The sequence below is a fragment of the Pyxicephalus adspersus genome, chromosome 3 (assembly GCF_032062135.1).
Source record: "Pyxicephalus adspersus chromosome 3, UCB_Pads_2.0, whole genome shotgun sequence".
In the NCBI taxonomy this organism is placed as follows: Eukaryota; Metazoa; Chordata; class Amphibia; order Anura; family Pyxicephalidae; genus Pyxicephalus; species Pyxicephalus adspersus.
The window spans coordinates 55010233-55132128 of NC_092860.1; the positions used below are offsets into that span (position 1 = coordinate 55010233).

Below are 121896 nucleotides of genomic sequence, written 5' to 3' on the forward strand. Positions count from 1 at the left end.
TCAGGACTATATAAAAAACACCAACTCGTATGCATGGGAGTTATGTCATCCAGACCAATTAAGAAGACCAAAAAAATAACACCTGGAGAGCAAGAAATGAGGAAGATGATGGAGATAGCGCTTGGCCCTTATTTCTAAAACTAGATCTGCTTTAAGGCTAAATTCAAGTGGTCAGTTGTTAATTGTGTGGTTAACCACTCTAAAACACTGAAATGTAACTGATATGTGTCCTAAAGCGATGAAAAGAAGTTTTTTACATGTATTTGGTGAATGCTCTAGTACAGCAGTTGCCAAACGGTGGTCCGCCGAGAAAATATTGGTTGTCCACGCCTCTGGCCACACACCACGTCCCCGGTATGGATCGCAGGCTCATGACGGTGGGCGGGTTGTCTCTCTCCTATCGCAGGCTCACACCTTGCACTACAAGACTATAGTGACGGGAAAACTACAGTACACCTGTCATAGGAGAATGACATGCTGCACAAGAAAAAAAACTGCTAATCTAACACCGAGCCTGAACTGACATGGCTGCCCAGCACTGCTCACCTCAGACTGCCCTCCCGCCCTCTCTGCCTCCCTTCCCACGCTCACACAAGCACTGAAAGACATCCCCAGCATCCCCATAGATGTACAGCAGGGCTGCTGGTAAACAGCAGGGAGGGGTAAGGCAGGGTTCTGCGATCGACTAGCTCTGCCTTTGCGATCAACCAGTAGATTGCTATCGACACTTTGTGCACCCCTGATGTAATAATTGTTATCCAATCTAAAAATTTATAGATATAATAAGCATGCAGATTTTTCACATGCAAAATGTAAGTAATCCCTCCCCCCACTCCCACTTCAAATCTGGTACATTAGAACAAATTGTGTTTTAGAACTTTCCAGGCCTTTTTTTCACACTCCACCTTAGCCCTAGCTATCCCCAAGTGTTCGGTTAGTAGTTTTATTTAATATCATTAATTTCTCACCAGAAATGATGTTTCACCAATATTTACTAAGGCTGGGTCCACATGAACGGTTTCTACCACGTTTATATGTGTTTTTATGCATTTTTACAAGCGCTTTAAAGCTTAACTTTAAAACGCTAAAAAACCTTTTTAAATGTCTGTGACGCGTTTTACCGCGAATTGCTGCGATTTTACATAAGCGTTGATAAAAGTTATACTTTTAACCCTTTCAGGGAATGAGTACAGGGGTACATAAAACCCATTACTCATTCCCCGAAAAGGGTTAAAATATGTGTAAAAAATTGGACGAGGCTTTAATGTTAAATTATTTTATTAAATGTGTGTGTTTGTGTAACAAAACTTTTTTTTTTTTACAGGTTATCCCAATGACAGGATGATTCCCAGGGCTGCAATCATGACATGAGCACAGCCATGGGACTCCTCCTGACAGTGAGGGATCGCAGGGCACTAGGGATTAAATGAGGACAAGGCTGTTGTCACGGTCCCTTCCGTGACGGAAATTTGAGGATCTGTCAGACAAGCTGCATGTGAGATTATCTGACAGTCTCTTTGTTTTTACTTGTTTCTGTGTTGTTGTTTGTAATGACCACACCCCTTGTATCAGGTGCAGCTGCTGGTCATTACTGCTCCTCCAGTTAGTCTGGCCTCACACTTTATTATTATTATTATTATTATTATTATTATTATTAATAAACAGGATTTATATAGCGCCAACATATTACGCAGCGCTGTACACTTCATGCTGTGCGGTTGATATTCACTGCTGGATCGTGAAGAGCTGGAGTGGTGTGCCATCCTGAGTTCCTGTTTATATCTGCTAATAAGATAAGTTGCTTTACTTTTGGTCTTTTGGGGTCGTGTGGTTATTTAGTTGTGTACTAGGCCTCAGGGAGACACTGGGTCCTTCATAGGGGAAGGAACCAGTAGTCTCAAGCCAGACATTACTGCTAGGGCTGTGCAGGGCTAGTAGGGCCTAGGTTCCTGTGTATGGGTATGCCCACCATCAGGGGATACTCATACGGTTAGGAGTTAGGGCTAGGTTAGGGTGTCTGCAAGGGGTGACCATTCCCTTTTCCCTAGTCATTTGAGGCCTAGTAGTGAGTAAAACCTTTCTGTTTCTCTCCCCTCCCTGTTATTCGTGACAGCTGTCCATTCACCTCTAGTGCTCTGTGATTGTTAGATACATGTTCTGTATCTATGGCACATACTACAGCTCCTCTAGGGCTGCGGGAGTGATCAGGGGAGCGGAGCTGTCAGCATAATAAAGCTCTGCTGATTACTCCGGTCCCTGATTGGCTGAAGAAAGGGAAATCCTGATGATGCTTGAGCTGTCATCAGGCTTTCCTATTTCTCAGCCAATCACAGAGCACTAGAGATGAATGGGCACAAGGCTCCCCATTCAAGTCTAGTGCTGAATGGCTGGGAAATGTAAAACCTCAGCCAATCACAGAGCACTAGAGGTGAATGGACAGTCTTGTCCTCATTTAACCCCCAGTGCCCTGCGATCCCTCACTGTCAGGAGGAGTCCCATGGCTGTGCTCATATCATGATTGCAGCCCTGGGAATCATCCTGTCATTGGGATAACCTGAAAAAAAAAGTTTAGTTACAAACTCACTCACATTTAATAAAATAATTTAACATTAAAGGCTCGTCCAATTTTTTACACCTATTTTAACCCTTTCAGGGAATTAGTAAGGAGTTTTATGGTGGGGTGGTGGAGAGCTGGGAGTCTCTTTATTAAAGGGGGCTTCCAGATTCCAAAGACCTGCTAAAAACGTTTTTAAAAGCCCCCATTGTTTTCAATAGAAGCTTTCATAAAAAGCTTAAAAACACTTGCATAAGCCTCCATTGCATGCAATGGGAGCGTTTTCATGCGTTTTCCCACATATATCTTTATCCTTAATTTTTTAAACATTGCAAGCAACGTTTAAGATAACATTTAGAAGCGTGCCTGAAGGAAACGTCCTGGTGTAGATTAGCCCATTGGAATGCATGAGGACTTCAAACATTGGCTTTAAAAGCCTTACGTTAAACGCTGGGGAAACAGTCCGTGTAGACTAAGCAGAATGCAACTCATCCTTTAGCTGGCCTTTTTCCTAAGGTAAGATTCTGGTTAATGATGACCATTGGTCAGCAATAAATCACAGCTCCACACCTAACAGGCTGTCTCGATCAGAACTTGCTGAATGCAACGTGTTTGTGATCCTCCACCAAGCTGTTATATTGGACCGGAATCCTAGGCCTATTGCAACTTATTTGAACAGCTAAGTATCTTTTATTATATCATTATTTTTTATTGCATCGTTACATTTTTCTGTCTTTATGTCATTAAATATTATACTCTCATTTTACTTGCAAGTCTCTGTGTTTTCTCTCTTTGTACACTTTGAATTTAACACATCAATATTTACATAAACTGTCACAATTTATATCCATGACATAATGCTAATCTTCGCTTAGGAGCAAATACCTACCTCCTAACTGAATGAGGATGCAACTTTTCTGTGTTCTTTGTGACTCAGACAGCCCACTTAAATCACTGGGCTGGCCTAATGCAGCACCCGCCAGTGTGAATGCAAATACGTGCACATTTAAAAAAAAAAAAAAAAAATCCCACAGCTATAGTGGGGACCTGGGAGACGGTAATTCATAATAATGAATAAAGAAAAGAAAATACATGATGATCATTTTGCCCTGTATGATGATTATCATTATTAAGTACCAAATATAGTTATTATATGTTGCACAAGACTCATTAAGTAAAAAAACAGGCACAGCCTCGGAGTTCAGGTGCAGTGCAAAACTGTGGCTACACTATCACCCTAAGGGAAAGTAGGTGACAGGTGGAACAGGTATTTGTAGAACCTTTTTTTAAGGGGCCTATAATAAAGTCCTGCAGGGTGCATTTTTTAAGAGAGGCCACAATTCCTTTTTAAACAGCTCAGCAGGACACCAGTGGTTTCACACAACAACCTAAATTTTTTTAAAAGAAGTAGTAAAATGTAGGCCACAATATGCAGTAAACTTTGTGGTTTCAGTAGAAAGAGGATAGTGGTATCCATTATATGCTATAAACAGGCCCCTAGGAGTGATGTGGACTTTATGATTTTATATAAGAACACCATACCAACAAAAGCCTTTTTCATCTACACCTTTTGTTTTCCACATTGCCCCAGGGGGATCTCTGGGTTCAGGCCTGTGACCAACTGACCATTGCTCTACCAGATGTTCAAATGTAGTTTGACACTTAAAAAGGAAAATTACTTTATCATAGACGTCATCTTGTTTGTAGCCGCCATTTTCTAGCAGAAACATCCATGAGAAATATATCAAAAAATCTTACTGCATTGTGGGGGGTGAACACTGCGCAGGTGCGAGATTGGGTGACGTACCCACTGTAAAGGGGATGAAAAAGAGAGCCGACCTTACTGCGCATGCATAAGATTGACATCTCAAAATGCCCCAGAGCCTCCCAAGATGCGTGACCTAGGTATCCTGGGAGGCCCTGCGCTCCCATTCAGTTTTGAAAACTGCAGCGATCAAGACTGCGATGGAAGGTGTTGCACGTAAAAAATAAATAACATTCTTGCTATAAGGGTTGTATACCCTTTTATGTAAAGTGAAAATGTTGAATTTAGGTAAGCTTTAAGAACTAACGAAAATGGTCACCTGGGGAGGTGTGAAGAGATTTCCAGGATATTATTGCCATAAATTGTTTCACTCAGGATTCACTCAGGGTCACTTATTACTCAAACCTTTATTTACTTTGCTGTGCCACCTACTTTACTTTGTATAAATAACACCATCTTTTCTGAATAAATCAGAATAGCCACATCTGATTGTTCCCACACATGTCATTTAAAATCTCCATCTTTAGAAAAAAGTCTCTGTTCCTTCAGGAGGGAAATACGTCCAACTTTAACAAGAAACCATTTATATGCTGGAGTTTAGAACCCCAGAGATTATTCACTGTGGAAGTAGTCCTGAAAGTTTGGTATGGTGACCTGCAGTTGCCAGTTGGATACGTTTTTACAGGGCCAGACTCCAGGATAGAATGGAAGGACCTGGGTGGGCCTTTCTATCCCACTGCAGTAGCACCCAGGATTTCTAACTGGCTAGACAGGTATGCCCAGGGCTGTCAGGTAGTGGGTGTGTCCCAATCTGGGAGTGAGCCTGGAACCAGTAGCACAAGGCAGCTCCCTGTTTTGGATGACAGACCACTACTGAAAATCTTTTCTACCTGTAAGTACCAAGCACCTGTAAAGTAGCCACTTGTGGCGGCAGGACTATTGAAGCACTTAACTGTGGGATTTATTGCAGAACTAAGCTCTGTTTTTTTTGCTTGATGCTGTATTGAAGCTGTTTGATTTATACCTGAGCCTTAATAAATTGTTTTTACTGATATTCTACAGTGTCTTATGAGTTGCTAATCCCACTACCTTTACAGGTAGGTATATATACTAATTTTTTTGAATACATACTCTACCTCCATGTGGACACTTATGAATATCTCTGACAGACTATTTGTCCTGAAATTATTTTTCTACAAAATGTAATTTGTCCCTACAAATCCAATTTCCTCTTATTATGTTGTCCAGATTCCTATCATAGCCAGACATCTATGTATCTGGGACATTTTGCTCAATTCAGTATGATAATAGTTTTTTTCAGTAAGGATTGTTCTTTAGGTAACAAGTGAAAAATAATCAAATGCTTGGGAAAAAAATGTCCTGACAATTAAATTAATACCTCATATACTTTTTGTTATACTTTATATCAACTGAGCATTTTCAAAAGTTTATTCTGAGATTTACAGCCTATATATCTGTCCTGTAAATTTTCATAAGAAAAATAGAAAAAGTAATACCTGTAATGTCTATAAACCAACCAAACCAAGTACTGCAACCAGAATTAAGTAAATGAATGTAAAAATCTTTACGACTTGCTAATATACTGTGTTAGGCAACACAGGTCAAAGAGCAATAAATACACTGCAATTCATTTTATGGAACAAGAATTCAGAGCATGTGACACTTCCAGATCTCTGTAGACTGCATTCCATTCAGAAGGAAAAGCTTTCACACACAATACATGTTGTATTACAGATTATTATAACTGAGCCGACGGAAGCCTTTCAATTTCCACTATGGGCTATTTTATGAAAGGATGGTGCTTGGTTTCCTTTGTGGCATTAATTGGATATCTGTACAGAGACACCTTTGACCCTGGTAAGAACATTTAAAGAATAGAAAGATGTACTACATGCTTGATCTTGTCTGTCTGGGACAGTAGTAGGAAATGTTACCATTTGATGATTTGTGTGGTTTTAGAAGTATACTTGATTTCAGCTTGTGGAAGGCATTACCATGTTTATATGATATTGTCATAATCTTTAAAGTTTTACTCCCATATATTTATGAGATCTACCTATTAAGCAGTGAATATGACATTCAGTGCAACATTCTGTGGTTAGAAATCAATCTTTGCCATTGAAAGGCAAAGATTCTCCATTCTCCATCAGGGAATGTTTCAGTGAATATCAGATTCACTGCTTTATAAATAGACCCCAAACTGATATTATTATAGTAATACTGCAACTAGTGGCATCTCTACTTGCACCATTTACTGAGTTACAGCATTTTTTAATTCCAATGTGCTAACATTAGACTAGACTAGTCCTTTAAGATCCATTTTTACTTATGTAAAAAAATAAAAAATATATATATATATATTTCCATTTGATTTGATATCAAGACTTAAACAGCCACATTGCATTTTGGTAGTTTGGTCAGATATAGTTGGAATAGTGACTAGAGAAGATGTCCAGGCAACCAGGATATCCTGCCTGTAAGCATAGATAGTTGCAGGCGTCAGGTACAAAAGAAGCAACATCGTCAGAGTTGGTTGTATAGAGTTTATTCATTACGACGGAGCCTTTATTTGATTTGCCTTAAGCTACATACACACATCAGATGATTCTCACCTGAAACAAGCAGTTGTGCTCATCTTCAGTGAAAATCTTACATTTGTACAGCGGTCCCCAAACGACATTCACAAATCCGCCACAGCAGATTGATGAACAACCAATTGGCAACAACCACTGTGCATTCATCACTTGCTCATTACTCCCCCCCCCCCCTTCATTTCTACAGTGCTTGTTTGTTCATCTGCCGCTGGAAACAATGACGGAGGATTGTTTCCAGTAACAACCATTTGACGTCTATCTGATATCAATACAAAGTTAGCCTGCAGACCAATAATCTTTTATCACAAATCTGGAGACCTACTTCTATGATATGCATCCAGCGCACATGACTAGAAAATGGGTCTGGTTTTGCCCACAGATGCTTAACCTATTAAAACTAGTTTCTAAATTTTGGGAAGATTTGCTCTGAACTGGAATAAAAGTTTAAAAAGCCTGTAATTCTTTTAAATGTTCTGTCCCCTGTCCCTTCTGTTCTTTTTAGAAAAACTTGCCAACGCTCGGGTTCTAGTTACTGGTGCAAGTACTGGCATTGGGGAAGAAATGGCATACCACTATGCCAGGGCAGGTTCACGTCTCGTCATTACAGCAAGGAGGGAAGATGCACTGCTTAAGGTAAGGGGGTGTGCTGGCATAGAATAAACGTATTGGAATCAAGTTCAATTGAGAAGGCTGGAATTGAGTCTATGGGTCTGATTTATTAAAGGCTCTCCAAGGCTTGAGAGGGTACACTTTCATTAGTGAAGCTGGGTGATCCAGCAAACCTGGAATGGATCTGGTCCAGGATTGAAAACATTTGCTAACAAATAGCAAATGACTTTGAAGAAATCCATTCCAGGTTTGCTGGATCACTAAGCTTCACTAATAAAAGTGTATCCTCTTGTCACAGTGCTTACAAGGCAGGACGGTGGACCCTCTGTGTCACCAGCTCAGTTGGCAGAGACGTACACAGGGCGCAGAGTCAAAGCAGCTACCCGGTCTTCACCAGAGCTTCTAAAGGTGTGGGTGTTGCGCTGCGGGCAACTGCTAGGTAACGGCCCCTGTGCACACAGAGGCAGATGACTGCTGACAGGCAGGAACAAGGCCTGGTACCAGAATGAGGGACAAAGAGTAGTCAGACAAGCCTGAAGTCAGGGAAGGCAGCCATCAGTAGTAGTCAAGGTCAAGCTGAGGTCGATACACAAACAATCAGGAACAAGAGAATCAAACAACAGGGACCTGGAAGCAGAGCCAAAGGAACTCCTTGTTCAGGCAACTTCCTGTTGCCAGTCATTTCCTTAAAAGAGAAGGTCATGTAATGGATGGAAGCCATGTGACCTGCTTGCATCCTATCCTACCACCAGAGGGGGCCTTGGAGGAGAGAGGTTGGTGGTGTTCACACCTCTACCAGCAAGGGGAGCGCGTCTGTGGCACACTCTAGTCCTCTGAAGTAATGGAGCAGTTGACTGGGAGTCACAAGACCTAGACCAGGAAGTGAGCTGAGGAGGTGATCACTTAACAGAGCTGGTGCTGGCAGCAGGGGTGTGTAAGGTGGGTGACACTGAAGGGGGCAAGGATCCCCTGGTCCTGCATTGATCTGTGGCACCTCTCTAGCCTCGCAGAGCTTTAATAAATCAGGCTTTATGATGGACATTGTCTCTACATTAGAAATTAGATATTGAGTTTTAAATATTCTTCTGAATTCAGGTATAGATGCTTTTAACACAAAAGCAATTAGAAAATGTGTAAAAAAGTTTGTAAAATATATATTCTTAGAAAGTATAATATTTTTGCAGTGTAAAGCTGCATAAACACTTGCAATAATTATTGTTGTAAACGAACGACCGATCGTCCGATAATCGTTAACAAAAAAGTGCACGACTGACCAACGACGCCGACAAAGGAGGATTGTTGCTGGAAATGACCGTCGACGATGATTTACTATCTATTGTGTGTACGGTCATTCAGTGATTGTGGATATTTCTGCATTACACTTTCTTCTTTACATGCCACTTCCTGCATCGTTCAAACGATCGTATCTAGCATGTGTACACTATTGGTGGATTATATTTGAATGATCTTATTGTTACAACATGTACAGAATTGTGCACAATACGATCATTCAAAAAATTCGTGCATAAAGGTTAGTTGTTCGTTTTCTAACGATATTTATTGCAAGTGTGAACCTAGCTTTAGAGTTCAGTAAATATAAGCAATGTTGATTGCAGAGAGATAATCTTTCTCTTCAGAATTTAGAGATCAGAAAAAGAGCAAAAGGCAAGCAAATCAAAAAACAAAAGTGTGGTATGGAGAGGTTTACCAGTGGGTTTAGTGGCTGCATTTGTTTTCTTTATTTCAGGCTTTTTTTTCTTTAACATTGTACATCTAAAAATACCACACTTCTTTATTCTTCATTTCTACATTCATTTCTTAATATATCTTTGTGGGCAGTCAAACACGCAGATCGGACTTTAAACACATCTGCTTTTGTTTATCCACCCCATGGTTTAATAATGGGACTAGTTATTTACAGAGATAAGGATGTTTGTGCTGTCTTTTCATCTCATGGGAAGTGACAAATACACTGCATCTCTGGCAAGAACAACAGGCATTCTCTGTACATGCAATTTTATCTTGCAAAAAATAATTGCTATAAGCTTATATAGGCATGATATGGTACTTACATATAAATATTATGTGTTATTCCAGTATGTTGAACGCTCAAATCCCCTGAGAAAGCCCCAAATGGGCGAAACACATCAGGAAAATGAGACAAATGGTTATTCTGTGTATGTGGTGACATTCTACATATCCACCCAATTTGGAAACTTTCTGTTGAATAAGAACACTTTGTCCAGAGTGTGAACCAGCATAGCAGATCTTTGTTAGAACTCAGGTTTTCTTTATTATTATATGTTATTTTGAATCATAAAAACAAATTAGTTTGAAAAACATTTTTCCTTTGAAGACAATCTGCCTTAAAAAGTCTGCTTTTTCTTCCTTCTTTCTGTACTTGTAAAAAAGGAAACTAATGCAACCATCACACTTTTTAGGAAGGAGAGATTTAGGTTTAGAATTTTGGTAATAAGGATAAGATATTGATTTCCAAGGCTTACCTAAAACAAACAGCTTCAAATGTCATACTTCATTAGAAAGGCAGCCCCAGTGCATAGTTAGGCTCTGACCATCACTGATGCCAAGTGAGTGCACATGCAGAGAGATTCCTGTTGCTTTCCTAGTTATTCTTGTCAGTTAAAGCGGAAGTAAACTAAAAATAAATAAATTACACTTACCTTAAATCCCACAGATCCCTTAATGGTGCTAGTCCTCCTTGCGATCTGGTCCTGCGTCGTCCTAGGATTCCTCTTCGTACTGGCACAGATGAAGTGCCAGGTGCCGCCATCTTCTGCCTTCCCTTTCAGTCTTCTTGCTCCGTGTACCGATCTCACGCTGAGCAGGTGTGAGAACGGGTGTCGTAGCCTCTGTGAAGGGAAAAAAAAGAGAGCCAGAGCCTACCGGGATGCATGACCTAGGTATCCTGGGAGGCTCAGCGCTCCCATTAAGTCTTGATCGACATGGCGTCCTAAAGGGGCGGTGCTGCACCCTTTTTTTTTTTAAAAAAAACATTTTTACTTTATTTAAAAGGGTTGTCTAACCTTCTATGTAAAATAAAAATGTTGAGTTTAGGTAAGTTTTATTGCAGATAAACTGAGCAAAAGTGTGTGTGTGGGGGCAATGGACAATTACCCTACCAGATTTTTTTAGGAAACCAGAGGACCTGGTGGAAACCAACCAAAAAAAACACGAGGAGAATATACAAACTTTCTGCAGGTAGAGTCCCTGTCCGAAATCTGATCTTGGGAGCAGAGGCCAGAGTGCTACTCCATATAACCATTAAGTGAGAGAGGATGGGGATCAGTACTAAGTGGGGCTTTATGTAATTTTCCTAAACTGATACTCACTTCACATCACAGGGATTGATTTAAAAACTTGAATACTTGACCTAATCTCTGAGAGCAGTACTTCTAGCACTGTGAAAGTGAGAGCGGCAGCTCTCATTCACTAAAACCTTATAACATTTTTTCCCCCTTCTATCCTTGGCCATTCACTAGCTATTCACAAAACACATGGGGCTTTCCTGAGCCAAAGTAAGAAGGTGGTATCAGTAAATGAAAGCACCATAAGTACAGCAGACAGGGCCTGATTTCCACGATGGCCTAAGGGCCAAAAAAAAGGCCATCCACGATGTGGCCTAAGTTGCCATGACCATTAGGGCTGGCATTTGTGCCCCTGGTACTGCCTTCACTGGAGGCTTGTTTCTTGGATGGAAGAAAGATTATTTACAAAAATGGGGGGGGGGAAGCTGGGCAGCTAAGTAGCTGGGGGAAGTTGAAGTAGTACTGCATTGCTACTACAAAATACATAATCAGCTCTCTATTTGCCTGCCTGATTGGGTCCTTCCTGATTTCAGACACTGCCCAAGCACAGATGACTTGTAGGCAGAGGAAGGTTGTGCTGGGAGTATCTGGGGTTTTGCTCCCAGTCCAATGCAATGAATGAGCAAATGGGTAAAATGGAAAAAAAATGGTTGTTCCCTAGAAGTCCTGTATTGCAGTAGTCCCCAACCTTTTGCAACTTGCGGACCACTAAATCTACAGACTCCAGACCACCCATCCGGTCACTCCTGTGTCCGGGGGGGAAAAACTTCCCTCTGAGTGAAGTCATGATGCCAGAACCCGCCCACTCTCAGGTTGTGAGACACATTCCTACATTTTGGGTGTCTTCCTTGGGCTCCAAAAACCATTCAACCTTTCAAGCCTTTCAACAGTCTCCCACACTGGTATGTATGGTGATTTTGGGAGGGTGGTTGGACCATTCAGTATGAAATTAGGATGATGCTAATAGAAAGGTCTGTACAGCAGAAACCCCCAGCACTGGAATGGTGCAATAAATGCATCAAAGGAGCTTGTAAGGAGATGGGGGAGGGGGGCTATCTGGCCTAGGGGAGCAAAAATAATAAATCCAACCCCCACAGCAGAACTGCTCTTTTCACTAGGAATCATCTATGTCTGTTTCTTGATACACCAAAAAGAACAGTGTGGGGAGGGCATCAAAAGAGGTATTTTTTATTTTGGCACCATTGCAAAAGTATTATGCTGGTAACTGAATTTGTCTTTTAAAGGATCACAGGGTACCTGCACTTAATCACTACTGCAATGTTAAAAATGTTTCAGGCTAGCTCATGTTCAATATAAATGTACAGCTATCCTTTAAAAAGAAGGAATATTACACAATGTTATGATGAAATTGGTAGAGAGGGCAAAAAATAGGCTCAGGTAAAATATTATTTCTCCTTTTGTAGAGAATCCTCTTAAGGATACTGTCAGCTGACTTTAATAACCACATTTACAGTATTATACATTCCTTTGTAGTCAATTGACCAGTGAAAGTTCTCTGGACAGTGTATGTCCTATACCTAAAAAACGGAACATATAAAAGTTTAAGCATGCACTTGTCTATTAACATTTTCAGATGAAGCACCAATTCAGTGTGCATATTTGGTTCCAAAGATTTCTTGTATAGCATGCAAGTGGAAGTAGCAATGTGCATTCATCCTCAGTTATATATAAATAGTTTACTTACCATTTAAGTACAATGGTGCTTTTATCCATTTTCAGTGACAATTTGAAAGCTTTGCATACATTTTTTATCAAATGACATCATTTTGCTGAAACAGTTCATGTGTTTCTTACAAAATAAATAAATAAAAGTTACACATGTCAAACGTGTCAAGTCGCATGTCACACAAGTAAAATGTGTTAAGTCGCGCGAATTAATATTGCAGTTTATTACACTCATCACTACATCAAACGCCAAGACCAAAGAAGTATTGTTGGCATTTTCTGGTACCCCAACTTGAGAAAATGTCATGGGGTCATAACTGAAGTATAGACAGAAAGTTTCTGCAGGGAAAAAGCAGCACTGAGTTACAAGAAAGGTTAAAACAGAATTTTTAATAAAATTAAATTTACAAATTTGATTCAGATTTTCATACTAAATATTCAATATACCAGTGCATGTATTTTAATACTCAATTTAAAGGTTTTTGGTTGTTTGTGGTTACCATTTCTACACAGTACCTGTTCTTATGGGTGTGTATGCTAATCGGTGTAAATAATGTAACATGAGCAAAGTTTATGTTTACTCTAGCCCTTAGTTACATTGGAAACATAGAGCTTTATCCACTGGAATCTCAAAAAAAGTATTTTTTTAGCATGTAGTAGCATATTAAAGCCCAATGAAACTTTCATTTTAAAGCGGCTAAATACAGGTGGAATTTAACCATGTAGTAGGGACCCAGCATTGCTGCTTCTCTATATTGTTTAAATTTTAGAGCAGCCAAAAGTTGGGGTTTCACATTGGATTCACACTTATATGCTTTGTTGCAGTGGAATTTTGAATTGTTAACATTAAATTTACCAACTCTGGCTCTGACTTTACTGCCATGACTTAAATCCACTTGTAAAATGCATATGTGTAAATGGGTTATTGTTCCAAACAGGATACTGATACTGTGAACACCCGTCAGAATACAGAAGAATGAGTGACCATCAGTTTTGATTGCTTGGCTTTTTTCTACACATAAATCGAAGTGACTTAGCTGACATGCATGTTTGTGATATGTTTGTTAGCTTTATATTGCTTTATGACATTTGGAGACCTTCCGTCTTAATACCTTGTGACATTCAGCTGTAAGGTTAGCAAACTAATTTCTGCTCTGTGACTGAGCATGGAATGTGTGTCTTTTCAAACAAAATTAAAGTAAACATTTCCTCTCTGTTTCAATACATTTGACACACCGTTATTACTTCTAGAAAATGGGCAACTTTTTAAAATATAAATCTTTGAAATGGTAATCTGATTTTCTTTTGCTTTCCATTGGAGCCTGCACTGACTGGGAGTTTGCTGCACTCAGATCCTAACCTTGATTTACGAAGAACAGGAGATAATCTTCTAAATGCTAAGTATACGAAGCAGGAAGACTGGCAGTTTTATGAACTAACTGTAGGCAACAAAATGTGTTTTTCTTCTCACACATAGAGCTCTCCCTCTGAAAAAGATATAAACCTGCCATGCGTGATGGCTGCCCATAGTACTAACTGGAGTTGTGTTTCAGCAAGTAAGATAACTACTGTATGGGCAATAGTCCAGGTAGAAGTATAGATCCTTCCTCACCCTGAGACACCAGATCACATGCCATTCTCAAGCATTAATCATGTTCTGAAAATGAACATGCTTGTCTTTGTGAAGCATGAACATATATTTGCTTACCCATCTTTCATTAAATTATCCCCCTTCTGCATCAACTTTTCTCTTGTTAGACATGTTGGGAGTGATTGCTTTTTTTTTCTTAGCAGCTTTTTCTGTCAGGTAGGTGTACCTAACCTATCCTGGCCTGTCTATGTGAGAAGAATGGAACCACTGACTGTGCTGAGGTAGAGCCCTGTGTCTCTGAGTCTGGAGACATTGCTAATGTAGCATTCCACTAAGATTCCATACCTAGATCATCGGAAGCATACTACCGGCAGCAGGATCAGGCACATTTCATGCTTAGTGCTGGGTCTTGGCAGGAGTGTGAAGAAGCAACTGGGGTCCTTCTGTCTGCAGTGTGGTCAGGCACTTGTGTTGACTGCCTGCTTCAACCTAACTTCCTGGGACTGGGTCCTTCTGCCTGCAAACGTCAGATGCTTGGATGCGGCACGGTCACCACGGGCCACAAAAAATGGCCAGAAGGGCCCGATTTTTAATTATTTTATTAGAAGCTATTAACAATATTAGTGTATTACTCAAAAAAAAAATATATATATATATATATATATATATATATATATATATAAATGAATAGTCTCTTATTAGTGAGATGAGCTTGGTGGCAAGTGGCCAGCTATGTGTAACAGGCATGCCACCAGCTGCTCAGTCCCTGGCACAGTAGCATCTGCAGATTTGGCTCCAGGTGTCATGGAGCGGTCCTGAGCGTCTCCCCCTAAGCAGGGTTCCATGGCCTGAGGAAGGGGTAACCGCAGTGCCACCTCACTGCCAGTCTGAACACAGCCTTAAAGTTTGGTGAGTGGGCAAATTTATATTTGAGGCAGCACAGCGCACAGACAATTTGCAGTACCCTAATGCTTAATGCCATGGAAGTGGCCCCCGGGGGTCTATAATATGCAAACTTAATTTGGGGACCCTGGTTTTAAAATAGCCAATCACCATAATGTTTACTTTACATAGAAGGATGATAACTCTATGTTTTGGTTTTGTTTTTTCTTCATTAAATTCCTTTAAAAAACAAAACAAAAAGGCAAAGCTCTCTCATTCTGTTATTATGGCTGCGGTGGTAAAGACTGAATGGGAGCGCAGAGCCTCCTGGGATACGCACTTCATGAATTCCAGGAGGCTTGGGGCTCAGAGAACGGGCATGTGCAGGATGGACTTTTCTGTTATTGAAAAAAGAAAGATGGTGATCACACACATGTGCAATGAGATCCGCACATTTTTAAATTTTTTTTACAAATACAGCAGCATCATGGATCTGTGCACAAAAAGGTGTCATCTTTTTTATTTTTACTTTCCACTTCAACTCTAATGAGAAAAGATTCTTCATTGTTATTAGGTTTTTATGTTAGAGACCCTGTATCTGGCAACTTGTTATGTTCAGGAGGCTGAATTAAGTTTAAAAGCTCAGGGTCCCCTGTGTACCCTGAAAATGTCACAGTTGTACAACAATCGGTGTGGGAGATATGAAGGTTTATACATTGGGGGTAATGACAGCAGCATGGACACAAACAAAGATCTCATGCTGCTGCAGCTCCAGGTGTATGAGGGATGGGATTATTTCACAGTGCAAGGTGAGCGGGTAGCAGCCACATCTGATTACCGAAGTCTATAGAACACGCCCACTCTTGGAGAGCTTAGACTCAAGCACAATCTCATTGAAAAATATTGGAGATATGGCACGCTGATAGAGCATACACAGCTGATTGTGATGTACACACACAATCAGCTGGTAGTACGCATTCTGAGGGTAGGACTATCTCATATGACATCTGTCTATCCTGCCTCCACTGATGACAGTGCACTATTGAGCTGCCGAAATGCTGGTTGGCTCAATGATCCACAGCCAGGGCTGTGGATCAAACGGAGAAGGAGGAGCTGGGCAGCACATGGGGAGAGGGATCCCTGTGCTTATTTCCCAAGGAGGCGGCAGCTGGTCCTCAACGCCCCCTTAATATGTCTTGGACAAGAAATGCCCCCTTAGATTTCTTCAGTGCTCGCCGGTGGGCGGTACTGCCCTCGTTGGGAACCTATGGTATAGAGGAATACAGCTTCAAATCAGACTTTAAATGCAACTGTGTTTAATGGTTGCCAAGCTTCAATGGTCCAGAGATATTAACTTGGCGTAAATGGGTTTTCCTCAAGTGAAATGTTGGACTTTCAAGAACACTGATAATGAGTTGTTTGAACGCTGTAAAGATAAAGTATGCATAAGGTAATATACCCATCACATCTGCCGAGGACCATGTGCATACATATGGCAACAAGTTACTCTTATGAAGCATTTTTGCAGAAAAACAAGGGTTATAGAGACGTCTGGGTGCTTGGAAGCTCCAAAAAGTGCCACAAAAGTATAGGAACATCTGGTTCTGCCTCTGTGTTTGTTCACAGCTTTTCATTGGTCTACAGTTAATAAAGTTTTTGCAAAGACTTTATTATCATTTCTCACCCTGGTATGGTGGACACAGTCAATCAGATGGACCCCAGTATAGGTAGAAAATATACTACATGCAGATAACATATTTTTGTTACTAAATAGCACAGTAGTAGAGACACTGTAGCCTTTTTATGTAAATTTTTACATTTTTTATTTTTTGTGCTTCATGTATTTGGGGATTAGGGTCTGGCATAACCTTCCACTTTTTTGGCAAGGCACAATCAAATTGCTATAAAAGGAGGTGGGTGAATCAGAGAGTCAGAGACCCCCTTGCTGTGCTTCAGTCAAGTCAATACGTACACACTTCCAATTATTATCATCGGAAAACGAACGACGAACGTTCCTGCACGATATACACGAACGATCGTATAGCACCGATCCTGCACATAGAGGTAACGACACGATCGTTCATAGATATTGTACACACAATAGATACGATCGTTTAAGCGATAGAGGAACTATGTGCACGACAGGAAAGTGAACGGACGTTCGTTCATCACACATGCTCTGAACATGGACGATCAACGAACGACCGTACACACGAACGATGTTCAACGATCGTCGTCCAATCCGATCCGCTGGTCCGGTCGTTCGTTTCCAGCGACTTTCCTCGTTCGTCGGCGTCGTTGGTTACTTTTTTCACGAACGATTTTTGCCCAATCGATCGTTCGTCGTTCGATTGGAACGATAAAAATTGGAAGTGTGTACGCACAAGGTTGGTGACCTGGACTTATCTCTGCTGCAATTACACAAAACAGCAGGGTAAACTGCTTATCTCTGTCGCTGAATGGATAGTTAAGGTTCAGAAGCTAGTGAGCTCACCTTTGTTTTCCTATCATCATACTGCTCGCCTTTACATACCGGTACAAATATGCACCATATCCAATCATCTTTGAGTGCAGCCTTTACTTCTCCCAGTCTGGGTTCAGCTGTACAGGGGATTACAAGAGGTTAAAATCAGTACAGATTTAGAAATGTACACTAGCTGCATTGAGAAAAAAAAACATTTATTTCTTTTTAATGAATACATAATTGCATTCATTGATAATTGTGTATATATCTGCCTTAAATTTATCTTTATTTGTGCACTGCTACAATAATGTCCTGATTAGTCAAACATTGATTCTGCACAGCTTTCCTTGCTTAATGTCATCATGATTATAGCTTGTACTGACATTTATCACTTTTCCTATTCTAATCTGTTTTTACACACTGGAGCAGTATTTATATGTGTCACTAAAGGCAGTTGTACTTTACAGTGAGCATTACAGTCAATACCCATTGACAATTTCCTAATTGCATTTAAATGTTGCAAGATGAATGTTAACTTACTGTAAGAAATCAGCAAATGTCAATGGGACAGATGTATGAGCTGATAGGCCAATGAAAAGAAGCTGGGAATTACAGTCCCTGCACTTTGCCCATATGTAATGGCATGGAAGCCTTTTGTACCTTTTGCAGGATATGTTTAAAAAAGTGAATAGATAAAAATAGATGTGTCTATACAATGCTGTAATTTAACATAATTAAGGCATGATGTCTCACAATTTTTTACTAAAAGTATAGTTAAAGCAAAATATACCTTAGTTATTGCCAAAGTGCACAGACGCTGACATATATAAAGTGTTGTATGACATGTCATATGTTTCTTTTTATAGGAGTGTTTTTTGTGGTGCTTATGAACATTTTATACATGTCCTAGTTATTTGCAGAAGATTAAAAGTTTGTTTTGGAATGAGATCAGCTAGAAATGATCTGCAATATCTATGCGATTTTTACACTGAGCACATAATCATCAATCTTCGCACTTTTTTTTCATAAACCCTTCTATTGGCTCTTTAAGGTTAGGTCCTCAAAGAAATATAGCACCAAGTGGCCCCTAGAGAGTTCAAGATGAAGTAATACATTTTCAAAAAAACTCTGCTGCTGCATTTATAAGGTTATAGCTGTGTTAGTTGCAGAAGCACCCTTAATTTGGGATGGTGGGGAATGGCAGGAGTAGCATAGATATTTCTATGTACAGAGTATTGCTAGGCAGTGGACTGCTACACAGGGATATTTCTGGGGACAATTTAGTGTTTATCTGAGGATAGAAGGAATTGGGATCTACTACAGAATTGCAAAGCTAGGGAATTGGGAAAAGTATTTTTCTAGAACTACTGTGCTCTTGAATCAGAGATGGAAAATACAAAGATTTCCATGTGCAGCTGAGCCATAATTGGTGGCACAAGACATTTTCCAGTGACTATTTGGCTGAAAGAGAAATATTATAAACCGGAAAATCAAAATATTCAAGTCAACATGTATTTTTTCTTAGCCAGGAATGTAGACTATTTAGTTATGATGTCCGTTTGTTCACTTTTCCATAGTTTTGAGAGCACTGATATACCACCCTGAATAATACCACTGGGGGACTATTTTGAACAAGTTTTTTGTTGACTTCAATTTTTAAACTTATTTACACTAAAATAGGTATGCTGATTCTGAAAGTGTAGTTAGTTTTCTTCTATCATGTCAGGTTTTTTTCTCTACCGCTTTAGTAATACGATTACTGTAGCGTGAATTTGTATAGGCTATTTATTAACACGCAAGACAGTCTTTGGCAGTTTCACCATTCCCAAAGGGCGAACATCAGCACATTTGTAGAGGAAGCCTATTTGGCATATTTCAAAGTTAAACTTGGTGATCAAGATAAGTATTGGGCCCCTCATAAGGTGTGCAAACAGTGTGTCGATGGTTTATGAATGTGGACAAAGGGAACACCTGATAAGATGCAATTTGGTGTACCAATGGTTTGGCGAGAGCCAGAAGATCATTTTTAGTGACTGTTACTTTTGTATAGTTAAAACTTCAGCATATAACAAGAAAAATAAATGTAACATACAGTATCCTAGTCTACCATCGGCTAAACGCCCAGTGGCTCATTCAGATGAAATCCCAGTACCAGTTTTCGTTACACTACCCTCTCTTGAAGAACATGAATATGGTGATGAACTAGGTGACAACAATGATGAAGAGGTTGAAATTTAGGAGGACTTTGTTCGTAAGGGATTTGATCAGCATGAGTTGAGTGGTTTGGCACGTGATTTGGAACTATGGAAGAAGGCTGCAGAACTGCTAGCATCAAGACTGCATGAAGAAAACTTACTTGAAAAAGGAATGAAGGTATTGTCATTTTGAACCAGAGAAATCGCATTTCTGCAGTACTTTAGATTTGACAGTGGCTTTGTGTTTTGCCATAACATACCTGGTTTAATGGAGGAATTAGGAATTCCAATCATTAACTCCACTGAATGGCGACTATTCATCCATAGCTCAAAGTGGAGCTTAAAGTGTGTCCTCCTTCACAATGGCAGTATAATTGGGTCAGTCCCAATAGCTCATTCAGTTTCTCTTTGTGAAGAATATGCAGAGATAAAGAGAGTCATTGAATTGTTGCCAACACAATTGGGTCACCTACTAGATTGTAAGCTCTTCGGGGCAGGGTCCTCTCCTCCTGTATCACTGTCTGTATTAGTCTGTCATTTTCAATCCCTATTTAATGTACAGCGCTGCGTAATATGATGGCGCTATATAAATCCTGTTTAATAATAATAATAATAATAATCTGTGTTGACCTTAAAATGGTAAGTTTCCTTTTTGGTCAGCAACGTGGATACACCAAGTATCCCTGTTATCTGTGCATGTGGGACAGCAAAACTTGTGAGAGGCATTGGGTGGAAAGCAATTGGCCTCCAAGATCTGCCCTAAAAGCCAGGTGATCCAAACATTCTACATGAGCCCATTGTTGATAGAAAGAATATTATATTCCCGCCTCTGCACATGAAATTGGTCTGATGAAGCAGTTCATTAAAGCTTTACCAACTGAAGGAGACTGTTTCAAGTATTTCATTTAGCCATTTCCTAGGCTGTCATTTGAAAAAATAAAGGCCGGTGTGTTTGATGGTCCACAGATTCGGCAGCTCATCAAAGATGAACATTTCATCAGGACAATGTCAGAAGTTTTTTCATTGTATGTAAAATTGTTTTTTTTTTACAAAATTGGAGGGTACCCTGTATCGCAATATTATTTCCACAGCCTGCAGTGGAGACTTGCCTGGTCTGTTTATAAAGATGTTCATGCTGTTGACCAACAGGTTTTATGTTTTGTGAACCTTCAGCAAGTCTTTCATATTTATTGTGTTTACATTTAAGAGGAACTAAAGCCAAAAGTGCATAAAATAAAAAAATAGACCTTCAATCCCGCTGGGCAGTCCGATCCATCTGGAGGTCTGTTCTGCTGGGTCCCGCATCATCCCGGCATTCGTCTGTGAGCCGGCGCGCTAGGCGCCTACATCTTTTCCTCTTCTTCCTGTTCTTCTTCCTACATCACCGGACCAAGGTGCGAGATCAGGTAATGTAGGTTGTAAAAAAAAAATGTCAATCTCACTGCGCATGTCTGTGATCTCCATTTTTTTTTTCACGAAAAGGCTCCTTCTGCACATGCCAGAGATGCTTGGGCATACGCAGAAGGAGCACCCAAGAGCTTTGCGCTCCCATTCATTCTCGATCACCTAGGCGATCGAGAATTAGGGCGGTGCTGCACTTTTTTTTTAAAATGTTTTTTTTAAATGTAAAAACTGAATTTTTACTTAACATAAAAGGGTTATCTACCCTTTTCTGTAACATGAAATTTCTGAGTTTAGGTACACTGTATCTTAAGCTATGTACACACAACCAATCGGGATTGCCCCTTGCTTATCCTTTCCCTCTCCATCTAACAACTGGATGTGATAGCAAAAAACTAGGGTCATTTCTGGATTCACCACCCAAAAATTAGTAAAAAACAAGTAAGTTCTAACTCAACAAAGAATGCGTCCCTCAGTGTAATTTGTTTGTTCCAGGGGCAATCCTAATTGTGCCTAAATTTCATCCTTTTCAGTAAAGTTTGAGTATTGTGTTTTTTATCCCTCTGTAAAAATATGTTTGAATTCAAATACTGTGATAATAAAGCTTTACCTTGATCCCTTTATGTAATGGTAGGAATGCAGTAAGAATCACAAAGAATTAGGTGATGCATTTTATTCATTCGGAATATAATTTCGTGAAAGTGTAATATTCATCACAGACTGTATTCATTATTCCCTGGTATAAGAACACAGACAAGAATTAAAATAAAATCAATGTTTTTTTTTCTTTAATTACAAATGCATTCTTTTTTTTTTTGTAATGCATCCATTGATTATGAGTTCACATCTCACAAGGGACACTGTCTGCATGGTGTTTGTATGTTATTACTGGATTTTCTTCAGGTGCTAATTAAAGTCGACCCAAATCTGTTATTAGTGTGTATGTGTGGTAGACAATCAGATTGTGAGTTTAGGTCAATGGCTACTGCTGTAGCCATTCTTGGTACAGTTTTCAATGCCTTGCATTTTCTATGTTAGCAGACATATTTTAATCCATCTAATCCAGCGTTTTTCAACCTTTTTTGAGCTACGGCACATTTTTTTACATTAAAATCCCGTGGCACACCACAAATCAAAAATGTTACAAAATGACACTCTGTAGCTAACTCGGCACATTTTTTACATTGAAAAAATCCTGTGGCACACCACAAATCAAAAATGTTACAAAATGACATTTTGTAGCAAATTTTCTTGTCTTTAGGAAAAAACAAGGCAATTAAACTACCTACTGCCACCCACTGACATGGAAAAGTATTACATTACTCTGCCAGTCACTACAGCACAGACACTTGACAATGGTAATTGGGTAATTTCCCACGGTACACCTGAAGATCTCTTGTGGCACAGTGGTTGAAAATCTCTGATCTAATTTATGGTTAAGGTGATCTTTGGAGCCTAAAGCTACGTACACACGTCAGATTTTTATCGCCCGATAATCGGCATCGGGCAATTATCGGGCGAAAATCTGCCATGTGTACAGTCGGTGTCGTCCGGACGACCGACCTGCCGGATCCACGGACGATGGACGACAGCCGATCCTAATGAAAGGGAAGGGGAGAGCGCGCAGCAGGGTGCCGCTCCGTCACTCTCCCCCTCTCCTCTCCATAGAGCATGAACGGTGCTGTATGTACAGCACCGTTCATGCATCGTGCACTCCCTTGTCGTTGGAAAGGATCGTGAAAGATCCTTTCCAACGACAAAAATTGGAAGTGTGTACGCAGCTTTAGGAAAACACAAAATGAGCATATTAGATGCAGAGCATATTTTTCAGATGCAGTAATTTTATTATGCCCCTCCACCCATTACAAAGCCATGGAAGACCAGATGGTGTAAATTTCACCCAGTACTAGACACCCTTTTTCTTCCATTATGATACTGTTTGTTTGTACATTCAAGTAAGTCTTATATTTTGGAGATCTATGGTGACTACCAACCACTGGCAATAATATTGACTATGGTGGGAGCTGATTATTCTTGAAGCCAGACCTGAGTTAGGTTGTAGAATTTGTATAATTAATAAAGAACAGCTGTAAAACTATTACCCAATACACTTTCAGCACCCTAAATATCTGTTTTATGATTGAACTGATTGTCTATAATTACAAAAATTAGCCACCAATCTCTCCTAAAAACGATCTTCTGATTTGTAGGTTTCAGCAACCACTAGTAGATAATAATAATGCTGGAAATAAAAGGACCCTCTAGGAATGTTAATTGTGGCCAAGCAATACCTTGAAAATCCATATTTTGAAAGAGACCCTCCAAGTTAACATTTATTTTCTGGTATGTAAGTGCTAAAGCTGGTATAGCTGTATCTCCATAGTGTGAAGATACTGTTGCCTCTGAGTTCTTAGTTTCAATTGATTAGGAGTGAGACGTGGTGACATCGCAAATTTGCTACCTAGCGTTCTCTTTGCTGGAAGCTCTGACATCAGGAAGTAAAACTGTCTCTACCAAAGCAACCTCCATACACGTACAAGGTGCAGCACAAGAAGTCAGTAATGGAGAAAAGATAACTTGCAGGGGGACCACATGCAATACAGGTGCTAGTCCTTTACTTTCAGGCTGCTTTGATTACTGCAAAATCCAGGCCTTGCTTAGCTAACCATGACAATAATTATACATTATAGTTTCTGTTCTAGAGACATTTTAATGATGTAAACTTGTTAGTAACTATTGTAACTTTTGGCAGAAGGTGGTAAGTAAGTTTTTTTTTTTTAGCTGGTAATTAGCCGATGATTGCTGTGGTAAAGCTCTCAAGCTTCTCCTCTATGCAGGTAAAAGCCAAGTGCTTGGAGCTTGGAGCGAAGAGTGTGTCGCTTGCACTTGCTGACATGGCCTCATCAGATGCTCGTGAAAAAGTGATGGAACAAGCTATAACTGCCCTGGGTGAGACCAATGATTGGTGTAAAAAAACATATGCTATAAAAATACTGAACATTTTCCTTCTCTGTGATTAAAGGCTTTAAGTGAAAACTGGCATCCCATAGGAGCCTCAAATGACTGTATTTTACACTAAAGTGTGCTACTATTACAGACATTCACATACTGTTCTGACAGTTGTGATAATGCTGTGATGTTTCAGCCAAGGCTAAATACAATGCTTTCAAGTAAATGGATGAAAATTTTGTATTTACAATACTTTGCTAAATGTATTTCTTTCAGCCTTTTATGCCCATTTTGCAATATTATTTCCACAGCCTGCAGTGGAGATCTGCCTGGTCTGTTTATAAAGATGTTCATGCTGTTGACCCACAGGTTTTATGTTTTGTGAACCTTTAGCAAGTCTTTCATATTTATTGTGTTTACATTAAAGAGGAACTAAAGCCAAAAGTCCATAAAATAAAAAAATAGACCTTCAATCCCGCAGGGCAGTCCGATCCATCTGGAGGTCTGTTCTGCTGGGTCCCGCATCGTCCCGGCATTTGTCCGTGAGCCGGCGCGCTAGGCGCCTACATCTTTTCCTCTTCTTCCTGTTCTTCTTCCTACATCACCAAACCACGGTGCGAGATCAGGTGACGTAGGTTGTAAAAAAAAAAATGCCAATCTCACTGCACATGTGTGTGATCGTCATTTTTTTTTTCACGAGATGCTTGGGCATGCGCAGAAGGAGCACCCAAGAGCTTGAATTAGTGCGGTGCTGCACTTCTTTTTTTTAAATGTTTTTTTTAAATGTTGTAAAAACTGAATTTTTACTTAACATAAAAGGGTTATCTACCCTTTTATGTAACGTGAAATTTCTGAGTTTAGGTACACTGTAAGCTGTAAGTCTGTACACACGACCAATCGGGATTGCCCCTTGCTTATCCTTCACCTCTCCATCTAACAGAACACCACTATGTGTATCATTCATCTGCTACTGGAAACATCATCAAAACACAATCCTCAGATGTCCATCGGACATCTGTACATAGTTTTAAGAGACCCTGTATTAAATAAAGCTAACAAGCTGCCATTATTTATTTTTCCTTCTAAAAATTATTGTTTCCTAGCTGTCTTACGTGTTGCATTGTTATGGGAAAAGGAAAAGGGAGTCAGCAATACCATTTTACATTTATAGCTGTGAAAATAGGAAATAGCAATCCATAGTTATAGTTTAAAACGTCATTTTATCAAATTTTTTAAATGCTTCATTGATCCTAATGAAAAAAACCTTATTTCAACCCTTGGATAAAATGAACTATGTCACTGATAAGTGTGCTTTATCTGATATCTCTCCCTTACTGTTATTGCTCACTGAAATTATCCATTGGCTGTTTACCTCCAGTAAAGGAGGTAGACTCACATTTGTTTGCTTTTGATTAGACTAATTGAGATTTAAGTCAGATTTTTTAACCACCTGAGCGTTACACTGAGGTCTAGATTTCTGTACCAAAAGTGATCCACTGTTTTTCATGAATTTTTTTTTTAAATTGTAGACCTGTAACTTACAGAAATATGTCCGAACAGGGGTTCTAGTAGATAATATGAATATAAAAAATGTATTTCACGCACGCAGGGAGGAGCCGTCCGGTTTTTTTTTCTCCGCCGGACGGCTTCTCGCTTCAGAGATCATCCGGCGCTGGAACAAGAAGGACGTGGACGATCAGCGGGACCAGGTAAGAAGCCGGCCGGCGGAACACAAGATGCTGGCTGGCTTCTTACCGGTCCCGCTGGCACCCGACAAAGGACACCTGACGCTGGAGAGGGAGATCGGCGGACGACGATCGACGGAGGACGACGCTGGAACACGAACACGACGCTGGATGAGCACAGGGGGACCAGGTAAGTGGGGATGGGAAAAAACTCGGGGTTAACCATCCTAGTCGTTTTTTTTTGCCCGTAAGAAGGTCGGGCTTAACGGCTAGGAGGTTAAAGGAACATTGTATGTCAGCAAGATAACTTATAAGAAATTATAAGCAGTCAGATCATGTGCGCTTGTTTTGCTGAACAATAATATATGGCTTGTACATTACAGGTTAGAATTCTGTCACTGATCTTTCCTGATTCCAGTGATAGGTGAGTGCCAGGGTATATTGGTGAATGTTGCCAGGGGACAGCTGTACACACACTAGATTTTCACCTAAAATGATCACAGTTGTTCCTCTTGGGCAACAATTATCTAGCATTTTTATATAGCCTAAGGGTCTATTTTAACCTTGATTAGAGTAGTGCGGATCCCACACTCAAATACCTTTTGGACTTAAAATTGGCTGGCAAGCAGCCGTTTATTTACACAACAAATAATTTACATAACATTTGCATAAATAACCATAAATACAAAAAAACATAAAAAAAATTGAATAAACCATAAAAAACATACATAACATTGATAACCTTTAAAACTTTAAATAGCTATAAATACCTATAAATAACTCAGAATATTAAGCTTTTCATTAACCCCCAACATGTCAAAAATATTAACACCCCACAAACGTTAGACTATCCTTTTTAGTCTACTTCCTTGAGTTCATTTACCCAGGCTGCAGGTCTTGGAAGGTAATGCCCGACTCCAGTTGCAATACTTGCAACCCACCATGACCACCGGCCAAACCCTGCCTCAGGGGCCCACCCAAACCAACTTAAAGGGGGTACTCCACCACCCGAGATGCCCCTTTACCACCGAATTACCACAAGGCACTTACCTTCCCCCAGACCCCAACCGCCACAGCGCCCAAGGGTGACCTCTCATACTTGAGCGCCCCTCCACACACGAAGGGCCCGTTGCACACCATCCTGAGTGCAATAACTCAAAAGGTAATAATGGCCTCCTGCTATCCTGCACATTCCTACTCATTCTATACCCTTTAAGAGCTTGCCGCACTATGAATGCCTTGGTTACATCTATCATCCCCCTAAACTTTAAACCAAATGCCAAACCCGCCACCAATCTATTCACCACCGCCACTGATGCTCCTTCAGCAAATTTCTTAGCCAAAAGACACAACACCCCTTTAACTTGCGACCCCTTAACATCCACTCCTAACTGTGTCTGCAATGTCATCCCCTCTTTCCATACCGCTTCGTATGCCTTCCAAGTCCGTTCACTCACCGACCGTCGAACTAGATTCTCCGGGCACTGATGACCACATTGCTCCACCTCCGGTGCCAACACGCGAAACCTGTCCCACTGTAAACGGGACAAAGCGTCGGTCACACTATTAGCGACCCTTGGAATATGTCTAGCAAATATGAATACATTATATTCCATACACCTAAAAACCAGATGCCTCAGCAACCGCACTGCAGGCCCGGATGAAACTGTAAAACTATTTATTGGCCTGCACAACCTCCAAATTGTCACAGTAGAATCAAACCTTTTTGTTGGCCAACTCCCTCCCCCACAGTTCCTATCGACAACACAATAGGAAACAATTCTAGAACTAATAAATTCTTAACCAAACCTTTGTCCACCCAAACCTGCGGCCACACCCCCGCGCACCATTTTTCCCCAAAATAAGCCCCAAAACCAACTCTTCCTGCCGCATCAGTAAACAGCTCTAAATCCACCGCATCAACTGGCCCTTCCAACCACAAGGCCTTCCCATTGAACTTCTCTAAAAATGTTTCCCACACTTCTAAATCCACCCTCCCCCCCATTTAACTTTACAAAAAAACCTGCCCATGCGGATCACCCTGCACGCAAAGTTCAGTTTGCCTAACAGAGACTGTACCTCCTGCAACCGCATTTTTTTCTGCTCCCCTTTGTGGCCCCCATTTCCAGCCTCAGCGCCTCCAACTTATACCTCGGCAACCTACTCTCCGTCAACGGCCCTTCCGTTTTGTCATCCGCCAATGGAACCCCACGTGCTGCAAGGTGGCCAATAACACCCTGCACACCAAGCTGCCCGCCGGCCCAATCAACAAAAAATCATCTGGGTAATGGTCCACTTCTGCCTTCACCATTTGTCTGTCCCAGCTCCCCTCCTGCCCTTCCCTTCCCCCCTTGACCTGGTACACCACTTTCTTCACTACCCTTTCCTTTACCTGCCTCCCCCCCCCACAGCCAGACCCCCCTTCATCCAAACTGTGGACCCCCCTGCCACTGGTATTTGACCTGACCCCTTCTCCCCCACCTGTTCCTCCAGCTGCACCTACGGCTTACCCTCCCAGTGGACCTCCTCCCATCCTACCTTAGAGCCTCCCAACACTGTGTCCCCAGCGCTTGCTGCCCCCCTCCCCCCTCTAACCTGCGGACCACCTCCCGTAACCCAGCCAATACTTCCTGAACCCCCACCAATGATTCTTGCTCACTAAACCCCCCCACTCACCTCCCTTCCCTTTGGTAACCTCCCTGTCCCCCCCCAACCGTAGAGCACCCCACCCTCCCAGTGGACCTCCTCCCATCCTACCTTACAGCCCCGCTGAGGAGACTTCTCCCTCCGACCGCAGCGCTTCGGGAATCGAAGCCAGCCACACGTCACTTCCTGGTGAACCCGATGACGTGGCCTGGCTCCACCCCGCATCACTTCTGGTTTCCCTCCGACCACAAGGCCTGCATTCGGACGCCATCTTCTTTCTTCCTCTGTCCTCCCAGGATCCGGCTCCACCATGGGCTCGTCCGCGGACCTCCTTCCCGCCAGGTAAGTCTCCTTCCCAGGCCACATCCTCTAATAGACCGGCCGCCGCACCCTTCCGCCGGGCCCTCCACAGTACGTGAGGTCCTGGCATCAGGCGAGGCCCTCCACCGCGGATCCGGCAACCCAGAACGCGAGGCCCTGGCTTCAGGTGCGGCCTCCCCTGGCAGCTGCGCCCCCTGCTGACCACAGTCCCCCCCTCGGCTGCGTGTTTTGTGCCGGGACCTTGCTTCACCAGAGGCCCCAGGCACGGGCAAGGCCTCCCTAGCCAAGGCCTCACCGCACTCAGAAAGGGGCTGCGCTCCCTGTCAGCCACAGCCCCCCACCTGAACTCCGCCTGTGAGGGGTATTCCTCCCTAACTTGGCGCTGTCATGGGCAGATCTGCTCCCGGCCAGGAGGGTCCCTGGAGGAGCTTCCATAATGGCGCTGAGCTCTGTTGAAGGGTTCTGGACTCAGGCGCACCGGGGGTCCAACCCCCGGGTTTCAAACTCTGGCCCACGAGGTCATTTTGTTTGGCCCCCCAAGAATTTGAGAAAATGAACGACATCTGGCCCGCCTGCCCGCCAATGCCTTCTGCATTGAGTGATGCCGCTACCGCTACCAAACCTCAGGTCTCGGAAACTGCAGTCCCGGCATCACTCGCGTCTATGGAACAGCTCTCTGCCTATGTGGCTCCACATTGGGCAATTCCATAGACACAAGTAATGCTGGGAATTGAAGTCCCAGCATCACTTGTCTTCTCTTTCTCTTCTGGGACCGGTCTCTGGGTCTCTTCTGGCTATTCCTAGCTCACAGCAGAGGAAAAAAATGACTCATCTGCAGAAAACAAAAATAAGGTACAAGGTAATCATCTGTGTGAAATGTGTGAAACAAAAAGAGATGTCCCTCTTTTCTGTCTCTTTTGTAAATAACTTTCTTTTTCTTTTCTAACAAGACATTTGAAGATATCAGATGAGCACATAATTTATGCATGTGTAACATTCATTTTATTATTTGGTGTCAATTGATGATTAACATTCATGCCATCTTTATTCAAATCTATTCAAGAACTGTAGCTAGGGGCCAATTAGTGCTTACATTGCACTGCCAAGTATTTTCCTGTTCCAGATTGCATGTTAAGCAATAACTTTTCGTTTCCATATGAAAATGTTTTGTATTTAATTTGAAGGAACTACTTCCTATTTTTTAAATAAATTTCAAGTTTGGCCCCCGACTTGGTCTGAGTTTTTAATTTCGTCCCTCTGTGTATTTGAGTTTGACACCCTTGCCGTAGACTTTCTGCAGAGGCCCTCTATAGCTGGCAAACTATAGATGAGATACTTAGATTGTAAGCTCTTTCTGGTAGGGTCCTGTTCTTCTCCCATGTCATTGGTTGTATCTGTCTGTCAGTTGCAGACACGATTTGAGCACAGTACAATTCTGCGTAATTTGTTTGTGCATTATAAATACAGTTTTTTTTTATAATAATAGATGCAATATGAGTTTATTTAACAGTGACTTACTTCTGCTACATTCTCATTAAGCTGCAACTGGTAATAAATCCGAACCGCAATTGTACTTCTGTACACAACTGCAACTGTACTTCAAGTGATATTCCGTGACCTAAAAGTGTTTTGTATTCATCTCCAGATTTGTGCTTTTCAATTACCTTTTACTAAGTTGCCTGGAGTGTTCTGTTGTCTTTATGGTTTGGGTTATGCTACAAAACGGATTCATAAAAACACCATGACCTTCCAGTATTTATTCTAGAATCACTTGAAAGTTGCACTTTTGATCACTTCAGCTGTTGGGCACATGGGCTTGCATTGTCATCAACAAACGTGCAGAATTCAAATGTGTTTCCTGTTAAATTAACTAAACATCTCTGTCATTTATAAATCTGTCCTGGCCTTTTATCTGCTTATATGTTCAACAGCAAACCATGATTACACAACATATGTTAATAGCAAAGGGATAACAATTTTCACAGTGCTGTAATATACCTCTCGGTCTCCCTGCTACTATTGACATAGAATGTCAATTGCAGTTTTCATTGGGCCTTTTATCACTGAAGCTGGGTGATCCAGCAAACCTGGAATGGATCTGGTCCAGGATTCTACACATTTGCTAGCAAATGGCAAATTACTTTGAAGAAATCTGTTCCAGGTTTGCTGGATAACCCAGCGTCACTGATAAAATGTGTATCCTCTCCAGCCTTGGAGAGGTTTAATAAATCAGGCCCAGTGAGTCAGCTATATCCTCCTCTTTCTCCCCCACATCTGTTCCCTTTCCTTTCCTAATATTGTTTTGTATAGTGTTAACTGTTGTCCTATTTTGTAAACCAAAAGATTATATACGTTCTTGTATTCTATGTTTCTGTGGTTTTCTTGTGTCTTTGTTGGGCCAACATTTCATACACTGTAAAATATTTAATTTCAAAATTTTCATATATTGCTTGTTCATAAGAAATGAAAATATTCTGAATGAGCCATTATTATTATTAATATTATTATTATTATTATTATTAATAATAATAATAATAATGTTAGTGCCTGTATGTCTTTTTTGTATTAGGGCCTATTTAGCTGTTGTGGCATGGTAACCCTGTGTGTTTTCTTCTAAAAAAACAGTTTTGGGGATGTTGGCTTTTGTTTTCTAGGAAATAAAACCAGACAATTAACAGTTTCCTCTTTGTATCTTGGCAGGAGGTTTAGACTACCTGGTGTTAAATCACATTGGTTCAACCCCATTTCAAATGTGGGAGGGAGATGTCAATCATATACGGTGGCTAATGGAGGTTTGAAATGCTTTTTCTACATTAACTCTTGATATTTAATGCAGAATATATTATCTTCTAATGTTTAAAGGTAAACTATATAAGGCTAATTTACATTAGGCAATTTTAATCCCATGCTATTTAAACAGCAAAAAAGGGAGGCAAAGGACTAATCACCAATATTGTGTGTGTTTTTCATACAGCTAATCATTTTCTCATTACTGATTTCTCATTTTTTTCTATGTTTGTGTGAAAGCAGCCTACAGGTAGTTGTAGGGCTGTGCTACATCACTTAAAACCTTAAGACAGTAAAAGAGAGCTAAACAATAATAACACCAGACATCACCCCAGACCTCCTGCAGAGTCAGAACTGTTCTTTCATTGTGATTACATATCAATTTTGATAAACCACCCACTTGTTTGACATTCAATAAATATGTTCCAACCCATATGTCTAATTAATAAATCAAAAACTAGTTTTGATTTCCAATTTCAGTTTTCATTTGGCTTTTATCACAAATATTGTGATCATAATTACAATACTTTAGATCATTTTTTCATCAGTCCAACATTTTTGTCCAATTGATTGTCTAATCAACTGAAACTATCACATACTGTATTGCCATCTTAAAATAGATGTACAGCTATAGGGCTGGAAAGCAAAAAAGTGCCTAGGGATCCTTACATACCAAGAACACACTGCTATTTTTCAGGAAGAATTCCAGACAGAAAGCCTGTTTTCTTGGGGTACTGCTTTGTTAGCTAGATGCTCCCTATAACATAGAAGAGTACATGCGTAGAGAGTTCAGAGTTCAATCTTAGATGCAGTTTATAACTCCTAGCTTTGCTTATTATATTTACAGGTGAACTTCCTTAGCTATGTCCATCTTGCCACCATAGCTCTCCCTCACTTGACAGAATCAAAAGGCTCTATCATTGTTCTGTCGTCTCTTACAGGTGATTTATGTAACTGAAAATCTATTCCAGTAGATTTACAATATGTATTTGCTTTTTTTTTTTTTTTTTTGTCTTGTGATAATTAATCATGAAAGTAAAATCCAAATACAGGAATAGATATTAAAGCATTTTATCCATGGTTGTAATGAGAACAGTGTAGCCATTCAGTGCTCATTATAAAAAAGGAGGCATAAAGGTTCAGTTTCATATTGGTAAAGGAAAACAAATTACATTGCCTGTAAGTTTTGAGCACTTGAGAGATCTGTGAAAGTAATGTATTTGTAGTAGATTTGTTACTAGTTTGAATGATAGTTTTAGTTTGATTTTTTTTATAGCTGCAGAAACTGGAAATTCACTTTTTTTCTACACTTTTATTTGCTAAAGCAGACTTTTCCTTCATAAGCCTGTGCAGAGTTCAGAGCTGTGGGAGGGTTATTGCAGGTCCTCCCATTACAGGTTGCCTGCAGAAAACACCAGGGGGTGGATACAAGACCAATCAGCCTGCACAAGGAGCAGCAATGACTAGTCCTAAATACACATAATTTCTGCACAGGAGCAAAGCGCTATATTACAGCAAAGAAATTCACAAATTAGACCAAGATTTCAGTACGAATACATGTAGTTCTTGCACGCAGACAATATTTCTAGCTTTTGTATTTAATATATATTAATCCAGATAGCAGCCTTAAATAATCTTTAAAAAGTATTATTTAGAAAAGATTATTTACATATTACATTGATTTACATATTACATACATTTAATTAACATGACAGTGTATTCTAAACTACTACTTTCATCTAGGTAAAGTTGCAACCCCATTTACCACTTCATATGGTGCAACAAAGTTTGCATTAGATGGTTTCTTTTGGTCTCTGCGACATGAACTAGCCATGAAAAATGTGCCTGTTTCCATCACATTGTGCATCCTCGGCCTTGTTGATACCAAATCAGCCATGGAAAAAGTAAAGTAAGTCGAATGTTTATTTTTTTGAAATATAACCTAAAAGCACAACCTGTAATAGTGAATTGAAGAAAGGGAAGGAAAAAACAACGAGAAACTTAAAAAACAATGAGAAACTGGAAGAAACAAAATTCAATATCATGACGTGTCATGTCATTCATGTCCTGAAAAGATGTAAATACATTTAATAAATATAATACTAGGATCATGGACAATAAATAAAGTATAACCACATTTAGCACGTTCAGAGCACGTGCTTCAGAGCACGTTTAGCACGTTCAGAGAAAAAAAGGGATGAGGGTTAAGGAGTGTTGCTTCAACCTTTGTTTCTTTTAACAAACAAGTGAATAATAACTACCACTTGGAACAATTTTCCCAGACCAGGCTAAACCGTTATACTGTGTATTCCAGACTATAAATTATCTTATTTCATGCCTGTTAGTGATGACTAAGAAAAAAATGCAAAATGTAGTAACCTGTATCAACCAATTAGAAATTATCTTTTTTTTTTTTAACTCAAGGCGGTAAAATAACAACATTGTGTATGGGACCCTGATCTTTCTCTGCTGTAGTTTTCACTCCTGAATCTCTTGACTCCACTGACACTAAAAGGAGAAACACCACAGGGCTCATCTCTGCTGTACAGACTGTGAAAGGTTGGCACTAGGTCAAATTGGGGTACTTTCACAGCTTGCATTTAGCATACATTTAGTTTTTGAAGGTAAACATCAATTAGTTATTGATTACAGAGCTATTTTTGCAATCTGTGTCCTTTGAGAGGATTTATCTTCCTAGACGGTTGTCACCAAATCATTAGCAGATTTGCTTTCACTTTTTGATCTAGTGACAACTGCAGTATTTTCGATCTTCCACCACATTATGACTTTTTGTCCCAGTGACTATGGTCATCAAGGCATCTGAGTAGAATGCCTCTCCTTAGTGGTGACGCAATAAAACTGACAGGGGTTGCATAATAAAATTATTTAATCTATAAATCCAAAGGTAGGTCTACCATAACTTTTAGCAAAAAATGGAAAGGGTAAGAAGGCCAACAGAATCAGCATAAATGTACCTTTCAATCTTTCCTACAGTGCTTTGGGGTTAATGTCAATCTATTAGGTTATCTTTACACTTCCTATAGTTTTACATTTATTTTTGTGCCATAGTGGAAACTGTATTTAAACAATTTAGGTTGAGTTGAAGAAATTAGTAATAATCACAGCATTAATACCACCTTGGCACTTGGAGTTTAGTTTTCTGCTGTAGATGTGCTTCCCTGCCTTAAATGAACTGAAGCTTGATGAAAACTGACGAGGTTAGCTTTAAGGCATCATCCCAGAGAGTGTCACTGTGTCCTCATTTCCAAGGCACCCAAACATGAAGATCAGATTTTAAGGCTAAATGCTGAACACAGAACTTTTCTTTATATATACTTTTGTGTATTGCAATCTTTGTTGCAGTTTTTTAAATCAGCCCAAAATTTTTAGCCGGTGTTCCCAGGTGTAAAAGTAAGGATATTTTCAAAAGCTGTTGAGTACAGAGGGATAGACCATATGAAATGTTGCCCTCATTTTGTTCCTGTCTTATTTCATCTTTTATAGAGATAAGATCTCTTTTCCTGCTTACCCAGCCCAAGATGCTGCCTTAGCAGTGGTGTCAGCTGGGACGAGCCGTGTACACGAGATGTATTATCCATGGTATGTAAGACCCATCTGCTTCTTCAGAGACTGGTTTCCGCAGAACAGAGACTGGATGATACAGAGGTCATACCAACAAACATCTCATGAGAAGCAGGGTGTACCAGCATGAGTTCAACAATTATTAAATACCTAGTAACCTATTTTTATTATAAACAAAGTCTTGCATTATGATAATGCTTGTGGTATAATAAAGTCAAATTTGCTTTTAAAATACCAATCTGCTTTCCAGTCTTTATTTGAAATCGAATGCAGGTTTTAATATATTTTTTTTTTTTATGATTTGCTTGAAGTGTGAAGTGTGGCAAAGTACTGTGTGGCACTGAAAAGTATTTACCTATCATATGACATTATTATTATGGTATACGTGGGGTTGCTGAGAAGTTCCTGGCTTTGCCCAGAAAGAAGAGAGCCAGAGTTATGGAATAACACATTTATTCAACATATTCCCCCCTGAGACTGATACACTTGGTACAGCGTAATTGCAGCTTTTCTAGACTGTTCAAATAAAAGTCATTTGATTGGGCCGCAAACCAGGTCTCAGCAGCATCTTTGACTTCAGAAATGCCCCTTCAGGTGTTTCTTCAAATTCGGGAACAGATCAGGTCAGGTGAGTAGGGGGGATGGTGGACCAATTGGAAACTCAGTTCACTTTTTTGGCCGATTTCTGTGTTTGGAACTTCTTAGGCCGCGGGGACCCGCTTTGGGGCCATTCCTTTGACTGTTCCTTGGTTTTAGGATCAAAGATGTGGAGCCAGGTTTCATCCTCAGTCACTAACCTAGCCAAAAAGTCCTGTGCAGCTTCAAAATGAGCCACAACGGCTTTGGATGCTTCAACTTGTTCCTTCTTCTGACCACTGTTCAAACATTTCGGCATCCTCTTCGCTGAAAACTTGCACATGTCTAGGATAGAGGTGATAATAAGCCCAACACACTCCTGTGAAATGTCCAGTATCTGGGCTATCTTTTTTGCGGATATTCGCCGGTCCTCAATAATCAGCTCATGGACAGCATCGCAGGTTGTCGGGTCAGTTGAGGTTGCGGGGCGCCCACTGTGGGGCTCATCTTCAAGGGTGAAATGCCCAGTCTTGAAACAAGATATCCAGGTTTTGACAGTGCTGTAGGAAGGACACTTCTCCCCCAGTGTTTGTGACATCTCACTGTGAGGGTCCTTTGCTGACTTTCCCTGTAAAAACAAAAACTTTATGACGGCCCTTAACTTAAATGACGTGAAACTTGCTTGTGCCTCTGCCATCACAGCTTCTCACTAAAAGAAAAAACAGTTTTAAGAACCGCAAAGACCTGATATTTGCACAGGTACATAATAAGATAGTAGGCTGTCATATGCCCCCACACTCATTTTTCTATTTCATCTGGAAGGGGGCAAACCTAAGAACTTCATCTTCCTACCATCTCTCCTAAGCCTAATGTCCAAATACTGCTTTATGGGAAAAGGGAACATAAACATACCTCAATGCATAAATAATGAAATGTTTTAAATACTCCCTTGCAAAGACTTTCAAAAAAGTCAGCATTTGCATACAGTTTTGGGGATCGTACAGTGCAGAGCACTAAAATTTGAAAAATCCAGTTGTTTATTATTGTTTCTGATTAATGCTTTTACACATACATATATTACAGATCTCTAATGTACATTAATGAAAGCCTAGACCAAAGGAAATTGTGTTTTTTCCTTGAAGCTAATAAACCAATATTGTTGGCCTATAGAAAGTATTGTGCTGCATAAAGGTTGTGTAGTCCAAGCATCCACCCGGCTTTTTTTGGGTTACTCCAAAACATTGTAACTGTATGATAAGCTTGCAAGATATTGTTTGCTGCTCTTTTTATAATAATATGAAAGCGACTGAGCTCAAAGCAAGTCATGCAAAAGAATTGATGCACTTGTGGTTGAAGGGGTAGACTGGCTTGGTATTTCTGTTCTGAGTTCACTGGCAGCAAATAATTATCAACACAAGACTCAAGCATCAGCCTTGTCACCAGCTAATTATGGCCTCTTTCATAAAACCACTCCTTCTTTCTGCTTTATGTTAATTATGGTTACACAGTCCCTGTTACTTCCACAATGCATTAAAAATATTAGTACAGTCCCAAGCACATGCACTGCAGCAAGCAAAGAATTCATATCCAGCAAAGATTTGGGTTACAAATGTATAATATAGTGCATGCTATTGAGCCAAGCTGAAAGAACAGAATTAGGTGACCGATGAGATCATTAACCATACCATGTTTCCATGTTTGGTTTTTCTGAATGGCATTACAGCGTTATAATGATGAAATAGCATTATTATAACTGCAATGCGCCAGTTCACTTTGTATGTGGGCTTATTTAGGGGCAGGAAATATCACAATTTTGATAGGAAACTGTCAAGTGGCAATGGCATTATTAAACTAGATATGTTCTATATTCAATCCATTAGATCAGTATTTCTCACACTTTTTAACACTGGGGAATCCCTGAAATAATTACTTTATCCACAGCTCACATAGTACATTAGTGTGGTGGTCAAAATGTTTCATTGGTGTCACCTAAACTGACCTGAGTGTCACAAACTGCTCATTGCTCAAGGAAACCCTAGCAACCTCTGGAGGAACCCTGGTTATGAAACACTGTAGTAGATGATAATTTTGATAAAAACACTGAACCAATCAAAGCAATTCAATTTTAAATCATAAAAAACAATATTTGGGTAGACTGTTTTTTTGTTGGCTAGATAACCATCACTTTGAAATTAAAACTACTTTCACGTCAATTAGCAAATGTTACATTGAATATTTGTTGTCTATCACAAAGATTATTAGAAACCGATTGTAATACTGATTAAAAATAATATGAATAAAATTGGACTATGTCTTGCATTATTATGACCATGTTGTATAAACTGGGAATGTATTGCATTAACAGAGACCTAGCATACAGGTGCACCCTTAATTACCACAATTATGTGGGCAAAGGCCCTAAGCATCACTGTGTGATTACTACTTTTTTATTACCCCCATACAAAAAAGTAATAAAGCAAAATAATAAAACTTGCAAATACTAGTCAAAATATATTGGGGTTTTTTTTAATTTCTTGCATCCCGAATTCTATAGCTTATACCTTTTTATAAACCATTTTGTGTAAACCAAATCTATTTTTTTTAAATTTAATATTGATTCCAAATTTGTTTTCTCTTCTTTCATTGTCTTATAATAGGAGAAGTGCCATTTACATTGGTGGTCAATTGAAAAGAATGCTTCCTTATATTGATTGTGAGATCAATAAGAGGAATGCACTTTTATATTCATGGTGCATGGAAAGAAGGCCCCTTATAATGGTGGCCTGGCCAGTGGTGGATGAAACAATAATGCCCCTTTACTGCGATGGGCTGTAAGAAGGACAATGTACCTTAACACTGGTAGCCAGCAGGAAAAAATACCCCTTTATACTGATCCGTCAGTAAGTCAGTTGGAGGAAAACTCATACATTATCCGAGAAAAAGAAATGCTGATCCTTTTAGTACTATTATGAGACCATTGTTGAGAAAAAGCGCTATCAACTCAGGGTCTATTTGTTCTACAGACACTGCATGGGCACCGAGTACGGACAGGCAAGGTAATACCTTCTATTTTCTTACCACTCACCACCCATTGATGCTACTATGGTGGTAGCTTCACTGGTGGCCAGTAGACATACCAGTACATTTTTAGGCTGTTTAGTAAAATTCAAAAAGCTTGAGAAAATCTGCACAAACACAGATAACAAAAAAATTGTAACAGTAAATTCTTGGGAAAATGTCCTTATGCTGTTGTTGGAAAAAACAAGGAGCACAGATGTATACATAGGAGAATATTTCTCCTTTTTTTTACTGTTTTCATGTATGTTAGAAAACTAGTAATGGAACATCAAATAAGGAGCCTTTCCAGGTGGCTGGCTAAAGTGCCACCAGCTTTAGTGTGTGCATAAATGGAGTGAGGGGTCAGATGAAATGCACTAAATCATTTCTGGGATGTACTTACGCAATGTTTTAGATTGAAGTGCATTTTCAAAGAGCCCTCACATTGCCCTTATAATCACCTTTTATGAGACGTGTGTCAGGTCCCTAATGTCCATTCATATTGTGCATCGACACATAATGACATCTCATATAGGAGGGTGTCTGCAACACACACAACATAGATCTGCATTCTGTAAAGCAAAATTAGGTCCATGGGGGAGGGCTGACAAAATTAAATGGACTTGAGTGAAGCTGATGCATGGTGGGAGTACATTTCACAAGTGACCGAATACAATACTACCTGACCCTTAAATATGCTCACCAGGAATAACTCTGAAGTGTAAAGAAAACACAGTAGATTGGGTTTGCTGGATGCTAGATCACCCATGTTCTGTCATGGCAGTCTATCTTATCCAGTCTTGGAGAGCTTTAATAAATCACGCCCATTATGAAGGATTATTAAAGAAGGAATAAAGGTAAAAAGTGAAAAAGACTGATGATGATAAGTACAAATAGATTTTTTGATGCAGTAAAGTGTTCAATTGTTTGCTTATATCATTCAGGTGTTAAAACAATACTTTGATGCAACAGTAAATGCAAATTTGCCTCACTTTTGAAGTCACTATTTTATCAGGATTGATAGAGGGCCCTATTACCACCTATTTGGCCTGAAAAATATCATCATTTTTCAACCCATCCAATCCCTTTCATCTTTGATTTTATGAATTGATCCTCAAAAAAAAAATGAGCTCAATATTAAAAAGACAGATCAATGTGTGTGTGTGAACACTGTATAACCGTACTACTGATTGTGGGTGGAAAGACACAACATGGATACCAAACTGGCTTAATTCTACTGGATGAACATTAAAAAGGACGAAAAACTATTGCTAACAAAACTGATACTTTAGAATTTGTGCTTTTCATGGTCCTTCCCTTGATGTGTGTTGGTACAGTGAAAGCAAGCGTCCACCTACACTGAGAGCCTTTACTTCTGTTTCTGTTTGACAGGGAGGGCCTTTACCAAAAGGCAACTGAGGAACAACAATGATGTGGGCAATTCTGGGCCTTATCTATCTTATTTAGCGCAGAGATAGTTGCACTTATCTCCTACTATAGATGCACACATTCACATTTTCACACGCACACACAATACATTTTGATATCCTGGAACATTAAACAAAAAAACCGTAAGAAAAGACAGGAAAACACTCAGCCTTAAGAATTAGCTTTTAATTCTTTCGTAAATGGCAGCTGTTCTGAACACCTGGATTTTTCTGTCACAGATCTAATCTTATACCCACCCAGGTAATGTGCAGCCCAGGTGACATATGAAAAGGCTGTGATGCAGAGAAAGCACATGAGGCACAGGTCCATGTGCTGCCCAATTCTCCGGTGCCAAATTAGCACTGAATACGATATGGTAATTAATCACTTACAGCCCTGAAGATTTCCTGCTCACGTTGGTGGCAATCTTGGAAACTCCCTGTACAAGATGAATAAACCAATGGCAATGCGAGCTGTGGAGGTTGATGTGAGAAATTTCAGTGCTAAATAATTAGCTGCTTTAACCCTTTTCCTCATCCAGCTTCAATGAGGTTAAACTGTGCTTTGTCTTTCTCTTCAAATATCCTGTATAGCTTATGTAATATATTTACTTGTAAGTCAAAATCAGAATTAGGCCACAAGCCTTATTATTTATATTCATGGAAAAAATAGCTTATAGTATTCAGGCCTAGCCCCTACAGAATTTATGGTGGCAAGAATCTCAATTATTTTAATCTCAGAAAGGTTTACATATATATTTCCACAATTTGGTTTGAAGTCCAAGTGGCATAAAAAGAGTTACCCCCTTAAATTAAGTAGGAGGCCTATAATACAATAACTAGAACAACACAATTGTGGCCCATCTGACAGTGGAAAATAGGTTTTACAAGTAGTAATCTGTGTTATCCTCTGCAGCACAAATATATTCTTATGTCTATATATACACATAGTGCCATTCAGAGACCCTGCAACAGCGAATATGGGTAGGGGGAAGATATTTTTCATCTACAGAAGTGTAACAGTGACATCCTTTAAGAAATCTGCACTACGTGATGCTGCTATCCATTTAGAGAAGAGGGTAAACTGATAATTTGTGGTAGTTATAGACTGAAGAACCGGGAGAGGTAAAACAAGCCCTGAAGCCCCCCTTCCTTCTTGTGCTTAACCAGGGCCTCATCTTTTCACATCTGAGATAAGGAATGTTTGAAGTATAAAAATGGTATTTACAAGTGACCACAGATGCAACGACCCCTAGTTCCTGGGGTAGGCTGTTACCTCATTACTGCACTGAGCAGGTTAAAGAAATGAGCAAAATCGGTTTCCATTAATTGATCTTTTATCACTTGCCAGTGACCACTGTACTCCACCATGTCTTGTGGATACTACACTAAAATAACCTCGTTCAGTTACACCTAACTTCTACAAATCCCTAAAAGCCCTATTTGGGTTTCCTTAGTAAGACATTACAAATTTATAATAATCACATGCCCATGTTCTTTAGGCAACTTTGGCCAAAAATACTATCACCTACATAGCACAGGCAGCTATTTTATAGACCGAGTCGGCCCACAAAATAGCTATCTACTGTGCATACAGGTGAAGTTTAAATGTAATCATGTTTTATTCATAAATGTGCATTCACATGTGCTTAAGTCTATTCTAACTAAATTGTAAATCCTTTCTTATCAATATATAATAAGTGTGATAGTTTTATTTACTTAAATGCAGAATTTCTAATATAGGTGCATATCAATGGGCAATAACTGAAGTTTTTATTCACTACACTGAAATCTTATAGCTTAGCTAACCATGGGCATCATAATATGATATAGATTAAAATCTAGCAAGGCCCATGTAGACCATTCTATTAATGCAAATAGAGTCACCTTTTCCATAGCAAGGTGTCCCAGGAATAATTTAAAATGCTGGCAGCCATGCACTGGGCAATGGTACAAATAGGCATACAATTATCTTTTTATGAATAATATGTATCTAACAGGTGAACAAGATTCCAAGATTCACACCAAGCTGTGGTATGATTTATCAGCTTAGTGTGGAGTCATACTGATTTTCTCTACTCTGTCTGCCCAACTTGGCCTATAAAACTGTATTAATTACAGATCTCTTTTTTAATTCTGATGAAGCCTTAACCCTCTGATAAGCAGTCATAGATCTGTTCTCTAAACAGAAAAGCAGCTGTGGCAGTTTGGGGAATCTGACATATGTGAAAAAGTCTGCACAACCAGATTTTTTAGTATGAGAGATGCTTTGAAACTCTAAGCATTTGGTTTTGGTTAATAAGACCATTAGCACCTTATTAACACAAAGGGAGGTTGGGTAGGTAGCAGGTGAATTCTGCCCCATGAATGGGGCATGGATATTGGATTCAGCTTCTCCTCTGCAGTTTTTCCACAGAACATCACTGAGTGGTTATTTTTCCCAGTCCTGAAAGATGCAGAGCAGGGTTTTGGAGCAGATGCAGAAGTCCAGCCCTTTTTCTGGGGGGCCAGGCGTATGAGCAGCAAACAAATGGAAACTTCCCTGTGAGTGTAGGGGGGCTGCTTTGTAAACATGACCTTTGAACTCTGCTGAGCTCCACTCCTGCCCACCCAGAACACCCTGTCCTCCGCAAATAACCATGAAAAAAAAAATCTAGAACAAAATAAACAATGTTTAACACCATCCCACATTGCTTGGCCCTCTGGCAGTGGAAGGGGTGTGGTATGTTGCATTGGGCCTCCCCAATAAATAAATATGTTCATATAAATACGTAAACAGTTCTTTGCACTGCAAATCAGTAGACACTCTTATGGTGGGGGGTTTGCCACCCAAAGGGCATTCCCCTGTATCCCCTCATGTATTTGGTCATTTGTAGGAGGTCATCAGGTGTAAGTTTGTTCCATCAGGGGTGGTCTTTCTTGGGCGTTCAGCAGACAGACATAGAACACTCACAAGACACAACCTTGTGTTTAGGTAGCTTGGTTCTTGCTGCTTCTTCCCATAGTCATTTTTTTAAATTTTTTGGTCCTTGAGTGTGGGTGAGGGACAAAGGTCATGAGGCTCAAGGGTGGGAGGGAGTGTTTAGAAGGAAAAAGTCTTCTTTTTTTCCATAATCCTATAGGGAAGGATTCAGGAGTTAAAGGTCCATTGTGTACCTGCAGTAAAAACAAATTTGTGTCAAAAGGGTAGCTCCACAATGCTAAAATAACATTGCAGAAAAGGAGAGTTAAAACCAATATTGCCCTATGTAGAAATCCTCTGACAAAAGCAGAATAAAAGAAGCTACAAAAGAATGAAGTTTTACCTGTATGATCAGGAGGGGCCTATCGGCCTGTGGGTGGTCAGTATGGTTGGCTTGTGTCCTTGGGCCTCTTTAGCTGGACCTTAAGCCTCTTCATTCCTATTTGAAAGCCGTTCATGGCCTGGATTGCAGTCTGAGCACTGGATGGATTATCAAAACTGACAAATCCTAGCGAATGAGGTAACAACAAGATATAATGGTTATAAATATTCTATGGGGTGTATTTATCAGGGATTCAACAAAATTTCTGAACTAAAAAAAAAAATAATAAATTGTTCAAAAATTGTGTGCTGGCAGGTTCATTACTGCAGAAGGGACAGACCATGTCGATCAAGAATTAATAAATTCCTGTATATATGCACCACATTCTATCTATTTAGTAGTTTTTGCCAGGTTTAAACAAGATTCACCCAGCCATAATGAAGTTAAACTAAATTTATCTAATGAAAATTTCATCAAACAAGATTTCCTCAACAACTTTTCTACAAAGGGAAAGAACTTTACATCCTGTTTACCATTCATTGAATATAGAGTTACTCAAAATTCACTTAACACTCTCCTACTACTTTACCTTGCACACACCTCCAATCATTCAGAGGTTTGGAGTGAGAAATATCTTTTTTGTGCTAATTAAGAAATGTTGGCTAATCATGTGACACTTTTCTTCATATCGAGCTCAATTGTGTGTGGTTGTATGATGGTTTGTTACTGAGGGAGTGACATTTATAATATTTTCCCTGGTGAGGAATCTTCCAGGCCAATGTGTTTCAATAGCAGTAATTGATTATCCACCAAATAATTTTTCAGTGAATGTCAGATTCATTGCTTTATACATAGACCCTATGAGTTGTTCTGGTGAAATCTTCCTTGCACTACTTGATGCATTCCGACTTTAGAAGCAAGCTTTGGCTGAATGTGACCAGTTGAAGTCTCTAAGTTAGCAGCTGATGTAAGAGTTTTGTAACAGAATTTGAATCACTGTCAGATAAGGAAGTAGTCAGTCAAGCACTAATGATTGTCTCCAACTGCTTTGGTGGAGCTGCTCAGTCTTTTGCCCAATTTATTAAAGCTTTCCCAGACTTTCATCAGTGAAGCTGGGTGATCCAGCAAACCTGGAATGGATCTGGTCCAGGATTGAAAACATCTGCTAACAAATAGCAAATTACAGCCTTGGAGAGCTTTATTAAATCAGACCCATTAAGTCTAAAACAAGGTGTAAATGAGCCTTGCCAGCTTTAGGCAAGCTCCCTTGGGTTCTACACTTTATAGTCAATGGCTCCTTTCAGCTTGCAGTGCCTTAACCTTCTGGGATCAGCCAGCCTAGTTTTTTACCAGTTATACAAGCCAACGTTAAAATATAACCAATTAAATATTCCCTACATCTAAAAGAGTGGTAGGTCCACACATTTTATTGGAATGTTTTAGCAGGTTGCAATTACACATACACATACTCTGGTATTTCAACAGTATACAATATAGTGTTATTAAAAAAGTAAGAATGTTATGACTTATAATGAAACCCTTTTTTTTTTTTTAAGCGAGTGGAACTTAGTTTGAAAGTAGCACACTCTCCTGCACCAGAACGCTGTTTTTTTTCACTATTCAAGTTATTTTTTCCCACCTGGTGGTAGCACTTGTTTCACCACTACCTCAGGCCCTTGCAGCTTTTACCATCTAAGGACCAGGGGCTACAGAGCCCCAGCCTAGGAGAGTAGAGCAGCATGGGAAACACTAAATCTCTCAGCTGCACTACTACACTTGTGAGCCATGTGAAAGAAAAAGTTTATTTGCTGGTAGCTCGCGTACACATTTATTTCAACCAATTGATACAAATTTGCCCAAAATATATGATATATACAATACTTTTTATATAATATATCCACAAATTCAACTTTTTAAGATTAGATGTAACAAGATTCACCCAATAAATATTATGCATTGAGTAAATCTAGGTAGAAAATGATAGGAAAATTCTTTTGAATCTTACTTAGATTAATTTACCTAATCCTTTTCATAAAAGAGTAAATGTAATCAGTAAATCCTTGATAAATACATCCCAAGCAAAAACAGCATTGAAAATTGTCCAATCCTCATCCAACAGCTGTTTCTTGTAACGTAAAAGTGTTTCACTATATTAATTATACTGTTTATAATTCAGTGAATGTGAAGTAAGAAATGTAGCCTGGTTTGTTGAAACAACTTGTACTTTATGTGTACTGTGTGTGCCTGTTTCTTTCAGTTCTACATCTTTTTTCAATTTGGTGAAAGTATGCTACAATTCCCACTTTTTGATTTGACAGTCACTTCTTCCATGACACATCACAAGTAACCCAAAGTTCTCGCAGGCTGGGATTCCTTGGAAAAATCCTTGATAAATGCATCTATATGGTGATTACTTGTCATTATATTTCATGACGATAAATTGCTAAGATGAAGACAAAATAATACAGTTATAATGTACCTCTTAAATAAAATCAATCAAACTCCATCCTCTGGCAGATTCTATGATTAAAACTTACCAAAACATTTGCTCTGATTGGTTGCTCGATCCATGAACACTTTGGATGAAATGATGTTTCCAAAGGGCAGAAACATTTGTGTAAGTTCATTATCTCCAAACTCTTGGGGCAGGTGATAGATGAATAGGTTACAACCCTCAGGTCCTGTGAGATGATCACAGAGATACATATTATAGACATAGATTAAGTTCTTCACTTTGAAAGCATACAAAGTGAAAAGCAATTGTTCATGAAGGTGTATTTATATATTAGTGCTTCAGCTTCAAACAAACTCACATTTCTTTTTCTACACTCTTCACTATGCACACCCTTTGATATAATCATTGGACAGGTTCCTTAATCATAGTAAGTCCTTGACAATTTATTTTCATACCAAAATGGGTATCTATTGAATTCATTTTTTAAACCAGTATATTATCATAGTATCTGGGAAACCATATGTCAAATCAATTATCAGCTTTGTTCTTTAACATCATATTGTAATTTAACAATATAAATCTATGGTATATTATTTCAGTTTTCTGTACAAAGCTGTTTTGATTATCTAAACTATACAACCTAAATGGTCAATTAATTCTGTGAGAAATGTATATTAGGATTATACAACTGTAATTATTTCTTTGATGGTTCTTGGATGTATTGCACTCTTTTTTCTTTTAGTATAATCAATACTCAAGTCTCTCTACCTCCTAAAGAATCTACTTTTTGGGCGAAATGCGTCAGGAATATTGAGACAATAGAATTCCTTGAGTATAACACTATAGATTCTCTTTCCATATATTGATTTGAGCTGACTTTCTTTCTTTCATTTAGGTTAATATTCGGTTTATATGATAATATTAGGGTTTGGCTAAATAGCAAGCTAGCCAAGTGAAAGGGTCGACTAGGCTAGACAAAAAGAACAAAATATGGAATAGCTGAACTCCAGGATAAAACTGAAAGATTTCAACAGCCAGAAATCTAATCATCAGCAAACAATCTGAGGAGTCGTCCTTCCATACTGTGTCTACCTCTACTTGCATCTGGCTTCCTTTGTTGGCTGAAAAGGTGCGAGGGAAAGATCTGAACAAACTACCAAGGAAGCCAGGTGCAAGTTTTGGGTCTGGGCCAGCCAGCAAGAGAGGCATGTACAAGTGGATGGTCAGCACCTGGCTCCCTTACTGCAGACCCACATTTAATGCAAGCTACCTTGCTGATTATTCCAAAGTCTCAACCTTTGAAATACTGGAACTTTCAAATATTTAGAAATTCTGGAGCTTAAAGAAGGCATGAAATATCCTATTTAAGGAACTACTACTAAGTTCTGCAGCCTTTTTATTCTGTAATAATGACAAGCCATGTCAATACAAATATTTCTATTCAAATGTGGTATAGGGGGAGATGTTAGGCCCTCAGGTTTTTACTGTTGACTGCATCCCATTTGGGGTGATTTCCCCTCAACTGCCTCCCAGTGACACTCTGTCACATTCAGACACACAGTTTGTCAGTGGGACAGCTTGTAGAGAATTATCTCCAATGGCAAAAAAAGAAAAAATAACACAGCATTTAACCTCACTTACATAAACATGTCCCCACTTTCATGCCTAAATGAACAAAGAGACAGCAATAACAATCTGAGAGACAATCTAACCCTTCCCCACTCTGCCCCCATTCTTGCTGATCTATTAATCAATTTTAAATGCAGTTTTAAATAGCTTTTAATTATGTTTTTTTTTTTTCATGTAATTAAAGCTGAACTCCAAGAAAAATTGAACAAAAGAAATACATATGTAAAATTAGTTTTACTTGCTAAATTTGTATTTCCATCCATCCAATCATAGGAACTATAAAGTTCTGTAACACTACACAGTCCTGTCTGGCAAGGGAGGAGACCTAATAAATTTAATCTGATCCAAATTTAAACCAAGGTTCCTACCTACTTTACCTGAAAAAAAACAGGAAAACTACATTGAGTATATACCTGAGTATAAACCTAGGGCACAAAATGCGGCCATTACTAAGCAGTTATCAGTAGAAATGCAAATTAAATTAACATGAATATATCAATGGTGTGTTACTTTTAAAATATTTAAAAAGGAAAAATATAAAATCACCTGAGATCAGCCTGCATATCTTTTTTCCCCATTTTTACTGGTTACAATAATTTTGTACAATTAGTGTTACACACTTTACCTGACAACACAGCGGTATCTACTGGAGTGACCCGAGTATAAAACAAGATTTTTTTTATGCTGTCAATTTATTCAAACATTTGACTGGACATTAAAACAAGAAGTGAAGGCCAATAAGCTCAATCCTCTATCACTCTAATTTCTCCTTTCAGCATGTCCTTTTTTTAGCATGAGTACTGCAGCAAATCTTAATAACTTCCTCTCCCAGTCTGAGTCCTAGTCTGCTATGCAGAGGATAACAAGTAGCTGATCCCTCAAAAACTTTGGATACTTACGATAGTTTAATGATGTACTATTGATCCCAGAGCTGCACTTATTTATGTCTTCTATATTTGTCTGGAGTTTAGCTTTAAATTGGTCAGGTTTGTAAAAGGTTTACTTAAGCATTGGTCTCCATCAGCAGTCTTACCTTCACGTTGCTGCAATATAGGAGGAGGCTGTGGGGTGCTGTGTGTGACAGGCGTAAGAGCCGCAGTGGGATAAATAGCTGTGGTGGAAAAAAAAAGAAAATGATCAACTCAAAAGGTGTAAAAATGGTATACAGTTACAAATTCATAACAGCAGAAATGTAAAACATAACATTTGCATGTTGAAATCCACCATTATGTATCAAAGGTGAACAAGGAAAAGAAGAAAGGCATCTGTGGAGAGAGCCAGGAAAGGGAAATCCATTTGTTCTGTTTATTCTGGTGTCATGGGACCAGCAAATCCCTGATCTTTAATCCTTCTCCATCGGAGGTAGTCTGAAGTAAAATGCTCTTTTAATCTTAGAGTGGCTAGATTCACATAACAAATGTCTTCCACCTCCAATGTCCCCATAACCAATTTTCAGGAGATATCAGGGCACAATTAAAATAGAACTCAAAAAGAGAAGATCTCATATGTTATAGGGAACATTTATATCTGTTAATTGTGCCTTAGTTGTACTCTGAAAATATATATTTTTCCTCCTGAAAAAAATAACATTGTACTTCATAAAATGTGAGAATGTAGAGGCAGCCCTGTAATTATAGTCTTGTATCTGTAGAAGCTCAACTTGGCACATCAGTATTATGGGTAGGGCATTAGAGAAGGACTATGGCAGGGACATTAGGTTGTGATCTTTTCTGAAGGACAGTTAGTGACATGACTACAGACCTTAAAAATGCTGTGGAATGTGTCAGTGCTATAGAAATACCTATCCATAGTAAGACCTGAATGACCTTTGTTTATATTCAGATGCATTCCTTTATTTTTAGCAGCCTTTTCGATCCTAAACCTTTTTGATATATTACTGAATATATGTGTCAATAAATGTACATCTCAATTGGCCCTGGACTGTAAAAAGATCACACAAACGTTCAGCACGGTGGCTTAAAGGTTAGCACTCTGGCCTTTGCACTAGGTCCCCGGTTCAAATCTCGGCCAGGAGTTTTGCAGGTTCTCCTTATGTTTCCGTGGGTTTCCTCCTGGTACTCCGGTTTCCTCCCACATTCCAAAAAACATGCAGCTAGGTTAACTGGCTTCCCCCCAAAATTGACCTTAGACTGTAGTAAATGATATATGACTATGGTAGGGACATTAGATTGTGAGCCCCTTTGGGGGACAGCTAGTGACATGACTATGGACCTTGTGAAGCGTTGCATAATATGTTGGTACTATATAAATCCTGTGTAATAATAATAATGCCTTTAAAATTGGTTTATACGAATCACTAATGATGCCTGCTAACTGTAATTAGCAATACCTTTAGAACTTAGGCATGTAAAAATGTTTATAAATGGAAAGAAACCCACTTGACTATTTGCTGATAATATTATCTGACATTGGACAGTGACATTTCTACTGACTCCTATGACTATTATTCATCCTTAGCACTATTTATTATGGTTCACTGCAGTACCCATGGACTTGCACAAATGAAACTGTTAATATGGAAAAGTTGTTTCATAGCTAAAGAAATTTTAGTTTGGCTCCATCCTAAATGAAAAAACAAAAGACTTATAGGGATGTATTTATAAAGAAATAAATGTGACTCTTGCCGAACATTCATTATTGGTGAATCAATAACTGTAATTTCAATATTACCTGCCATAAACATTTAGTAAATGTAAAATTCATCAATTTAATGAATACTGAATGAATGTAAACCCTAATACTGAACTTTTCTTATTTTCTCCCTTTCAACAATCCGTTAAATATCCAGGTAAAAGTGTTTTGCTATATCTGTTTGGTAAGTGTTGATCATGTCAGCAATTCAGAACTGTCATGTGTCCTGTGCACACTTCCTCTGTTGTCTCAAAGACAGTAAATATTCATCCTAGCCCATGGGGCTACAGAATATTTATGCTTTATGTTGTGGAGATGGGAAAGTCTAAGTAGTCTGACAAGAAAAACATGGGCAGGACTGACAACACTATCTCTATCAAGGTTATAAAAGTGCTGGGTAATGTCAGCCCACAACAGAAATAAGGATCTGAGTGCTTTTCTGATCTGACATATCAGTGGTTATTTTATAATTGTGTATTTATGTAATATGTGTAGATATTTTTGACATACACTTCAAAATATACTCTGATTGGATAATAACTGGTACAGACACAATTCACATCCACACTTAACTATTAGGATTCACACTCTAACAATTGGAGGAAGGACAACCCCCCACAGTGCTTTGTAAGAACCAAAGCGTGGACCTTGGTTATTTATGGCAGAATTGTTCTATTGCTATATGTTTACATTAAAACATGTTACAATAGTCAGGGCAGAGTTTTTTTTTTTATTTGCTTTGTTTTTGGAGAATAACCATAGTGTAGAGAGTTGTTAGAAAAATGTGATAAAAAGTTGCCTGGGGAGGCTGGCATACAGTAATATACCTGAATACTGCTGTACCCCAGTAAAGGAAGGGTGCAGGCTCTCCACTGTCAGCGCTGGACTTTGGGCTATAAAGGAAAAGCAAGAGATCAAAAATGAAACATATCAAGTCAGTGGTATTGTGTTGAGGTTACTACTATTTGCTTGTCAGCCTACAACTAACCTGGGTATGGCACAATGCTATTAGTGTAAATTGTGTCCAGAGCAGGGTGGCTGCTGGGAAATGGTACAAGCCCAGGAAATCCATTGGTAAGCGGAGCAACCAGGCCAGGTACAGCAGCAGTACCAATGACAGGCGGAGAATGTAGTCCTGTGGAGCAAATATAAATGTTAAAAAATATTAATTAATAGCACAGTTTTAATAACAGCTGTACACAGTTGCTAAGCAACACGTCAGTGTCATTAACCAATGTATTCTTTCCAATGTCACTAAGCAACTTAACTCTTCTCAATGTTACTAAGCAACACAACTCCTGATATTACGAGGCTGCTTCCAGTGTTGCTTAGCAACTGAAACCCTCCTTTATACAAAGGAACTCTGTACATTTGTGCAAAACATCTCCCCCTCCCAGTGTTGCTATGCAACCCAATTGCTTTTGGTGTCCAGACTCTACTTGGATTATTACAAAATGATATCTATTCACAAATTTAAGCATCAAAATCATTACATAGTTGTGACAAATCTGGAAAATGTATCAAATAGGTAGTATTTTTATACATATGTTTATGTTGTAAAGCAATATATAAAGGTATATTTAAAGATTGGTATTATATATCTTGGCACAAATGATATCAGTGATATATGTCATCATGGTAGACAAATATTCACAGTGTTTATAACCTTATGCTCACCTGATGCTGGTGTGATGGGTGTGGCTGGGAGCCCATTCAGGTTGACAGCTCCTATTTGTTGAATATGGCATGGGGGAAATGCCACTCCGGGGCTCAGATAACTACCATGGGATGTTGACAGAACTGTTGTCTGCTGCTGCATCAGCTATAATAAGCAAACAGAAAATGGGTAGAACATAAGGCAAGTTAAACAAGGCTGATTAACCACACAGTACAAGCTAGAATTATAAGCAATCTGTTTCTGATATACATTTATTTTTTAGGTTTTTAAGAAAGAAGTCCATAACAATACAATCTGCTTATATTACACAGACACAAATCAGTATGATGTAAGTTTAAACAACATCTACTGGTGTCATTGAATCAAATATCTAGGTATATAGATAATCAAAGGCAGGAGAAGTCAAGAAAAAAAATTGTGAGATCCAGAATAGGGGAGGGCAGAGAGAGGTAAGTGAGGAAATGATTAGTTTAATGGTAATATACCATAAAGAAATGTAGCAAAATGTAATTATGTTTTAGATAGTGCTTGATGTGGACAATAACCCTACAAAAGACTATATGTAATCATAGTACCTATACAATATATAAAAAATAGAAGCGTCAACAAGCATTTACAAACATCTTCAAGAAGTTTTGCTGAGGTGAACATACAGTAGATTTTTAAATAAGTGATGTGGGGAGGAAGGATACTTTAAGAGCTTTAATATGTAATTAAAAAAAAGTTTTAAAATGATTACCTAGGCTTTGTTTTACCCTAGTGTTTGAATAAAGCTGGGATTAAACAAAGCCCATGTATACAGGACTGATGCATAAATCTAGTGTAGTGAAATCCCTTAGGTGATCTCCTCTGCTGCCTGTCAGCCTCACAGACCTGACCGCAAAATCCTTTAACAGCAAACAATTAGGAAAAGGAGAGAGGAGACTGATGGTGGAAATGAATGCTGATAGACGTATCCAGTGCGGCTGCAAAGGTTAATGTAATAGTAAAACCATGCTCCCATAACCTTTACCAAAATCAATGCAATTCATCTCCCGAGAATACAATCAAACTCAATATATAACATCTTCAGGGCAAATATAATTTATGTAGAAGTGTGATTTACATGGGTTTCATATATATCTATAAAGTGAATTTTATGCCAGTGCCAGTTCATTTGCTTGTTGTTAGCCAAACATACACAGAAAAAAAATAGAAAATGGTGGGGCAAAACTATTACAATCAATGCCAGAAAAGGCAGAACTGTCATACGGTTTTCACAACACAAGGGGGCAATCTTTCCCAACAATTCTCATCCCAAATTAACTCCTTCATCATTAGCTGTTCATTATCTGCCCTAGGGAAGCAGTCCTGAGAATTTCTCTCTTCTAGCTGTGACGTAAAATGTGTCTCTGCAGATCTCGGCTGCATTTCCTTCCAATCCTAGCTGGGTGTCTTCTCTTTCCGAGCTGTCTATCTTTACATCCCCGAGCTGTATATATATCTGCATTCTCTGCTTCATTTTTTCCAGTTGTGCTCCATCAATCACCAATCCATATTCCATTTCACGATATCACAAGCCCCATCGTTCAACAGTGCAAGATTTATCACTTCTAATTTCCAGCTCCCTATCTCCAGGTCAAAGCTGTACATCTTCCATGTGTAAGTCCTTCTTTTTCACTTGCACTTTGGAATACAAATTATGACTCAATCTCATAGCTCATATTGAGTTGCCATTTATGTATAGCTTTTCTAACCCCCAGAATTCTTCACAACATAAAATCAAATATCTAACTGCTAAATTCCTTCCTGTGCTTCGAAACTTACTTTCATTTACAGACTCAGCAAGGAACTTGGCAATACTTTACCTGCATAACAATATCTTTCTACAGCTGTAAAAGCCATGCAGTTTTTCTAAATCATCTATCAATTTCCACCATATCTATATCAATTGTATTAAACATATGTAAAAAATAAATTGGCATATATTGGGATAGGGAGTGTGCTACACTGTGGAAACCAAATGGATTGTTCAAAAATAAAAAGGACTTATGGCTTATTAACCAACATGTTTTTACTTTTGCATAGATAAATCTGATTGGGTTGCTATAGTATACCCACTCTCTGCACCAGCCAGATTTCTTTATGTACAATGTACTTCTATGGCTAACCGTTCCTCATATGTATATTCCAAAGGTGCAGCTCACTTTGATCTAATATTTATGTAATATAACTGTCTATTATTTATATCAAACATGCCATTAGTGATCTTTGGACCTTTAAAAAATCACCATACTCCCATTATTATTGATATATATAAAATTGTATGTATGTATGTGTGTATGTATGTTCCACCATCACTCGAAAACGCATTTCAACCAAACTTGCTATACATATGACTGAGACTCATGTGAGTGCACCAATCATCTTTGTACAACGCTGTGCTATATGTCACAGCTATATCTGGATGTATGTATGTATGTGTTATATATATAGATGTGTGTATGTGATCACTAGGAAACGCATCGACACATTTCAACCATGAGACATTATAATATAATAGTATATCATAAGATTGCAATAAATAAATACCCGGGCTGGGTAATCAGCTAGTATATCTAATATACTCACTCCAACTTTCTTTTACTGATCAAAGATGACTATTTGGTGCTCTGTCAAAGGCAAGTCAAGGCTGGCCTTACCTTCCACTTGTTTAATTACCATGTGTACTCATCATTTTACAATCTATCATTTTCATGTTCTTTTCGCAGTACATATTTGATCTATTTTTCAAATGTTCATTCATTTAGTAAAAGATTTAGGCCGCATGTAAAAAGCTCAGGTCTAGACTGAAGCATAACACACACCAGTGAATGCTGAAAATCGGCCACACTTGTAGCACATGCTTGATGCAGAGCTGTTCACATAAAATGTTGCATACCTGTGATCTAAGTAAGAGAATTTTTGTTTTAACCATCTGCATAGGATAATATTCTACAGACCTCCTCACTGACATAGCAATCTCTAGTTTGGTCCCATTTATTACCCCCGCTACCTGTGCATACAGAACAAGCTGTAACACTTACCGCTTGTGCATATGCACTGTATGGGCTTATGGGGAGAGCTAAAGATGGAGTAAAGATTCCCAGCTGACCAACCATTTGTTGCATTCGGCGCAGTGTCCTCTCCTTATCTGTATCCGCAAATTTAACCACAAGGCTGGATGAGGCACCCTGGTAGTATACAGAAAAGAACAGTGTAAGTAATATGTCTAATATTCTAGTAATGCTAGGCATACACTATGCAATTTTCTCACCATGATATTTTCAATCAACAAAAATCAATTCTTTACAAAGCACTAAAAATCCACTTGTTTGATCTGATCTGTATTGTTTTTTGATCATTTTACCATAGCTTAGTATTTGGCTACCATAAACTATAAACATAATACTCACAGATAGGTCATACATTGGTACAAATATGTGTAATGTGGCATAAAGGGGTAGCATAAAGCTAGCCATTAGCTAAAGAAACCCCCAATGGAAATGTATGAGAAAGCAGACACCTTTGACTTTTGCTTCCAACAATGCTAGTTATTTTGCAATCAGGATATTCAAATGACAGTAATCCTTTGAGGCACAAACCTGAAACAATTATTCAGATATGGAACTCTGATTCATTTGCATGCCTGTTGCAGGTCAGTCACTCATAGGGCATGGGATCAATATGCTTTGCGCCTGCATAGATGTCATTAGTTTGACATCAGTTTAAAACTCTTCTTAAATCATTCAGAAATCATTGTCCTGTGCATCAGACCTGCATTTGATCTCCTTCTGACCTGTTTTAAGCAGGTTTTGCATTACAATGGACTTGAGGACGTGAGGAAAGGAAAAACTTGCTTGATGTTAAAAAAAAGCCCATGGACTATTGCACATAACGAACCTGATTTACTAAAGCTCTCCAAGACTGAAGAGGATACATTTTTGTCAATGAACCTGGGTGATCCGAAAAACCTGGAATGGATCTGGTCCAGGATTAAAAACATATGCTAATAAATAGCAAACAACTTTAGAAAATCTATTCCAGGTTTGTTGGATCTCCCAGGTTCACTGATGAAAGAGTATCCTTGGAGAGCTATAGTAAATCAGGCCTAAGTTGTTAGATACATGCAGGTAACTGGCATTTTTCAGAAGAAGAAAACCTGCCAATATTTTTCAATACAGTGTTTTTTTCAGAGTGTGTTCCTGGTAGAACAATCAATTTCTACTTCTCTAGGAAAAAATAGATTTGGCAGCAATTTTTTTTTACCTTGCAGATTTTATAAACTGCTCTATGTAATTTTAAAACAGGTAATCTAAAATGTCTAAACCAGCCTTTATGACTATATTCTTGCATGGAGGTACCCTTAAAATAAGGGTCTTAGGGAAGCACTAATAATTAGTAATAGATATGTTTTTTCTAAAAAAATAACAAAGCGTTTCAGCATTACCAGTTCTTGTTTTTTGTGTAATTAGGATATGTATAACTTACTGGCATTGTCTGACTTCCATGCAGGGCATGTATCGCTGCCTGAGCCTCAGCGTGAGATGAAAACTTTACAAAAGCACAGCCTGAAAAAAACAAAACAGTACACAGACTGCTGAGAATCCACAGTCCAAAAGTTAATACGTAACTTTATAAATAAAATATGACTACTTTTCACAGACAGACATACTGGTATTACACTGAAATCTGAGCTACGGCCTGTATGTGTACCTACAACATTCCCTCACTCTTTGGCCTAAAGTTGCCTCCTCAATTCCCCACCCGCCTATAAGGGGTGCAGTGTCTGCTAAATGTGTACAGAAGTAGTCACTCAGACATAAAATGCTCTCTCATAAGATGTGGTATAAAGAAAGACACTACATCAGAATTACTTCTGATTATAAAAGACAAGGGATATTCTATGGTCACAAAGGCCTACAAGTCCTGAGCCTGACAGAACAGTCCACTTTCTGAACTTACCTTTGCTGCTTCCATCAGGCCCCCGTAGAACAGAACATTCCTCAATAGATCCAAAGGCTTGAAACATGCTGGTCACTTCTTCTTCTGATTGTTGTTTGCTCAGCATCCCCACAAACAGTTTGCGGTCACCTACGGCCCAATATTAAAGTTAGTGCCAGATGACACATTGTGTAGTGGGGTTTATAGATAAATCTGACAAGATTAAAAATTCCATTTGTGAAGGTGATATCAAAATATCAAAATATATAAGGGCCTACCATGTTGGTGTATCAAGACAGGCAGTATATTTGCATGGACCTATTAGGTTTCTAGCCTCACATTGCATTATTATTTGGTAAAAATTATTGGGACACATATACAAATTATTCACTTGATAACTATTCAATGTATGGGTAATAATGACTCCTACAACCAATGAATGTGTTTTGGGCTGGGATAGTAGATACAGATGTATGAGGACCACGTCTGTCATTCTCCAGTATGATCCAGATATTTGCTGTTAAATACAGCCACCAGAATCTCCGCTACAATAAAAAGGGCAAGTGCACAAATCCATGTTCATTGGAAGATGGAGTCATTACACAACTGGACATTTTATTCTTGGCAGGTTGCTTTATGCTATATGGATAAATATTTGCAGGATAAATTTACAATGATACAATGTGAGGTGGTAACTGAGCTGTATATGCCAATTACACGGGTCTTATGTATCAATATGTTCAGTCTTAACCAAAATTGGGTTATTATCCAACTGCCACCAATTACATTAAAACTTTGCGGCAGTTCTGATGCTGACAGGTAGATACAAAGACATACCCCCAGATTATAGTACACTTTGATACATAATGCCCTGTGTTTGCCAATTCAAACACCTTAACTGATCTTCCTTTGTAACTGAAGGGGTCATGGAAAATCTAATTAAAGCAAAGTAAAATTCCTTTTATCACACTAATGACATCTTTAAGGCATATATGTAACACATGAATGGTAAATGACACAATATACTATCTTCTACACATGCAGGGTTTACTCATGCACATACAGCCACTGTACTTTGTAATACTGGGTGAATGGTATTCACGTGACCTTAAGATGACAAATGTATTGACTGAACAGTATGTTAAACTCATATACATATAGCAGCATGTACATATTCCTCAGGGTGATTCAAATGTATACATTTTCGTGTAATTAGAATGCCTTTATTATATTTACCACATGCCTGTGGACTTGACATAATAGCACGCACTCATGTGTAATTCATGCAGAATGGCAGACAAATGTCAGCGACCCACTAAACATTCCACAATATTGTATTGACATACTACACACAGCTGATACAGACCCCCCTTTCTCCTCCACACACATGCTGCACAGAGCATCCTACTCCCTCTACCTCCCATCTTGCATGCTCTGTTGCACTCTCTCTCATCACAATCCCCCTCCACACACCAGGCCCCCTCTCTTCCCCAGGAGCTTCTCTCTCTCTCTCTCTCTCTCTCTCCCTCTCTCTCTCTCTCTCCACCCTCTGACTGGCAATTTCACATGTTATCCTGCAACCATGAAGATCTGAAGCTGAAAGCATCATCTGGTTGCCAAGGCAATAGGATGTGGCAGCACGCGTGTGCCAGGGTGGTGGTGATATATATTGTAGGGGTTTAAGGAGTGCTCAGCTGCTGGAGACAGTGGCAGCAAAACCAGGTCAGGGAGGCTGGACTAAGCAGGGGGATGTGGGGACGCATGACTATATAATGATGATGATAAGTATCCTTGAAATAATAGGCATTCTGGCCTGTACAATGAAATAGTAAATGCATCACTCCTAAACAATGCATGCTGTTTAATGTTATAGAGTATCCAGTCATTCACATTTATACTCATGTACACGCCACGCCTCATTTGAGTATATCAGTTTTGTATAAATCTTATATCATCACTGATTACTCAGTATGCACGGTGATCCCGGTGAACATGTATACCAAGCACATTGCAACAGGCATTGGTTACCTTCACAGTAATAATGAAAGCACTGCCCTGGATTACAATGATACACATAAAGGCATATACAGATAACACAATCATTGCACATTGTAATGTCACATAAAGACAGATTTGTAGATAATAGAGGTTGAAAACCAAGCCTTCGCACTATTACGTCCAAATCTATAGACAAAGCTGTCAGAAATAAGATAAATATACATCAGAGAGGCCAGATTTATTCATGCATTTTATTACAAATGCCTTGATTGAAAGCCACCAATCTGTCCATGAACCATGTTCAGCAATACACTATAAAATGATGATGAGTCTCCACACAGTGACAATGACCATGGCTCTCGTTATGATTCTGCAGTAATGAACATGCTGTGCGTTATAATGATACAGTGTAAACGTACATTGATGTTGAACACTCTGTGATCTAGGGTGTATAATAATCAATGTTTTAAATGAACACACAGGCCCACATGACGATGGTTCTCTGAGCTTAGGGATGTAGGATTGCTTTGGAAGACACTTCTAAGCATTTTCCCAATTCTCAGTGAATACATACCTCCCCGACTTTCGCTGTCTGCAGGCTTCACCTGAATGGGCCTTGCCATCTGGAACCAGAGAACACGTGGGATAAATGACCCAAACCGTATGCAATAATGAGAAATGTATAGATCTTTTCTATGCTTGTGCAACGCTGCACTAGCACAAAAGATGGGTCGTACTTGTCCTGCAAACATCAAACAGTTATAATATTGTACTCATACTTGTACTCATTATAAAGATGCCAAACCATTACAGCATTCTGGTCATTGTTAGTGATACAAAAACATTTGCAAATCGTGTGCAAAAATATTTAAATTTTGATTTGTCATTAAAATCAGGAGAAGTTGCAACATCCACCAAACATATAACAAAATAACTATAAAACTGTGTTCCTTTAAAGCTGTGTGGAATGTTGTGATGGTATGCAATGTGCAATAGTGCCTTATGTACAGTGATTTAGATAAATTACTTTTCTATTCTTTTTGCACTACTTCATCCTAGCTGTCCACGAAGGGTACCTGCAAGTCCCAGTAAAAATTATACATTCCATATCTTGCATTGATGAGGGCCAAACTAGTTGTGCGTGCTGTATGTAAATTGTAATAAATCATTTTGTAAATTTAGGCTGCATATGAGCTGTAGAAGAGTGGTCTGGATGCATACCAGGAATGCATAGCCACAAAAGCATAACTAGTTTGCATGAACACACATATTTTGGAGCGGTGTTGGAAATGATAACATCCAATAATGACACGACATGACTTTGTTTAGGGATGCATATTGTATTTTACTGCCTACAGATTTTCTGTTTAAATAAATAAATGTATCTGTTTTACTAGTTACTTACTTTTCTATAGTGTTTTACTAGGTTTTCCTTAATTTTATTAGGGAAATATAGAATATACATATTTGATGCACATGTTGATCTGCCTATTTAATATATTCCCTGCTTAGAATAGTCCGCTGGACAAAACGTTAATCAACAGCAGCAGCTGAAAAAAAGAGTGGAATGCAGAATAAGTAATATTCATCATATTGCTGTGCTGCCCTGTGGTGCTGACCCAGAACACATCACCAATAAATAGGCTAGCCTGTCTCTCAAATACAGAATATGTATGAGCTGACTGTGCAAAACAGACTTTAACAGTTTAAAACTTACTTAGCACCATGGAAATTCACCTGCCTAAAGTGACCCTTGATACATACCACTTAGAAGCCCAAAGTGAACACAAAGCTCCAAGTATCATTTTGAGTAAATGCTTAATAACTGTATTGCAACCTTTTGGTTTTGGTAAAATAGGAAAACGCTGGAGTTCATTATATTCATTATTTTATGTTTCAAAGCAGGATATGGCTCAGAATATTTGCACATGTTTGAATGTTCATGGCTTAATCTATATGGATGACATCTAAGAAACCCCTTTGCCTGTGCTGTTGGTTGCTGCTGGGATATGGATCACTGAAACGCAGTACAGACAACATGAATAAACACAATAGTAAGGTAAATGTAGATTTCTGCAACTGTAAATCTCTGAATTGAATGTGTTACCTGTGACTCTAGAAGCCATAGGAACTGATTATTGCGATGAGGCTGCACCCTCTCTAGGGCTAATTACAAGCTTCAGATCAGTAATCTGGAATATGTGTATTGTCTAGTACACTCAAGTTTTCACTTCCAATCCAATGCCCGGGAATGTGAAGTGAATTCAACAGCTGACTGATCATGTGCAACTGATTTTTTTGATCACTCCAGACATGGAGTGATCAAACAAGTTTATTTATGTACCAATGATGAATTATATCCAATTGAGAGCTCACATGGTCCTGTGGTTCATCTCATCCCCATCCTCAATGACGGGAAGGCAAAATACCATGTGTGCCATGTTGTGTAACTGATGACTAATCATTTACCAAATAGTAAATTGATTGGTTTGTGCACAAAAAAATGTCAATCATAAACAGCCTTTTACTCTATGCAATTTGGATATCATAACAGAATTAAAAAGGTTCTCATACCTGATACAGTTGAGCAGTAACAGATTAATTACGGAAAAATAATAAATGCAGAAAGAAAGGACATTGATACTTTTTATGAGGCCAAACGGTTTCATTTATAAAAAAGGTAATCAGACATTTCCTCAAACATTCCCTCATGGGAATCTTCCAGGTCCATGTGTTTAAATGGTAGTAATTGATCCCCATGAGGGAATGTTTAAAGAAATGTCAGATTCCCTGTTTTATAAATAGGGCCCATAGTAATTCACAATTCAAATGTCCCTCCCTCTGTTAAAAAGAAGCACTGTGCCAAAAAAAACATATCCCGGTGTAAAAAACTGCCCCAAATGGCATAATAGCTCTGCCACAAATGTCTGTATGACTTCTATTGACTATCCATAAATGTAGGTGTCATAAAATGATTTCAATTAGCCTGATTTGCGCTATGTGGGTGTCTGGCTCTGTCTGTAATTTGATAAATCCCCCTCATGGCATAATAATTATTTCTGATTGACACTCAGGCTACATTAATATAGAAAAAAGGTATTGTCCATAACAATTAAAGTTCTGTGTTAGGCCAACTGAACAACCTTTTAGTGAGCTGCTTAAAATATCAAGTGAAATATCAAACATGTATACATATCCGGTTTTGTGTTCAGCCTTAGACTGAGATTCTGGCATACCCTTTGGGACTTTTGAACAAAAGGGAGTCTATTTTCAAACTATGTATCTTTAGGAACAAGTACCTTTGATTCACTGAAGTCTAGTCATTGTTACAGACTAGCTGACATCTGTGATTTTAGCATAACACATATATAGATCTACCTTTATGTACTCTGCACTGGTCTTTGATTGGTTCAGTCGAATTCCATTCCATTTGTGGCCTTCTCTACATCTCAACATTTAATGTTACTCTACATCCCTCTTATAGTTTTATTTACACTGCCAGTTTTTGCCACTAGCAAAAGAGACTTAGGGTCGAATGTGATTTCACACAGCTGGAATGCCATAAAAAGCTATGTGGCATAGCACTGCAGTTTTCAATTATAGGCGATGACAACCATGGCAGCTGAATGGATTTCTTGACAGTGGGATGAGGGCTGTGTATTGTTTCAAGCAGTACAGATATAAGTTTGATATATAGACGTCTGAATGGAGAGCTGAGTTTGCAGGTGTAATATACAGGACAATGGGTGTAGTGTAATTTATATCTGTCTTTTATAGCTGCATGTAGCGATATTAGTGAACAGACAGAGTAACAAATTCTGACATGTAAGGTTAATTGGTGTGTGTACAGAGGATTCACTCTCTGTAGCTGAGTTACTGTGAATTACATGGGAAGTTATATATGTATTGGGCTTTCAGAATACCAAGGACGATCTTATAGTGTGATATGTAAGGCTTATTTTAATTAGCAAGACCGGTGTGCCATTGCAAATCAAATGTAAGGAAGAGAAATGAGTGTAATTTTTTTTATTTTATTAGTGTTATTAATGCACCATTACCAGATGTGATTTTTACTTTTCTGTATGCTTGTTCTTCCATATTTTTATTTTTGCATTTTATAAGAAATTTGAACATTGACCACTAGAGGCAGACTATTATATCCAATGGCACCCTGGTATATGAGCCACACAGGAAATTCAATGTTTTATTAAAGGCTTTATCTCCTAAAAAAAATGAATGTCCACTACATTTTTTAAATAAGCCTAAGCTGTCTTTTGAGTACCCAATCAGGAAAGAAAAAAAGAACAATTTTATGCACACAACTTTCATGTTTGAACAATCCTTTTTTTTAACAAGTCTCTTCTTCTCTAGTAAATAAACCCAAATGACTTTCATAGCGAGAAGGAGCATTTAAACAAAGAACATCCGGCAGGCTTGCATCTTTAATAACTTAAGTTATCACTAAGACTCCAAATTTACTGTATTAATCAATAGCTAACACAGTACAAGACTCCGCTATAAATTATTAATAGAAACCTTTAAAACAATAAACAAGCAATGATAACATTATTTACATTTCCTCTAATAGTTTTTCGGATCCGCCAATCCAATTAGTTCTACCAATTGTACCATTGCAGGTATTTAGATAAACAATTTACACAAATTGCTAATAAAGACATCCACAACATGTTCATTACAAAATAATAATATACAGTTCAATGTTGTTTGTGATTATTCTGCATGTATGAGAACACTATAAGGTATATTTATAAAGCAGTGAGTCTGAACATTCACTGAAACATTCACAACAATCTTCGAGGTCCATGTGTGTCAATGCCAGTAACTGATTCTCCACCAGGGAATATTTCAGCGAATGTCAGATTCACTGCTCTATAAAGAGACCCCTATATGTGTTAGTTTGAAAAACATACAAAAAATAGTTTACCAGATCAAGCCGTGATATAATAAAAGGCAATGACCCACAGCAGCCAATTAGCGCGCTCTTTTTGTACAGCGTGCTCCAAACTGACAAAAGGTGATCACTATGGGTTAATGCACTTTGCATAACTTGTCACTTTTTACATAACCTCAACAAATATGTCAAATAGTCTTTTTAGGCAACATAATAACCCATTTCCATTAAAAAGGGCTGTTTATTTATATCTAAACTCCAGGCATTTTTAAAATGGCACAAATTATTGATGCTCTGTAATCATCATTACATTCCCAAATTGAAAGCTGTGTAAGTATCTTGTGATCTGGTAACAACAACCTTTTACAATAGCTGTACAGCAAAAGTTAAGCAGAAAGGAAAAGCAGAACAAATACCCAGTTTAGATGCACCTAAGTTAAAAGGGAAGAGATCACAGTGATAGAAAGAATAGCTCAACAGTCTGCTACTTTTCTTTTCACTGTTCATTCAGAAGATATGGGCAAAAAAGTGAAAATGAAACTGCAGCAGTAACAAAGCAGCTCTCCTAAATTAGGCAATGATGAGTGTTGTGGCAATCTTGCATACATATACAAATGAATGAACCAACATATATATCATTTGGAAGGTGTAACAACTTACTTATATGTATTTAATCTGTGTATTTGCTTGGAGCCCAGCTTTAAAGAATGCTTTAACCATTGTATACATACATGCTGTGTGTAGTAACAATTCTTAATATGCAGTGTTTCCTTTTATGCTATTGTAATTGATTTACAGTCCAGTTTCAGGTTTTGTATTCTTAGTATTATTTAGAAAATGAAAGGTAAAACATGGCAGGATATATTGAGCAATACTTTTTTCTCTTGTTTCCGTTTTAATCAGCTCCACTGAGGTTGTAAGGAAATCATTGTAAATGCAATGATTTTTAGTAAATGCATTAACAATGGCAGAGTGGGAATTGGACCGTGGGAAACTCCCATGATTCCATGGTCCAGGTACAACTATAGATCCTAAAAAGATTGAAATGTACCTGCGCTCCTGATTCTATTTTTAAGCCTATTATGTGTGTATTTTAATTGTCCCTTTTGTTGGGTGAATAGATAGATACACCTAATTTAGCAGCAGGGGTAAATAGCAGTGGGTTACTTGCAAGGATTTTTATCTCTCACCGTGTTAGTTTTGTAAATTTAACCTGTTAGCTTTACAAAAAAAAAAGTTTAAACAATCAATGTCTTTAGTTGAACACAGACATCCAATGACATTTTAAAAATGTTTTATTTATTTAGGTGTCAATTTGACTTGTTCTAAAATTTCACAATCTTTTTTCACAGCAGGACTCTGTTGACATGCAATAAGGTCTATACAGTGGAGAGTTTAGAAGACCTTCATTAATAAGATTGCAGTGATTCAGGCCATGACCATGACCCCAGTTACAGTCTTAGTGGATACCAGCAACCCCCGAGTAGCACAACATCAATCACATCCACAACAATAATGGGGACCACATAACACACCATCTCACAAGAAATAGCTTCATTAGAGTTGGCATTGACACTCTTGTGTCTCCTGTCATCTACATTCTTCACTTACAATGTGGTAGATGAAAGAGCCTACTGGGTCAGAGAGAAAATTTCACCAAAAGAGTGTAATATGTGGCTTTTATATATCAGACTTGGACTGACTAGCTCAGGACCAAGCTCATAAGCTATAAGTATAATTAATTCAGGCCTCATAGTTTACCCTTAAACAAAACATTAACAAAAGTGATAATGCCTATGAAAAACATTGGTCTTTGTAAATGGTTTGTTTAGAACAAAGAAATAAAAATGAAAGTTTTACAGCACTACTGTAAATGTAAATATTTGCAAAATTGTTATCATGGGTATGTTTGGGTTCTCCAGTGGTGGGTATGAGCTCACTTGAGGGGTAAAGTCCAGTTTTTTACATAGATTTTCAAGGAGGTATATATTTCATTGTGAGACACTAGTAAGATAAAAAAAAATTCCTTTGGATTGGCCCAATGGCAAGTGGAGGTATCTTAAAAGAAGATTGAGTGTGCTTAGCAAGTAAAATATGCCAGGAGGAGATGGTGGACCCTGATGGGGTTTAATTGCATGCACTGTCCAGAGTAATATTTTTATTTTTTTGCTGTTATCATCACTATAAGTCTGGCTTATTTTTTCCCAAGAAAGAAGTGAAGTACTTAATAGCATCCATGATATACTGCATTTGAACCAGCAGCCACATAGGAACTGGCTGACTGCAAGGATGATCGGCCACTGCCCATGGAAGGCTCATTACAGTTATGTTTGTATAAAATAAAATGCTATCAAAAAAAAAAAAACAGCATCACAACTGTGAAACATAGTGTGAGGAGTTAATGATCTTGGATTACATTGCTGCCTCAATGCCTGAATAGCTTACAGTCATTGAGGGAGTAATGACCTCCAAGCTATCAGGAAATTCTATAGCAGAATGTTAGGGCATCTGTCTGGGATCTAAAAACTCAACAGAAGTTGGGTCATGCAGCATGACAACGATCTGAAAAGGCATAAATAAACAACAGAGTCGTTAAAACAACAGAGATTACATGTTTAGAATGGCCAAAATCCTGAGCACAGGGCCACAGTCCTACTGTGATAACGGGTGCTGATAAAAGCAGTGGATTAAAACATCTACATGGTTATGAACAGGTTAGTATAAAAGAAATCACCTAATTGCGGAATCTTTCTGATCAGCAACCGCATTACTTTTTCCATCAATGTCCCTAATTGTTTCAGGCGTTTGATCAATTTAGGATATGGCAATGAAATATGTGTGTGTTGTCTCGTAAATAAGATCAGCTTGCATTTATTAGAATGAGACAGATTGAAGATCACATCACATTTTAGAAGCCATTCATGCAGAAATCCTGAAATTCCCAAGGGTTCTTAAGCATGTGATTTTAAATCAAAATGATATTTAGATAGATAGACAGGCAGGATAGATAGAAGGACAGACAGATAATATATATATATATATATATATATATATATATATATGTGCATTAATGCAATTTATGTAACTCTTATATAACTACAAATTACACAGCACTACATACATCTCCCTGAGTATTTCAGAGCTGTCAGCCCCACTCTTTTGCTTCCTCATTTCTCTCACTGTCAAAACCTATCTCTGCCTCTTTCTGTCTGTTTGTGTATGTCTCTGTGCTGTGCCCGGGGCTTTGCATCTGTCTCTCTGTATTTCTGTGTCACTGGCTCTGTATCATTTTGGTCTTGCTCCTTTGTCACTCTGTTTGCAGTATGTGTTTAGTTAATCTTAATTCTTTAGTAATTTTATCTCTTTATTTGTAGCATTTGCATTTTGGATCTCTTCTTGTCTTTTCCTCCCAATTAGTCATTCTTTGTGCCTCTGGAAAGGCCAGTCTGTGCCCCTCTGTTTTTTATTTTGCTATGATCGTATGTACAGGGCTGGTCCCCAGCTGTTGTCTCCCAGGAGCCCATACAGACCCCTGTAATGTTTGGAACTGTCTTCCAACTCAAGTTTTAGAAGATCTTCCAGTCCAGATGTATCCAAACCACAATGAGGGGAAAACAAAGATCATAGATGGGGTGGGCAATACAGACAGTAGGGTGACAGGGGAAAGCTGTAAAACCTAAAAGTAGTACACTGTTAGATGTATTGAATAGGTGTCTAATCATGACTGATCATAATATACAGGGGCATGCATTGTTTTTATTATACAAGTACAGCGAAGCGCACTATATAAAAAGAATAGATATGTACTGTATTTATACATCTTTTACATATATATCTATATAAGTTTAGCAATATGTATAAAGCTTACAGTGCATTTGTAGCATACTTTGAATATGGAAAATGCTGAGCAATGCATGTTCGCCTGTATCACTTGCAGAACAATAGAGAATCTGCACATCAATGCCTAAAAACACATATATGCTCAGACATATAAACTCTAGGCTACCCCATATCTCCCCCTCCCCCAGACCTGTCACTCCAACTATAACAGCACCTCTCTGAAAAGGATGGAGTTACCATAGAAACGGCTATTCACCGCAAGGAACCTGACATTTGCTGTCGTCGTGGCAACCAGCACTTAGAGGCACACGCCACTTGTACCTCGATTCTTCAGTCTCTGTGTGTATGCATTTGTGTGTAAAAATCCCCAGAAGCTGACACTCTACAACAGCGTTACACGTGAGGGAATCCTTTGCCATGATTATACATTTGATCGGCATTGCATCAAATGTATAATCAAATGAGAAAAACATAGCCACATTTATATACAAAACACCATGGAAAAGGTATTCTCAGTAAACAGAATTCATGGAGAACAATGGATATATTTGGCCATTTTACAAAAAAATTTTGCCCCAATTTGTAAAGTATACACTGAATTTCTATGCATGATTCTGCTTGCATAGAGCATAGCCCCCTCCCAGACAATGCTTTCACTCCACAATAGCCTAAAGAAGAAATTATTTTGCTGGTATAACAAAACAAGATCCATAGTATCATTTTTAACGCATTTGTAGACCCAGCACCCAAATACATTTGTTAGCTGCTACTCATCTATTTGTATTCCTAATTTTACTGTCCAGTAAAGGGAAATATTGCAAATAATGTTTGCCTTTTTTTATAGTATTGTTATTCCGGTCCTCTATGTAATGAGATTTGATGAGATAAATGTGTTTCTTTTTTAAGATACAGTTTTTCCAACCATTTCTGTATAAATGAATATCACAGGAAACAGCTGAATTTGTGAGTGATTCTTAATTATTGATATTTACTATTTCATGTGCGAAAAGTGCGAGACCCAAGATATAATAATACATATTTATTAAGAGGGTTGATGCCTGTGGTCTATACAGGCTTAGTCTGCATTTTTCTCCACCTGACCATGAACAAGTTTATTGCTCCAATGTTCAGGCCACCTCCATGTTGGATATTTCTAAGAATACCAAGAAAAACATCACCAACTATCCGTACCCAACACAAATCTTACCAACAGCAATTTTACATGTGCACGTTCTTCTAGGAATAGTCCCAGGAACCCTGTGGTCGGTGCTGTTTAAACTTGCTTTAACAGATTAAAACATGGATTGGGATAACACCTAGCCAGTAAATTGGATATTTTCTCTGAAAATTCAGGACACCAGAACTTGGCAATGTGCATTATGAGCGTATAACCCTCTAGCATTTATAAAGCTGCAGCTGTTGGTGAATAAAAAATGAACAATGAGTTGGAAGCAACACAAAAGTATAATATGATACAGTATAATAGGAAAACATGTAATATTATCCAGTGGCATGTGCCATATAACTTGCCTGTGTATTACCTGCAAAGCTAACCCCATGACTTAAAACACTTTGTAATCACTAAAGTGCTGGACAAAAAGAAAATCAGCGGTACTCTAAAAGTCCAGTAGGTTCACAATCTTAAAGAGGAACTAAACTGAAAACTGCCTAAAACAAACAAAAAAAAAACTTACCATCAATCCTGCAGGGCAGTCGAACCATCCGGAGGTGTCTTCAGTTGGGTCCCGTGTCGTCCCAATCTGTCTCCAAGCCAGCGCGCAAACAACAGAATTTTTACTTTACATATTAGGGTTGTCCACCCTTTTATGTAAAGTGAAATTTCGGAGTTTAGGTACGCTTTAAGTGCTAAAGTTAGAACAATGATCTTTACTTTTTCCTTTTCTGCTACACAATATTAAAATGTTACATATGGTCACTCTGATGACCACCTTCTCTGTCTCAATATTTTTAACTGATTTTAAATACATAAATAAGCATAAGGGGAAATCAGATACAGAAAAGTGACACAAGTCACAAAGAATAGTACAGTGTTTCCATTATCTGAAAATAGTCCATTTTTTGTATAGCTTCTCGGACCCAGGTTAAGATAAACTCAAAGAATAATCCAATCCCTTCATTTAAACCCCTTGAATTGAGGTTCCAAATCTGGTTCCAGACATAATATAATTCGCAGAAACACTGTAGCAAGTCCAAAGAAGGGAGTAAGAAAACTAAAGGTTAGGGCATGACCAGATAAAGATGGACCAAGAAGAATGTAAAACTAATGGTAAGATAACCAAAGAGAAGAAAGCCGAGAGAACAAGGCTGAAGAGGCCAGAACAAAGGGAGGAGTAAGGGGGACAGGGCACCAGTTATTGCCCAGACCACTGGCCACAAAAATTGTCAGGTTGCCTAACATTGGTTAAGAGAAAGATGACAAAATGTATATATTTCTGATTATCAAATATGGAGGAATAGGTTCCTTAAATAAAAGCCATACTATTCATGGTAAATTATTTACTATATGTTAATCACAGTGAAAAATAAATGAAAGTTATGTGAGCCAGTAAGGGAACTCCTCAAATTCCTGATGTACACTGAACAGAAGAGTAGACCTTCATAACTTGATCAAGATCACTCATTTGTCTTTGCTGCCCACAACTTAACCACAGCTTAATAAAACATTTGTCCATGCTTTACAGTCTGTATCTGGTGCTCAGTACTTAGGTTTAAACAGTAGCAGAGTATAAGCACCTTTGCTCCATAGCAGGATTGCTTTAAGGAGAATGTATAGTGTTTGTTTATTAATATTATTTATTTATATTAATAATAAACAAACAGGTAAATAATTGTTTTCTATTATTATTTTGGGGGTTTTCTCAATCAGAAGGTAGATCTTTTGGCTTCTTTTTACTGTTGTTTACAGAGCTCTGTAACACAAGCTAAAATTTACACACTATGATCAATGATACAGAGCTGTAAAGCTACGTACACACTTCCAATTATTATCGTTGGAAAACGAACGACGAACGTTCCTGCACGATATACACGAACGATCGTATAGCACCGATCCTGCACATAGAGGTAACGACACGATCGTTCGTAGATATTGTACACACAATAGATACGATCGTTTGAGCGATAGAGGAACTATGTGCACGACAGGAAAGTGAACGGACGTTCGTTCATTACGCATGCTCTGAACGTGGACGATCAACGAACGACCGTACACACGAACGATGTTCAACGATCGTCGTCCAATCCGATCCGTCGGTCCGGTCGTTCGTTTCCAGCGACTTTCCTCGTTCGTCGGCGTCGTTGGTTACTTTTTTACGAACGATTTTTTGCCCAATCGATCGTTCGTCGTTCGATTGGAACGATAAAAATTGGAAGTGTGTACGCACCTTAACTCCTTTCCTATCAAACAACTGCCACTTTAGTTTCTATTATACATGCAAGCATTATGGTGGCCATTTTTTGCTGTGCTGTCTCTTACTAGAGAATCTTTTCTTTGAATCCCTTCTAATGTATTTAATCTTTGTCTGTATAACAAAATAACTTTGTTGGTGCTCAATTAGTGTCTTTTTATATGCTCTCCAAAAGGTGGCCCAGCTGCACAGCTAAACTGCAGACAAAACAGTCAAATCCCCCAGCCTAGGTCAGATGTGTGTACACATACATTTTATGTCCATGTTTCTTTACCCTTATTCACACCATAAATTTTGCTTTGCTGTGCAAAGGATTAAAAGTACTAATTGCATTGGTTAGCATGCATTCCCATATGATGATTTTGTCCTTGCAGATATGCCTTAGGTTAATCCTGACTTGTGTTTTTCAGCTCATTAGTGAGAATGGGGACCTTATCTTTCCAAGTTTTTGGGCATCAGATCTAGGACTGATGTAATGTATCTATGTAGCAGTGCTGGGTAGAGGATACCATTTGCTGGTTGGATCAGTTTTTAAGATCTTTCTGAATTCCAAAGTTTATTGAATATTTATTCCTTCTATTCCTTTTTCTATCTGTAGGGTAAAAAGTGTATTTTTTCCACAGTCCCTGAAAATATTTGGCTATTTTATGCACATCAGGACAACATGAGATCCAAAGTCCAAGGCAACAGATAAAAGACTAAAACTGGTCTCAATGTGATTTTTGAGCCAACTGTTTATTTATCGAAAAGAGATTTTTTGTATGAAAAGTATTTTACACATTAAAACCACCATAAAAATTAATCTAATGATTGAAAATTTTCAGAGCAATCAAACCAGTTTATCAATTTTAATTACTATAACCCCACTTACTAAAATTTCTGATAACATTTTTATATAATTTCATAAGTGATGTTACCCCTTTTTAAATATATAGCTTTCAATAAAAAATATTGGCTGGTGTAAAGGTTCTTGTTCAGGTAGTTTGTGTTATTGGGTGACGTGTATCTGGTAAAGAGTATAGGCAGCCCTGCCAACACTCCCAGCCAGGTGCAGCCAAGTCCCATCATGAACAATGGCTTGCAGCCATCATTGGAAGAAGTACATATAGACTGAACATTACTGCAAAGCTTATGTAGGGGATCAGGATCACTAACGCGCATAACAATTAAAACATAGGCTGTCACCCATGTTGTTAATTAATATCAAGTTGCCCAGATTGCCACTTTGGTGAAATTGCATGTCTTTTCTGCGCTACCCCTATGGTTTTTTTTGGATAGCCTAGATTGCAACCCCATGTTCACATCTTTCCTACCATGCTGCCATCTTTCTTGAGAACCCAGAGGCTGGACCTGCAACATTCCCTGTGAATATGGGATTCTGTATAATATGCCTGTATTTTGATTTTGCTCCATTTCCTTTTGGTGACAATTGTTAGCTGTCCTCTAATTCATTTTGATTTACAAGAGGTGGAATTCACTGGTGGATCTGGAATGGATTTTATAAAGTGTATATCCTACTTACTATTTAGAAAGTCCTTTCTTTCCAGTCTTTAAAGGACAGTAGACATGTCCCAAATTCTGAAATGTTCCCCGATTTGCAACTTTAGCAGTATGCAAAATCACTCGCTGGTAATAAACCCACCCCTTTGTTTCTAATGGATTTTGAGCAGACTCTCATACTTATTATAATATTATTATTACCTTTCCAGCTAGGGCTGCATATATGCTTGAGTCCTGAGTTATTTACCAGCTGATGAGAGAACATAGAAAGCAACACCAGCTGGAAAACTGCAGGCTGGAAATTCCTGTAGTGGATATATAAAGCTCTGTGAATCCCCTGGAGGCTGCTTTTTCATCTACCAACCCTTTAAATCTATAAACACTCATTGATTAAACAATTGTTAAGCACAGCCAGGTTCGAATACAAAGGTATTGAAAAAAATCAAGCCAGCTTGTCTATAAACTAAAGAGACTGTCTTCTGCAATATTCATACGTAATACACAGAAACTTGACTTACAGCTGTCAAACGAACTCTGATAAACTGAAGTCTGCCCTGCTATTTTCTGGCCCAGTAAAGGGACATGACGATTAATTAATTTATGTAAGAGCTTTTCAATCTGCCTGCAAGTACATTAGAGCTAAACTCGAGGGAAATGATAAAACTTTTCTTACAACAGGCTCCCCCCTGACTGCAAGGGTTACATGCGTTTTTTTCTGGGGTACCATTCAAAAGTACTTAACTTACCTCATCCCAGCAACTGGCAATTAATTCTGTTCTCTGATACTCCAGATTGTGAACCCTTGGCATCTTTACTTATAATGCATGATTGTTGGTTCTGCATTGTACATAATACTGTCGGAGAAACTTAGTTTTTGGAAATTATTATGAACCTTGTTTTTTTTCATCCAGCGCAGGTTTCTTGACAAACACATTGCACTCTACCTATTGGGTGAGTAAAGCAGGACGTGTGTTTCATGTCTGGAAAATAGCATGTACTTCTGATTTCAGAAGTGGTGCTGGATACCGACATTCACTGCTTATCATTTTTATCCAAGGGCTATACATGGCAAGATCATGCCATTATTCTACAAATAGGGTTTTCTAACTGGCCCTGAATTCTGTACTTCAAGATTCTGATCTAGGGACTGGTTCTTTTTTTGCCAATTCTTGGTCACTGCACTTGGATGTAAATTTCATTCTTTGTAAAATCTGATTGTTCTGTGGCCTTTACAAAGGGGCCTACATGTCCTTTTGAAACACTGTATCACTAGGTCATACTGATCTACATAAAACAGTAAACAAAATCCTAACTTTATGTGGAGTATCATATAATAATATATTATATGAATACATTTTACATTATAGAAGCCTTTAAATGACAAATGGTGCAAGAAGATGCTCCAGGGACAAGTCACAAAAGAGGAGGCTGCCTGCAGGTGTGAGGGATATGACACACCATTGACACACACCATGACAAAAAAACACCATTTTGTTTACTTTCAATAAATATATATATATATATCTTTAGCAGAATTCACTTATAAACATTTTTACAAGAGGCAGGACTGAATGTTGCCCCACTTTTGTTAATTGGGATGGACACAGAATGGAAGGATTTCTAGAACTGGGGTAATAATATTACCAGGCATCAATCGGAGCAGACATTCAGAACTTGGTTGTGCTTTGCAGCAAGAATGTCTACTTTGAAAGGACAGATGAACTGTATTAAATCTTTTGTGGAGGGCATAGAGGTGAGTGTAAAATATGTTTTTTTTTCATATTTACACAAGACAACTACATACTCTTTCAACCATATACACTTCCCTATACACATATTGCCTGTTAACAAATAGTGGAAAGACTACAGAATTTTCTGAACATGTAGAGATATGATCAGAATTTGGAGCCACATATAGTTTAATAGTCAATTTTAAAGATTTTAAAATAAATTATGGTGAGAAGTATACACTGATATTAAGTGCCAGGACAAGGTCCTTTGGTACCTAAGGTGAAAAAGTGAAATGCCACAATCTTCTCATGTGAACTACTTCAGCAGCACAGCTTGCAATTCCTGCCATTTTTACACTTCTTCCTGCTTAGGCGCCAATGGGGGATGTCTTCACAGTCCAAAAGCTATATGTGGCATAAATACAGCAAATTAGTCTGTACAATGTATAGGTGGCTATCACTGGTACCAACTAAGTAATTGGCAGTTACATAATGCTGAACTTCACATATGGCAAGCTGGCTCCTAAGCAATAGGTGTTTATTTAAAGCTGGGGTCCCAAATCTGGCCCGCAACATTCTGGCCTTCAAAGGAATCCTAAATATGAATTGCAGCTGGCCTGCTGCTGCATTGAAATAGTGCCGCTACTGCAATTCCCAGCATCACTCGTGTCTATAGTCCAGCAGCCTCTCTGCCTATGCGTGGCCCCGTATTGGACTATTTTATAAACGCAGGGAATTGTAGTAGCGGTGCTACTTCAGTTTCAAGTTTGGCTCGCGACTTTGTCTAAGTTTTTTAATTTGGCCCACTGTGTATTTGAGTTTGACACCCCTGATTTAAAGTTTGCTAAATAACATTGCTTGAGATAGGACTCCAGCATGATCAGGACAGCATAGTTTTTTGTGACAAGATCATCATATACTTTAAGGTGTTTTTTTATGGTGCAATAGGTTTGTAATAACTTCTGGGTATTATAGGAGCTGAGATCTGTTCTGTTGCCAATAGACAGCCCCTCTTTAGCAAAAAAACAAACAAACAAACAACCCATCAACAACAACAGCACAAAATGACACATTCAAACAAAAAAGTACACTAAATACCCCCCTAAAATACAGTAAATATAGAAAAAAAAAGAGTATAATTTTTTTTGGCAAATTTTAGGACACTTTAATGAAATTTCATTGACAAGGAAATTGGTAAGTGGACCTTGAGCATACACTAACAAAGGACCTCTTTATATTTTAGCTCTGTATACTATTTAAACTCTAAATTTGCCATTACACATTTCAAATATCTGGTGCTCATAGGCACTATATTTTTTGCCAGCTGTTTTTCTTCTCTTCTGCTCTTGTCAGTGACAACCTGACGCATAATTTCCATACAAAAAAGCTGAACATATAACTACAACAGATGCAATAGCCTAAAGCATATTTTCAATGTACATTCTGTTTATTATCGAATTCACTAGTATAGACTCAAATAAATATATAATAAACACAAAAACAGATTTTTTTTTTACAAAAAAGATTGAAAATGCTGCAGATAAAAAAGAAAAGTGAGAACACATAGGGGACAGCCACAGATCATTTTAAAGTACTGGAGATCCAGTAAATCTATCAGTCAGTGTTAATCATTTGCAATCTGTGACAGTGCAGTCAAAGACAAGGTGTACTTGAGCGATTGCTCTGTCTGCCTATTTATTCATCAATACACACAGACCTTGTCTATTTGATTGTAAGCATAAGGGACCTGTGATTATGCTTCCCAGTATATAGCACAAATGATGCTATATGACATTTTCAAGGAATTCATTGGTGTCCCAGGAAGATAAGGAAGTTAAATGAGAAGGCATCTGTACACAAAGAACTAGTGCTATGTTTCAGTGCCAAGTGTCCTCAGTTATTATTATTATTATTATTACACAGGATTTATATAGCGCCAACATATTACACCAAAATATATGTGCTAGACACACTCCCTAGGGGTTTATTGAATCCTACAAATATTAAAGCTCCGCTTTGCCAACCCCATCACAGATGTAGTTACCAGTAAATGGGGGTCACTCAAAGTCTACTTATGCTTTATTCAGTCTGGTTCTTCTTCCACAACCTCCAAACATATGTAATACATTTTGAGACAGAGCAGTCAATTAATATATTATAATAATATAATACAATATTGGCTCAGTAATCTTGGAAAAATAACTGGACATCTAAATGATATGCAACATTCTTTCTCTGTTTTATTCAAAGTAAGGAATGGGTATAAAACAGCCCAGAAAGCTGCTTTGCTAGGAACATAAAATGTATCCCCTTCAATGTTCTTCCCAGGAATTTTTAGTCTGGCTCCTTGTACTTGAATGGCCACTGTCTCTTACATCAACTGACTGTACAGAGATCTGATACTGCTGATAGATAATTCACTATTATGGAAAGCAGCTCAAAAATGTAGCTAGCACTTATATAAGTCTATCTATCATTCTAGAGAAAGCCCCAAAATATTTAAGAGGGTTTGGTTACATGGCTGATACCATACTATTAATAACTGATTTGGAGCTGGTGATGATAATGGGCTATGGAGATAGGACTCCTAGGTAAACTCTTTATTGGAAAAAAGTGAACCAATAAGAATTATTTAATGATACCACTCATTATAATTTATGTTATTATTTTGCTTTTACCTTGTTTTACAAATGTAGCTAATCTAATATTATTGTTACTCACTGTAATCAGGCGCATCTAATCAACGTAAAAACAAATTTACCATACACTAATGTAGTGACACACTGCACCCTTTTTCTCTTGGTTCTCTTTTTTTTCCCATTGCTTCTTTGTGTGCATTTCTTTGTTAGTTTGTGTTTATTGTTGTCTTATCACCCTAGTGTATGCCCCATAGGGTTCTGCTTTAAAAAAACATCAATAAAAAGAAATATAAGAAAAAAACAATGTTAAATGTGCCATGCATCTAAAAAATGCTGAGACCATTTGTAACTGCAAACAAGAAAATACATCAAATACATCAGGACCAGGTGACTTCATGTTTTGTCCCTAAAATCAGAGGTACAGGGACAGGTTTAAGGTAGAGCAAACTGGGACCCCAACTTATACAGGGCTAATATTGACAGAATGTCAAGGACACACACATATATGTATATGTGATGGGCCCTATATTGTCCTAAATATTTCCTGCAGTATTAACACAAACTATACAAAGTATTCCTAATTCTAATAAGTACAATACTTTATATTTACTTTCCATATTGCTAGTTTGCAAAATTCCTTAAATGCGAAGGAGTCAATTTCTATTGGATAAAGCAATACTCCAAATTTATTAAAGCACATGCTTACCGGTATATATGGTTATGGGTGTCACAAAGGTAAAGTACAAACTTATATTTACATACAATCTAAAAGAAATACTGCCAGCACGGTGGCTCAGGAGTTAGAGCTTCCGTCTTTGCAGAGCTGGTTCCCAAGTTTGAATATCGGCCAGGACACTATCTGCATAGAGTTTGCAGGTTCTCCCCGTGTCTGTGTGGGTTTCCTCCGGGTACTCTGGATTCCTCCCACATCCCAAAAACATGCAGTGAGGTTATTGGCTTCCCCCAAAAATTGACCCTAGACTACATTGATGACGTAGTTCCTTTGAGGGACAGTTAGTGACACAACTATGGACTTTGTACAGCGCTTCATAATATGATGGCACTATATAAATACTGTGTAATAATAATAATAATAATATCTGGGGGATTGGGATCCTGTCCGCCTGAGTAAAAAAGTTTGGACAAGCCTAGTAAAAGATAAAGGGTACACATGCTCTTGCCATGGTACTAAGATTTATAATACAAGGCATTTATGGCAAAAAGTGGATTTGGATCCAAAAGAGGAAAAGTCCTTCCAAATGAGAGACATTTGAGAGTGGTGCTAGAATGCAGCCCAGACACCACTATTTGTTTCAAAGTAAATGATAAAAATCCACTTTAGTGCCATCACTGCTGGCCTGGTTCCACAGCCCATTGAGCACTTCCCTAAATTGTTTGTCATAAACAACATATACAAACACTCAAAGAAAAGAGACTAACCTCTCCTTTGCTATTGCCTTGAGAAAATATGAATCATTTTACATTTGGAATGTATGGAGCTGCAAGTTTTTCCATGTGTTTTGCAAAAAGGTATGGGGCCTGCTAATGAGATCTTTGCCTGGGGCTCATTGATGTTTTGAAGCTGCCCTGGTAGGCTTTCCTGCCATTGTGACTCATGATGGTGTTTGATCACAATATATCTACAATATCCTTTTTGTGTGTAAAAAAATTAGTTTGAGTTTGTTACAGGAGTGTTCATGGGAATGAGAATAGCGGTGTGGTAGCCATAGACAGGATTGATAATCTAAAAAGGGTTGATTACTAGGAGACTTGATAAGTAATACAGCGATAGATAGAGGCAGGAAGATGTGAGATAAGGTAAGGCATGCTGTCAATCTCCTCTGGAAGGACGAATTTGCCCAGAATGCATAACACAGCTGGTTGGCTGCCACATCCTGCTTCTAAGTCAGCTTTACCTGCCTTTTTTCCATAAGCCAAATACATTTCTAAAAATAACTGGATAACTGTATATTACACTAAATATGTTCTGATTTTTTTGCATGAAACAAAAAAATTAAGGTATGTTAATCTACAGGACAATATAATGAAGGCACATAATATTCATCTGAAACATATTAGGTCCTAATTAACAAAGTACTGCAAAGATCATAACATAGAATAAAAGCAGAAATTTGATTCCAGTTCTTCAAAAAAGATCATCATTGTTTCTTGCCCTGTATTACTGTATGTGATAAGCCAGGTCTAGGGATGAGCCAAACGGAGATTTTGTATTCCAAAAATTTTAGTGAAATATGGGAGATGGTGAAATAAAGGGTTTTTGTACATTTTAAAATTGCTATGGAATTCAGAAAGTAAGGGAAGCTGCTTTTATCTATGCTAAACCTGTTTTTATTACAAAATATTATTGTTTTTAACTAAAATACTAATAACTTTCAGGGCTCAAAACAGTAGTGTGTTAGGTGCCACATCCAACCATTTTAAAAACTTTACTTGACTTTTCAGGTGCCACTTAAAGCGTACCTAAATTCAACATTTTTCTTTACATAGAAGTGTAGACAACCCTTCGAAATAAATAAAAAAAAATGTTTAAAAAAAAAAAAAAAAGGGATGCAGCACCGCCTCTTTAGGTTTTTTATCGCCGCGGCTCAGAACCTCCCAGGATACCTACGTCATGCATGCCTGATCTTGGGCATGTGTAGAAGGGGCATCTTTTTCCCCTTTTTTTCTCCTTAACAGCGGCTACGTCACCCGATCTCACAACTGCGCAGTATGAGATCGGAAACAGAGCAAGAAGACCGGAAGAGGCTGAAGATGGCAGCACCCGGTGCTTCCTCTGCTTCCTCTGCGCCAGGACGAAAAGGATCCCAGGACGAAGCAGGACCGGATCGCAAGAAGGACCAGCGCTATTGAGAGATATGCCAGATTAAAGGTAAGTGTCATTTTTTTGTTTTTAGTTTACTTCCGCTTTAATAAACCAATTTCTTTAAACCTCCTATCACTGTAAAACCATAATTTATTTGACTTCAAAATACATGAAATATAAAACCCATCTTTTATCTTTAGTTCCATTCATCCAAATACAGTTTTTTATTATTATTATTATTAATAATAATATTAAACAAAACAATTATATTTTACCATGCCCAAGCACTAATAAATTGAGCAAATTGGATACAAAGATGGATGGTAAGTGACTTACCTTCAGGTAATTAAAATGTATTTCAGAAAAAAGGCTATATAGTAGATCTCTGAAATACATACACAATTCCTGACATTCCATACACTTAGAAGAAGAAGAGAAGAGGATTTCTTCTCTCTTTATCGCTAAATGGAGCTGCAGAAAAGTGATGGAATTAATAATGGCATAGAAGTTTTTTTTTTTTTTTGCCCTGCATGGGCTTAGCATTGGTTTTCTTTATATGCAGTGACTAAGCAGTTGAACAGCTACACCAATCTTCAATATTCAGCTTTGAAACCAGTAGAAGGTGCATGCTTGGCTATGGGTCTCATTAGCTCCCCACATTCGGACAGACAGGCCCTACGGCGCGAATCCATGTCATGCGCAAAACTTTCTTGGGCCAGGTGAATGAAGGTGATAAAATACCAGGCATGTTTTGCCCCCTAGTGGAGCTTTATTGTAGAGTACAGTCTACAATTAAGCTCCAATCAGGGGCAAAACTCATTTGAATTTGCTTGTTTTCTAATAACCTTGGTTCACCTGGGACCAATAAAGTATTGAACTTGACAAAAATTCACCATGTGCAACCAGTTTTCCTTTGTACTTGGTTTCCTTTACAATTACAGTCCAGGCAAAGCTGGAAAAAAAAAACACTTAAGGGAGCGTAGCCTGCTTGCTCAGTACTTCAGCTTTTGGACAAGGCAATTATCTGACTGTATGCACCAGTCCACTAAAAGTTCTGTTCTTAGTATTTTAGAGACTTGGTAAACACTAGCTTGTTGTTATGCAGGGGAACTATTCCCAAACACCAACTTTAGAGTTCCAAATTATGGGAGATTTCAACTACACTGACATTGCCCCTGATTCATCAAGCAAAATCGGATTATCGGTCGCGCATTCGTATTAGCGATCCGGAATCGTGCGCGATCGCGCTATTCAACAACTGAAAAAGCTCGCGCACGGAGCCGCGCTTATCCGTAATCCGCGATCGATGGCCGCGCGTACTTTCGCGCTTCCAGCGATCGCGGATTTCAATGATGAATCAGGGGCATTGACTGGAGTATTGGCACTACAGGAACAGCAAAAGGGATGAAATTTGTGAATGTAATACAAGATAATTTTATGGTACAGTTTATAGAAGTCCAAACTAGAAATGATACTCTGCTGGACCTAGTTCTTTCCAACAATGCAGAGCTTATAACAAATGTGCATATAAAAGAGAATCTGGGTAGCAGTGACCATAATATGATATCATTTAATGTAAGCTGTAAACAGCAAAAAAACATTAATTAATTTCCATTAATGTCCATTAATAAGGACACAGCACAGAAATGGGAATGTTTAAAAGTCTGTTCTACAAAAGTCCAAATTCATAATAGCAATGCCACTGCCTTAAATGAGTCACAATGGCTCAGAAATGATATGATTGACAAACAGCTGGGAAACATTAGGGTTGACAAAGCACCAGGACCTGATGGATTACATCCACGTGTCCTCAAAGAGCTGAGCTCGTTTTTTTCAAAGCCATTATTTCTAATTTTTAGAAACTCTTTAGTCACTGGCAAGGTACCGATTGATTGGTGTAAGGCCAATGTGGTTCCTATCTTCCAAAAAGGAGCAAAGTCATTATCAGGTAACTACAGACCGGTTAGTTTAACGTCCATAGTTGGAAAGGTCCTAGAGAGTTTGATAAAGAACAATATAGAGGAGTTTCTGCTAGAAAATATTATTATAAGTAAGAGTCAGCATGGCTTCAAGAAAGAAAGAAGTTGTCGAACAAATTTACTCTCTTTTTATGAGGAAGTAAGTAAACAGGTAGACAGTGGAGTAGCAGTTGATATAGTGTACTTGGACTTTGCTAAAGCATTTGACACTGTATCCCACAGACGGTTTTTTTGCAAGTTAGGGTCAATAAGTTTAGAAAAGTCAATCTGTAAATGGATAGAGAACTGGCTTAAAGATCGCATGCAGAGAGTTGTAATTAATGATTCATACTCTAAATGGTCTAAAGTTATTAGTGGTGTACCCCAGGGTTCAGTGTTGGGACCTTTATTGTTTAACATCTTTATAAATAATATAGAGTTTGGGATTAAAAGTACCAAATTTTGTGTTTGCAGATGACACCAAACTATGTAATTTAATCAAGTCCATACAGGATGTCTATAATCTACAAGCAGACCTGGATGTACTGTTTGATTGGGCAGCCAAGTGGCAAATGACATTTACTATAGATAGATGTAACGTTATGCACATGGGGGCTAACAACATGCATGCTTCATACTGTTTAGGAGGAATACATTTGAGGAAGTCAGAAATGGAAAAGAATCTGGGGGTTCTGGTTAGTCATATACTTAATACCAGCATGCAATGCCAAGCTGCAATATCTAAAGCTAGTACAAGTACTTTCTTGTATTAAAAGAGGAATAGACTGCAGACATTGAGACATTATCCTGCCCCTGTACAAAGCATTGGTCAGACCACATCTGGAATATGCAGTCCAGTTTTGGGCACCAGTTCACAAAAAGGACATTGTGGAATTGGAGAGAGTGCAGATAAGGGCAACTAAATTAATAAAAGGAATGGAGGAGCTCAGCTATGAGGGAAGATTAGCTGAGCTGAATCTATTCTCCCTTGAGAAGAGATGTTTAAGGGGGGACCCTGTATGATCACCCTGTATAAATATATAAACGGTCCATATAGAAAACTCTCTTCCCCATTATTCAATTTGAGATCATTACAAAGAACATGAGGGCACTCTTTGCGTCTGGAGGAAAAGAAGTTTAAGCTCCGGATAAGGAAGGGATTCTTTACTGTAAGGTCTGTGAAAATGTGGAATCGGCTCCCTCAGGGGGTTTCAGCAACTACTATAGATTGCTTTAAGAAAAAGCTAGATGTTTTTCTAGAAGCACAGAATATAACTGGGTATTAAGGCTTTAAAGTAAAAATAACAGTGACTGTTGATCCAGGGAACATCTGGTTGCCTCATGGAATCAGGAAGGAATTTTTTGAAGCAAATTGTACCAGGGTTTTTTTTGCCTTCCTCTGGACCAACTATGTCTTATAGGGTTTTATATCTGAGATATGTTTATTTCCCTAGTGTTGAACTTGATGGTCTTATGTCTTTTTTCAACCTAACCTACTATGTAACTATGTAACTTTAGTATCCTCTCCCACATAAAGAAAAAAAGTAGCAGTTCTAAAAAGCTTTTCATCACCAATCATAACCAACAATGCCTTCTAAATTTAATGCAGAACGCAAAAAAATAACTAAAAATATATATTTTTAATAAAATATAAAAAAATAGTCAACGAAGAAAAAAAAGCAGCATTTACTGTAATATTCAGATTTAGCCTTCTAAATTTAAGAGACATATGTATGATTTAACCCATTTTTATTCAAGCTCAGGTTTATGGATTCCCCTCAGCCTGTGAATGGACAGTAACAGGAGAAGCAGTATAGTGATGGATCTATCTCTGTGACAATCTAATTTCCCTTTCTATTAGAATGTCCAATTGTCAACATATGAACTAACTGACTCCTTCTGTGGCTTCTTCTTCCTATCCTAGTCTGATCTCTTCTGTAGAGGAATTGTAAGAGGCTAATCCTGCGTCAAATGCAAGTACTAATATTCTATTCAAATAAACAATACATTTACCTATGCATTAAGAATTACAAATCTGAATTTATCTTTTTATCTGCCTTTCAAATTGATAATTATACTAAGAGCAGAGGGAGAGTAAACTACAAAGCAGAGTCTACAATAAAAATACGGCAAGAGGCTCACTGAGGTTCTCTATGAATTCTAAATGCAGAGAGAAGGTAAACCAAGCAAAAAGTCTGATTTTTCAGAATGCGCTGCTCTAAAACAAAAAAATGGCACTACACCCTTGTTCAATTATTGTGAAATTTTTACTTTTAAATTAAAACAAAGAATAAAATGATCAGAAATCTGAGGGCAGGTTGGTAAGCTGACCATTGGGTGTTCCATCCACAATGTCCCTTTTTCTTTATCATTCTAATCTGTATTGATCACTGTGGTCATTCATCAGAAATGAAAGCAATAATATTATTCTGGGCTTTAGTACCCTTCTACATGATTATATAATTGCCATGAGGAAATAACAGAGGTGGGGCCTATTTATGTGGTCAAAGTGAAGCCCTCCCACTGCAACAAAGACCACATCAAACACTTAATCTTCGTCAAGTTTAAAATTTAATTTGAGGATACAACAAATGTGTATTATACTTTTTAAGCCTTACATGTTTTAAATGGTATTTTATCCTGAGCCAGAAAGGGATCAGAATTACTGCACTGCAAACAGTGATAAGACATAAGCACCTTAGTGACATGGAGAGAAATAAAAGCTGCCTGGGGCTTTTTGCTCTGTCTTTTACTGTCTGGTAACACAAAAACTGAATTCAACCCTGTTTTTTATGCACAGTCTTCTTTACGTGTTTTTGGCCCCCTTATGACATTAGTTAGCAGAAAAATCCCGGTTTCAGGGATGTGCAGTGTAGGAACGGCTGGGATGTACTTCATTATGCTTCCTTTTGATGCTTCCGTTCTAATTTGTTGGCCTCAGTTTGCCCCAGAGCAAGTCATGTGCTTGAGCAAACCTCAATCACCCCACAGTTTCCATAGCAACGTCATACAAAATACCCTGAAGTTCCCTACACTGGTCACAGATTTACATTACAGATTTCTGGACTGCTTGATCACACAGGTGTACGAATATTTCATAGGAGCCTAAACCCCTATTACCATTCTTGCCTAATAGCTGAATTAAAGGGGGTTAATCAGGTCTGAATGTATTTAGGAATTCCAAATACGTTGCAGTGCTAGCCTTTAAACATACCAAAACACCAGTACAAATTTTAGGAATGTGCATAGCCAAAGGTAATCTTAGGAATAATAATAATCCCCCTTATACACTTCCATACCACCCCAAAAACATTTTTACCTACCTAAATCCATAGTCATGTGATGCTCCACGACTGAACGCTTACCCTTCTTCTGTTTACTTGTGACCGGGTCTTTCTTCTGGTGTCCACATCACTTTATGACATGGACACTTCCTATTGTTTTTCAGAGTTTTTATCTTATACAGGAAAGAATGTACCACTGATGACATCAGAAGGAGGCGGCAGAGAGGGACCACCAGTGCGGTCCTATCTGACCAGCCGTCCACTACACCTTAAAGAAGTGGTGTCAAGGGACCTAGATGTTAGATTTAGGTGAATATATCTTCCTTCACAATGTAAGGAAAATGTAGGTCATGCAGGATAGACAGGGGTGAAAAGAATAGGTGGGCCTAGGTTTTTCCCTAGAGATGGATTACTGCAAACATTTGAGTTCTAACTGTGAAAAACAACCTTGGGAAACTCATATTTATATGGCAAGAAGGACGTAACCTGTGCTGTAATTTTTACTGGGTATGGTTTCATAAGGTTCGTGGTTTAAGGTGCCCCTGTCACCACAGGACCACCTAAACTCAAAAGCACACCTGTAAAAGATGCATTAACACCCCTGCATACTCAGTGCTTCTCCACTCCCCAGGTTTGTAAAGTATTTGCCCTCCAGATGCTATAGTTTCTTTTACCCCTCGTACATAGTAGAGTGGTGATGAATGAGCAGGTGGTATAAACCATGATGATCAATTGGGAAATATTATTTTTTTTATTAATGTTCTTGTTTTTTTTACAAGTAAAATGGACCTTGTGGTGAGACAGTTACTTCAAATTGCACAGTACAAAAGGAGATGTAAAGCAAACAAAGGAAAGCCTTTTTATATATAAAGCAGTGGAGAATAGAAAAATGGTCTCCATCTTTTTTTGCTCTCCACTTTTAATAAATTGATGATCACTTTTAAAATGCCATATTTATAGAAGTGTGAACAGGTTTTGTTCCCTGGTCAGCAAACTTCTAAAAGAGAGGCATAGTAATACTAAATATACTAAAAATACTAAAGTGGTAATTGTAAGCTGTTCACCGCAATATAAAGTGATGAACAGCTGTAAAAATGGAAAACGGGAAACAACACTGATCCCTACTGTGCCCTATGTTCTGATACATAAATCTTAAGATATATAAAGTGAATAGGACAGTCAGCTATAAAAGTAGTAATCTGGCCTAAAAGTGCTGATGTTTTAAAATGATTGACACTTTTGTAAATGGGGCAAACTGACAAATTGTGTTACTTGTGAATAGGTAATGTAATTTTTTTCTTTAAAGAACCACATATTATTTTATTTTATATTTAGGCCCCAATAGTAATACAGCGCATACGGACAGCCAAAAAAAAAAAACAGATGACAAGAATATCTTAAGACAAAAGAAGTACTTTAGTGCCAAAGAGGAGTGATTCCGCTCAGTGTTCTATTCATACAGATGCAGAGAATTACACCCTACAGGACTACAGGACAAGAGTAGTAGTACTGTGCAGCATCACATGTGTTAAAAGAAAAGGTTAGGAGAATTTCAAAGAGAAATACAGAAAAATTAATAGTTCAGTCCAATTATGTGGTCACCTAAAGAACACAACACATGGAAAATGCCATGGAAATACATTGGCAAAATATGAAATGCTGCAGTGCTTACAGTATGTGTGCATGAGGTTTTAATATCCATAGGTTAATGTTGTCAAGCCTTTGGAAACAGTAGACAAACCATCCTGCCAGGACACTTGTTAACTATGCAGGGTAGAGGGCTATGTCAAGTCTTTGTTTAATATAGGGAATTATGGGGATTTATTATATCATTCACGGAGAGGTAATGCATTTACAACGTTGTGTCTGCAATACTCAGGTAGTGAATGGGTTAACAAACAGAAAAGTAAGACTATTCGAAAATGCTGGAAATTCGAAGCATAATTTAGAGAAATCATCTGGTCTACTGTGTGAATGATTCATTCAAAAACATAGCATTTACACCTAGTATAGTGTAACACTGGCACAGAGATTTGCTGCCTCAATGATCTTCATATGAATGGGCAATTGTCTGAATTTTCATTACAGTCAGAAAAAATTGGTAGTGTGCAGACGACATGAGTAGCGGTATAATATGTCTCCTTTAATCTGTTTCTGCAGGAAGTCAGAGTTCTATTGACCACAAGGCATTCATTGGTCAGTGATTAGGATGGCATTTAAGATGAAAGGCATCAGGATGGAATTTTTGTTTTATTTCTTTAGCTCTTGTCTCGACACCTCAAGACACTTGAAAAGAATCCAGCAGTATAACTGAGAATGGAGGAATTGTACAGACTGCCTAATGAAATCACAAGAATCTCTGTAGTCAAGAAACATGCAGCCATCTACTCAATTTTGCAGAATGTGAATAGAAAACAGGGGAATCTCAGTAATAAAAGAATCCTGTTTAAGTAACAAATTCTGTTTATTATTTTTGCATTTATATGCATTCAACATTGCTTGGTTGGCAAGAGAAGGCAAGGAGATTGAGCGAGAGGCACATCATTCAAAAGTGCCTAGGGCAACATCAACGTCAAATGTAGCCCTATACAAATTGTAAACTAGATTATAGCATAACGACAGGCAAAGCTTTTAAAATCCATCCTGTCCTTGATCAATGTTCAACTGCATCAGTAAGGTCTGTGAAGAATCGGGATTTGTGTTAGGTTGTTTAGGTGTTTTCTGCTCAAGGGCCCTGGACACACAGGCATTGTACAATATTAGATTGTAAATGCTGATGTGATAATCATTGAATTCAGTAAGCAATTATGGGACAGAAAATTCTGCCAGCTACCCAGGCCATTAAGCAGCAAAACAACCACAAACTATAATATTTTCACCCCCGTGCTTCACAGTTGATATGTAGTTTTTTTCCTGAAACACTTGATCCAAATATGCCTACTGTCTGTCTGTAGAACATGTTTTAGAAGGTTTGGCCTTTCGCCTATATGTTCAGTAGGAAAGTATAGTCTAGCTTTAACTTTCTTTTTGAACAGCAAAGATTTTTTCTGGTACAACATGCAGGTTAAATTGGTGCAGTCTCTTTCTGATTGTAAATGCATGCACTTTGACACCAACTGTTGCAAGAATAAATCGCAGCTCAGAATACATTTTTAGGGTTTTTGGAGACTTTTCTTTAGCATCAAATAGACAGCTTATTTAAAAACTAAACCTCTTTCCTATTCTTTCTGATTATTTTTCTCACAGTTGAAAGGCTGATTTCAAATACTTTGGTGATCCTTTTAAAATCCCTTGCTAGACTCAGAGGCATTCATAACTTTCTTTATGAGAACCTTAGCTTTTTTGTTCTTGGCATGATGACACCACACAGGTCAATAGCAATGAGAACACCAGACCCTAGATATTTGAGGTTTAATAAGACAGATTCCTCCTGCACACTCTCTAGGAAGGTTCTTATCATTGGTACCTATTATGGAACACCCAGTCCAAGTTTTTCCTAAAGTGATGGAAAATGGGAGTGCCTATTTTTTCTTTAACAAATCTGCAATTTTGTTAATTTACATTACGAGTATGAATGGCCCATATCATGTTATATTACTTTTACCTGTAGTACTACTGTTTGAATACAGATCTAATGTTTGCCTGATCAAAATGTACTTTTTTTCATGTGACTGTTTAGGGTGCAACACAAGCCATTGTGTAGGGCAAATTAAATCTAAACTCAGTCACTCAGAGTGATTACTATTTTCCATTTTCTTCTTGCTTTGTCACATGTTCTGCTGGTGGAGACTATACAAGCAAGCTTTGTGTTGGCATTTTTCTGCTTCTCCATTCAGACAGGACAAAACAAACAAACATCATATTTATTCATGATGCACAGTTGTTTAGAAAAAGTAAAAAACAGCAAGGTAGGGTTTACAACTATGTTATTATTATTGACAATTTCTGCTTGAATCTGTTACCATCTGAGTTTCTAGAGCTGCCAAAAATCCAAAAGTTGCTTTCTTTAACCACAGCAACCATGGCAACACAAGGTCATGTACAGTTTGCACAAAACTCCCCCAGAAATGTCATTTTGTGCTCATGCGATAAGCATGAAAGTGTAATAAAGGATGTAAAACTGTAAAAGCCTTTAGGATGTATTTAAAAAAACAGTGCACCTTTGCATGCTCCCTTTCCCCAATTTATATTCCTTTAAAGACCCTGCAATAACAGGAAATAACTGTTGAACTGCCAGAAATGCACTCTGTTCCCAATATTCCACTGTGGGCTGGCAGCATACAGCATTTGTGTGGAGTGGTGTAAGCCCTGTCCAGTTTTCATTTGGAAAATCCAAATATATTGAGACTGAATATATATTTTTATATATATATATAAATATATATTGCCCTGATCACAAATGTCCTCGGGAATGGAAGAGAAGGTGAATCCATAACTGTTCCGATGGCAACTGTTTAAAATACGATTGACATTGGAAAGATATCCTGTTGAGTTAAGGAAAATCTCCCTAATGTGAAGGTACTGCTAAAAATAAAAAATGACTGGAAAAGGAAAAAGCAGTACAAGGTGCCATTCAGTTGCTCACAACAGTGCTGCAAGGAGAATGCTGATAAAGAAGAGAGCAGAGTGACACAAAAATAGGCTCATCAATCTGCTGCTTCCCTTTTTACTCTCTGGTCACAGGATGGAGAGACAAAACCTCTTAGTTAGCCCTACAATTCAAGTGGTAAATGCTTGTTTAGGTCTAGGGTAAAAATGACATTTGTTTACCTTATCCCACACTCTGGCTGGTTTCCCCCTATACTGTGACTGGCTCCCCATGACTAAGGGAGGATGAGCCAGTTGCAGGCTCTGATGTCTGATATCTTTTACAATGAAGAAACAAAAGTCCCCTATTGTATTTAAGGACCCCAAGAGTCCACCCACACCATGGAGTTTTGAAGGTAGGGGAAGGGCAATGGCTGGTGGGGGAGATAAGCTTCTTCTGGGTACCAAAGACCTAAATGATTTACCCTATAAGTGTGGAAGTTTGGGGAAATTTTTCTTTATTTCTGGAGTTCAGCTGTAGCTACAGCGGAGAACCATAAGGACTTCTGCCTTGCCAAGAAGAGTTGTAATGTGTCAATTTCAGAACTAGATGAATATCTGTTCCATTGGCACACAAATCCCACATATATGTATTTCTCTGTAGTTAGTTGTTTGCCCGAAGTTCATGTTTAAAGCTTGTATACATCATGGACTTATAATAGTAAATTGTTCTTTGGTACAGAAGACAGTAAGTGTGCTTTCAATTTAGAGTTATGAAATTCATTTGCTATGATAAAACTGGTTCACCTGCCATTGTAAAAACTCAAACACCTCTGCAATGCCCTCTGTCTGACTGATTACAAGCAGGATTGAGAATTTCTGAAAATGTTTGATGGCCACTTGACTAGATTAAAGGATGAGAGAATAAAAGAACTGTAGTTCTTTTAGCTTGACCTTTCAGAACGTCAGAGCTCAGGACTTATCATAGCCTATAACAGTTCTGTGTTCCTGTGGACTATATTAAGTGTGCACAAAGATATCTTTTCTTTGGCCTCACTACTGTTTAATAACAGGTTGAATTTTATTTTTCCAGTACAATGCACTGTAAAACTTTGTTTAAGGGAATATTTCATCAAAGAAAGAAATACAAAAAATGAATATATCCATATAGTACTCTTTTACAAGTTAGATTGTGGGTAAAGACAAGAATACTCCCAATGAAAGGGGACCTATTAGAAGTCCTCTCCTCCTGTATCACTGTCTGTATTAGTCTGTCATTTGCAATCCCTATTTAATGTACAGCGCTGCGTAATATGTTGGCGATATATAAATCCTGTTTAATAATAATAATAAAAATTCAAACATGGGAGGAGCCATTGTTGTCTTAATTAATTGTGCAGGATCAGAATTGCCATTTTTTACTGACTCTATCTTAGGAACTTATTGATTAGCACCTCCTTTCCAAATATTTGTATCTTATGAACGATTGACCGAGAATAAATATGCTAAATCAGACTTTTCAGACTTCAGATCAGACTTTTCAGACTTTCCTGGCTAAATACTTGGTCAATATCACTGCTTCCACATTGACAGCAAGGGTCCTTCTTCACAGCATGTCAGTATGTTGTTATTGCTGTTTTGGTGATTTTTGTACTATGAAATCTCTTAGTAGCTGTTCAATGTTTATCTCCCTCTATTAATATGCACATGGTGCCCAGATTGCCTAAATGCTAATTACAAAGACAGGTGTAACAGAAAGCCTTGGTGACCACTGCAGTGTGATGTTAAAAAAATACAAAGGAGATGACAAAAGAGGAGACTCCACTTTGATCACAGAAAACCATATAAAGTGGTATTAATATAAAAAAGATGATGGAAGACTACAAGAGCTCTAAGAGGCTGCAAGAAAAATGGCCCTCTGAAATGGTACAAGTTTATTTTGCTGTATTGCAAATACGAAGGCGCATGCTGTATTGCAGGAAACAGGACTTCTGTCTGTAGCAAGTTTGTAGAAAACACAGTTATACTTTACCTTTATTTAGTCACTTTTAGTCACTTAGACAAATGTTGCAAATTTAGTAGCAAAACAATGTTAAGAATGTGTCACTTAATTTTTAAGACCTAATGTAATTGTCAGTTATTGCAGTATGCTTTACAAACCATCAGTATTGTAGTTTTAGCTCATACCATATTTTGTAATTAAGATTAAAGATGTAAATTTTTGTTTGTATCTTCCTTTAGACACAGCATCCCAGTCTGACATTGCATGCATAAATAAACTTTGCTCTGAGTGATACGGTATGTAGTGATACAATTTTAGCAATCCCCATCAACTATACTGATTATAAATGTTCATTTAACAATGGCTTCTGGTTAAGACTAGGATATAAAAATGTCTGGTAAATTACAGTAAGTAACATTGCTAGTAAAAGCACAGAGATGGGATTTAAAAAAATAAAATAAAAATGTCATTATACAACACAGACTAAATAAAAAATGCTGCTTTGAAGAAATAGGAACCCTCTTTTTATATACTGTCATCAGAATAGTGCTGCTGTTTATGTGACTCACATCGATGTTACATAACAAGCACCATAAGTGCTGACTATTGTAATAGTTAGGATGAATCAAAATGTGGCTATACTGTATATTACATAGTTACATCAAAATGTGGTGGTGGCTATACTGTTTATTACATAGGTTCATCAAAATGTGGTGGTGGCTATACTGTATATTGGTTAAGGGGTGCTGTTGACATCTGTCTAGGAAGTTATTAATGTTGATTGGAGAAAGGCAAAGGAAGGACAAAGAACAGAGAATGTGTGAACAGCAGTTAACTTTCCAAAGTTTGAGGAGCATAATACAGAGATTTTTTGATTAGTGTGCAAAAATCAGCCACAATATTTAAGAACTTCATGAACAGAAAAAAAAGACACTGAAATCGGAATAGAACCCAGTAAAGAACCAGCATCCATTACCTTTGCAGCTTGGTTCTCTGTGTGTTATTGACTACAAGTCAAGCAGAACCAAGGTAAGACCTGTAGTTTTGCAGCCAGAAGCATCTACAAGTTCCCAGCTTTTCTTAAGTCTTCCAATCCCTAGCACCAAAACATACTTGTTCTGAAAGAACATATCTTGGCTTGTTTAGTACTCTGTGTACGGAAGATGGCACATGTCATTGCATCCTGAATGAGGGGGAGTCAAAAACTGTGGACTCTAGTATGGAATGAAGCCAATGTGTGGGATAATATTAATTATTAGTGGTTTTACAGGGTTTATCTTGCTTAAGTTTATGAAGGATGGAAGTCCCCGCTAACATAATTCAGTTTAAGGAAGAGGAGATCTTTGACTTCCAACCCTTCCAACCACTTCACAATGCACAGGCTTACAGATAGTCAAACCATAATCAAAAATAGTTTCATGCTGAGCTTTATTAAAGCCAGATTCCGCAAAACTCTTCTCTTACAGTGGGATAGCACTGCACTTAAAGTGGTTAATGCTTGTTTGTGTCTAGGGGCCTAATATCTTACTTCCCAGCAGGTATCACATCTGTGGTCCCCTCAGCCTCTTCCATAAGCCACTATGGTTTGTGGTCACAGCCACTGATATAATTCTTCACAATGCAGGGCTGGTAGCTCCACAATGTCAGGAGTAGACGCCATGTGCCTGCCAACAGCCTATAGCTGTGGATTTCCCATAGATTGAAAATGAGCACACCAGATGTTAAGGGAACAAGAGATATGACAAATAAAGTCTTGAATACATCGCCCTATACAACAAAAAATACACCAATTTCAGTGCACTGTTACCCCTACTGCAAGGGAAGGTTTTTGTATTTTTTTGCTGAACCTGGTTCAATCTTAAGTACCTATAATTCGACACGCTTGCTGAACTCATGATTAGTTGCCTTTTATGCTGTCCCACTGGCTTTATCTTCTTCATATTTAATATCCTGAACAGGTTTATTGAGCAACAATGAAAGCAAGAGGTTCACTATGACTAAAAGGTAATTGGCATTTTTTCGGTCAAAGTTGGCACCTTGGTTATTCTACTAACAGATTTCCTTTAAAAGACAATTTTAAAATATATACCTTTTCTATGGGTTGTTAATGGAAGATTTGGCCCATCTCACCTGCATATGCAACAAGAATATATACCGGGTACATAATTTTATCTGATTCTGAAAGATTACTATAAAACAAATTTGGTATCCCTGATAACTGTATATATGACAAGACAAACTATACCACAGCCAGGGATGGCATGCATAAGCACTTGCAGCTTGGTCTGCAGGCAAAAATGGAGAAAATAAAAATTTCAATATAAAATATTAAACTAAATACTATGACTGAATGTTTTACCTGTATACAATTACCTAAACACAATAATTTATGATAGTAGTAGGTTAGCAGAAAGTGTGATATTGATACCTATGGAGAAGGACTACTCCATAACTATGGCAAAGGGTTATTCTAGTTGTGGTGGGCAAAATGCAAAGTTCATTTTCTTCTTGGCTGTGTGACAGCACAGTTTTGACATCAGTCACCAGTGAGATATAAGGCCACTTTGCCTGTCACATTTCTGTGATATATTCAGAAATAATTGAATGCTAATTAAAGCAAAGTTTTTTTTACTTTTAGTTTAAGAAACACAGTTTGTATTGCTGTCACTGTTGGGGAACTTACTTTTCACACTGAGCGACTGCTAGTATATTTTTTGCTGTCTATGTTCTGCTGGGAAAATCTGCTTCCTTTTCTGAAATGTCAAAGGGCTTAAAGGAAATCTCCAAACCAGCCATTCTCAACCAGGGTACCTCCAAAGGCTGCTAGGGGTTCCTTGAACTGTGGCCCGTTTGATGATGCACACACAGTTCTTGAGCCAATACCACTTGGTTGCATGGTTTTGTGGATGTTTTAATTTCTTTATAAAAGTGGTATACAATCCACTAAGGTAAGAGGGGAATTCTTTCCACCAATTTAAGAGGCTAAGGGCCCACTGAACTCCAGTAAATTGGTTTTAGCAGGGTTTACCCAAGATCTGTATATTATTTTGAGGGTTCCTCAAAGTTCCAGAGTTTTATAAAGGCTGCTCTACGCAATTAAGGGAGCTCCTTACTTAGACAGTTGTCAGGGGAATGACTATCCCCACTGGAAAACATTCCCTCACCTCCAGTACTGGTGACAAATGTAACATTTTGGATTTCCCATTATTTTATGTGATGAAAGCATATTTCCAGGCTAAACATCAAAGCTTTACCTAAAACAAGACAATGAGAGGCAAAAGATCAAGTATAGCTTACAAATAGTAGGTGTGTCAGGGAAAATATGTTAAAATAAAATAAACATATAAGATTCCATACATTGCAGTATAGACATAATACTTCAGAACATAAGAAAATGAGAAACGTCTGTGTTGCTCAGATGAACCATACATTTTTTTTATCCCTGATTCCCCAAAATAGCTTTTACAGTACAGGAACTTGAATCTGGTAGAGAGTGAAAAGCCTAGAATTAATCCAGTTATTACAAGTGAGCTCAGTTTCCTCCTCTTTTAGATCAGCAGCAGGCACAATCACCCACCTTGTCTGTCTAGATACATATCCTTGTATTTATCCAGGCTGCATCCTTGCACCAACCCAATATACTGGCCAACTGTCTTGGGGTCAGTGTTTCTGCAACAAGCATCAAGGGTAACAGGGCAGTATAGGAATATTACTTTTTATTTCCCTATACAATATAAGAAAAACACATTTTCTTGTTCATTTGCTTGTAAATCTGTGTCTGACATTTTTTCCAATTCTTCATTTTCCTCACCTACAATAGCCTGATAAAGGTTATTATACCCCTTAAGCTAATCAAGAAGAAACTTTCCAGTGCACAACATGTACAGAAAATGAGCTAAGTGCCGTAGCTGATTAATGGATTTTTTAGACAAGCCAAGCTTGTGTACTGCTGTTTACAATGGGTGCTTGTGGACAAAGGTTGTATTTTTTGTGAATCAAATACAGTCAAAAAAATATTAACCAAAATCATTGTATCATTCTCTTGCAACTCCAATGGGAAGTTGTTCCATTAATCCTGCAACCTTTGTGCAATCCATTTATTCTTCAGCTCTTTCATGAAACTGCAACCATTCAATGCGAGCTGTATAGCACATATCACTTTCCTTCTATGACACGCTCGGCTGAGCACCTTAATGTTTATAAAATGTTCTGTTCACATGAAATCTTTGATTGATAGCCCAGTGTTCTATACATTTCTTCAGAAACACAATCATTATGTAAATGAAACAGAATGCTACCACATAAATGGAAGTAATTTAAACATGGTCTTTTTTTTTATTCTTCCACCATAAGTACTTTGTCTGGGGTCAACAGCTCCCTATGAATTGTATATATCAACTTTGTCACAACCTAACATTCAACTCACCCCAGGAAGTGTCTTCTGCTCATGCAGGGCTGTTTGTGCTTTGATGGCAGAGTCTCTGGCACAGTATGTGAGAAAGGCACAGCCTGGGGAAGAAAAAAAACAGACATGTAAAGAGCAATAATAATTCTCACAAAACAACCCCAAAAAGACTGTTTTTCAGTATGTTTGGCATCATGTCATATTGTAAAAAATTTCTAACTTGAAAAAATGGATGAAGAACCGCTTAAACATAACTAAAATCCATATGTACCACATCCCCAAATGGAAACAAATAGCGAAGGGGGAGGTCCAGTTCTCTATTGGGAGTAACAAGAGCCTCCAAAAGGATGTAGGCCAAAAAAGGGGATTTTTAAGGTACTTTAACAATTTAATTTCATATAAAAAGCAACTTTATGTACAAATCATTGGTTAAAAAACATTCAGGACAAAGAAAAGAAAAGAACATCGTTAGAAAAATCAAGTTTGATCATGGGGCCATATAGGCCACTAGACAAATAAGGAAGATGTTCAATAATTTAACAACCAAGGGTCAATAGGAGAGATTGACTAGACATAAACCTGCTACCACAAAAAATTAGTACAGGTTAACATTAAAAAATCCGACAACCTCCGGACCTGAGGAGTGTCGGATTTTGGAAAAGTCCAATTTTTTTTTTGGTTATATATACTGTAAATATTTACCAGAAAATGACTACCTGTACAGTCCTTTAAATGGGTTCTGAATCCATATTGGGGCTATACAGCAGCAAATAAATAAAAAGGAATGAGCAGGCAAGCACGTGCAAGCAAGACCCAACAGCTAATTCTGGAATACAGCACCATCAAAACATAAAATGCGCCTCCAGAAAACAGTGAAAATGAAAATGCGCTCCGAACTCCATTCCGGAAATTTGAAGGAATCAGATTATTGATAGCTGGATTTTTGAATGTCAACCTGTACTGTTTCCCCTAACACCAATTCACCACATGGAGATTGAGGGGGAGAAGAAGGTTGTTTTTTACTCAACGTGTTTCGCAGATCTGGTCATAAAAGTTACTTATATTAATTATATCATATGTACTCTCTTATAGATACTTACCATTTTTATTGCTACCACCATTATTACTTTATCTATACACCATTAAGTGTGTCTGTACTGATCTCCTGAAAAAGCAGACCAGATCTGCGAAATGCAGAGAATAAAAAATTACCTTCTCCTCCCCCCAATCTCCATGTGGTGAATTGGTGTTGGGGGGAACAGTACTCATTTTTTGTGGTAGAAGGTTTATGTCTAGTCAATATATCCTATTGACTCTTGGTGGTTTATTTTTGAACATCTTCCTTAGTGGCCTACTTCCTTGGAGGCTCTTCTTACTCCAAATAGAGAACTAGACCTCCCTCTTCACTACCTGTATATAATTTCTAAAGCTAAACTTTGGGCAAAAAATGTTATGTACCCTTGAAGTGGTTCCACTGGAAAGATTTAATAATAATATTTCCAGGAGATGATAAAATAGGAGTAAAACTCAACTCAACATTTCTGTTGCAGGTGATGCTCTCTCATTATCCCATACAGTGCAAGTTTGAAAGACTTTGGCCTAAGAGGATAACATCAGTGGCAGTCCTGTGAGAATGCAGTTTGTATCACTTTACTCCTATCCTACTAATGGATGCAAGAGATTTAGGTTATTCTGGCCCAGCCAATCAAGTTGGTTGAAGACCTGAACCTAAATGAGGTCCAGGTTTAGATGTTGGTACTAGTAATGGAGGTAAGAGAAGTGGGTTTTTTCTTTAACTGGCATATAAATTGATAATACTTAATACTCTCCAGGATGCTTCCAATTTTAATAGTTTAGTATGAACTTTATTTAACAGTATCCAGCCCTGATGAAGGGCGACCCTTTAAAACCCCCAAAATGTGTTGGCTTTCTATGAATATGGACTTTATACATTTAGCACTTTGCTCCTCGGATACCCACTTCCTAGCTAACCTCTGGCCATCACTCCTGGAAGAGCTAAGGAGAATCATTCCCTATCTTTTTGCTTGAGACTAGCCTGACAAACACCTACTGCTTTAAAAGATCCAGCACCCACCTTTTTTCTACTTTAATTAACTTTAACCAGTCAGGGGTCCAACACTTCCCTACTCCATCACAAATGAAAAAAAAATTTATATTTAAATATTATGCCATAACTTTGCTAGAATGCTCAGCTCTACCAATACAGAATCTAATTGACACAGTACCCCTCCAATGTTACACATGCCTTTACTTGGTAAAATGGCCTTTATCAGGTGTTTTTGGGAACTGGGTTATTTTTTTTTTTCCAGACTGATTCTAAAAGTTGTTCATCATGCCTGTATACAGGGAGGTAAGCACATACAATTGCTAAAATCATTACCCTTAAGCACTTTAGCCATGATAAATAAAACACTGCAAACTCATTGCTTTCATAGCAATCTCATAGAGGTACTAGAATAGTATACACATTCATTTGATTTAAAATGATTTGCCATATATGATTGCTGCTCAGATAAGTCATTATGAAGGCACACAGAAAAAGTCCCTCTGTGCTTCCCTGTAGCTGCGATGGCTACAGTTACGCCTTAGCCTGTGAGGTTGAAAGATTAAAAATGTGTTCACGGCCACAGTGTTGTTAATCATTACTAGATGAGTGCAACACAGGAAATTTGTTTTGTATATATTCAGAAAAATTAGGTGTTTCAATAAAGCCTATCTGAATTTTTATTTAAAATCAGCTATATGCAATCCAGGTGCACACCTTATAGTTCTTTTTGTAGAGAAGGACCTCTGAGGGTGAAGGAATGGTCTCCCTGCAGAGGTCTAACATACCCCCTGGTGTGACTCACAGTCCTTGCAGATTTGAGACCTCCTACTGTAAGTTTGGCTGGGTTTGAAACAATATTCCAAACATGCATGATCTGCATAAATACAGACATGTTTCATACATACTGTATGAACCAGGAAAAACATTTCGAAGAAGGTAGTGCCTGTCTATGGACATACATTATGTACACATTATTAATATTATTATTATTAACATATTATGCAGCGCTGTACATTAAATAGAGGTTGCAAATGACAGACTAATACAGACAGTAATACAGGAGGAGAGGAACCTGCCTCGAAGAGCTTACAATCTAGTAGGTGGGGGAATTTACGCACAATAGGATAGAACATATTTAGTGGTGGGAAGAAGTGATGGTTTCAAAAGACAGAAGAAGATGGATAGGCAAGTTTGAAAAAATGAGTTTTGAGTGCTCTTGAGCAGAAAGTAGGAGCAAGCCGAATAAGATGAGGAAGACCATTCCAGAGATTTGGAGCAGCTCTAGAAAAGTCTTGTATCCGTGTGTGTGTGATGAGGTTATGAGTGAGAAAGTCATTAGTAGGTCATTGGAGGAGCAGAGAGAGTGGCAGGGGGAGTATTTTTTTACCATGTCAGAAATGTAAGTGGGACAATAACTGTGGAGGAATTTGAAGGCAAAGCACAGGAGCTTGAACTTGATTCTAAGGTGAAATGGAAGCCAGTGTAAGGATCTGCAAAGAGATGCAGCAGAAGAGGAGCGGTGGGAAGGATGGATGAGTCTGGCTGCAGCATTCATGATAGATTGTAGAGGAGAGAGTCGGGTTAGTGGAATACCAGGGAAAGGGATGTTACAGTAGTCCAGAGGAGAGATGATAAGAGCATGTACAAGGAGTTTGGTGGTCTCAGGGGACAGGTAGGGGCAGATTTTGGAGATGTTGCGTAGGTGAAAGTGACAGGACCAGGAAATGTTCTGAATATGGGGGGTAAATGAGAGGGCAGAGTCATAAAAAGCATCAGCAATCAGTTGAATTAAAAAAATCTCATTAAAGTGTACTAATGTTCTACTAATGTTCTACTATTAAAGTGTACTAAAAAACTTCTGCCTACATTTTTCAAATATATATATAAATATATATAGAGAGAGACATACATTTTTTGCTTGTTATATAAGATGGCTGTTTTTCTTTTTATTCCACTGACATATTCTGTCTGGCTTAAAATAATACTCTGGAGTACATAATGATATCAAACATTCACTGTGAACGTCGTAGCAAGAGACATATTTGCCATGAGGCTGTAAGTGACATGATATTGCACAGAGCAGCGTTTTTATTCACAGCAAAAAGGGTTACTTTTATTACTCAAAATGATTGTTTTGCAGCAATGATTTAGTTCTCTAATCAATTATATATATATATATATATATATATAAATATATATATGTGTGTATATATATTCCAATTAAAATGATTGATATTTCAATATGCAAACATTAGATCTTTATTCAAACAGTGCCTACAAATAAAGATGATATAGTTGAATAAAAACAAAAGGAACATTTACTATATAATTTATCCGGTACACATATATCAATAGATGTAATGGTATACCATAGTAAGTACGTAAGTACACCCTTAACCTTAGAATCCTGTATTGCCTCCCTTTACCAAAATACCCACCAGTGTCTGACACTGATTTAGTGAAATTTTCTCCTTTATGCCAAAACTTCTTCAGCTACAATAAGTTTGTAGGTTTCCTTCCTTAAACTGCAGGTTTCACATCTATTGTTTTTGAACAGGCTTTTCCCTGGCAAACTTACCAAGCAGTTTTTATTTAGTGCTATTTCTAATTGTAGGTGTGTGCACTAGAAGATTTACCCACAGATCCTGCAGAATAATTGTGGTGTTCTTAGAGGTTTTTTTTAGCGTCAAACATTGGGCATTTAGACTGAATTTGCTGGGTTGGCTGGTCCTATTCAAATAATAGGTCCATTATTATCTATGCCACACATAGATAATTTTTTATACAATTGAATGAATGACTTCAAAAATCTTGGTAATCTTTTCTAAATATCTTGCTAGTCAGGGGACTTTAGTACATACACTAGATTGATTGTCACACAAATGATTGTGATGGTCTGAGGCGACAATCTAGCATGTGTATGTAGTCTAAAGCTACGTACACACTTCCAATTATTATCGTCGGAAAACGAACGACGAACGTTCCTGCACGATATATACGAACGATCGTATAGCACCGATCCTGCACATAGAGGTAACGACACGATCGTTCGTAGATATTGTACACACAATAGACACGATCTTTTAAGCGATAGAGGAACTATGTGCACGACAGGAAAGTGAACGGACGTTCGTTCATCACGCATGCTCTGAACATGGACGATCAACGAACGACCGTACACACGAACGATGTTCAACGATCGTCGCCCAATCCGATCCGCCGATCCGGTCGTTCGTTTCCAACAATTTTCCTCGTTCGTCGGCGTCGTTGGTTACTTTTTTACGAACGATTTTTTGCCCAATCGATCGTTCGTCGTTCGATTGGAACGATAAAAATTGGAAGTGTGTACGCACCTTTAGAGAGCTCTTTTGATCTAGAAATAATGACACAACACAGGTAGTAAGGAGACTACCAGATCAAAATAATTGAGGTATGATAGACATGTTCCCCCTGCATATGTCTTAAGGAGATTCTTAATATTAGCACCTAATCTGGTCACCTGATTCTAAATTCATGGTTTTGGAATGCTTGTAGGGATGTCCTTATTTTTTCCACATGTGGAATCTGCATTTTCATTAATTTAGATTACGAGAATAAATACATTCTTTTATTTTTATTAGGTATATTTATAAATGTTTTCAGATAGGATTCACCCAACTTTTACCCAAAAGGTTATACTGGCTTTAATTAAAAAGTATGAAAAACAAGTAAAAATCAATTTACACATTAACTATTGATTCTAATGTTAAATAGTGCGTATATTTGGGTAAAGCTTTGAGTAAAGTGTAAGTCATGGGGGGTGGGGGGGGGGGAAACAGTTATGAATAGATCTATATTCTATATATAAATATAAATAGATAAGTGTGTCATTTGTTTAAGTATAACAACATTTATTTTGAGGAACTGTTGAATACAAATGTGATGTTTGCTTCTTAAAATATGCTTATACACTCATCAATAGGGTGTACTTATTTTTTTCATATGTCTATTTGTGTGTGTGTTTTATGTCTGCGTAAAACTAGTTGCAGCCATATGAGGCAGTTGGTTGAATGCGACAGCTTACATGACCTGAAAAGAACCTTAATGGCTGCAAATCTTCATAGCCAGTAGCTACAAAACATGCTAGCATATGCCACTTTATTTTAAGGGTATTTGTTAGCCTAATTCCAAACATACACATAATAATGTAATTCAATTTTTTGAAAATTTGTATTATTAATAGTACCTGTAATATAACCCTTACTATTCTAAAACAACATACATATATCTTTTAATCTCTAATCTGACATTAACCTGAATCACTATATCAGATGATGGAGTTATAAAAAAGATTCCATCTGACAATAAAACTAAGACTACATGTGATTTAAAATTTGGGAACCCCTTCGCAGCATTCGCAGCAGAGATGACATTCCTTTGCCTGAATGTATCTAGAAAATCCACAAATAGATTTGATTTCTGAACTGAGCTCTTTATTGTCACCTTGAAAAGCTTGGTCTTTTTGGTGTGCCCCCTTCAAGGCTGTATATTTGGAGGATGAATAGGGGGCGGGGGAGGTAAAGGGGGATTTTTCTGTCTTTATCGCAAGCATCTTCATTACATGGGAAGGATATGTTACCATGGCAACGCCTGAAATACCATCTCCTCCAGGTAACAAAAAAACAAAACAATTAAATGGAAAAATTGGGAGCAAGAAAAAAAAAGCATAAAAAGGGAAAAAAAGAAAAACAACCCCCTTCCTGAAACATCTTGTTAACCCATTCCCTTGTAGGGATGGCACATGATATTCGCAGGAGTGTGTGTGTATTTGTGTATGCCGCCATCCAGGCATGCTTTAGAGGTCTGAACACAAGGGGGATTTCCCTCACAGCCATAAACCAGCTGGGGACCTAGGAGAAGACAGGGAGGGAGGGTTGACAAAAAGCGAGAGATATGAAGAAAGGGAGAGAAAAATTGACAGAAATATAGCAGAATGCAGGATAAAACTGTTAGCGGACAATACATGGGCATAAAAACAACAAAAAAGGCAGCGCAAAACAAAACAATGTAAACAGGGCAGAGGCTTGGTGGGAAGAGATAAAAAAAAGAATAAACAATAATTAAAGGAGACAGTGGGGGTCACACGCTGGTGAAATGGTGTGAAAGACAGATACAGCCGTACTAGAAAACAACAGAGGATAAATGGAGCATGGCTATGAAGGGTGGCTAGATATATTGGAAGCAAAGATAGATGATCAACAATATTTCCATTAATCTATAAAGGCAGGACAAAATATTGCAAACACAATAATGTTTTCCCAAAAATGTTACACAGCTGCAAATGTACTCCTTGTGCCTCTGATGTAGTCATATAAAAAGAGCAGGGGATATAAAAGAGACAACAAAAAATAATAGAAGATGAGAGCAATATGCAGGGAGCAGTGCTGCCACATTTTGGGTAGGATCAGGAGCTCATGAACACAATGAGATAGATACCATTATAATTGTAATTTTACAAATAATTTATTATGTATCTAGGATAGGTCAATTGTGAGTGCAATTCTGAGTGCTATGGGAGCTGCAGTATTTATACACAAAATGCTTTTTCAAATATAATCTCCAATAAGATCCTCATAATGCATTCTTATTTTATTTTTTTTCAATATGATTTCATATGTATTTTTACTACTGGTGAAGTGCATGTCAGTTTCCTTATATTACACATTTACTTTTACAGCAAGAATGGTTAAAATGTATTCTATTTGAATTTCACTATTTTCGGTGTCCTCACTTGTCCAATAATACCGGTATGTGTTAGACATCAGATCCATAACACATGTAGAAATTGTTAATGCATGCTAAGCTCCTAATCCATGAAATGTAGTATTATGTAGTATGGGCTAGGAATAATGACTACAAACATACAGGTACACAGGCATTACTATCTGATTGTACAATCTTCTATAGTTTTACCAATATTGTGCAAGACCCTAACTGATTAATTTTAAATTAAATTCCTTTTTAATAAGGATTCTGAATTAGATGCGGGTAAATCTTAATATGATTTCCTATTTTTATATATTTGATTAGATTTCTGTGTTACATGGGTGCAGAATCCGAATACAATGCAATGGTTTAAAATTTTACATTTTTAAGGCTTTTTTATTAAATAGGTGCAAATAAATCTGAAATATGAATGATTTAATGATTGTTTTGTTTAATGTTTTTATGTTTATTTAGGTTTTTGCATTATATAGTTGCAGGTAAATCTAACTGTACATGATTGTACACTCAGACTATAACATGTGTAACCATGTTATTATGAAATATATAATAACTGACTGCCAGACAGGCAGTGTTAGCTCAACAAAGAACTACAATTGTTAGACGGTTCCAAAAATGATAGACATTTTTTTTTTGTTAGGAGGCCATAGGTATTGTCGATCTAAAGGGTACCTGTTCAGCACCTGGGAATATGTTCTACACTTCTGAAGAAAATAGAAAATGGGCAAAATCTGCTAAAACGTAAAACATCACACACACACACACACACAGTATACATATATATATATACACACACACAGAATATATATATAACTATGGCGGCTGAATTGATTAACGGATTATGAACACTGTGGCTTTAAATGCTATCAATCCAGAAAAGAATAATAAAATGCACAGACATGACATGGCTGTTTCCAGTACATGGACCAGAGCTGCAGTGACAGGATTAATACTCTGGTGGATGTTCCTAAGAGGAAATTGCACAAGGGATAAAAGATAATGTAAAAGCATAGCAAGATGTGGATAATATGCTCCAAAAAAATGAAGGGAAATTAATAGGAAACACAAATGGGAAATGTAAGAAGAATTGTTCCAGCATATGTTAAAATATTAAGAATAGTACTGTATCAGGATACAGTCAATGAGGATCTAAAATCGACTGCGTTTACTCTGGCCATGGCTAACCACATAATTTAGAACCTTTTGTTCTGGTTTACCCATTTTCTTTCAAAAGTGACTTTTTTGGGTCATACAGAGATGTAGGTTGTTAGCAAGTTTGGAGACATGTTTTTTATTCCCTGTATTTCGGATGTACAAATGCAATTTTACCAGCACAATATATATGTAATTTGAGCAGTTCCAGAAATATAACAATATTTTAGCAAAGTATATTTGACGAAGGCAGAAATAATACAGTGGTCTGTTTCTGCAGGGGGAAGAGAACTAAGCTGCACTAGCTCACAGAAAGTTGTGATGATGTCATAGGTGACATCAGAGCACTTCCTGTTTTACCCTAATGGAGAAGGATTATGTTGCACTGTGCTACTGAATAATTAAATATTGCTCTGCCTGTAGCAACATTAGAAGGCCTGCAAACTCACCTTATCTAAAAACAAAGTTTATCACCCATTCTAAAAAATATTGAAAACAGATGGAACAAAACAAAACAATGAATGCAGTTTTTTTAATATATAGGTAATATAAAGAAAATGTATTGTGTTCTTGAGTACAACTAGTGTAAGTGCTTTGAATAGTTATCTGCCTCTTCTAATCAGAGGTATGCAGACTGGAAGAGAGAGGGACAGAAATAGGAACATAAGATACCTTGATATACATGTGCTGACATTGAACATGCTGACAGACATAAGAGCAAAGTGAGCAGAGGGATGAATTCATATGTCTACTGCTGTTTCTTCAGTGTCCAACTGCAGAGGCAGGGAGTAGGTGTGTTGCTTAGGTACACACAGCAAAAACCCCAGTCAACTCCTGGCTTTGCTGTTTTGCAGGTCTGTGTTTATACCAACTGTGTGCCTGGTACATATTGTGTAAGTACACTTTTTGTTGTTACTTACACTTTAAGTACAGTAAGTACACTTTGTTTTGATACATTATACATTGTTGATATGTACTGTCCTGAACCAGCTGACGGATGTAAGTGGTTTTCTGCAGACCTTTGTTTGTTACTGCAGGGCGCACAATGGACATCAGAGCAGTTTTGCAGACCAGTGGACTAAAACTGCAGAAAACTGCATTCCTGGCACATAGATTTGCAGAACTGCCACTGACATGCAGCATGCCCTGTGGTAAAATTCTCTAATTTTAGAATTATAGAGGCCCCCAGACAGCTACTGATTGCCATCACCAGGTTGAAGACAATGGACATGACTGTTTAATTGTATACTTGTTTATACTTTCAAAAATGTAGCTTGGTACTGCCACCTGTAAGCAGCCATGTTTAAGATCTAGTATGACTGTACATAATAATACCAACTTTCTAGGGAAGGCTATATGCGAAAAAAACCTATCCACTCCTTTCAACAGCCACACCATCACTTCCAGTCCCAGTTCCATTCTGATTTTTAAAGGACAGATTTGCTACCTCTGGTAGAAGATCTTATTGAAGGTACTTCCGGATGCCTGCACAACATTTAAACACTGTACCCCACAGCCTGGGAGTCTGGGGAGTTTATCCTCATGTATTGAACTATTAGGGTTTACACAAGGCAGGTTGGAACAGGTGTGGACAGGTGCACAGCTACAGCCAAGTTACACATAGCTGCACATTTGCAAAGATAATACTTATAATTTACACTAAACAATATGATTTCTTTTGTCTTCCTAAATTTTAGGTGTAGTTTGGCTTTAAATTAACCTCTTTCTTTGTTCTGTAAGTATTATTCTGACAAAGAACATGAGGTTTGAGTAAATCAGGTGGTTTTCTGACTGTATCCTCATGGAAAAGTTTCTGGAATAGCAATAGTAATGTATGCAATAATTTGACTTAGTTACTAGGTTTGACCTTAGCACCTGCTAAAATATAAATATGTAAAAGTGCTAGGATGCAAAGGAAATCATGGATTAAAAATTAGTTTTAAGTAACACAATTCAAAGAAGATCACTATACATACTTGCTGACCACTGCACAAATTTGGTTCCCCCAAAAGTGTTTGAAGCGTTTATAAAGTGACTGCACATATTTTTAAGCATGACTGACACAGCAAATCACTTAGATTAGAAAATATATTAATCTTCTCTAATTATATGCCATAACTGAACAAGCCTGAGCAAAGCTTTTTTATTATCATACAGTGAATGTCAACATTTTTAGAAGCAAAAAGGAAATATTGGAAATCGAGTTATATAAAAGAGCCATTGGGGAAAAAAAAATAAAAACAAACTGGAATTACATGACATGCTGTAAAAAATATTTAGTGCAATGACAAAAAATGATACTGACCTAAGGAAAAATAATAAAACCCCTAAGGAGCAGGACCAGAATAAAATAAATTCCCTAATAAGCTCTTCTTTCTTCCAGCTAAATGCAAGCAAGTAAAACTGTCTCATTGTCAAGAAATATATTTTTTACAATATTGCAATTTTTTATTTACAAATAAATATAAGTTCATAAGTATTGTCACTCTGGAAAACCATATTTTAAAGTCCAATTAAAGTCAGCAAAAAAGCAATGTTGTGTGCTAACAACCTGCATGTTCATAGTCTTACCTCCACTTTACTATTACAGCAGCTGTACCGTGTGTCTAAATATGATGATGCACTAAAGGCACCAGAATAAAGCTCCATACAGACGTGCAATATCATTGAAGAAAATCATTGTTAGTGATCGTTTCTAGGAACAACAGAATAAAAAAGATCTGTTCTGCTCTACGAGAGTTGAGGTGCCCACTGCTTTCCCTCCATTAGGTATCAACAGTGGTCATTCCTGTTAGTCATTTAGTGACAACTAAATGTCACTGGGAGACAGCTGTACAGATGCTAGATTTTTGCCTAAGATATCACAAATGATTGTTGGGGTAATGAATCTACCATCTGCACATAACTTTAGACCCAGTTTTCTCAATAATCAGAACTCAGAAATAGAGCTGGTCAGAACAACTTTCTTTGCAATATGAGTTGTTGTCATTATAGTTGTGCTAAAGGGCTGTGGCTGAATTTTTTAAAACTTTACCAGAATATGTCTGAACACTTCATTTGCAGTGAAATCCATGCAGTTAACCACTCTCAGGTGGGTAGCAAACTGCTGCTGTGCAAACAGGTGCACTAAGTGGTTTCCAGAACTCTGCAGTTTACCACAAATATAAAATGGGCCTTAGCATTTTTCTTGTAGTATTATTTTGCTTTGGGTACAGTAGAGCATGATTATAACTTTTAGCAAATGTATATAGCTTTCTGTGTCCTTGCTGGGTAGACTCTATCTACCATATAATGGTATCCAGCATATAATCATCATTATAAACTACTGTTGTACCAGGGTTTTTTTCCCCTCCTCTGGATCAACAATGTCCATAGGGTTTTATATCTGGGATATGTTCATTTCCCTAGTGGTTGAACTTGATGGACTTTTTCAACCTGACTTACTATGTAAGTTAGAATTCTTTCCTCCTCCCTTGGTTGGGCCATATTACATATCAACAAATTTCTGTTGCGAGGGCAAGTAACCATTTCATGTTTTTATGTATTTATAACTGTTGTTTTTTTTGTTATTATTGTCATTGTCCAAAACCATTCACTGGGGATGCAACTAGTCCAAGCTAGGTTAGCAATAATTGGGTAGTGTAGGGATTAACAAAGGAGTAAAACTAAATGCCTGTGGGTGACAAAAATCCCAGGCATCAATTGTACAGATCATCTGATCAAGCATACTGGAAAATCTCTAAGGAGAATCATTCAAGTCATTGTTTGAACTTGCATCTCCAATGATCCTAATAAAAACTGGCAATTCTCTGATCCTTTGTCACATTCAACAAAAGCTTTGCTCGCATATGGTCTATTTTAAAGGAGAAATAAGAAGCTGTCAAAACATGTCCTTTTTCTAAACTGTAAACTTTATATGTGCCATGATATCCAGTTCCCGCGGTTTTCTATTGACTACAATACATATTGCTTGACTACAAATAGAAATAAAAATATTGGGATCAAACAGCTGATTCTTGGGTTTTCCTGAGAATCACATACAATTAATCACCATATCCAGACCTAATAAAAAAGCAAAGAGGTCATGGATGGAGGGGCATTAAATTGACACTGCAGGATGGCAAGACATGTCACAATGTATATTTTGACTTGATGGACAGAATATCTGTACCATGAGTCCAATGTGCTTGCACTCTGCAATATTTACAGTCATTTACTTTTATTTCTAAATTCTGCCATTGTTCTTACTCTGGACACCCAGAGTAAGAACAATGGATACCAACCTAGATTTCCCAGTATCCCCTGTTTTACAAAGACCTCAATCTGTTAACGGAAAACTAAAAGGCAGATCCTGTAGATGTACAGGTTCAGGCTGGTATAGCTATACCATGTTTTTTTATTTTAATTGTGAAGCTATTTGTGAGTTCTAATGGCAATACTTATAATATATTTTAATCAACAAGATTACTTGAGGAATGTCCCTTGTCCAATTATGGGTTTAGTTGAGCTTTAAGGAAGACAGAAGATGGAAACCAAGACTGATGACTACACAATAAAAGTGAAACAACCACATTTGTGTGATTGTATGCCTACACACTCCAGTAAGCATATTCCCTGTGTTAGAATGCCAGCACTTACGGAATTTCACTGTAACATTTCTTTCTGTTGCTTTCTCTATCTTAGTTCATATTGAAGGAGATTACAGGCAGTTGATATAAAGATACTGTGAGATCCCCCGTAGCAATGGGATCAGAAGTGAATCAGACACGTTCAAAGTTGCAGTTGAAAACAGGCTCCTGCCTGTCTATTTATTAGCACTTTAACAAAAAAAAAGGAAATGGTTCAGCTGAGCAACTACAACCATTACTGAGATAGTCCCTCTCTTACCAACAGTAAAGCAGTTTAAAGCACGACCAATACAAGGCAGTCTTTAGATAACAAAACAAGCATGTTCCACTCATATGTAATCGTTGCTGGTGCAAGGCAGAGCTCTGTTCCCTTTTCCTGCAGTTCTGGGAACTAACTGAGCTGCCTCCTAAGCACCCTCCAGCTTGCAACACAGTGCTGATCCTCTTCCCTTAGCCTTTTGCTGATCACTCTCTCAGCCTGGAATCCACTCTGGCTCTCTCTCAGCCTGGAATCCACTCTGGCTTTCTCTCAGCCTGCAATCCACTCTGGCTCTCCCTCAGCCTGGAATCCACTCTGGCTGATTACTTCCTCCTTACCTTGCACCTGAGTGCAGGTGCATATTAAATCAGTCAGGAACCTACCTTTTCACACCCTTGGCTGGCTCCAGGGCCCTAAAGCCCCTGGTTTCTTACCAGAAACTTACACAGATCTATCTACTCCCTGGAGCCTTTTTAACACTTTCCCTGACATTCTTAATGACACAAAACATTTAGGTATAAAAAAATATATTTACTAATGTCTTAACAGACACATAACTGTATTAAATGGTGTTTTTACATCTGCCTGGACTTCCGCTTTAAAAAGAGAAAATCAGAGAAGTATATTCCAAATAAAGATGACAAGACCTGAAAAAAAATTGAATAATCTAGAAAAAAATGAATATTAATATTTTATTGAACAGGGACATGCTACGCCACAAGACAGTATTTCCTATTAAAACTGACATGAACAAAAAAAGTACGGAAAAATAGAAGTGAAGAAAAAATTAAAAAAAAAAAAAGACAAAGAGCTAAAAGCTACACAGCTTTGGTGCAATGTCTGAACAGAGAGGGAAGCTTACTGGGTAAAACCTTTGATAGTTCTGCTTCCAAAATCAACTGTAAAATTTGTTTTATAAAATAGGAATACAGCAGCTTAGCATCAGCATCAGGCAGGCAGTGTTAGTACCTTTTTTTTTTACATTTTGTAGTATTGCATTATTATGATTATTATTATTCTGTAGACTGGTTTCAACCCTGGTTTAGGGGAAGGGCGGTACCCTGCTTTTCTACCATCAGGACAAGTCATCTGCATGTGACTCAAAGCAGACATTTTCCTATAGGATTCTCACCAAACAACCAATATTTGGTGTCACCAGGATGGTTAAAGTATCATCCTTTAGTACAAGGTAATCAGAAATCCTATCTGCAAGAGCCCAGCATTACCCACATTGCTGGACATGGCCACGCTGTCACCTTTACTTTTACCAGTAGGAATGGCATCTTCATAACTAGGTAAACAACCTTTGATAAAGGGATAAAGGAAATTGATACTGTGATTGAAGCTGTTGCATACTGAAGTAAATCACTGCCTGGTTGTGCTGAGATGACCTCTTTTTTCTTAGTTATATAATGACTCATGTGTAAAAAAACAGATGCCGTAGTTCTCAGTTACTGATCTCCCACACTCGGAAACGGCCCTGGCAAGGGAACTAGATGGTGAATTTAGGCGAGTATTGTGCTTCAGAAGGTACGAAAAAAATGTGTAGAATAATTTTGCCTGAACATTTGCTTTAATGTTTGCCCAATCTTCTAATTCTTCTAATTTGTGTAACCATTAGTTGAGTATCAGAAATTGTCATCTGTTGGCTTGATAGCCTCGTTGCTGGGAGGACAAAGCCCAATTCTACCTTCTTTTAATGCTTTAGACCAACTTAGCAGCTACAGATGCTGTATTACCGGAAACTCTGGTCTTTAATGAAAAGTTGCTCTCTAATTCCTTCCCCAGAGCTTCGGGTTTAGAAGACTTTTTTTTCCTGGCAATGGGCTATTGTACTGCGACATTTATTTTCCCAAGTTACAATAATTTGTTACAATCTGGTGGTGCTTAGTTTCCAGGCACAATTCTAGGCTTAACCCAGAAGGGGTGGATGATTTTTTAATTAAATCCCTTTTCCCATAGTGCTAAATATTAATATGGGGTGTATTTATACATTAAGCAGTGAATCTAACATTCACTGAAATATTTCCTGGTGGAAAATCAGGGAATGTCAGCTTTAAAATACTTTATAAATATACCCCTATATATTCACATTCTCTATTGGTAACATCCTTTTAGAATGTAAATGTGAAACTACAAATAAACTACAAATAAATTATTGAATAATTTATTTTCATAAATAGAACTTTGAAACAAACAGAGGTCTAAGATCAGTTTTTAATGCATTTACTGTACTGATGTATTTGATGAGTGATGAATATGGATGAAGCAAAAATTATCTAAAATTGACTGTTATGCTACAACCACACGGGGGAAGAATCCAGTGAATTCAGTGGCTTAAATGTAATTTCATTGCTATTGCTGTCCTTCATAATAGTTTGCAAATTTAATAAGTTGGCATCCTCAGTTTTTATCAATTTTTTTGGTCATTGAATACACCTGGGGATTCAAGGACATGTTTACCCCAGAAAAATGGTGTACACTAACCCCCACATATCTGCCACAGATATATATCAAAAACAATACTGAAGTCAAACATCAGGAGGTCATAATAGGATCGAACTTGATACCAGGCAGTTAAATGTGACCGCCTGTGCTGATTATGTAAAAGTTAGACTGGTAACACCTGTGGGGCCTCCATCACCAGGACTTATATTTAGTTGCCATGGTAACTGGTACATATTCAGGCCTGCATCAATATGGGTCAAGTAAACATTACAGTAACATAAATCTATAACATCTCAATTGAATGGCTCCAAATGTTCACATTATCAGTATCTAGAGATATGGCCTTCAAAGATATATATTGAGGCTACAAGGAATAATAAGCATGGAAAAAAATAGTTATTTATAGTCATGAGAATATAAATGTACTTCAATGCAATTCAATCCAAGCTATAGGGAGTACAATTAAATTATATTAACCGACAGGAAAATATAGCATGGCCTTGGTTCAGAGCTTACCACGATTGTCATTAGATCAAACACACGTTTTATAGGACAAAAGCCACTGGAACATGGCCTGTCTATTTAAACGAAGGCAGCTGCTAGAAAACATCAGTCAAGGCAGATTTTACAGCAATGCTGCATCCTGATGACCACAATGAGAAATGGAGACCACAACACGAGAGAACTTGTGACTTTACTAATATCATTTTTGATAAAAACATAGTAGTCAGCTAGGCACAGCAAGCAGGACATTTTCAGTTAAAGGGAATTATTTTTTAAAATGTTTCTGAGATTTCAGCAACAAAAGTAATCCAGCATAAGCTTCAAATTCAATTGAGTGTTGTAGCCCTGACAAGATCACCTTGTACCTGGATGCACTATAAAGCTAGGCCATGTAAGCCAGCCTTTCTTAACATTTTTACCAAAAGGAAACCTCTGCTGAAATAATTTTCAGGTCTTAGGAACTTCCTGCTGTAATTACAATATCCACAGCTCAGAGTACATTAGCGTAATGGTCAGTGAAAAGACTCCAACCCCTACAAATAGCTAAAAAGATCAAGGGGCACAAAAATCTCATTGATCAAGAAACCCCTAGCAACATCTGAGGAACCTTGGTAGGGAACACTTCCCACCATCAGTCACTATGGGCTCAAATACTGTAAGCTATCACATTTGTTATTTAATATAATTGGTGTTATTTTCAAATTTTAGAAATAAAAATATGTACTATTTTGAGTACTACCTTTCATATGTAAGCCACATACACTTGACAGAATACAATATTTATAATGATAATGGCCCTTTAAAGAATAACACCTGCCAAAGAATTTGTATCTCAGTCCATCTGGTTCCAAAATGTACACACAGCACATATTTAAATACCAGGACAAGAAACTTTTCTTTCTTTTCTGCCATTACAGTACAGTTGCATACATAGGGATAGGCAGGTTGTCACAATTTGCCCTTTTGAGCCTCTTATCTTAAAATAAGTATGTCAGCCTCTGGCTTCAGACAGTCATAATAAATGATAGCCAGAGACCATGTGATCTAGATAATCTAGGTTGATGGACAATTTTTTGGTCATGGCATATTTTAACTCTAAATAAATATTGTTTTGTAAACATGACATATACCTTATTGATTTGTGTGAAATTATAATTGAATGATGGGCCTGCTTTATTGGAGCATTTAGAGTCAGCTTACTTGGGTCAGCACTAGTAGAAATTATTTTCTACTTTTCTGAAATGAATATCAACAAAAATTAAGGAACATCTATATTTACGCACAAAAAAATCTGTGAGCATACAGTAATTTTATACATACTGAAAGTCTTCAATTCTTAATCAGATTTCACAACCCTTTGTTTAGATTTAGGATTTCATGAGTCATCCATAGCCAATGCCATATTTATGAAACAGAGATTCTTGATGGTACAAGAGCCTAGAAGTGTTAACAGATCACATGAAAGTGTTATTCCTCTTTTTTGATAAACTTCCCTTTTCTACCTTTGTAGTTACCAGGATAAAAATGAATGGAATTTATCCAACAAAGACAGTAATAAACCAGGTTCAGTTAGGGCAAGATTTAAATTCAATTTCAGACCTTCCTGAAACCTTAGGGGGAAACCCTTGTTTCTGGTATAATCACTGGAAGTGAGAAAAAAATCTCCCCAACAAGAATACAGAATATAATAAGAATTTAGAATATAATTCTAAACCTTCCACACTGCCTATAACAGCAGTTGTAATTTAAACCTGAACTCTGGGCAAACAGTTAAATACAGGGATAAAATGGATATTTTAACCTGTCTTTAAGCTATTAACCTGCTGTTTAACCTGGAAAGTACAGGGGTTGTTGCTTCAGTTGTTCATGAATCCATAAGTGCAGATTGATGTACAATGTTTGGGGACCACTGTACATATGTTAGATTTTCACCATGATGACCACAACCTATCGTTTAAGATAACAATTATCTAGCATGTGTAAGTAGCTTTGGAAAGACAGATAGGAAGTTAGTACAGATAAATAAGCACATGTGACAGTGTCTTGGAATTTGGCCAGAGCTTTGAGATTCGGCTACTTTCCAGACTACCCCAATTAAAACCCACTAATGGCCCCAATCATTTTTGATTTATGATGCACTAGTTAGAGGTTACATCCACTAGTTCTGATCCCTTCAAGATTTATTCCCTTCAGCAAATGTTATCTCCAGTAAATGATTTGTAGACAGTTATTAACTTTATAGCATGGGTGATAACTTTAACAATTGGGCAAACTTAACCTCTTAAATTGTTCAAAGATAGAATGTTCCCAATTCAATTCCTGCTGTGTCCTAATTCCTTCTCATTTTCAGAGTGTATGAATAAAATACACATATTACTCATTTTGCAGGAGTGTCACCATTTCAATTACTAGACATTTTAATAATCTCAGTGTAATCAAGACAGAGCATACACATGTGAGGGAGGCAGACTGGCAGTTGATTAATATTTGCTAGTACTGCATAACCCCTTGTGTAACCTCATTTGCGTAAGGCTCCAATAGAAGAATTTGATTTTAGTTTTCTATTGAGGAAGGTGTTGAACACCAAACTCTACTTAATGGAATCAAAACAATCTTCTAAGTAAGTTTCCTGAAGCCTAATATATATTTATTTATATGTCTTTACAAAATGTGGACAGATTTTTAATCTAATACCAATAAAACAGATGCAGGAAAACGAGGCTCAGCCCTGCGCTGTGAAGCCCCTTGCCACCCACCATATTGGCATTTGAGTGATGGCAGGTGCATTCCCTTATCACTTCTTTACTCTGATTTATACCCAGTATTGGCATTTGCCAGCATGTCTGTGATTATTAAGGCGATGGTCCTTGTTGACAAGTTTAAGTGTATGTAAATCCCAACAATAACCTTCTTTTTTTCTCACTTGTTTTAGGTTTAAATGTATTTATTGTGCTCTCCCCAGTGTTATCTCAAGCAGATAACCCGTATTAAGCTATATTATGCTGCCTGCAGGAGGCTTCCAATTCCTGTCCTATGAAAGCAACAGGAAATTAGAGGTAAAATCTCCAATATCTATATATTCAACCAAATTTTCAACCCTGAGAAAATGCGATTCTTTTTATTTTCCCTCATCTAATGCTCTGATTAGATCAAATCAAAATATTGAATTTCCCTTCTTTTTTTTGCCTTGGTGGCAATGGTCACTAGGACAAATAGGATGGGTAAATTGCCCTATCAATTATGTTTTTTTTTTTTTGTATTTTAAAAATACTAAAAGTACTAAAAATATGTACTATACTTTTTATTTATCATTTTAAAACGTGTTATAAACTTTATTAACAAACAGTCAGAGAATGTTACAGCCTAAAGGACAGCTTACCTCAAATCCATTCAAATTTTACCCATATGTACTCGGGAGCTGGGTACAATACACAAACATTCTGGAATAGATGCTTAGAAATTAGGACACAAATGGTTCCCTTTATATTCTAGAATTGAATATTCCACTATAGTCAATACCTAACACAAGGAAATAACAGAGAAGGCTGCTCTTCCATTTTTAGTGTTATGCTGCATGCATTGGATGACATCATGCAGGAATGATATTGGCAGGACCTGGGCCTAATTCTATCAGTTATTTGACCTTTTTGAATTATAATAATCATGTGTTTTCTGTACTGTATAAGCCCAAAGTGGGTAATTAATTTTACATGATTGGGTTTATTGAATAAAGCACATCTGATATGTCTCCAGTCTCCTGAAGCATGTCCCTAGCCTTTAACAACTTCCACTTCTCTGACCATCTCTTGTTCCATATCCATAAACTGGCAGTTTTTACTGCTCTCCGATTACTGCATGAGCATGAATGTTATGCGCCTTGCATAAATGATATGCACAAAATATTGTATGTGATGATAGCCATTTCTTAAAACATACGGATCACAGAAAAAATAGCAGGTGGTTTTTAATCATTTGAGCACAAAGTTATGGATATTTATGCTAAACATTCGCACAGGGTCATCATCTGAACTCTAATTGATTTTATTCCTCAAAATAATGGTGTAGTCCTGGGAACCTCAAGTTAGAAAAGTGGTCCGCCTGAAGGATCGGTGCTACTCTAGACAGAATTCTAGACAAAATTGTATCTACAGACACCTACAAAAATAAATACCGGAAAGAAGTAGAGTAGATGATATTCTATTTAAAAGGAAGATTTTAAATAGCCCAGCCCAGGGAGCTTTACCTCTACGCATAAATCTTTAATCCGATAGACAGCCATAGAAACATAAGTGCTTTTGAGCCCAGTCACCCATGCCATTGTTTCTCCTACTTGTTTTCCTAGGGATTTGTAAATAGCATGGCCATGGTATGTTCCAAAAGCCATGAATGTGCCTCATTGATAATGTACAAACATTGCACTCCTCACTCTGGCATTGGCTGCCCCTATAGTTACTTTGCGGGCAAATGCAATAAGCATATTGCATTTGCATGCCATAGAAATCCTACACCCAAACCAGTCCCATAAAGGAAATAACTTTTGCAAGGCATCAAGAAAGTTAGCCCTTTGGAGTATTTTACTGTTAGTAGTATAATGTTTATATGTTTACCAGGCACACTTTAACTCTTGGCCCACTGTTGAGAAGCTGAAGCTCAAATTATACACACAGCTGGCTCATGTACTTATTCTCTACTGTACAAAGTTGAGTATGTAGTTTCAGACTGAACTAAAGATTCACAAAGATGGCCACAAATTACTGCTGTGTGCTTTGTTTAAAAAAGCCCAGTGTGCTCTTACAAAACCATTGTCAATGCTACACCCAGTATTTAATGCCCAAATTAAAGAATAGATCTAAATGATAACAATAGGAAAAACATAAATAAAATATTTAAAATAACATTTAAAATAAAGGACTGCAGATTTTAAAAACCCATGAGTTGTGCATATGTGTGTTAATGCATCATGTTTTCCTACAATAAGGCAGATTGAATTAATGTAGCTCATCATTTCAAATGGTTTGGCAGTGTATCTTAACACATCACAAATGGATGTGACCCTTTATTCCAACTGCATGTGCATTGTAAGGTGATTTAGAGCCCATTTATTAAGATGCCAGAGATCAATAGAATTCCGCAATTTAAATTTCCTGTCTTGCAATATATACATTGCATTTTTATTACCATTTATTTACATAGCCAATAAAGAACGTCTTGCTGCTGGTGGAGAATATTTCAGGTTCATGTGTTTGAATTGATTCTCTGCCAGGGAATGTTTCAGTGAATATCCGCTTTATAAATAGAGTTCTAGGTAACGTCATGACAATTTGCACAGGTGATGTACAAAAGTGCAGTTATCCACAGAAAGCACTCAGAAAATTGCTTTAATGGCTATGATTTCAGCAAATCTGTACTTGGCATTTCCTTCAATGTTGCTCTTTGCACTGCCTTACTGAATAAGCAGGAAAATAGTGTAGCACTGGTCCTAATTAGAACATTTGGATATGATGATGTGATGAAAGTGAGCCGATAATTAGAGTGTTAGGGAGGAGTGAGAGAGTAATGAGGGTACTGAAGAACTGTAACACTCAAAATGGATGATAAAATACATGGAAACAAAGGAGAATAGATACATGATATTAGTATGGATATAAGAATAGCATAGCTGTAAGATGGAAGTATGACGAAAGTAAGAAAAAGAGGTTATGGTCCTTGGGCTAAGACACTACAATGATTCCTAATATGACATTAATGATATGGGAAAAGGAGTAAGTAGAAGTCATTGGAAGGTGTGACAAACAGCAGGTGGTGTGTGAGAGATGAAGGATGAAAGGATGGTAGGGGCCTGTGACAGAGTACTATAAAGCAAAGGATGTGTGCACACCATATGTGAAAGATGCATAAGCACAGAAAACTATCCTGCTAGGATCAGGTGCAAAGAAAAATAAAAAAAAAAAAGCAAAAAGTCACTACATACAAATATAACAAATTATTAATAATAATAATAATATTTAAACCAAATATATATTTAAATAGTTAAATAATCACACATGGTATTAAAAGGAGCTGTTCATAACATACACTATGCAGCCTTTACAGTGCAAAGAACAGAGTTGGTCTGTTGCCCTTTGAATGTTCAGTTGAATTTATCTACTGATATTTCAAATGCATAAAACATTGTATTTTCTTGAGCACTGTACATAAGGCTGTGTGTACTGTGCTCATTTATTCATCTGTCACTGGAAACAATCACAAAAGGTCGTTTCCAGCAACACTCCTCTGATGTCCATCTGTTCAAGGCTTTAGTTTATGTGGACAAGCAGCGGTCTTTCTGCATATGTCTAGTACTTCTCCCTACTGATTTGGATCCAAAGCTTTCCAATCAACAAGGGGCATGAGAGTTAATGATCACACAGTTCCTATTCTCACCCAGCAAGGGGTCAAAATTGACAACCTGATCCTGATCCTGTTTATTGGATGGTGTTTGGGACAAGCTCCCGGGGGGTGTAGGTATGAGTTGCCTGGCAGAGTAATAAGTGAATAGGTAGGTTGGTGGTGTGGGTAAGGGATGCAGGGGGTCCCCTTGAATATGTAATGAATGAATGATAAGGGGTTCTAGATGAAGGAGAAGTAATAAAAAAGGGGGCAGTCTATGCCTGATCATGTTGATAGTCAACCTGATACTCCCTACCCTTTAACCATGTGCAATGCATATAAATACCCCATTCAAAGTTTTCCAATCAGCAGGGAGCATGAGAGGTAATGATTACACAGCTCTCAATCTGAGCCAGCAATGGGTGTGACTAACCTCTGCAGAGAGGCCACTACTTCCACAAAATAGCAAAGATCTTTCTCTGCAGAATGCCGGCAGGGGCGGGTTCCTTTGTACATCTTTTTGTCTTGATGAACCTAGATTGGGCTGTGAGTGAAGCAACACCTAAAAACTAATCAATTTCCATTTCTGTGGTTAGATCAGTGAAAGTTGACTTCTGATTGGTAGCTACATCTTTAACATTTGCATATCACTACTCTTCACACAGCTTTATGAAACAGCCATGATACAGCAAAAATAATCCATTTTCAGAAGCCTCTAATAGATAAGATGTAAAGTATATCTGTCCAATCAGGCTCAGAAGCAGAATTATATTATTCCTTGTATATATTTATGTATATATATGTAAGTAACATTATTTTTAAATAGCTTGAACTTTGAAAACACTTTTAGATTATTTATCTTTTCTTTTAATTATATGATACAACTTCTGTAAACTGGCTGCTATTTATTATTGTATTCTTCAGATTATCACTGCCCTATTAACCCAGCCTGCCATTGGCCTGGCCTTACCCACTGCCCATTCATTTACTATAGACTTGACCACAAAAATTATTTTATTGAACTGACACTATTTTAATATTACCATGGTGCTAGATTTTCCAGCCCATGATATCGAGAAATAGGGAACCACTCAAACATTTCCAATAGATTTATTTCCTTCAATTTCTCCATGCCTTGCACAGTATCCACTGTCATTAAAAAAAAAAAGTGTTTTTTTTTCCTACAGCAAACTACATGTTCTTTTCATAGGGCTAGCTTCAGCTTCAGTGACACTAGTGTGGATAAATAATTACGTTATGGGGAAATAAATTAGGTTAGAGAAAGCAGTAGCAGAGCATGAAGGCATTAAACAAAGTATGACAAGCAGAAATTGGCACATTAACAGAACGTAATAATGAATGAGTCTGGAAAAAAAACAATAAAATAAGTGTCTGGAAAGGGCACAAGAGATGTATTGCTACTGCAAATGTGGTATTTCATTTTTTAGACAGCTTTACACAAACCAATATGACACTATAAATATTTATATATATATATATATATATATATATATATATATATATCTCAAGTCACCCATCAGTTGTTCTAAATATATATATAAATATATATATATATATATATATATATATATGTATATATGTGTATGAGTACACATGTATCCAGTGCATATATATATATATATATATATATATATATTATATATGTATTGAACTGTTGGCTGACTTGATTGCAGCTTGGATGACAGGAGGTGTAAGAAAGGGGCAGTTGGCCTGGGTTATATATGAACTCAATAGGAACAGAAGCCGGTTGCATGTATGACTGTGTGAAATGTAAATGACGCAGGCTGCTAGGCATTATTCTTTATGTCACCTAAATGGACAAATAATTATCAACATAATTTAGTGATCAAGCTAGCCATCTTTTCTCACTTCCTTATAGGATGGCACAAAAAGCTTTGAAATTCTTCTAATGATAAAAAATAGAAGTAGAGGGCTGTCAACTTGCCATATGTGTTTAAGTTGCTCACTGATTTTTCTGAGAATTGAAACAAAAGTGACAACCTTATCCTGTTTATTGGATGGTGTTTAGGACAAGCTGGCAGGGATGGTGTTGGTATGAGTTGCCCAGTAATAGGTGAATGGGTAGGTTGGCAATGTGGGTAAGGGATGCTGGGGTCTCACCCTTGAATATGTGATGAATGAATGGTAAGGGGGTCTGGATGATGGTGAAGAAGTAATAATAGAAGGGGCAGGCTGAGCCTTGTCCATGTCAGTGAGATGAGTGGGTGAGAGAAGGGAAAACTGATCATGATGACAGTCAGCCTGGTTCTCCCTACCCTTTACCCCCATGTACAGAACAGATCCCCCCATCCTAGGTGACTGGTCTAGGAGGGCAGTCAGTGCTCACCCTTGTGCATGCCCGTGTACCGGTCCTTGAGCACAGTGAGCTCATAGATCTTGCCGAACTGCTCGAAGAGAGGTTTCAGGTCTTTCTCCTCCAGGTTGCGAGGGATCTGCCCCACGAACAATTTGATGGCGTCCAGGTCCTTCATGCTGTCTGATTGTTGAGCAGGGGGCTCGGGGCCGCTCATGGGGCAGGCTCGGGGCTGCTGCTGCGGGGGATGCTGCTGCTGTTGCCTCCTCGCCTCTCTCTCCGTCAGTCTGGCCATCTCCAGCCCCTCGGTAGGCTGGATCAATCACACAGGCAGAGCTCTCAGCTGGAAACTGAGCCCCGGCAGCAGCATCAGCACCGCTCAGCGCTGCTCGCTGGCGTACCCTGCTGGCCGTTCTCAGCTATTACACCTTCCCTACTGGAAGGGGTGTGGAACTGTGAGTGGGAGGATGACAATGGGAGATGCTAGGTTCTTCCCTTCTAAACCTTCGATTTTTTTCCATTTCTTCAACAAAAATGTTATATAT

At 38.0% G+C, this 121896-nt stretch overlaps 2 protein-coding genes across 4 annotated transcripts; one reads left to right on the plus strand and one right to left on the minus strand.

Annotated features, from left to right (window-relative positions):
- Positions 1-5142: 5142 nt before the first annotated feature.
- LOC140326275 (hydroxysteroid 11-beta-dehydrogenase 1-like protein) lies at positions 5143-35296 on the plus strand. 2 transcript variants are annotated; one of them, XM_072404723.1, is made up of 8 exons: positions 5143-5211; positions 6075-6197; positions 7437-7567; positions 23926-24037; positions 31390-31481; positions 32324-32417; positions 33220-33385; positions 34981-35296. In XM_072404723.1, the coding sequence occupies exons 2-8, from the start codon at positions 6116-6118 to the stop codon at positions 35186-35188; spliced, it is 885 nt and encodes a 294-aa protein (XP_072260824.1). In that variant the 5' UTR covers positions 5143-5211; positions 6075-6115; the 3' UTR covers positions 35189-35296. The 2 variants fall into 2 exon arrangements, with proteins under 2 accessions (XP_072260824.1, XP_072260823.1); XM_072404722.1 differs by lacking the exon at positions 5143-5211 and having other exon boundaries at positions 6007-6197.
- A 4988-nt stretch (positions 35297-40284) lies between these two features.
- Positions 40285-121669, minus strand: CELF5 (CUGBP Elav-like family member 5). Of its 2 annotated transcripts, XM_072404719.1 has the most exons (13): positions 121385-121669; positions 95847-95929; positions 59351-59399; positions 56800-56928; positions 56326-56405; positions 54882-55028; positions 51816-51960; positions 51127-51273; positions 50966-51031; positions 48520-48597; positions 45940-46083; positions 43424-43588; positions 40285-43274 (listed from the first exon to the last, which is right to left on the minus strand). In XM_072404719.1, exons 1-12 carry the CDS (start codon positions 121644-121646, stop codon positions 43461-43463), a joined length of 1458 nt encoding a protein of 485 aa, XP_072260820.1. In that variant the 5' UTR covers positions 121647-121669; the 3' UTR covers positions 40285-43274; positions 43424-43460. The 2 variants fall into 2 exon arrangements, with proteins under 2 accessions (XP_072260820.1, XP_072260822.1); XM_072404721.1 differs by lacking the exon at positions 56800-56928.
- Positions 121670-121896: the final 227 nt, after the last annotated feature.

What these genes read in the sequence shown, in the direction of transcription:
- CELF5 (XM_072404719.1), bottom strand. Translation starts at nt 121,646, where the DNA reads ATGGCCAGACTGACGGAGAGAGAGGCGAGGAGGCAACAGCAGCAGCAT. An exon ending in GCCTGATGGAAGCAGCAAAG is followed by an intron (nt 56,406 to 56,799) that starts GTAAGTTCAGAA and finishes TGTTTTTTTCAG; the next exon opens with GCTGTGCTTTTGTAAAGTTT. An exon ending in ATGGAAGTCAGACAATGCCA is followed by an intron (nt 55,029 to 56,325) that starts GTAAGTTATACA and finishes GTATACTACCAG; the next exon opens with GGTGCCTCATCCAGCCTTGT.
- LOC140326275 (XM_072404723.1), top strand. Translation starts at nt 6,116, where the DNA reads ATGGGCTATTTTATGAAAGGATGGTGCTTGGTTTCCTTTGTGGCATTA. An exon ending in CAGAGACACCTTTGACCCTG is followed by an intron (nt 6,198 to 7,436) that starts GTAAGAACATTT and finishes TGTTCTTTTTAG; the next exon opens with AAAAACTTGCCAACGCTCGG. An exon ending in TCAGCCATGGAAAAAGTAAA is followed by an intron (nt 33,386 to 34,980) that starts GTAAGTCGAATG and finishes CATCTTTTATAG; the next exon opens with AGATAAGATCTCTTTTCCTG.